This window comes from Coregonus clupeaformis, chromosome 20 (assembly GCF_020615455.1).
Source record: "Coregonus clupeaformis isolate EN_2021a chromosome 20, ASM2061545v1, whole genome shotgun sequence".
Lineage (NCBI taxonomy): Eukaryota > Metazoa > Chordata > Actinopteri > Salmoniformes > Salmonidae > Coregonus > Coregonus clupeaformis.
This window is the reverse complement of record NC_059211.1, coordinates 2,591,163-2,724,434: the sequence shown is the minus strand read 5'-3', so window position 1 is coordinate 2,724,434 and position 133,272 is coordinate 2,591,163. Positions and strand designations below refer to the sequence as shown.

Below are 133,272 nucleotides of genomic sequence, written 5' to 3'. Positions count from 1 at the left end.
ATGACTGGCACAGTGAACATACTCATGACAATGATACAGTAGACAGCAAATTGACCTTAAGAATCTATAGCATGCAGGTGGGTCTGTAAAACATTTTTTTATTGAATTAAACTTGTTTCCCAAACTCCTCTTCTGCACAGTTACTTTTTGCATCTTTTTTTGCAGGGGAAGCAAAATATTTTTGCCAGGGCGGCTGTGATCCGCGGGAGGAGAGCCTGTTTTTTCTTCGGCTCATCTGCAGCCACGGTACCTGAACAGGTGACAGAGAACAGGGCATGAAATCAGGGTCGTCTTCATTAGGGCACACAGTAGCAAAATGTTTTGAAATGGAAAACAAAAACAAGCATTTGTTATTGGCAAGTTCAAGGAAGTTCCTCCCTGTTTTAGTCTGTTGTCTTCCATTTAGTGTCTAATGAATAAGACCCTGATAACTTCATCATAGTCTCCTGTCCTTACATTACAATAGTGTGCTGAAGACAGATGCACATGTTGACTGACAGAAATGAGGACTTACTATCATTGCCAAGAGGAGCCACCTTGTTCTTCTTCTGGTCCTTGTTATTTCCTCGCTTCCTCTCTCCTGACTTCCTCACTTCTTCCTTCATAGCCTCTTCCTTCTCTTTCTTCTTAGTAGAGAGAGAAACAGATATGAGTCGATGCCTCACAATCAAACTGCCCAATTATCTAAACAATCTACTGGTTCTTGGCTGTCTCACCTGTGTGGAGGTGCTGTCCTCGAGGTCTGTGGAGAGGGCGCTGCTTCTGGCCTCGGTGCTCTCAGAAGGGTAGCTAATTACCTGGGACCTCTCGGAGATGGCTGAGCTTACACTGGTCTTCTCCAAACCAGTGCTGTCATCAGCCATCTCCTCTAGGTCCTCTTCCAGGGTTTCCCTCCGGGCCAAGAGCTCCTCGGTGAGGATGACGTCACTCCTTGAGGAGGTTGAGGAGCGTGACCTCCCACTAGCACGGCTCCTCCTGGCTCCAAAATGGCCGTTGGAACTCCAGTCCTCGGAATAGTCATCTATGACTTGTGCGATGGTGTCCGCCATGCACCCGATGGCTCCCTCGCCACCAGAGCGTGCGGCACGCAGTTGAGCCCGGTTGGAGTCCGAACGCAGACACAACCTTTTAGCCGCAGTCTTCACGATGGCCTTCACCGCATCCTTCCCCCTGAATTGGATGCTCTCCTCCAGGCCGAAGAGGACAGAGACGTTAGCATACTTCAGGGCATGCTGGACCTCCACAAAGAGATTCTTCATCAGCCTGAAGGGGTCATTGGCCCTCCTTGCCTGGGGGGACTCTGAGGCCTCCAGTCGGCACATGATGCCCTGGAGGATAAACTTCAGGGTCTGTGGGCTCATGACGGTGGCACAGGGAGTGCTGCGAAGGAGGATGTCCTCCTCAATAAGGCTCTTGCCCGGTAGTAGGGAGGGAATCTTCTCCAGGAGGTCCTGCCTGGCCTTGGTGGGCATCAGGGAGCTGTCACTCACCTCGGAGACCTCAGCTCCCCCCACCTCTTCTTCCAGGGTCTGGGAAGGAGCTGCCCGTGCTGCATGGGTGGTCGTCACAGAGTCGTCCTTCATGGAGGTGCTGGGGACTACCTCTTCTTCATCAAGGAAGGGTTTGACCTTCGTGAGGTTAGGGACCACCTTCTCTTCATCCTGGCAGGGTCTGGGCAGAAAAACGTCCAGAGTCCATGCTGCCTGGGTTGAGGTGGATGGTTTAGGGTATGAGACAGTCATGACACTCACAACCACCTCCTCTTCGTCCTTGGGTGAAGAGGAACACGGAGTGTCAGGGAACCTGTCCCTGGCACCGGAATCCAATCCTAAGAAAACACACTCATATTCTGAACTGGTTCAAAGCCACATCCATGTATAGCACTATGCAGTATCTAGTACATTTACTATAATGATAATACACTGGTTATTACATGGTCATTACTGGTCATATGGGTAAAACAGGTTATAAATGGACCTTTCTGGATGATGAGCCTGGCCTTGTAATCGTCGTTGCAGGTCCTGTTCAGGATGTCTCCCACCCTGGTGGTCAGGACCTGGTAGATGGCCCCTAGTCAAATCAACATTTATTTAAAGCAGGGGTGTCAAACTCATTCCATGGAGGGCCGAGTGTCTGCAGGTTTTTGTTTTTTCCTTTCAATTAAGACCTAGACAACCAGGTGAGGGGAGTTTCTTACTAAATAGTGACCTTAATTCATCAATCAAGTGTGGAGTGAAAACCCGCAGACACCCGGCCCTCTGTGGAATGAGTTTGACACGTGATTAAAAGTGTTACTTCACACACAAAATGTCTCCAAACACTTTATAGAAAAAGAAGAAAAAAAGAGGAGAGAGAAAAGGAAAATACCCTTCATGACAATAAGGGAAAAGAGAGAAGGGGAATGGGAGGGGCAAAAGACGATATAAACAACATAATAACTAACCTAGTGCCTCCTTGTTGTCATCGGAGAGGGAGCCGGAGGACTGGAGGGTCAGGGAGCTGTCCCTCTCCAACTGAGCGGCCCACCTCCCAAGAGGCTCTGCCCCCTCCTCCTCCCTAAGCCCACGTGACCAGGTGGAGTCACTGTCCCACAACTCCTCTTCGCTGGATGTGGAGGTGTCCCCCCAGCCATCCCTATACATCCAGTTGAAGTTGTCATTCCACATAATGTCTCTACCCGGTGGGGTGGTCGGCAGACCCAATAAGTTCTCCAGCAGATTCTTAATGGCCCGTTGGATGAACATATACAACACGTCTGTGAATAATTCATTGGAGAGCCTACGGTTGGCAGCCAGGTCTTTCAGGATGGGCTCGGACCTGCTCTGGCGGGCCATTGGCCTCCTGCCCATACCGGTGTCCAGAAGCATCTGATACACCTTGCAGATGAGCTCCTTCCCAAAGTAGTGGACCTTCCCCCTGAAGATCCTGTTGACCAGCCTCCATGAGGACAAGATCTGCCCCAGGGGTTCCACTGCCGGGGTGAACTTCATGTCCATGATATCATTCAGTGAAACATCATCCTCACTGCTGAACTGGTTGAGTTCCCGGTCAGTGTCGGAGTGCGTCAGATGATTAATAACATCAAAGATGTTACTGGCTGTGACTCCTGCCTCTCTGTGGCCGGTGGTGGGAGTGGTGGTCTGGCTGCTTCTTCTGCCGCCATGCCCAGACCTGGGAAGGCTGGGAGTGCTGGCAGTCTGGGTCTCGTCCATCTCCCCAGCAGGGCTGCTTGTCTCCCCAACTACCCCTGGCCTCTCCCCAAGCAGGGCAAAGACAGGGAGGGACCCCTCGCTAAGGGCTTTATGGACGTCCCTTCCCTTGGGCCTCCTCACTGACCCCAGTTCTCCCACACTGACGCTGGAGCAGAGTGGGTCTCTCTGGAGGTCAAACCTCTCCATCTCCTTTGCCTGATGATAGATGTTGAACCATCTTGATCCAGAGCTACTCCAGCTGTTGTCCTCCCCCTCCTGGAAGGTTTCCAGGGCCGCACTCTCACACGCGTCCCTGAACAGCTCTGAGAAGATGCTGGAGAGCCTCTCTTCGGTCAGAGTGATGCCTGGATTGGTTTTCTCCAGGTCATCCCCACCAGAAGAGAAGAGGTTCTCCTGGACCCTTTTCAGGATGTTACTCACAAACAGATCTGCTGTGCCCTGAAGCTCCTCGTCGGTCTCAGAAGGGGGAGTGGGTGGCTGCCCGCCGAGGAGCCTTTCCCTCAGCTCAGAACTCCGCTGGTGGAACTTCTCCGAGATGATCTGGAGCACACCTGACCCCCAGCGGGATGAGTCTGACGACTCTGGACTGGAGGTCCTGTGCAGAGCCATCGCTGGGAGGAACACCTCATTGGAGACACACACCACCCACTTGATTATCTTGTCCAGGTCGCCTATTGTCATGTTCTTAGAAAGAGAAACATAAAACAACAAACTGACAGCTAGAAGGTTTTATGTTACAAGATAGTTTTTCCCATGATAACCGTCGGTAAAGAAGAAGAAATGGGGGACTTACCATTTGTTTGAGGAACTTCCTGAAAAGCTTTCTCTGACTGGAAAACAAACAAACACCAGGAATCATTGGCAACTTAAACTAGTGTTTACATAGATTATATTTTTTCTGCACATAATGAGGTTCACAGCAGGACTCACGGGTGAGACTTCAGGTAGTCTGTTGGAGAGAACTCCTCAGGTGAGATTGGATGGGAAGCATCATTGCGCTCCGCCTCAGAGGTGACATCACTCTTTGGTGTCAGGGGGTCATCAACAGATGGAAAGGAGATCATTATCTCCCCGTCCTCAGGTGTCACGAGACCTGGGGGTTCTAAAACATAAGACAATCAGAATTACCACTGAACAAGCTAGTTACCACAGCAACGATTCTATTGAGGTTGTGCAATCAGGAATAAACACTGTGTCACCAACACCCACCTGTTGTCTCCACTTTAGTCACTTTAGTGCCCTTCTTGATAGCTGGCAGGACACCTACAGAAAGAGGAGAGTCGAAGTATGATGTGATGCTGGAAGGGGCATACATGTATAACTCATAGTCCTTCCACCATATATCATTTTAGAATTCTATCAATAAATCCACGTTTTTTGGAAGTGGTGATTAATACTCACTGTAACTGGTTGTTGGAGATAGAAGAGTTTGAGGCAGTGCCAACACACCAACTACTTGGTGGCTTGGTTTTTTCACCCCTGCCTTAGCCTCCCTAGCCCTTCTAGCCTTGATAGCCTCTCTGGCCTTCTTTTCTGCCTTTGCTATATTGGCCTCTCGGCTGGGCCTGGGGCCATGTGGGGGCTTCGGCACAAGGTTCTGAGACAAATAACAACAGTGGGAAAATCATATCACCATAGAAACCACCTCTTTCACCATATTATAGGCATGATGGTACTGAGTGACATGTCACATAAGGGTTAACCTTATAATTATAATTATAATTAAAATCAGAATTCCAATACAATTAGTTCTAACTAGTAGGTGACCCATGTGTCTTAATGGCATCATTATCTCATTGTAAACTGGTTTTCAACACGTCATATTACTAGATTACAACCAACTGGTCTCCGTTACAACCAGATGTTTTGCAACAGAACTAAAAGCCGTTTCTTACCTTTAGGGGGCCGTCCTTGGGGCAATCTACCAGGGCTGGCAGCCTTAGTCCATCATGGCCAGTGGCATGGACGTCTGTCTGGAGCACCTGCTCTCCAGGTCTAGCTTGGAGGGTCCCAGCCTGGGGTAGAGGAACATAAAGAAATACATTTAACTTGAGCCCTCCATTATTATGCCCACTTTTCCAACAATAAATCATATAAATCCGTTTTTACAGCATATAGGCTATACTACCAAGAAGATAGCCTCATTACATATCAAGAGAGATAGCCCCAGAATAAACAAGCATTTTTTTTCACTTATGAGACTCACTTTTAGAAGAATTCTTCTCAACCGTTTATGATTTCTATCCATTGTGCTTTCAGGCACCCTTCAGATTGGACCTGACATTTTTTAAAATAAACAATTACATTTAAAAATAAATGTACATTTTATTTTTATAAAATCCTGGCCAGTTTTGCTGTACTCACACATAATTTATTCTTTGTCCACTCAAAGTAATTTATTTGAACATGAGGATGACTGTCCTTTGCAAATCATCAACTCAACTGAGCCAAAAGTAGGCACTGAACCTTTTCTTGAGTGCGTTTACGTCATAGGCTCCTAGATTACGTCATGCCATTGTACATTATTACGTCAACTAACACAGCGCAGAGCGACCACTCCGGGAAATTAATGCATTGTTTCTGATCACATACGAAATCTCTAAAAAAGTTTACAATGTAACCCAATTCACTTTGGTTCATTGAGGTTTTATCGTATTTAATGGATAAATGTTGCCCTCTTTTGACAATAACTGAAATAGTCAGGAATTAAAGTCGCCATCATCAGTCTGCACTCTGCACACTCCCACTGTTGGACTTTTAATAGCTACAGTTAAAATAACATCTATTTAGTGTCAATAATATGGAACAATCAAATTATTATATATTTTTTTACATTTTTAGTCATTTTAGCAGACGCTCTTATCCAGAGCGCATACATTTTTATTTATTTTTCATACGGGAATCGAACCCACAACCCTGGCGTTGCAAATGCCATGCTCTACCAACTGAGCTACATCCCTGCCGGCCATTCCCTCCCCTACCCTGGACGACGCTGGGCCAAATGTGCGCCGCCCCATGGGTCTCCAGGTCGCGGCCGGCTACGACAGAGCCTGGATTTGAACCAGGATCTCTAGTGGCACAGCTAGCACTGCAATGCAGTGCCTTAGACCACTGCGCCACTCAGGAGGCTATTATAGTCAAATAAATCAAATCAGATGTGGTAAGCTGACATGATCAGGGCAGGCCCACATATTGCCAATTATGAATAAATTGCCCAAAATGCCTCATATAGCTTCATGTCACACATCTATCATAATGTATACAAACTGGATGAATGCAGGCTGTTTGTTTGTAAATGTTGTAAATAAATGTATATATTATGTGTATGATTATTATTTTTAATTATTGTTTCATTCACTTATATTTTTGACCTGCATTGTTGGAGTTCAGAGCTTAAGAATTTCACTGTAACCTGCAATTACATCTGCGACCCTATGTATGTGACTAATAAACTAATCTAATCTAAATTCAGACATCATTTCTGGAAGATGAAACCTAGTCATACGTAGCTATAATTTACATTATCGCTGAATAAGGCTATCACAGTGTACTTTTTTCATGCCAGTGTTGTCAAACGAGAGATGATGCTCACAATTAAGTTTAGGGGAGCTGGTGAAATCCCGCCTTCTTTGCTGGCATTTTCAAGATCGGCATTTGAATAGGCCAATCATGGTTCGTTTTCAGACCGGTTTGGGGAGATTGTCTTAAAAATTTACCAATAGTGGCTACGAATACAGTAGCCCAGCGCTTCCGGACGAATGTACTTGAGGACTGCCCCTGTGAACGTAGCTAGCAGTGATACTCGAAGCCGATTTGAATTAACACCGAAAAGTAAGTGTATTTTAATTGCATAACAAATGCACTGTATTGAGTAATTTTCAATATCTGCATGGATTGTAAAATTGAAACATCTATTTCTCTTTCCATAACGCCCATAAATAGCAGCCAGGTTCGAGTATATTTGTGTTGTAATCTTTGCTAAAACCTTGTGCGATCTGGCTAGCTAACACATTTAGCATTGCGTCGAGCTAGTACGGTCATGTCAGTTAGCAGTTAACTTATGCTAGCAGTGTGTCGCAGGTTGGTTCCCAGAATTACATTAGGTCAAGTTAGACCCTAGAAATGTCTTGGTCGTTATTAATTTGAGCCAACGTTATTTCTGAATATGCACCTTGCATTTGGAACCTATTATGGACCTTATAGCACTTTGCTGCCACAAAGTTTGAATGAGAGGAGACGGCTGCCATTGTTTGTGCGGAGAGTGAGGCATGACTCCCTGTTCAACTTGATTGAATCGGGCAACTGGCTAACTAACGTTACAGGGTGGTTGCTGGTCCAATCCTTGTTTCTAGCTAGGTAAATTGTAATGATTATGTGCAAAATGTATTCGCTTACCATTTTGCATACTATCCAACTTTGGCGGTGACAAGCCGTGCTGTGAGTGCGGCCTGCTACTAGCATTATTAGCAGCTAACCAGCCTAGCTGTAAGCTAGCTAATGCTATGTAGGAATACATGTTGGACCAGCGTTTCCCAAACTCGAACCTAGGGACCCCAAGGGGTGCACGTTTTGGTTTTTACCGTAGTACTATACAGCTGATTCAAATAATGAAATAATCATCAAAGTTTGATTGATAGATGGTGAGGAATTTTATATAGATTATTGAATTGGCATTTCAATTTACCTTCTGAATTTACTGTATTGTTGATATAGCCCCCCCCCCCCAACTAGTCTCCAGTCTTTCCTAGTTTCAACTAACACAACTACTCCTTCTGTAGCATGGCAGAGAACGACGTTGACAACGAGCTGTTGGACTATGAAGAGGATGAGGAGCCACAGGTTGCCCCAGAGACTGCCACACCAGCGGGCAAGAAGGAGGTAAAGGGTTCTTACGTTTCCATCCACAGCTCCGGCTTCCGAGACTTCCTGCTCAAACCAGAGCTGCTCCGCGCCATTGTCGACTGTGGCTTTGAACATCCCTCTGAAGGTGAGTCTCACAGGCACTGCCCACCTTCAACTCAAATGGCACCCTATTCCCAATTTTAGTGTAATACTTTTGACCAGGGCCCATGGGGCTTTGGTCAAAAGTAGTGCGCTATATATGGGCCCTGGTCGAAAGTAATCCACTATATAGGGTGTCATTTGGGACTTGGACTATGAGATATACATGTATGCCCCTTCATGCATCACATCATACTTCTGACTTGTGTTTCTGTCTTTCAGTCCAACACGAGTGCATCCCACAGGCCATCCTGGGCATGGACATCCTGTGCCAGGCCAAGTCTGGTATGGGCAAGACAGCTGTGTTTGTACTGGCCACCCTGCAGCAGATTGAGCCCGTGGACGGGCAGGTGAGTGGTTGAAAAAGGAAATTCAACTCTACATTGTGGAAGCAGCCATTTCAATGGAGAATCCATTGAGTGCTTTTTAGTTGAGGAATAGGCTTAATCTGTATCTGGGAAACCACCCCTTGGAGACAAGGGGCGTGGAGGGAGACTTGCATAAAGTGTTTACTTCTAATCGCTAACACTATTGCAGTCTGAATTTGTTCTCCTTTTAATCCCACTGTTTACACAGTGCTTTTCTATTGGATAATCTTGTGTGTGTGCCTTTTTGTTTCTCTGATGTCCAGAGAGCTCTGTATTAAACATCCTCCCCTCTCTCTCTCTCTCTGTCTACCAGGTGTCTGTGCTGGTGATGTGCCACACACGAGAGCTGGCCTTCCAGATCAGCAAAGAGTACGAGCGCTTTTCCAAGTACATGCCCACCGTCAAGGCGGCCGTGTTCTTCGGGGGCCTGTCCATCAAGAAGGACGAGGACGTGCTGAAGAAGAACTGCCCCCACATCGTGGTCGGAACGCCCGGCCGCATCCTGGCCCTCATACGCAACAAGACTCTCAACCTGAAGAACGTCAAGCACTTTGTCCTGGACGAGTGTGACAAGATGCTGGAGCAGCTGGGTGAGTAGGACAGTGGGGATGGTGCCAGATGTGTGAGAATGTGAGTGACGGGAGCAAGGAGTACGTTGAAACGTCAAAGATGAACGGTCAATTGCAAACATATGTTTCAATGTACACTACCAGTCAAAAGTTTGGACACCTACTCATTCCAGGGTTTTTCTTTATTTTTTACTAGTTTCTACATTGTAGAATAATAGTGAAGACATCAAAACTATGAAATAACACATATGGAATCATGTAGTAACCCAAAAAGTGTTAAACAAATCCAAAATATATTTTATATTTGAGATTCTTCAAATAGCACCCTTCACAGAGTTCAAATAACAGACACATCTCAACATCAACTGTTCAGAGGAGACTGTGTGAATCAGGCCTTCATGGTCGAATTTGCTGGAAAGAAACCACTACTAAGAAGAGACCTGCTTGGGCCAAGAAACATGAACAATGGACATTAGACCGGTGGAAATGTGTCCTTTGGTCTGGAGTCCAAATTGTATATTTTTGGTTGCAACTGCCGTGTCTTTGTGAGACGCGGTGTGCGTGAACAGATGATCTCCATATGTAGTTCCCATTGTAAAGCATGGAGGAGGTGTTATGGTGTGGGGGTGCTTTGCTGGTGACACTGTCTGTGATTTATTTAGAATTCAGGGCACACTTAACCAGCATGGCTACCACAGCATTCTGCAGCGATACGCCATCCCATCTGTTTTGGGCTTAGTGGGACTATAATTTGTTTTTCAACAGGACAATGACCCAACACACCTCCAGGCTGTGTAAGGGCTATTTTACCAAGAAGGAGAGTGATGGTGCTGCATCAGATGACCAGGCCTCCACAATCCCAATTGAGAGAATGCCAATAGTGTGCAAAGCTGTCAAGGCAAAGGGTGGCTATTTGAAGAATCTCAAATATAAAATATGTTTTGATTTGTTTAACACTTTTGTTGCTTACAACATGATTCCATATGTGTTATTTCACAGTTTTGATGTCTTCACTATTATTCTACAATGTAGAAAATAGTAAAAAGAACAACCCTTGAATGAGTAGGTGTCAACTTTTGACTGGTACTGTACATACCACTTGCACAGAATGCACATCTAATTCACTGTTTCATACTAAGTAGTGGTGGATCTTGGAACAGATTGTGATAGATGGTGTGACTTAAGTAAGGATTTAGCCAAAACGTAGACTGTCAATAGTGTATTTAAACCTTTTTTGTTGTATGTAGTACTCAGATTTCAGGCTGAGGGTGTTGACTTTTTTGTGACTGACATTCTTTTCCTATCGTCTCGCCCTCAGACATGAGGCGTGATGTTCAGGACATCTTCAGGCTCACACCCCACGAGAAGCAGTGCATGATGTTCAGCGCCACCCTAAGCAAAGAGATCCGCCCTGTCTGCCGCAAGTTCATGCAGGATGTAAGTTGGAAGGGGTTTCAATAACCACAAGTGATGTACATGTTCTGAAACTTAAAGTAGCAGTTTTACATACACACAGATTAACCAGTCTCCCTAAATTGCACTTTTAAAGCGGCAATCAGCAGTAGAAAGAATAATGAAGCGTTTTCCTCGCCCCTGTTTTCAGTAAAAAGCTGAGGGATAGGTCTGGAGAAATGTAACCACTCTCAAATTCATAGAGCTACGGATGCAAGGACTGACCATACATGATATCAGAATTATCGTTTTGAGGCTATATATACACACACACACACACACACAGAGAGAGCTCTGGAAAATTATCATTTTCTCTGGTTTTACTATTTATAGGTACAGTGAGGGGGAAAAAGTATTTGATCCCCTGCTGATTTTGTACGTTTGCCCACTGACAAAGACATGATCAGTCTAATAATTTTAATGGTAGGTTTATTTGAACAGTGAGAGACAGAATAACAACAAAAACATCCAGAAAAACACATGTCAAAAATGTTAAATTGATTTGCATTTTAATGAGGGAAATAAGTATTTGACCGCTCTGCAAAACATGACTTAGTACTTGGTGGCAAAACCCTTGTTGGCAATCACAGAGGTCAGATGTTTCTTGTGTGCAAACCTGGTGGCCAACTACATCTCAGGAGGGATTTTGTCCCACTCCTCTTTGCAGATCTTCTCCAAGTCATTAAGGTTTCAACTCGTTTGGCAACTCAAACCTTCAGCTCCCTCCACAGATTTTCTATGGGATTATGGTCTGGAGACTGGCTAGGCCACTCAGGACCTTAATGTTCTTCTTCTTGAGCCACTCCTTTGTTGCCTTGGCCGTGTGTTTTGGGTCATTGTCATGCTGGAATACCCATCCACGACCCATTTTCAATGCCCTGGCTGAGGGAAGGAGGTTCTCACCCAAGATTTGACAGTACATGGCCCTGTCCATCGTCCCTTTGACGCAGTGAAGTTGTCCTGTCCCCTTAGCAGAAAAACACCCCCAAAGCATAATGTTTCCACATCCATGTTTGACGGTGGGGATGGTGTTATTGTGGTCATAGGCAGCATTCCTCCTCCTCCAAACACGGCAAGTTGAGTTGAAGCCAAAGAGCTCGATTTTGGTCTCATCTGACCACAACACTTTCACCCAGTTCTCCTCTGAATCATTCAGATGTTCATTGGCAAACTTCAGACGGCCCTGTATATGTGCTTTCTTGAGCTGGGGGACCTTGCGGGCGCTGCAGGATTTCAGTCCTTCACGGCGTAGTGTGTTACCAATTGTTTTCTTGGTGACTATGGTCCCAGCTGCCTTGAGATCATTGACAAGATCCTCCCGTGTAGTTCTGGGCTGATTCCTCACCATTCTCATGATCATTGCAACTCCACGAGGTGAGATCTTGCATGGAGCCCCTTGCCGAGGGAGATTGACAGTTCTTTTGTGTTTCTTCCATTTGCGAATAATCGCACCAACTGTTGTCACCTTCTCACCAAGCTGCTTGGCGATGGTCTTGTAGCCCATTCCAGCCTTGTGTAGGTCTACAATCTTGTCCCTGACATCCTTGGAGAGCTCTTTGGTCTTGGCCATGGTGGAGAGTTTGGAATCTGATTGATTGATTGCTTCTGTGGACAGGTGTCTTTTATACAGGTAACAAACTGAGATTAGGAGCTCTCAGCTCGTTAACCTGTATAAAAGACACCTGGGAGCCAGAAATCTTTCTGATTGAGAGGGGGTCAATACTTATTTCCCTCATTAAAATGCAAATCAATTTAACATTTTTGACATGCGTTTTTCTGGATTTTGTTGTTGTTATTCTGTCTCACTGTTCAAATAAACCTACCATTAAAATTATAGACTGATCATTTCTTTGTCAGTGGGCAAACGTACAAAATCAGCAGGGGAGCAAATACCTTTTTTCCCTCACTGTATGTGTTTGGGTAAAAGTAACATTTTTGTTTTATTCTATAAACTACTGACAACATTTCTCCCAAATTCCCCAAAAAAATATTGTTATTTAGAGCATTCATTTGCAGAAAATGACAACTGGTCAAAATAACAAAAAAGATGCAGTGTTGTCAGACCTCGAATAATGCAAAGAAAATAAGTTCATGTTCATTTTTAAACAACACGATACTAATGTTTTAACTTAGGAAGAGTTCAGAAATCAATATTTGGTGGAATAACCCTGATTTTCAATCACAGCTTTCATGCGTCTTGGCATGCTCTCCACCAGTCTTTCACATTGATGTTGGGTGACTTTATGCCACTCCTGGCGCAAAAATTCAAGCAGCTCGGCTTTGTTTGATGGCTTGTGACCATCCATCTTCCTCTTGATCACATTCCAAAAGTTTTCAATGGGGTTCAGGTCTGGAGATTGGGCTGGCCATGACGGGGTCTTGATCTGGTGGTCCTCCAACCACACATTGATTGACCTGGCTGTGTGGCATGGCACATTGTCCTGCTGGAAAAACCAATCCTCAAAGTTGGGGAGCAATGTCAGAGCAAAAGGAAGCAAGTTTTCTTCCAGGACAACCTTGTACGTGGCTTGATTCATGCGTTCTTCACAAAGACAGATCTGCCCGATTCCAGCCTTGCTGAAGCACCCCCAGATCATCACTGATCCTCCACCAAATTTCACAGTGAGTGCGAGACACTGTGGCTTGTAGGCCTCTCCAGGTCTCCATCTAACCATTAGACGACCAGGTGTTGGGCAAAGCTGAAAATTGGACTCATCAGAGAAGATGACCTTACTCCAGTCCTCTACGGTCCAATCCTTATGGTCTTTTGCAAACCTCAGCCTGGCTCTTCTTTGCTTCTCATTGATGAAGGGCTTTTTTCTAGCTTTGCACGACTTCAGCCCTGCCCCTAGGAGCCTGTTTCGAACCGTCCTCGCCGTGCACTTCACCCCAGCTGCCGTTTGCCATTCTTTTTGTAGGTCACTTGATGTCATCCTACGGTTGTTGAGTGACATTCGAATGAGTTGGAGGTCATCCTGGTCAGTAGAGTCGTTTTCGCCCTCTGCCGGTTTGTTGTCCCCAATGTCTGCTGCTTGAACTTGTTCTTATGTACCGCTGTCATTGACATTAAGGATGGAAGCAACCTGACGCTCACTGTATCCCTCTGCCAGTAAAGCCAGAATTGAACCCTTCTTTTCCTCACTCAACTTTCCTTTTCAACTCTTTTGGCATGGTCAATAGTTATTTTTTAAATTAATATTACTTTTTGAGGTACTATTAGCACTGTTTTTGCCATCCAGCTGGTCCTATTGCAAGAGGATAGTGATGACCACAGCAGTGGTTTTTATACTTTTCCTCATTAAATAAGATTTGGTTCAGGTGATCACCTAATCAGTACCTAATTCAGTAGAATGAGGTGTGCCTGTGTTGGAATTCAACAGACACTGGAATGGAATGGCTGTCATACATGTAGAGATGCTGATTTAAGAAATATTTGCAGTGGTCTCTTCATTTTTTTCAGATATATATATATATTTTATTTATTTATTTTTATTATATTTTTACGTTTGCTTTGTTTACAAACATTGGAGTGAAACAAGCTTATATTTTGGCTTCTGATGGGTTATGACAGTTGAACTAAGCTCATGAGGCATTTGGATGTGGAAACTGCTGAGGGGTAGTTAAGTGATTTTGGATATGGTTTAATATCCATGTAAAAAGTTCCAGTCAAGCCCCTCTAAGCTTTGCCTGCTCGTGACTGTCTGTGTCACTAGTGGCCATATCAGGGGGGCAGAGTGACCATCTCTTAAAACTAGGGTCTGGGGCTCTACCCCTGCCTCTGGACATTTTCAGGAGGAACTGTCCTTGCATTAAAGCTATAACAGAACTCTTCTATAACGAAAATAAAGTTCCATCCAGACTAGTACTAGTAATTGACGTTCACAAAATCACATTTGTAGTTCTTCATTCACCAACACAGAATGTGGTTTACTCCTGTATTCACTTAATGTAGCTAGGTTTATAGAACTGGAACGCAGAGTGACGATTTCCCGACGTTGTATTCATTAGGGCACACTTTTGCAATGAAAGTCCAGGTAGTCCCTCCCTGTTTTCTGTTATGTTTGGTGCTTAATGAATATCTCCTTCCTCCTGTAGCCCATGGAGGTGTTTGTGGACGATGAGACCAAGCTGACGCTGCACGGCCTGCAGCAGTACTACTGCAAGCTGAAGGATAGCGAGAAGAACCGCAAGCTCTTCGACCTGCTCGACGTGCTCGAGTTCAACCAGGTACGGACAAAATTGATATTTTCAGAGGTTTTAATGCTAAAACGTCATTTATTTTTGTTTTAATCTGAGTGAGTTGAATGTGTTTCATCCATGGATTTGAAAGTCACGTTAAATACAATTGTACTCATTCAAGTTAACTAAGTCTATGAGCCGACATGGTTTCTGCCTGTGTTAGTTTTATGCCCCGTGTTTTTCGTCTTCAGTGTACATCTATTTGACCAGGGTAAAGCCAGGGTGCCATATCAGATGCAGCATGGGTTTTGTGGCCCGTGTTTGTCTTCATTGTCTTACTGCCGTTCTCTTCCCCCTGTATGTAGGTGGTGATCTTTGTGAAGTCAGTGCAGCGCTGTGTGGCTCTGTCTCAGCTGCTGGTGGAGCAGAACTTCCCTGCCATCGCCATCCACAGGGGCATGGCCCAGGAGGAGAGGTGGGTTCTGACGGAGGGGAATGCACCTGTTGAAATCTGAGAGGCTTTGATTGGTATAAGCAATATTGTGAAACGTCCCCCTAGCCTATCAAATATTACGATACTGCGTACACTTCAAATCCTCTCACTTTTCAACAAGTGCATAGGGTTTAGTGGTCGATTTGGGATTGGGCCTCTGCTTTCATTGGGAAATTCTGATTTGGGCAAAATACTGTCCTCTCTCATCCGTAAACCGATAAGCGGTCGAGGAGAGTGTCAATTAGTAGGCAAACAGAGGCGTGAGGAAGCACAAGTGTCCTTCGGAAGAGTTTTGAGATTTGCCACTCCCGCTTTGAATCAGCTGTTTACTCGACGGAGAAAAGCATGCACATATTTTAAAACGATATGCTACTTATTGTTTTATGTATAAAATGTATAGCACAACTAACTAAATGTCTTACTACTTTATACGTTTAATTTGGGATTCCACCCAGGGCCTAAAATTAACACTTGGCATTGGCGGGTAAGATTTCTTTCACCAGCCTCGTTGGCGGGTGGTCAGGGCTCCACAGTGTGAGCATTTCACTCGCGTTTGTGAATTAAAAATAGTCAAGTATGATCACATTTATAGTCAAATAAATGCTGCAGTAGCTGTTTTCAAAGTATTTCTGCCATTTTGTTTCATAGCTGGTAAATTAAGTCAAAGAACTACGAATTCTATATAGCCTATTCCACCTCGCACTGCAACACGGCCTGGCTGGTCTAATTTACTTGAAACTGAAGTGAAACTCCTTGGGTTTCTTGGCTATTTACATTGTTTTGTTCACAAGCTAGGTTGTTTTTCTATGTTTGAGTTTCAACTGCTAGGGAACAGACAACTCTTCTATTGCTAGTCAGACTCAATCTCACAGGCACAAACATGATTTGAGTCGTGTATCCACGGTAACCTCCAGCCCTTAAAGGGGCAGGTGAACATGTTGTCTCGTCAGTGGTATTTTGGTTAAAAGACTCGGGTCACAAAAAATGAAATTAAACAATATACCACATTACTTCTTACTAGTAATACATTTATTGTTTTAGAAACATTACAAAGCATGCTCATCCATTATTTTGTTGGTGTCATTTTAGCGGGGGGGGTGGCTGGTAGATTTTTAAATCTACCTGCAACAGTGGCTGGTGAACCAAAAAGTTAATTTTATGCCATTCCACCCCTGTAAACATTTTTTGCATGATGACACGCAAATGATGGAGTCTCATTTTATACAAGCGCATTTGTTTCCACATTTCCTCCCCTCAGTTACCTTTGACCTTTTTTCAAAAGGAGGCAAGAGGACTGAGATGTGCAATCAAATTGATAATCTTCCATTTACGTGCACGTTTTCTATAATAGCAGAAGCTGTTATCCGGAGGGACTGAACAATAACTTTCACTCAGACATGTTTGTGTATCCACAGGAGTGAAGCAGGAAGCATTATGCCTGTTCTACTCATTTCTAAATCTATGAATGCCCCCCTTCCTCACCCAGGCTTTCCCGGTACCAGCAGTTCAAGGACTTCCAGAGGCGGATCCTGGTGGCCACCAACCTGTTTGGCCGAGGGATGGACATTGAGCGCGTCAACATTGTCTTCAACTACGACATGCCCGAGGATTCCGACACCTACCTGCACAGAGTGGCACGTGCCGGCAGGTTCGGGACGAAAGGTCTGGCCGTGACCTTTGTGTCTGACGAGACCGACGCCAAGACCCTGAACGATGTGCAGGACCGCTTCGAGGTCAACGTGGCAGAGCTCCCAGAAGAGATTGACATCTCCACCTACAGTAAGCTATATCCAACAAACTAGTCTAGCACTCATTTGGATTTCATGTGCTGCCGCAGTACCTTTTCATGGTTTTTGTCCGAAATGTCACCCTATTCCCTATATAGGGCACTACCTTTTACCAGAGCCACATAGGCTCTGATCAGAAGTAGTGCACTATATAGGAAATTGGATGCCATTTCAGACAGCCACGTTTTCACTTCTCATTTATTCCTTTGTGTTTTGGAAGATCCTTCATTAATACAGTGCTGTTTGCAATGCCAGTGCTGCTTGCAATTGTACCTTCAAAGGAAATGTTGAGCCACTTTAGAGCGTTTGATTATTACGTAGTCATGGGAGTATGTGGTCTGTATAGCTATGTTTTGCTGCAGGCATCCATTTTATTTGTAGGTTATTTTTTGTACCCATCATCTGCAAGTCATTTTATGTGGGTACACTGTTTGATGCTGTAAACTAACATCTCCCTCTTCTCTCACCTTTTCTCATTTCAGTTGAACAGTCCAGATGAAGATGGCCCCCTGACCAGTGAAGACGACGTGTGTGCACCCCTCTGTCCCTGTGTTTTTCAGCGAGGGAGATTAAAAAAAGAATCTGTCCGTTTTTTATTTTAAATACCTCTCCCTGATCTCCCAGTTCATTTTGCATCACTTTTTATTTTATCCTATCCTCCCGGGGCTGCAGTTTTAATTTTGTTTTCCCTGTTAATTGTGGTTTCTGTTTTTTGGGTTAATGAAATAATTGAAATTAAAACTTTTTATACAATTATGTCACTGTTTATTTTCTTTTCCCTTACTAATAGAGTTGAAAAATTCTGACAATTTTCCACCTACATTAAAATGTTGGGAAAGTTACCAGAATTTTGTAACCATAGTTACTAATTAGAGAAGTTGGAGATTGACTTTTCACATTGCAGCATATCATTGAACATGGAAGATCAATGTTGAATTCAAATGTCAGAAGACAGACCTAGATTAACACTAGAATATCAGATTCAATTTTTCCTGTCACAAGTAGAGGGCACTATGATCATAGATTTCAGATGTCTTCCACTATTTAAAAAAAGTATATATATATATATATATACACACACACACACACAACCGGTAAAAAGTTTTAGAACACCTACTCATTCAAGGGTTTTTCTTTCATTGTTACTATTTTGTATTGTAGAATAATAGTGAAGACCTCAAACTATTAAATAACACATATGGAATCATGTAGTAACCAAAAAAGTGTTAAACAAATCAAAATATGTATATACAGTGGGGGGAAAGTATTTAGTCAGCCACCAATTGTGCAAGTTCTCCCACTTAAAAAGATGAGAGGCCTGTAATTTTCTTCATAGGTACACGTCAACTATGACAGACAAAATGAGAAAAGAAAATCACATTGTAGGATTTTTAATGAATTTATTTGCAAATTATGGTGAAAAATAAGTATTTGGTCAATAACAAAAGTTTCTCAATACTTTGTTATATACCCTTTGTTGGCAATGACACAGGTCAAACGTTTTCACACACGGTTGCTGGTATTTTGGCCCATTCCTCCATGCAGATCTCCTCTAGAGCAGTGATGTTTTGGGGCTGTCGCTGGGCAACACGGACTTTCAACTCCCTCCAAAGATTTTCTATGGGGTTGAGATCTGGAGACTGGCTAGGCCACTCCAGGACCTTGAAATGCTTCTTACGAAGCCACTCCTTCGTTGCCCGGGCGGTGTGTTTGGGATCATTGTCATGCTGAAAGACACAGCCACGTTTCATCTTCAATGCCCTTGCTGATGGAAGGAGGTTTTCACTCAAAATCTCACGATACATGGCCCCATTCATACGTGCCAACTAACCACCTAGCAATTTTAGCTAACCCAGATAGGTTCCCAATCTCCCTACCTCATAACTGGCTTCCAAGAAGCCATTTCAGGCTATCAATAACGTTAGAGTAGCTAGCTTGTCTAACTATTTTAGCTGCCATGCCTCAACTTTAGAAAAGCAAGCAATTACTAAATGTACAGAATAAGACTCACATTCTTTTCAATCTTTTACCCAGATTTTAACAGAGATGCAGAGTAGCATATTTTGTTTCTTTAACAAATATCCACCAGTCAGGAGGATACAGACAGATCAAGAGGTATGCTTAGATATGAAAAACAGAAATATTTTTAACCTAGAATGAAGCATAATGTTTATTGCTCTAGATCGCAGGAAAAGTCTCAGTTTCAGGTGTTCGAAAAATGCAAAATTCCCCAACTTCCGGACAAGGGGGCCTAGCTCCTCTCCAGACCACCCCCCAGGCATCCTCACTCAATAACATGTACTGCTCGTCGAACATCTCATTCCAAAACCATGGCATTAATATGGAGTTGGTCCCCCCTTTACTGCTATAAAAGCCTCCACTCTTCTGGGAAAGTTTCCACTAGATGCTGGAACATTGCTGCGGGGACTTGCCTCCATTTTGCCACAAGAGCATAAGTGATGTTGGGCGATTAGGCCTGACTCGCAGTCGGCGTTCCAATTCATCCCAAAGGTGTTCGATGGGGCTGAGGTCAGGGCTCTGTGCAGGCCAGTCAAGTTCTTCCACACCGATCTCGACAAACCATTTCTGTATGGACCTCGCATTGTGCACGGAGGCATTGTCATGCTGAAACAGGAAATGGCCTTTCCCAAACTGTTGCCACAAAGTTGGAAGCACAGAATCATCTAGAATGTCATTGTATGCTGTAGCGTTAAAGATTTCCCTTCACTGGAACTAAGGGTCCTAGCCCGAACCATGAAAAACAGCCCCAGACCATTATTCCTTCTCCACCTAACTTTACAGTTGAACAAAATAGAATTATTGTAAAATTGACTGTGTCCATAAAATGTATATAGTAAGTATAAGCTGGAAGTAGAGGCCTAAGCATTGTTGTTCACTAGTTTACTTCAATTAGGGAAAGGGTGGTGGGGTTGGAAAGTAATAAAGGGGAATATATTTTAATACACATGGGGGATTGGAAGTGATGCAGACAATTACATTGATGGAAGTTACAATCTATCTGCAATATTAAGCTGATCTACCCCCTTTAAAAAATATATCTTCACAGTTGGCACTATGCATTGGGGCAGGTAGCGTTCTCTTGGCATCCGCCAAACCCAAATTAGTCAGTTGGACTGCTAGATGATGAAGCGTGATTCATCACTCCAGAGATCGTGTTTCCACTGCTCCAGAGTCCAATGGCGGCGAGATCTTGTGATGACGTTTCTTCCAGAGACAGTTTGGAACCGAGGACAGATGATTTTTACGCACTTCAGCATTTGAAAAATTTAAACTATACTGAAACTATTATCTTTGACTGCAAAATAAAATAAAATGAAAACCATCATAAATGATGTTTAGTATGAGTTTTTTTCTTCTAAACTTTAGACCAAAATCTAATGGGTTTTTCGAGCTTCTGAATCTGGCGGATAAATGCTGTCAGTAGATGCCGATGTTTCAAATAGGCCTAGCTTGTGCATCACTATCACTAGCTATCACTACCTACTGGGCACAGATGTCAGTTCAACGTCTAGTTTTTATTTACATTTGGTTGAGTTTTCAACTAATGTGAATTCAACGTGGAATCAACCAAAAATATCACCCTGTCATTGGATTGAAGTTAAAAGTTAGGTGACAAAAAAACGAAATTCCCTTCAGTTTAGTACTTTTTGCAAATCCAATCAGATTTCCACTTTGATTCAACGTCTTCACTTTGAATTTTTCGGTTGAAATGACGTGGAAATAGCATTGATTCAAATAGTTTTAGCCCAGTGGGCAGCTAACAGGGAAGAAATCTGAGGGCAAGCACAGAGCGTGACTGGGACAAGCTAGAACAGGTTGTGAAGTTGCTGGAGCAATTCGCAATCCACACCAACCAACTTCAAACTGACAGCCAGTCGCTGTCTGATGTGGTGCCGTGCCGTCTCAACATTGAGCAGCAGGACCCCAGGAAGATGTCAGCATGATGAATCCAGCAAGCATCTCGACCACAGTGCTTCAGAAATATAGCTTCCTCGCATCGAAGATTCTGTCTGAGGTCACTGTCCAGCCAGAGGGTCAACCTGGCAGGGCATTAAGTGCCCTGTGTGAGCTGCGGAAATACCTGGAAGAGGTAAAGGGGGGCATGTTGAGTCACCTCTCCAGTTCTGGCAGGCAAGGATGGCTGTATATCCAAAGCTGTACCCTGTGGCACTGGATCTGGTTTCTGCCCCTGCATCCCAAGTGTTCGTGAACAGAATATTCAAATCTAATCGAATGTTATTTCTCACATGCGCCGAATACAACAGGTGTAGACCTTACTGTGGAATGCTTACTTACGAGCCCTTAACCAACAGTTCAGAGTTTTTAAAAAGTAAATAAGAAAACTGTGCTAAATAAACTAAAGGAAAAATAGTAACATAATAAAATAGCAATAATGAGGCTATATACAAGGGGTAAAGGTAGCGAGTCAATGTGCAGGGGTACGAGTTAGTCGAGGTAATTGAGGTAATATGTAAATGTAGGTAGGGGTAAAGTGACTAGGCATAGATAATAAACAAAGAGTAGCAGCATATGTGAAGATGTGTGTGTGTGTTTGTGTTGGAGAGTCAGTGTAGTATGTGTGAGTGTGAAGTTAGAGTCCAGTGAGTGTACAACAAGCCTGTACAAGAGAGTCAGTGCAAAACAGGGGGTCAATGCAAATAGTCCAGGTAGCCATTTGATTAACTGTTCAGCAGTCTTATGGCTTTTGGGTAGAAGCTATTAAGGTGCCTTTTGGTCCCAGACTTGGCGCTCCATTACTGCTTGCCGTGTGGTAGCAGAGAGAACAGTCTATGACTTGGGTGGCTGGGGTCTTTCACCATTTTTAGGTTCTTCCTCTAACAGCGCCTGGTATAGAGGTCCTGGATGGCAGGAAGCTCTGCCCCAGTGATGTACTGGGCTGTAAGCACTACCCTCTGTAGCGCCTTGTGGTCAGATGCCAAGCAATTGCCATACCAAGCGGTGATGCAACCAGTCAGGATGCTCTCGATGGTGTAGAACCTTTTGAGGATCTGAGGTCCAATGCCAAATCTTTTCAGCCTCCTGAGAATAGTCGTTCTGTTGGTGTGTTTGGACCATGATAAGTCCTTACGGATGTGGACACTAAGGAACTTGAAGCTCTCAACCCACTCCACTACAACCCCCTTGATGTGAATGCTCTGCCCTCCTTTTCCTGTAATCCATGATCAGCTCCTTTGTCTTGCTTACGTTGAGGGAGACGTTGTTGTCCTGGCACCACACTGCCAGGTCTCTGACCTCTTCCCTATAGGCTGTATCATCGTCGTCTGTGATCAGGCCTACCACCGTCGTGTTGTCGACAAACTTAATGATGGTGTGGAGTCGTACGTGGCCAAGCAGTTGTGGGCGAACAGGGAGTACAGGAGGGGACTAAGCACACACCTCTGAGGGGTCCCCCGTGTTGAGGGTCAGCGTGGTGGATGTGTTGTTGCCTACCCTCACCATCTGGGGGTGGCTTGTCAGGAAGTCCAGGATCCAGTTGCAGAGGGAGGTATTCAGTCCTAGGGTCCTTAGTTGAGTGAAGAGCTTGGAGGGCACTATGGTGTTGAACGCTGAGCTGTAGTCAATGAACAACATTCTCAAGTAGGTGCTCCTTTTGTCCAGGTGGGAAAGGGCAGTGTGGAGTGCAATAGAGATTGCGTCATCTATGGATCTGTTGGGGCGGTATGCGAATTGTAGTGGTGGATCCAGGGTTTCTGGAAGGATGGTGTTGATGTGAGCAATGACCAACCTTTCAAAGCATTTCATGGCTACAGATGTGAGTGCTATGGCGTAGTCATTTAGGCAGGTTACCTTCGTGTTCTTGGGCACAGGGACTATGGTGGTCTGCTTGAAACATGTAGGTATTACAGACTGGGTCAGGGAGAGGTTGAAAATGTCAGTGAAGACACTTGCCAGCTGGTCAGCGCATGCTCTGAGTACACGTCCTGGTAATCCGTCTGGCACACGGCCTTGTGAATGTTGACCTATTTGAAGGTCTTACTTACATTGGCTGCGGAGAGCGTGATCACACAGTCGTCCGGAACAGCTGGTGCTTTCATGGATGGTTCAGTGTTGCTTGTCTCGAAGCGAGCATAGAAGGCCTTTAGCTCGTCTGGTAGGCTTGCGTCACTGGGCAGCTCGCGGCTGGGTTTCCCTTTGTAATCCGTGATAGTTTGCAAGCCCTACCACATCCGACGGGCGTCAGAGCCGGTGTAGTAGGATTCGATCTTAGTCTTGTATTGACACTTTGCCTGTTTGATGGTTATTTGGAGGGCGTAGCAGGATTTCTTATATACGTCCGGATTAGTATCCCACTCCTTGAAAGCGGCAGCACTGGCCTTTAGCTCAGTGCAGATGTTGCCTGTAATCCATGGCTTCTGGTTGGGATATGTACGTACGGTCACTGTGGGGACGTCGTCGTCGAAGCACTTATTAATGAAGCAGGTGACTGATGTGGTATACTCCTCAATGCCATCGGATGAATCCCGGAACATATTCCAGTCTGTGCGAGCGAAACAGTCCTGTAGTTTAGCATCTGCTTCATTGGACCACTTCCATATTAAGAGCGTCACTGGTACTTCCTGTTTGAGTTTTTGCTTGTCTTTTTTATTTAATTTTTAAAGAATTACTGTATGTCTAATAAATCACTGTATGTGTTTATTTAATGAAAATAACTCCAAATATTTTGTAGATAGCAACCCAGAGACTCACATGGTCGCTAATCTTTTCATTCTTAGGCTGATCATTGTTTTATTATTTTAGGTGATGAAACTCCCTTGATTGTCAGTGATTTACCTGTCAGGGGGTAGTTATAGATATGTCCCTTTAAGATAAAATAAGAAGAACCTATGGAACTGAATCCTCCTCTTCAGTTCTCTGGAACATAAATATTTACCTGGAATGGATGGGCCGAGAACTCCCCACCCACCCTCCCTCCCTCTCTCTGTCAGCCCTACCTTATAAAATATTGATTTATTGAAACCATAATATCAACAGGTTCTATCACATCATGGACCACAATCTTCAAAAAGGCAGTAACCTCAGCAGGCGCTTAATTGTAGCAGCCTAGGGTTGTGTAATGGCATAACCTTGTATTGTTAATTTAGCTAACAAGACGCTCTTATTTCCCGAGCCCTTATCACAGCCAAGACACCCCTATTTTATAGTTTAAAAAAAAACAATGTAATAAATCAGAATAAAATAGAACATAATATGTTTCCAAATGAAAGAGGTTGACAGTGTGAAGAGACGTGCATCTCTTGCCTGGAACTGTCCAGGGCTATATAGTCCAGGGCTATATAGGGGTGGTGATGAGATGATGAGGTGCAGGTGCGCTGGAGGCGATTAGGGTGGGTTGGGTTTCCGTTCCTGTGTTGCCGAGGTGGTGCGCTCAGACCGGTGGCTCAGTAGACCGGCGAATCAGAGCGCTGCGAGGGGAGCAACGGGAGGAGACGTGACAGGAACAGTTATTCTCCAATAGTGATCATTTGAAATGAGCTCAATTTGGTGAGCTGAACCACCATTTTTTCAGGGTTACAAACCAAAATCTGTCTTCTTTTCCATATACAGATGTTCGATTTAGTTTATTCTGCCTGTTCTTTGGAATTTTATAAATGGACAATTCCACATTGAACACTGCATGGTGATGAATTACAGCCACAACATATGTTTGTTGAACACAACAATTATTCCAAAACTGCAGCTTTTTGTTGGAACTCATATATCCTTACTTCAATCAACCAGTCCATTCTGAATTTGTGATAAAACTGTCTTCATTTGGCAAGGGATGTACCTTGTGTATCCCATCAGTCTCCTGATGATTTTGTACGTTTGCCCACTGACAAAGAAATTATCAGTCTATAATTTTAATGGTAGGTTTATTTGAACAGTGAGAGACAGAATAACAACAAAAAAATCCAGAAAAACGCATGTCAAAAATGTTATAAATTGATTTGCATTTTAATGCGGGAAATAAGTATTTGACCCCCTCTCAATCAGAAAGATTTATGGCTCCCAGGTGTCTTTTATACAGGTAACGAGCTGAGATTAGGAGCACACTCTTAAAGGGAGTGCTCCTAATCTCAGCTTGTTACCTGTATAAAAGACACCTGTCCACAGAAGCAATCAATCAATCAGATTCCAAACTCTCCACCTTGGCCAAGACCAAAGAGCTCTCCAAGGATGTCAGGGACAAGATTGTAGACCTACACAAGGCTGGAATGGGTTACAAGACCATTGCCAAGCAGCTTGGTGAGAAGGTGAAAATAGTTGGTGCGATTATTCGCAAATGGAAGAAACACAAAAGAACTGTCAATCTCCCTCGGCCTGAGGCTCCATGCAAGATCTCACCTCGTGGAGTTGCAATGATCATGAGAACAGTGAGGAATCAGCCCAGAACTACACGGGAGGATCTTGTCAATGATCTCAAGGCAGCTGGGACCATAGTCACCAAGAAAACAATTGGTAACACACTACGCCGTGAAGGACTGAAATCCTGCAGCGCCCGCAAGGTCCCCCTGCTCAAGAAAGCACATATACAGGCCCGTCTGAAGTCTGCCAATGAACATCTGAATGATTCAGAGGAGAACTGGGTGAAAGTGTTGTGGTCAGATGAGACCAAAATTGAGCTCTTTGGCATCAACTCAACTCGCCGTGTTTGGAGGATGAGGAATGCTGCCTATGACCCCAAAAACACCATCCCCACCGTCAAACATGGAGGTGGAAACATTATGCTTTGTGGGTGTTTTTCTGCTAAGGGGACAGGACAACTTCACCGCATCAAAGGGACGATGGGGACGGGGCCATGTACCGTCAAATCTTGGGTGAGAACCTCGATCCCTCAGCCAGGGCATTGAAAATGGGTCGTGGATGGGTATTCCAGCATGACAATGACCCAAAACACACGGCCAAGGCAACAAAGGAGTGGCTCAAGAAGAAGAACATTAAGGTCCTGGAGTGGCCTAGCCAGTCTCCAGACCATAATCCCATAGAAAATCTGTGGAGGGAGCTGAAGGTTTGAGTTGCCAAACGTCAGCCTTGAAACCTTAATGACTTGGAGAAGATCTGCAAAGAGGAGTGGGACAAAATCCCTCCTGAGATGTGTGCAAACCTGGTGGCCAACTACAGGAAACGTCTGACCTCTGTGATTGCCAACAAAGGTTTTGCCACCAAGTACTAAGTAAGGTTTTGCAGAGGGGTCAAATACTTATTTCCCTCATTAAAATGGAAATCAATTTATAAAATTTTTGGATTTTGTTGTTGTTATTCTGTCTCTCACTGTTCAAATAATCCTACCATTAAAATGATAGACTGATCATTTCTTTGTCAGTGGGCAAACGTACAAAATCAGCAGGGGATCAAATACTTTTTTCCCTCACTGTAGATACGTTTAGGCATGTATTTCTGGAGGCATAGTGGGAGCTTGCTTGTGTGCGTACTTGGGACGCATGTGTAGAGGGAGTGATAGAACGCAATTGAGTGAGTGAGACATGGATGGGAAAAGGAATTTAGGGAGAAGATCTGATTGATGCTTGGCTTGTTTTGTTTTTTTGTGCCCCACAAATGCATATGTAGGCCTATGGAACACTAGAGCCAAAGCAAATTAACGTTGTCTTCAAGACATTTCTTTTTTTTTCTAAGCACATTCCACCAAATAGTTTTACAGTATTTGAAAAAAAATGTGATCTTTGGTGATAGATCGAGTTTTGACGTCCGACATGGACTTTTATTTGTTTGAAGCACTGTCACATTGCCACCATGAAAATGTTTCAAACTTGTCTCAGCAGCATACATAATTGATGCAACGAGGGTAGAATTTGTTTATTTGGTCGATGTTACTTACCAAGCAAAGCAGAGCTGTTTTATTGAGGTACAAATATCCTGTGCTTTTTCATTTTGCGTTTAGGCGCATACAGACTCAGCTAGGCTACATTGTAACCGCAAAGCGTATGTGGCTCAGCCACGACTGTTATAAATGTAACAGAATGAAAACATTTTAACAGTGATTTAACAGATTGATGTTGGGAAAATAGATGGCCAAAATGCAGAATGGTGTTAAATGCCAGTAAACAGCTTGGGGAGAAAATGTTTTTACAGATTTAAACATGTAGCCTAATATTAGACCTACTGTCACATGCCTGTGCTCATCATGGATCTGACAGGCAAAGTGAAATTACATATTTTGCTCGTGGTGCACGCAGCTCAAATGATATGTAACAACACATTGGACATGAAATAACAATACAAATGTAACAGCACAACAAAATAGATGTAAAACATTATTTTCCAGGTGCCTTTTCATTTTAAACGCCAAATAGTGCTTTCTAACGGTCGTCACCAGTTACCATAGCCACAAAGTGATAAACCCCGCCTATTTCTACAATTTATCTTATTTACATTTACATTTACATCTTATTAAAATCTGATTTTAAACCTTACCCTAACCTCAACCCTAACCTTAACTACACTGCTAACCTTATGCCTAACCCTAACCTTAAATTAGGACAAAAAATATCATTTTTGTTTTCATTAATTTTTACCAACCTTGTGGCTGTGGTAGCTAGTGTAAACAATTTACAGATGATGATTAATGGTGGCAGTGGGGTTATGGTATCAGCAGGCATAAGCTACTGACAACAAACACAATTGCATTTAATCTGCCACCATCACCTCATGTTTCAGCATGATAATGCACGGCCTCATGTCGCAAGGATATGTACATAATTCCTGGAAGCTGAAAGTGTCCCAGTTCTTCCATGGCCTGCATACTCACCAGACATGTCACCCATTAAGCATGTTTGGGATGCTCTGGATCGACATGTATGACAGCGGGTTCCAGTTCCCGCCAATATACAGCAACAGCCATTGAAGAGGAGTGGGACAACATTCCACAGGCCACAATCAACAGCCTGATCAACTCTATGCGAAGGAGATGTGTTGCGCTACATGAGGCAAATGGTGGTCACACAAGATTTTTATTTATTTAATTTTTTATTTTACTAGGCAAGTAAAATAATAAATTATAAAAGTCAGTTAAGAACAAATTCTTATTTACAATGACGGCCTACACCGGCCAAACCCGGACGACGCTGGGCCAATTGTGTGCCGCCCTATGAGACTCCCAATCACGGCCGGTTGTGATACAGCCTGGAATCGAACCAGGGGGTCTGTAGTGATGCCTCAAGCACTGAGATGCAGTGCCTTAGACCGCTGCGCCACTCGGGAGCCCACTGACTGGTTTTCTGATCCACGCACCTACCTTCTTTTTTTAAGGTATCTGTAGCCAACAGATGCATATCTGTATTCCCAGTCATGTGAAATCCATAGATTAGTGCCTAATTAAGTAATTTAAATGGACTGATTTCCTTATATGAACTGTAACTCAGTAAAATCTTTTAAATTGTTGCACGTTGCGTTTATATTTTTCTTCAGTGTATAATAACTAGGTGGGACTCCAAATTCCTCTTTCTCTCTTTTCCCCCTCTTTCTCCTCCCCCCTTTCTACCTTCCTTGTCCCCCATCCCTTCCTTTCTCATTCACACACAAACTCATATTCCTGTTCTATTTCAGAATACGACTACTTCATTTCCTCTCCTCAGTCTACCTATTTCAGACTGGCATTTAGATAATTACTTGAATTAAATTATGTAATATATAGTATTTAGCCCTCTACATTTAAATCTTAATGTGTAGGTCAATGTGTATTTTAAGATATCTTAAATGTAAAGTTATCTTAAATGTAAATGTTAAATGCTGCTGGGTAAGACCAGGCAATAGTGCTGTGTTTTTGCGTGTAGGGTGAAGTTGCCTCAATGCTGATCTTGGGTCAGTTTAGCACTTTCCCCATAATGGTTAAGGTTAGGATTTGGGGAGTTGAAGCTGATTCTAGGTCTGTACCTAGGGGAAACTTACTCCAGGCTGTCAGTAGCACCACATATAGGGGCGGAGTAGGAGATGTGGAGTATGCTACCTCCTCCCCTTGAAAAAACAAACTCTGTTACCACAGAACACCTGTCCTCCCTCTCTCCACTTCTCCCCCTCTCAGGCAAGCCCTCTCCCACACTCTTCTTCTCAGCCCAGTTCTTTGTCCATCGCTTCCATTTGTCTCTCCTTGTTCTCCCCATTCTGCACTCAGCCACTCTCACTCATTCTCTCCTATACTGTCTTATCTGTATCAAGTTCCATGCTTTGTGTTCACCCTGTGTGACTGGCCTTAGAAACACAATATCAGCTATTTCTCTCTTCCGTTGTGTCATAAGCACACTCTATTCCCTACGTAGTGCACTACTTTTGACCAAAGCCCATAGAGCTCTAGTCAACAGTAGTGCACTACATAGGGAATAGGGAGCCATTTTGGATACAACCATAGTATTGTGCTCCTCAATCTCTCATGTACTGTCTATCTGTATTGTGTTCACCCTGTGTGACTGGCCTTAGAAACAAAATATCAGCAATTTCTCTCTTCCATTGTGTCATAAGATGCATCCCAAATGGGGATACACAGGGAATAGGGTGCCATTTGGGACAGCCATAATGTTGTGCTCCTGTGGCCTATTTATCATGTGGCTTCTGACAGTCACCACAACAATTGTCAGACCAGGAATAACCTCCAACTTGACTTATTCTCAAATGCGCTGGTGCCTTAAGTGTCTGAAAAAGCATGTTTAAAAAAATATATATGTCCCAGTCTGTCTCGTCCAGCTCAGTGATGTGGCAAAAAACCAGTGGTAGTCGGTTAAATAGGTCTCTCACAACCCTGTAACCCTGGATTAATATAGATGGGCCATGACTTCCGTCTCCGTTGGTCACATCATTACCACTGGTGACAGACATACCGTATGCATCCCAAATGGTACCCTATTCTCTTTACAGTGCACTACTTTTGACCAGGGCCTACAGGTGCACTATATAGGGAATATCGTGCCATTTGGGAAGTAGACAGCTTCTAAGCCCTACAGCAGTGTTTCCTGAATGGTGGGTCAGGACTCGCTGGTAAATTGTGGCTAGTTCCTTCCGGATCGCTGCTAAAGCAATCAATCAAATTAAAACAAATGCAGTTGTCACAAAGTGCTTTACAGATACCCAGCCTAAAACCCCAAAGAGCAAGCAATGCAGGAGCAGAAGCAGAGTGGCTAGGAAAAACTCCCTAGAAGGAAGTAACCCAGGAAGAAACCTAGAGAGGAACCAGGTTAATTCAAAAGGCTTTCGGTGGATCACAACTAAAATAAGAAACCACTGCCCCTCAAAGAGAAAAAATTAAACACTTGCCAGTTCAGAGGCAACTCTATTTACCTGTGAGCTCTAAGGACTACAACAATCTATTGAGTAATAACTGTTGCAAAACAGCTTTGCTATCAATAGCAATACGGCTATAGGCAGTCTATAGGAGACCAATATGACCGTTAACAGTTCATATTGTTCTCACCTGTACATTCTCCCTATCATTTTCATGCATTCTTTCATCAGATAAAGGTTGTGTGTTTGAGGTGTGTCAGGAATGGAAAGAGCACAAGGGAGTAGCTAACCACAAAGAAACAGAACTTGATGGTCGGATGGGAAAAAAGGGAATGTAGTATTGAGTGGGAGTCTGGGAGAAGACGCACAATGGACTGACATGGGCTTTTAGTAATAAACAGGGTTAACCATTAACTTTACAGTACACACCAAGGTCTATCCTCATGGCTGTGTCAGCACAGACCACCTCAATTCAAGACGGAAAGCTAGGCAGACATGAGGGTCGTTTTAAACAATCAAGACCCAGACAGTAGCCATTCTTTAGTGGACATAGACAGCGCATAGGAAGTAATGAAACACATCTGTGCAGTCCACAAAAAGTTCTCACTTTCCTGAAATCATGTAATACCTATACTATTAATCTAACTTTAATGTTTTGCATTACACCTTGACTACTTTCATTTTCTGTACTGTTACACTGGTATCAAAACCACCGGAATGCTTCACCTTTCCTGAGGTTCTGTTGCTATAAGTATTTCTGTACTGTACTGGACTGGAAGTGTCTGCAGCACACACCAGCAAGCTGGGTATATTTATCTTGGCGTTAACAGAGCGATGGCCACAAAGGTGGAATGTCAGTAGGTCTAAATGTGACTTAAAAGCACCGGTTACATTTAAGTCCAGCCAATAAAATAAACACGGACTACTTCTAGCGAATTTTATGAATGACCGTATTCATCCTCAAGCACGCCCCCCAATCAGTTTGTAGGCCTCTCCTTAACTCCACCCATTTGGAATGTCTGGCCCGCTGCCCAAATGATAATTGGCTGGACATATGGCAATACATGGGCGGAGTTGCTGCGGAGCTCACGAGTTGGTATAAAGTAGAGTAGGATACTCTCTCTGTTTAATGATTTAGAATACAGTAACACTGACGATCTCGAGGAAGGGAGAAAAACAACAATTTTCTACACTTCAACGAATTCTATTAATCTAACGCAACTGTGCGACTGTAGTATATTTTTGAAAGAGGTTTTAAAAGTTCAGAACTGCATTCAAGCGGACTAATAACAAGATCAGAGCTTGTTTTCTTGACAACTGTCTACTGTTTTATTGGAATTTATCAATAGTTATGGCAAAACGTATCATCTTTATTTTCTTGACAATGGCAGTCACCAGTCAGGTAAGTCGTATCACCTTGGCAGCTGTCAATTTGGTATGATTTTGATCATATGCAAATCATGCTACAAAATAGAAATGGATGAGTGGAGTGCTTACACTGTTTGCAATGATCAGTTGGAGGTGCTTTGACTGTCATACAGAAGTAATTGTATTTTAGAGAGACACAAGTGAAACCCTTCTCTAACGTATTTTTTTCTGTTGCCTGAAGATATATATATTTCAAACGGCTGTAGCCTACAGACTATTTGGTAACACTTTTACAATACCGTGCTACTGTGTATCTGCTCGTGTAATTACAGTGTAACATTTTTGTAATTACTAATTGTTACAATTAGTTACAATAGTAACCCTTAACCCTAACCTAGTGTACTAATGAGTAATTAGATTTTACATTTTACATTTTAATCATTTAGCAGACGCTCTTATCCAGAGCGACTTACAGTTAGTGAGTGCATACATTTTTCATACTGTCCCCCCGTGGGAATCGAACCCACAACCCTGGCGTTGCAAGCGCCTTGCTCAACCAACTGAGCTACAGGAGGCCTACAATACTTGTTACACTGTAATTACAGGAATAATTACAGTTATAAGGTAACTGTAATGTAAAATGTACCATACTCTTTTTGTAGCCTACCAGCCCTACCAGCCAGATTGTGTATTTTTTTGATAGGCATGCTTGTTCTTGTCAAATAACTTTGACTCACTGTCTGAGGGTGGGACTTTTACATACTGTTGATTCTGTTACTGGAAGAAGTTTGCATGGAAGAGTGATGTACTGTGACTCGAATCACGAGTTGGCAGGGGATTGGGTACAAAACTTAAACAGCTGTCTAGACAGATAAGACATCCACAGGGAGAAAGGGGTAGAAATGATATGACCAAATTAAATTGACTACTTCACATTGAAGTTAAAGTATATAAATTCATTGTAAACTGTGTTCAAAACCACTCCAAAGGGGACACAATAATCATGTTAAATAAATAATCAGTTGACATCTCACAATTAATATCAAATGAACAAAATGGCAAGTCCTAGACTCCTAGAACATATTTATCACTAGCAGTGTTTTAACCATGAAGGCAGACCAGAGCAAGAAATTACATAAAAAAAATTAGCTCTTTACATTCCTATGCTTCTCTCTGTTTATGCCTAGGAACCTAAACCTCTATCCCCCTCCTCCCCCCTCTTCCTCTCTCCTCCCCCCTCCTCCAGGTGGGTGCCAGCTGCCCGGCGGTGTGTGAGTGCCCAGCCATGCCCCTCTCGTGCCCCCCCGGGGTGAGTGCGGTGGGTGACGGCTGCAGGTGCTGCAAGGTGTGTGCCTCCCAGCTGAACCAGGACTGCAGCCCCACGATGCCCTGCGACCACCACAAGGGACTGGAGTGTAACTACGGCAATGACGTGACCCTGGCCCAGGGCATATGCAGGGTTAAGGTTGTGTTAGGGGGAGGAAGTGGGTTGTTTGGAAGTGTGTACTGTAGAAGTGTTAGGATTCGAAGTGTGTAGTGTAGGTTGTAGGTGTTCAGTGTTAGAACTATGATGAGGTGTAAAAAGTGTAAGTGTATATATTTTCAAGTGTGATGTGTAGTAGTTAGTTGATGCTGAATTTCTATGTGATAGCATCTTAGGGTGCATGTATTAGAAATATTACCGTAGGACTAAACCACGTGTTGAAAGTCACCATAACCCCAGGACTTAGCACGTTGTATCCCAGTGGGGGAGGATATTTGGAGCTCAATCTCACAGACCAAAATGGAACTAGTTCTATCTACATCAAACCAAGATTCCAATCCTTCATAGACTAAGAATGGAGCTCTACCATGTCCGTGATATGGAGACAGAGAGAATCTTATGTATTCTTACTCACAAGACTTCCTTACTCTGCCCTTTCTCTGACCTCTGACCTCCCTCTGGATCTAAGTGTTCTCTCTGGGTTACAGTCTGTGCGCCATGTCAGTGTTGGTTATTGTGTGTTTGCTGGTTGTTAAGGGGAGGATTGCGTAAAGGGGGTTTCAGCTGGTGTAACCGGAGTATATGGCAGATTCCTCCCGGTCATACCTGGGATTGTCAGTGGGGGTTCTTGTACTTAAAACACATCCTCATATTTAGATTTCTCCAGAGACATGGATGGATGGTTCCCAAAATACCCCCTCGTTACATGATAGCACATTACATACTGTAGATAGTAAACAGTTCATTGGTCCTTCTGATGGTTTTATGTGTATATGAAGCCTAAATATGTTACTACCTCGAAGTGGTCTTAGTGTCCATCTAAATTGCCCCTAAAGGAATTAAAGTTGAATTTAATTGTACTGAACTGTACCTAACTGTGCTGAACTGAATGGAATTCAATGCATTCTCCTGATTTCCCTCTCTTAACAGCAAGAATGGACGGTCGTACGTGTGAGTACAACGGGAGGATCTACCAGAACGGCGAGAATTTCCGCGCCGGCTGTAAACACCAGTGTACCTGCATCGACGGTGTCGTGGGCTGTTCTCTGCTCTGTGCCAACCGTCTGCCCCCCGCCACCTCCTCCTGCCCCTATCCCCAGCTGGTCAGGGTGCCAGGGCAGTGCTGCTTCACTGTGGACTGCCACAAGGGTACCGGGCGCCTTCCCCCCACCAAGCAACATCACCAACCAACACAACCCAAACCTCAGCCAGACCAGTACCAGCCAGATAACACACTGGCCAATGAGCTGGTGGAGAGAGGCAAGGTCTGGGAGAATGAACAAGGCTACAAGCACCTGCCTGGTGAGGAGCTGTTGCACTGTTGACATTCACCAAATGCATTATTATTGATCATGATAGATACCTGGCTGTAGCTTATCATGTACACTGAGTGATCATCGCTAGCACTATCACCATTAGTGGTATAATAGTTGATGAATATTGGTTGATAGTTACTCATGTTTGTCTGTACATCAGTCAGTCATATATCCTGGTTTCTTCCCTCTGTGGTATAGTCTCCCTATAATTTCCTTCCTTCCTTCCTTCCCTTTGTCTCTCACACTCCTCTTCCTCCCACCCTTCCCAGTATGGAAGCATTCGTTAGAGAAGTGTGTTGTCCAGACAACGGACTGGTCCCAGTGCTCACGAAGCTGTGGGATGGGAGTGTCCTCACGCATCACCAACGACAACGCCCAGTGTAAGCTGGATAGAGAGACGCGCCTCTGCACCATCCGGCCCTGCGGTGGCGTAGCCGTCCCGCCCAAGGTAAATTCCATATTTAGACAACGCAATAGGGAACTGTGTAGTGTTTGTGTGTGTGTGTGTGTATGTGTGTGTGTGTGTGTGTGCCCATCAGTATGAGCACAAGCATGCAGTACAAGAGAAGAGAGTGTGACTGCACAGATCTTCATCTTCATCATCATCATCATCATCATCATTATCATCCCAGGCAATAACAATATCTCCCTTATCATCTTCTGATCTGGTATCACTTTGATAACAAACCCCAACCGTGCTCTGTGGAGCACGTCCCGATGGGAACAGACTAGCGTTGATTTACTCACACTGGCGGTGGCGCCCTTTTAAATATAGTCCCCTCCACCCCACCCATGGCATTCCTGCCAAGCAACTGTTCATCGCTAGACGCCTGGGCCCTGTGCACTCAGCCAGGGAGATGGTGTGTCTATATTAATCCTCCTCTGTTTCTCTGGCTCAGTGGTAGCTATTTTTGCACCCATAAGGCTCTGGTCAAAAGTAGTGTACTATGTAGGGAATAGGGTGGCATTTGGGACGCAGCCACTCTGAGCTGGGAGATTATAGCTGATTTACCACTGAGACTAATAAGGCCTCTGTCTGTGCGAGTTTCAGTGAGTTTGATTCAAAACTTTGTTTTTGTCACTGTTCGTGTTCAGTTAATAACTTTACTGTAATTGAATCAACTTCAGTTTTGTTTTCAGGACTGACAATTTGTTAGTGATAAGTTCATGATGATTTGGTTGCATAGGCCTACCGGACATTTATTCAAAGATGTTTTAAAGACGTCTGCAAAAGTTTGTTATTGAAACAATACAGGCGCCCCAACAGTACAGCATGAAACGTTTACTTTCCTCTGCCCCTCTCTGATTATCTCCCTCTTTCTCTCTCACCCTCTCATCCCCCTCCCCCTCCTCCTCTTCCCTTTACAGAAGGGCAAGAAATGCTCCCCGACCCCAAAAGCCCCAGAACCCATGCGTCTGTCGTATGGCGAGTGTCAGAGTGTCCGCCTGTACCGGCCCAACTACTGCGGTGCGTGTACGGATGGTCGTTGCTGTTCGCCGCATCGCACGCGCACCGTCCCTGTGACCTTTGTGTGCCCGGATGGTGAGCGTTTCCAGAGAGCCGCCATGTTCATCCAGTCGTGCAAGTGTAGCAAGGAATGCGGCCATCTCAACGAAGTGGCCTTGCCACCACAGCACTGGATGTATGGAGACACACATAAGTTCATCGACTAGCTTGATCGTGTTTGAAAAGAATCCTCAAAGTTGACTGAGAACATTGACAAGGGAAGGGTGACATAATTAAAATAAATACCATGGGCCTTGAGGGTGTTTTTCTCTGCAGGCTACAAATAACAGAACTGAGCTTCACAATGGGCTCTCAGTAAAAGCCTGGCACTATAATAACTAACTCCCAAATAGTAAAGTACTTACTGTATGTTTGACTGGAGTGGTTTTGATTGACAGGTGATCGATCCACTCCTGAATGTTCCTCAGACATGGGTCTGAACTGAGGCCTACAGTCCCACCTGGTGTTTTTGTTTAGTTACGGTTTGACATAATGAACAGGACCCAGCCGCGAGTTGCTAAGGCCTCCACAGCAACGACAGAGAGAAACAGACAACAACACAGCACTGTGTTGTAGAATAGAAACACATGAACTTGAAGGAACTGTACAGGGTTATTTGCTGTATAAAGTGATATGATGCTTTGCCACTAACCAGGGCCGTATTCACTAGGCACCAAATGGAAGAAAAGAGTCTGACACAGGGACGGACAAGGTGAAGTTGTTCAATAAGAAAGGCTTGTTTTGGGTATCCGTTGCAAAACATTTTGCTAGGATGTGCACTAATGACTACAACCCAGCTCTATGAGGGCTGGAGTGATACCGGGGCATCCCACAATGCACTAAGAACAGTGACTATAGAAGATAAGTGACATCAAGACTGGATGGGCTGAAACGTCTTGACAAAGAGACTGACAAGTTGGAGCATTTAGCTCAACGCAGGGTACTTGTGATATTAACGTTATTTATTCGTATTCTTATCCAAAGAACTTGACACTAACTCTCTGCAATACAAAGTGACGTTCAGTGTTGTTGGGATGATGAGCTGTCTAAAATCAGAGATTTATGTGAGAGGTGGTAATGAAAGAAATGTGTGTCTCAAATGGCACACTATTCCCTATATAGTGCACAAAGTAGTTCTCTATGCATGGAATGGTAATGATAGATAGCCTGTCTCCACTGACTGCAATACTAAAAGGAGGTCTGTCTGTAAATGAGACGTGTTCAGAAATGACTGGACCAATACCAATTTACTTCAAATGACCTCTAATCTCTTACCATCTTCAGATTCAGATACGTTTTATTAGCATGAATGACAAAGCCACTGTTGCAAAAGTGAAGTGAGATAATGTAATCAACAATAACAGTAATAATAATAATAATAATAATAATAATGATAATAATAATAGAGAATAATAAATAATTAATAACATTGGAGAATAATCTTCAATATTATGTACATGTTTGGGATTCATTCATGTATTGTATGCTGTTCCTGAAATCCAAAAAACGATTGCTTATACAGCTTTAATTCTTTTTTGTTACTCCAAAACTATAATATGAAATATTTTACTATAAAACTGTAAAATACAATTGTACAACGTAAACTTCAAATGTATGTTTGTCATAACTGAGAATGTGTAGTCAAGCTATTAAATGTCACCAGTGTATGTTGGTGTTTACGTGATACAAAGCTGACCTGTGTGCTTCAGCATTTCAGTTACATGTGGTTTTATTTTAACTTGACTTGTACCGTTTCAAATTCTCTCATTTGGCAGTCATTTGATTAGCCGTTAGTAAGAGGTTGGTCAACTTAAAGGGATAGTTCCTAAAACACACCAACTTGGCTGCTGACATGCTCACTTTTTTGGGAATGTGTTAAAGGGATAGTTCACCCTAATTACAATACAACATATTGGTTTCCTTACCCTGTTAGCAGTCTATGGACAAGGTATGACAGTAATCACTGCTTTGGTTTTGTTTACATGGTCACTGTTTCCACTGTTGGCACAAATTCAATGCAAGTCAATGGTACCGATATAAGCATTTTTCACGCTTCATGTCCAAATCATCTATAAGTAACTTCCCTGAGCTACACAATCAATTTGAGATACTTTAGGATGATTTGGTTACAAAGCGAAAAATTGCTAATATCAGTACCTTTCACTTACATTTGGATTTGTGCTACACATGCTAAAAAGTTAGGATTTGGAGACAGTGACCAGGTAAACAAAACCCAAGCATGGATTGCTGTCATGCCTTGTCCATAGACTGCTAACAGGATAAGGAAACCAATAGCCTGTATGCCATTTTGTAATTTGGGTGAACTATCCCTAACAGTGGACTAATGAACAAAATACTAAACTGTTCATTTAAGACTATACCTTTAAGGTGGGGTGAAAAGGATGATAAAAAGCCACTCCATTATTTGTATCACTGAACAGGAACCCCAGTATTGATTACGTCAACAGAAACAGACACACACAGGTTCCGGATGGAGGCTGGGGGGTGCACAGACTAGACCAGTCAGTATGGGGGGGCAGAATGTATGGGGAGACCCATTGGGGACATTAAGGTTTAGGAGGTTTAGACCTATTATCAAATGTATTGAATAGCATCTGCTTGATAGTGTACTGTACACAGATATATCACAAGTCAACACTGACATTCTCACAGAATTATATGCAGACATTTACAATAAAAAGCATGTTATGTGGAGTGGACATCAAAATCTCATAAACTGAAACGTCATTCAGGACATAATATTTTTCTTGACCAACTCCGCCCTCTGGTGGTGATTATTTAACAGTATCCTACCTGGCTGTCATCGGGTCACAGATTACCTAAAATTATCTGTCTGGATTTCGCCTATCGGATAGGATTAAATGCATAGAAGTATAATGAATAGAACGGGTGTCTCCATTCAAGTCAATGATTCGTCCTTTCTATTCAATATATTTGTATGCATTTAATCCTGTCTGCTGTTTATAGGTTTTCCCGCCCGCGCTAGTGTATCTATGTCAACCTCCTCCAACTCGCAACATCCAGTTGTCCTCGCGCTCTACTGATTTTGTGATGTCACGCACGCACTGCTTGCGAGAGCTCTCAGCGCAGTGGAGGTTCTCGCCTGGGTGATGGCGCCGTCCGCTTCGGTGTTCAAGTCGGGTTTTCAACCTCACGACAACAAACTTCCGATGGAAAGTGTCCTTCCCGACCCGGAGCAGCTTCTGCTGTTCTTGAGAAAACTCAAAGAGGTGTTCGACGTGTGCGACGAGGATTCAGATGGTTACATTCGCGTGGGGCATTTCGTAGACCTCGGTTCACAGTTCGGCCAAGGAGACGAGGTAATAGAAATTCCAATCAAGCATCACCTGGTGTTTTATGGAGTAACGTTACGCCACAGTAGCGTTTGTTTATAAGTTTAAAGGCTTTGTTTATACGTTTATTGTTGTGTTTTATGTCGTGTAAACTATGTTATTACACATTCATAGATATTTACTTACAACAGACTCATTGATTTATGTTTGTCTATTCAAACCATATAGCCTACACCATAAACTGGAACAGACTCTTGCTAAATCATTTAGGTAAATATGTGCATTATTTTATAGTTCTTACAGCGTTGACTGCAAATAAACATAGTTCAAAGTGTACCAAAAGCTGAACAAAGTGTCTTACACCTGTAAAATTATATTTTCATGGATGCTAAAAAAGAAAATAGACGTGGGATTAGCTAGTTTTCAGTGTGGCTGTGGAGGAGAGTAACACTTTCCAGTGAGATAATCAGATTCAGCCTTTCACTCTCACTCCCTGAATCCAGGCTCTAATTTTGTCCCAAAAAGTGACTAATTTTCGTCCAAATGTGTTATTTTGTGGTAGAAAAATTAGGTCAACTACTGAGAGAGAGAGACTGAGAAATAGGCTAATTGTGTTTTTCTGACAGTATTAATGGACAATAGCCAATATCTCTCATCAGCCTTTTGATATTTTGTATAATGTGTCAGTCTCAACATAATAATATAGACAGACAGGTTTGTTTTAGTAAAGGAGTTTTCTCTATTATAAATTAGGCCTTACACAAGCCTTCTGCCATTTGAACTGGGCTGAGTGATTGTGTGAGCAGGGAGCGAGCAAGCATAGATCTGCCTGTGTAGATTCAGAAACTGATATATAGCCTAGACTAGAAACAGCGCAAAGTACATAAGAGACTTTATCTCATCCTAACCCCTCTCTGACCTGCTCTGTCTGAATAATAATTGTGTGCAATGGATTGGCACTCTCTTTATGTGAACAATGAACCATTTTATTTGCCGCTCTGTATCTTTGTAAATGTAATTAGGTTGGTAAAAGACCACTTTGCCTGTCTCCACATAGGCTTTTTCCAGTAAGAATGAGTCATAGGTTGTGTCTGAAATGGCACCCTATTCCCTATATAGTGCACTACTTTTGACCAGAGCCCTATGGGTCCTGGTCCCCCTGGTCAAAATAGTGTGCCATAGTATGCATACACAGGCAGGTCTGCGCAGCTCTACTGGAGTCCACTGTCCTGCAGTGTGTCCTACTGTTCTCAGTGTGAATTGGGGATGTATGCATTCTACTTCCCACAGGTTGATAAAGCATGAACTGATCTCAGACCAGTTTTAACTGGACAACCCATACACTCCCGACTTTGTCATTGGCTAAATGATACCAGTTTGGTCTTGATGTTTTAACTGTTGTCGAATAATCAACAATGATACTAAAGTAAGGCCCGTCCATAAATAGGTTGTTGTTAATCTGTGCATGCAGTAGAAACAAGACCCTTGTGTTCCACTGTATGTCACAGGGCTGGAACATTAGTGTTGATTGGCTCCCCCGTGTTCTGTTGCTTATCACTTCTCTGGAACATTAGCTCTGATTGGTTCCTTTGGGATGCTTTGCATGGACTGTGGGCACATGGATGATGTGGATAGGGGTTAAAAAGGGGTGCTATTAATAGTAGGTAGTGTGGGTGTTCAACTATGCATGTAGCATCAACACTCTCCTCAGCAGATGTGGTGAATAGGTATATATGGACCCTGAATTCACATGTTGGAACTACCTTAGTTCAAAATTAAATGAACATTTGAGAAAGAGGCAGCTCGATGAAGATAAATCTTTTCAGCTAAACAATTTCCCCAAAGCTGCTCTCTATATTGTTATTAGACCATAATGGGCCACTCTATTATTTGACCCTGCTGGTCATCTATGAACGTTTGAACATCTTGAAGAACGATCTGGCCTTAATGGCCATGTACTCTTATAAACTCCACCCGGCACAGCCAGAAGAGGACGGCCACTCCTCAGAGACTGGTTCCTCTCTAGGTTTCTTCCTAGGTTCCTGCCTTTCTAGGGAGTTTTTCCTAGCCACCGTGCTTCTACATCTGCATTGCTTGCTGTTTGGGGTTTTAGTTTGGGTTTCTGTATAAGCACTTTGTGACATCTGCTGATGTAAAAAGGCCTTTATAAATACATTTGATTTGATTTGACTCTCTAGTTACACACACAGAACATGATGCAGATCAGATTAAACCTGTCTGGATCTCTCCGTGGCCCACTGGCCACACATAACCTCAACATCATCCTTTCACTGCTCCCATTCTCTGTCCTATCCTGTCCACCCACTCACAGTCACACTGACCTTCTCCTCCTCCTAATCCAGCAAAACTGAACTTAATCTCCTAAAAACTGACTCACTGGTCCAAATCATCCAACACAATGGTCTTCATTTCACGCAGTACTTTCCTGTTGACCCAGTTGCCGGGCCGACAGTAACTAGGGCGTTGGAGCCGTGACCAGTCCGGTGTATGTTTTGACTGACAGCTATCTTACACGGTGAGGGAAGGTGATGCACAGCTGTATAGCAGAGTTGGACAGATGGGAGAGAGGACCCATCGTATGTGTGTGGTCTGTTGAAGGACTGTCTCCCACCACATTCTCAGACACACACACAAATGAATGAGCATACACACACACACACACACACACACTCACAATCTCTCTGATATTCACACGGTCATTCTCAGTCACTAGCAGGTCTCTATCCCCTGCATTTACAATTGCATGGCACCGTTTTACCAGCCCCATTCTAAAAGTAGCAGTGCTGAAGTTGAAAGAGATGCAGGCAGCATCTAAAGTGCATTAAATGCATAATTCAGGAGCACAGCAGAGTACCTCTGTGTCTCTGCTCCAGCCCACATGAAAGATGTGGATGTGGGTTGATGGTGGGAGCGGCTACAGAGTTGCATACATTTCCTCCATCACAGGGAGTGCAGGTCGGTACTATGGGCTGTTTACAGTAAGATACTGTTTACAGTGGCTATTACACAGGATCATCAACCGACATCTACCAGTTCACCTCTGACTGGTATTGGCTGGTTGCAGCGGTGCTTTCTGTGTTGTACAACATGCATAATCCTCCACATATATATATATAGATGTATAGATATACACACAGAGGTATGCATTCTATATTGTGTGCTCTATATGAGTGAGATCCTCTATGTGTGAAGAGCCTTACTTTAGCTCCTGGTCATAACAACATGAGGGGTGTTGTAGTGACTCAGTAGTGACTCAGTGAGGGACTGTTAGAACAGGTGGTGGTGGGAGGCTCACAGCTACAGGTCACACACACACACGCACACACACACACATACACACACACACACAAAGGCACGCACGCACACACACACACACACACACAAAGGCGCGCACACACACACACACACACACACACACACACACACACACACACACAGCTGGCAGCAACTTAACATGGATGATGTGAGTCAGACATTGAAAGGGTGTTTACAATTTCACTGTAGGTTTGCATAGATTCTCTTTGTATTATATGAAGCCGAACCCATAACTCATTTTTTTGTTCAACCTTTTAATTGCCTGTCCCATGTTCTCCAGGTGAAGAAGTTGGCCAAATTCTTGGACCCCAATGCCCAGGGCAGGATCAACTTCAAGGACTTCTGCCATGGAGTGCTGGCTATCAAAGGTAGGACTGAAAGGCCTGCACAGGGAGCCAACCATCGGCAACTGCATAATTCTGTTTTACTGGTGTGTGTGTGTGTCTTCCCACTGAGGTAGAAGAGCATCACTCAACAGCACTATTCTACCATTACACTCCCACTCAGGTCATAGATTTTGGGACTGAAGAGGCTGGGTAACTCCTACTGCCTAGTTACCGTGTAGTTACCATGGAGGAGAGTCGAGTCAAAATGGTCAAACAATATTGTACTCTTTTTCATAAGAAAGTAGTCTAGCTCAACCCCCCAGATTTTTTTGTTCTTGTGAGAGAACCAATCAAAGCTCAACCAGAAATAAATAACTTGCCACGAATATTGCATTTACAATGGCCTCCTGTCCAGACTAGTGTGTCAGCTCTCCCTCACTGACCACGTGAGTCTCGTCAGCCAGGCTAACGAAAGATTGCATCAGCATTAGCAAACGAAAGTGAAGTTGGAGATACATCAAGGATACTGGAGAGTTAGTGTCATTCGAAAATGGAAGCCCTACAATTTAGAGAATAAAAAGTCTGCTTTGGGCTATGCGAGTCATTCATTGACATTATGATAATCCTGCCCATGATTGAATCTTAACATCTTCACTTTGGTCAATTTGTTTTTCCCTGCTACACACTCAAGGCATGTTTCTGCCAACTCATCATAACTGCTCTAACTGACCAGTTGGCCTCCTCTTTGGCCTGTCTAGAGAGAGAGTCCCTGTAAACCAGGTCAGCTTATGATCCCTGCAGTGGACACCAGCCAACCAGGACACATGAGTGGACACCAGCCAACCAGGACACATGAGTGGACACCAGCCAACCAGGACACATGAGTGGACACCAGCCAACCAGGACACATGAGTGGACACCAGCCAACCAGGACACGTGAGTGGGGAACCAGCCAACCAGGACACATAAGTGGACACCAGCTAACCAGGACACATGAGTGGAGAACCAGCCAACCAGGACACATGAGTGGACACCAGCCAACCAGGACACATGAGTGGGGAACCAACCAACCAGGACACATGAGTGGGGAACCAGCCAACCAGGACACATGAGTGGGGAACCAGCCAACCAGGACACATGAGTGGGGAACCAGCCTTGCCAGGACGTTGTTGTGTATTGCTGGGGCCAGACACACTAATGGCTAACATCTAACGCTAACCCCATAGAGCTCCATTGTAATTGATTGACAGCAGGTGTGCATGCTTAGCAGTGACCTGCCTCTACTCTGGCCCCAGCCCAGCCACTGCAGCCAGGGGCTAAATCTACAACCCACAGTTGGTGCAGTGACGCTAAGGCAGGGTATGGGCACAGGGAGTTTTCCTTGTTAATACGGTACATGATTGGTGTCATATCAGGTGCCAATGTGAATTTAGGATGATGAACCACAGATGATGGACTGAAGGCTCTGGCTTAGTCAGATTAAACTGCTACTAGTCTACTCCCACTCTAAGTTAAAGCTGAGCCCTCATGTCTCTACAAAGCCGAAGACTCTAACCTACTCCCAACCAATAATTAATTCATGCCAATGCGCTCCTTCAGCCCTCCGTGTCACTGTTGGCTCACTGTCTGTGTGAATATGTGTGTGTTGAATTATAGATTGGAGAAAAGTAAGTGCACGTTTCCTAAATACTTACAGGAAATGGATTGTGAACTCAACTAGTCTACCTCATGTAACTGTGGCAGTTCTTTTCTTTCTTGATGTCTCATTACTTTATAATGCTAATGCTAAGATAATATAAACTACAACAATGTCTCACATCAAGGATTTCATTTGATGTAAAGAAAAGCTACCCAGGGATGGAGAGACAAGTTGACAGTGAAAGTTAAAGAATATCATGTTATTCTATACAGTATGTCAACGTTATCAATAAAGACACTGCACTGGGGGATTTAAACACCTTCACCCCCTCTCTCTTTCAGGCTGTGAGGGGATCCTGAAGACCACATTGAGAGCTCGCAGTATCACTCGGCGTCCATATGAGACCGACAACGGTTACTATTACCAGGTACATAGTGTCTGTGTGTGTGCCCTTCTGCAGGAAAGTAGTTACTCTATAGTTGTACACCCCTCTTTTCAATACCAAGTCAAAAGTCATGTGAAACCCTCAAACTATGTTATTTTCTTGTAACGTGGGAGCATTGACTTTCTAAGCCCTTCATCCCAAATCAACCCCATAATGTGGTTACACTTTTACACTGTCTTTTCTCTCTCTGCACGGTGGATAAACCTAGATTAATGTTAGCACGTGAATCTGGACATAAACTCAAGGCAGACTCCCACACAGTGGGTTAACAGGGGATGCTTACGTCACAAACGCCAACCTATTCCTTAGTGCACTACTTTTGACCAGAGCCCTATGGGCCTTGGTCAAATGTAGTGCTCTATAAAGGGAGTAGGGTACTATTTGGGACACAAGCAAGGTTTATACACTGAGTATACAAAACATTAAGAACACCTGTTCTTTCCATGACATAGACTGACCAGGTGAATCCAGGTGAACACTATGATATCTTATTGATGTCACTTGTTAAATCCACTTCAATCAGTGTAGATGAAGGGAAGGAGACAGTTTAAAGAAGGATTTTTAAGCCTTGAGACAATTGAGACGTGGATTGTGTATGTGTGCCATTGAGAGGGTGAATGGGCAAGACAAAAAACGTAAGTGCCTTTGAACGGGGTATGGTAGTAGGTGCCAGGCACACCGGTTTAAGTGTGTCATGAACTGCAACGTTGCTAGGTTTTTCACGCTAAACAGTTTCCCGTGTGTATCAAGAATGGTTCCACCACACAAAGGACATCCAGCCAACTTGAGTGTCCGCTTGAGTGTCTTCTCTTTGTCACCCACAAGGAGGCAGTGTTCAACAGCAAAAGCTAATACAAAAGAACTGGAATTTTCAGGCAGTGGACAGATAAAAATACAAATCAAATCAATTGTTATTTGTCACATGCACCGAATACAACAGGTGTAGACCTTACCGTGAAATGCTAACCTACAAGCCCTTAACCAACAATGCAGTTAAAGAAATAGAGTTAAGAAAATATTTACTAAATAAACTAAAGTAAAAAATAAAATAAAAAGTAACACAATAAAATAACAATAACGAGGCTATACCCACTCGTCGGGTCATATCTGGAGAAACAAGATATCGTGTGGTAACGCTTTCTACCACGACACCAGGCCAGGTGGTCTCCCTGTTTATGTAAACAATGTTGATGTATTGGTTTAATGTCAGTGGGTATTAACTAATGAATGTTTTGCGTTTCTGATTGTTTTATGTTTTCTCACATCTTGGTATGGCATCAGTGTTACACAGTTACAGAGTTGTATTTTCAATTACATTTTTGGATACCATTTCTGAGAGATATATTTTTTTTATCACACTTTCAATATCACCTTTTCACCAACAGGATAAAGACATAAATATTTTGTATTTTATTATGTCAGTGTATTCTTTTATGTAAGCCCTCTCTATTCAGCTCGCCTCTCAAGGTGTGTTATTGAGATAATTTCTCTTCCAAGGCTTCTGCTGCAAATGCCATGCCATTATACACATGGAGAAGTGCTCTTGAAATATTCACAAAGCCTGTAATTTAATACTTATCCGGCTCTGACAATTACAAAATGCCTATTTTTCCTTCACTGGAAATGTCATTGAACTAATGTAGTCTTATTCACAAGGCAATGGAACTGTATGACCCTGGTGGTATATGTGGTAGTTATACTGAAGTTGACTGAACACACACACACACACACACACACACACACACACACACACACACACACACACACACACACACACACACACACACACACAAACACAGAGGCTATAGTGTGATTTCCACCGTGTTACATGATTTTATAGCCTATTGTTGGCTCCACATAGTGTCAGGTTGATTTACAGCTGACCTACTACATGTGAATAGTTTTTGTATGTACCATGTTCCAAAGAGAAAATGTTATCACCATGGCCATGGGTGGAATGGTGTGAAGCCCAACTTATAGAGACACAGAGTTCCCTTGCTACCCTACACTCAATGTGTGTGTGTTTGTGTGGGGTGGGTGTGTTTGTGTGTGTGTGTGTGTGTGTGTGTGTGTGTGTGTGTGTGTGTGTGAGTCAGCCTGGTCCTAGATGAAAATGCTTCCAGTTCCAGGGGCTGACTTGCGGCCAACCGTCAGATGGTCATGTATAATTGATCACGCCTCCCTCCTCTAGTGTCCATTCAACCTGTTGCACTAGATGCTGGGAGATGTTGGGTGTCTCATACCTGTTATAGGCAGAGGTAGTTGTGGTGAACAGGGACTGTACCTTTAGCTGAACGTATCTACATTCGCAGGACAAGTTTCAAACTATTTGTAAGTACATTGTGAATAGCTTTTCTTTTGAGAATCAAGATATGGTACATTGTTTTTGTATTGATGTTTTTGGGGTTAGTTTGGGTGGGAGAGTGTAGTTATCTGGTACAGTGGAATTGTTATCCAGTGTTCCAGCCGAGCTGTCTGGACTAAAGAGGTTTGCAGAGGGAAGACTTGGTTGCCATTGTGAGGAGACAGAGGAATTCCAGAATCCCTGTGCTCCAGTACAGCCTCTAGAGGTGAGAGAGAGAAACAAAGAGAGAGAGAGAGAGAGAGAGATAGGAGGAGGAGGAGAAGGAGAAGTGTGTGATCCGCCTCATTAGTGTAAGAGGAGGTACACAGGATTTATTAGCCTGTTCACTGAAATGGATACTGTGCTGAGCGAGTGCACACACACACACACTCAACACACACACACACACACACACACAGAGGGGGCAGGCTGGGGGAATACGTTTTGGCAGGTAACAGAGACAGATGAAGCTGGTGCGCTGAGCATTGCAGGGGAGGAGAGAGCAATAAAGACTGTGTGTGTGTGTGTGTGTGTGTGTGTGTGTGTGTGTGTGTGTGTGTGATGAGAGTTTGGTCTAGATGTGCAGTACCAGGGAGGTAGGCGTAGAGAGATAGCAGATCAGGGGGAAAGCAGCAGGCTCCATCAATGTAGCCTGTCCTGCAAGACTCTGCCACATACAGTATGAGTTACCACAGACTTATGCTGTAGGCTACATTCAGTGTGTAGGTTCATAGAGAAGTTTAAAAGACTTCCCTCCGCAAGGCAATCAAACAGGCAGAACGTCAATATCGAGACAAAGTGGAGTCGCAATTCAACGGCTCAGACACGAGACGTATGTGGCAGGGTTTACAAAACAATCACGGACTACAATAGGAAAACCAGCCACGTCGCGGACACCGACGTCTTGCTGCCAGACAAGCTAAACAAGTTCTTTGCACGCTTTGAGGATAACACAGTGCCACCGACGCAGCCAGCTACCAAGGTCTGTGGGCTCTCCTTCTCCGTGGCCGACGTGAGTAAGACATTTAAATGTGTTAACCCTCGCAAGGCTGCCGGCCCAGACGGCATTCCAGCCGCGTCCTCAGAGCATGCGCAGACCAGCTGGCTGGTGTTTTTACGGACATATTCAATCTCTCCCTATCCCAGTCTGCTGTCCCCACATGCTTCAAGATGGCCACCATTGTTCCTGTACCCAAAAATGTAAAGGTAACTGAACTAAATGACTATCGCCCCGTAGCACTCACTTCTGTCATCATGAAGCGCTTTGAGAGACTAGTCAAGGATCATATCACCTCCACCTTACCTGTCACCCTAGATCCACTTCAATTTGCTTACCGCCCCAATAGGTCCACAGTAGATGCAATCGCCATCACACTGCTCACAGCCCTATCCCATCTGGACAAGAGGAATACCTTTGTAAGAATGCTGTTCATTGACTATAGCTCAGCATTCAACACCATAGTAAACTCCAAGCTCATCATTAAGCTTGAGGCCCTGGGTCTAAACCCCGCCCTGTGCAATTGGGTCCTGGACTTCCTGACGGGCCTCCCCCAGGTGGTGAAGGTAGGAAATAACATCTCCACTTCGCTGATCCTCAACACTGGGGCCCCACAAGCGTGTGTGCTCAGCCCCCTCCTGTACTCCCTGTTCACCCATGACTGTATAGCCATGCACAATTCCAACTCAATCATCAAGTTTGCAGACGACACAACAGTAGTAGGCTTGATTACCAACAATGATGAGACAGCCTACAGGGAGGAGGTGAGGGCTCACGGAGTGTGGTGTCAGGAAAACAACCTCTCACTCAATGTCAACAAAACAAAGGAGATGATGATCATGGACTTCAGGAAACAGCAGAGGGAGTTACCCCCTATCCACATCGACGAGACAGCAGTGGAGAAGGTGGAAAGTTTTAAGTTCCTCGGCGTACATATCACTGACAAACTGAAATGGTCCACCCAAACAGACAGTGTGGTGAAGAATGCGCAACAGCGTCTCTTCAACCTCAGGAGGCTGAAGAAATTTGGCCTGTCACCTAAAACCCTCACAAACTTTTACAGATGCACAATTGAGAGCATCCTGTCGGGCTGTTTCACCGCCTGGTACGGCAACTGCACTGCCCACATCCACAGGGCTCTCCAGTGGGTGGTGCGGTCTGCACAGCGCATCACCGGGGGCAAACTACCTGCCCTCCAGGACACCTACAGCACCCGATGTCACAGGAAGGCCAAAAAGATAATCAAGGACAACTACCACCCGAGCCACTGCCTGTTCACCCCGCTATCATCCAGAAGGCGAGGTCAGTACAGGTGCATCAAAGCTGGGACCGAGAGACTGAAAAACAGCTTCTATCTCAAGGCCATCAGACTGTTAAACAGCCATTACTAGCACAGAGAGGCTGCTGCCTACATACAGACTTGAAAATCACTGGCCACTTTAATAAATGGAACACTAGTCACTTTAATAATGCCACTTTAATAATGTTTACATATCTTGCATTACCCATCTCATATGTATATACTATATGCATCTTAGCCTATGCCACTCTGACAATGACATTGCTCATCCATATATTTATATATTCTTATTCCATTCCTTTACTTAGATTTGTGTGTATTAGGTTTTTGTTGTGGAACTGTTAGATATTACTTGCTAGATATTGCTGCACTGTCGGAACTACAAGCACAAGCATTTCGCTACACTCGCAATATATGTATATATTAGGGCTGTCAAATGATTAAAAATTTTAATCAAATTAATCAGAATTTTCAGTGGATTAATCATGATTAATCACTATTTGCAATTACACCTGAATCCTAACCATTTTTTTTCTGAAATGCATACCAAAAGATAAATAACAGGACACAGATACATAATTTTCATATTATGTCTGTTTATTAACACAGCCAAATAATGGTGTTTTAAATCAAGCTGAAACATACTACACACCATAATATTTGTCTTTGTAATGTTCCATCACTTCCTCTTTGGCATTCCTCTTAACCAGGATGTACAATTTACAGTATTCAATTGAACAGAAAGCAATAAATGTAGTCAAATCATAACAGTGACCTACCACATTTTTGCACAATTTGAGTCATCTGTGGAAAAAAACATTTTCAATAAAACTTTTAAATCAAACCAAAGAACAATCTTTTACCTTTTCCTCCATTCTTTAATCCAGTTGCTCAAAAATCCAGTTGCTAACTACTATAACATGTTGCACTGAAACTGGTCTTTTTGTTTGAACATCACCTTTCAAATCTACTGAGCTTCATCATCTTTCAGCCAGTTGCTGAGGCAAACTAACTTGTTCACATTTTCTGAAAGTAAAGCTGACCTTTTCTTGTTCACAATGTGACCTGCAACTGAGAAAAGTCGTTCACAGGGAACAGTGGTTGCAGGAGTGGCTAGATATTTGTGAGCTAGTGAGGCCAGCTTCTCATGGGCTCCTGAATGAGATGCCCACCACTTCAAGGGGCAGTCCTCCAATTTAATGGTGGGCTCTGCTCTGTACCTCTGTATGGCAGGTTGGACCTCTTCATCTTCTGATTCTGAATCTGAGCCCATTTGCAGAAGGCTGATTTTCTTCCTGGGTGGCCCATCATCATGTGTCTGTGAAGACCTTCTGGGTGATTCTTGTTGCAGCATCCCTTCAAGTGTGGTCCACACCTCTTCCCTGTCTGTCTTGGGCAGGCATTTCAAGTCTTTGAAACGAGGATCCAAAACTGTAGCAATCTGGAGCCATGCATTGTTGAGCTGTTCTTGACGGGATGCTAGGTCCTCCTTGAACTTGGTCTTGAATCTCACCACATATGCAGGGTCCTCATCACAGGCTTCCATCTTGAGACGCAAGTGGCAGAGAGAAGGTAGTACCACAGAACAGGAGACATAGGCCTCTCCACCCAGGAGCTCAGTTACATACCTACGCACACAAACACACACATGCACACAGAGACAGTGTATTATTAGAACAGTGGTTATCAACATATTATTATTATTATTATTATTATTATTACTATCATCATCATTATTTTTTACATAGATACATGTTATTGATATTTGACTTGGTTTAATTCATTCCAGAAAATAATCAAAGCGATGTTATTTGATAAGTTACAGACTGATTTACCTGCATGGCTCTAGAAGTGTCTCCAGCCTCTGCAGTTTATCCCACTCTGCTGCGGTCGGCAAAACGAGTTTGTGCTCCTGATTGTCCAGGGCTGCGATGACAGAATCTGACGGCCCAGCAAACGCATGTTTGGCGTTGACATGGTACTTCAAGCTTGAACAGCTCCGGTGAAATTGAAACTCCTTCTTACAAATCTTGCAAATAACCTTGTACTTGTTAACTGTACCATCATCATTCTTTTTATATTTGAATCCGTCAATAGGCCCACTTTGCTCACCTTGCTCCATCTCGCCTCTAGCTCCCAACCACTTTCCTGACCTGAATAATTTGTCACACTGCGCATGCGTGAAATGCGTTAAAAAAATTTACGTAATTAACAGCAAACAACTAATTAACGTCGTTAACGCGCTATTTTTGACAGCCCTAGTATATATACATATATATATATACATCTGCCAACCATGTGTATGTGACCAATAAATGTGATTTGATTTAAAGACATGTTAGTTAACTTTTCTTGTTCTGGTGCAGACAGGCCAGGGAATTCACCAGGGCTTACTCATCTTAATCTCCTGTCCCTGTCGAACTCCTTTAGTCTCTCTATTCTCTTAATTTCGCTTAAATATTTTCATAACTTTGCGCCTTATCTCTCCGTTCCCGGAGCTCCAGGCAAGCTTCTTGATTCAACATCAGAGCAGAACGGTGTGTGAGGGAGCTCCCAAAACCAGCTCTGAAATTCACTGTATATTCTCACCCCCCTCCTCCCCCCTCTCGGCTCCTTCATTCTCTTGCACCATCTCTCTTGTGTGCTTTCGCTTCCACTCTCTAAGTCGGTCGGTCTCTCTCTCTCTTTCTGTCTCTCGCTACCTTTCTGTGACACTCTGGCTCCAGGGACTCTGATTGTTGAGCCAGGGTTGTTATTTTCATTTAGGGTGTATTTCTATGTTGGATCTAGTTGTTCATTTCTATGTTTGGTTTTGTTGTTGATTAGTCATATGACTCCCAATCGGAGGTAACGAGTGTCAGCTGTCGGCTCGTTATCTCTGATTGGGAGCCATATTTAAACTGTGTGGTTTCACCTGGGTTTTGTGGGTTTTTGTTCCTTTTGGTCAGTGTACCGTGGACTTCATTGAGTCGTCTTTTGTTTGTAGTCCGTTAACGTTTATTTAATAAAGTCATGTTTCTTGGACACGCTGCGCCTTGGTCTCCTTCGCTCTTAGACGATCGTGACAGAAAAACCCACCATAAAAGGACCAAGCGGCGTGTCAAGCGGCAACAGGATCCACCTACTCAGGATTTATATCCACCCATAAAGGATTCATGGACATGGGAGGAGATTCTGGATGGTAAGGGGCCTTGGGCACAACCGGGAGAATATCGCCGTCCTCGTGAAGAGCTGGAGGCAGCTAAAGCCGAGAGGCGGCGATATGAGGAGGCAGCACGGAGGCAAGACTGGAAGCCTGTGGGTACTACCCAAGAATTTCTTGGGGGGGCTAAGAGGAGTGTGGCGAAGTCAGGTAGGAGACCTGCGCCTACTCCCTGGACTGACCGTGGAGAGCGAGAGTACGGGCAGACACCGTGTTACGCAGTTGAGCGCATGGTGTCTCCTGTACGCAGGCATAGCCCGGTTCGGTACAGTCCAGCTCCACGTATCGGCCGGGCTAGATTGAGTGTTGAGCCGGATGTCATGAAGCCGGTCCCACGCAGCTGGTCACCAGTGCGTCTCCTCGGGCCGGGCGTACATGGCACCAGCCTTGCGCATGGTGTTCCCGGTTCGCCCACATAGGCCGGGTGCGGGTTATTACACCTCCCCGTACTGGTCGGGCGACGGGAGCATCAACCCAGGGAAGGTTGGGCAGGCTCAGTGCTCAAGGGAGCCAGTACGCCTGCACGGTCCGGTATTTCCGGTACCACCTCCTCGCTCCAGCCCAGTACCACCAGTACCTACACCACGCACCAGGTTTCCAGTGCGTCTTCAGAGCCCTGTGTCTCCTCCACGCACTGGCTCTATGGTGCGTGTCTCCAGCCCTTTACCACCAGTGCATACACCACGCACCAAGCCTCCTGTGTGTCCCCAGAGTCCTGTGCGTCCTGTTGTTGCTCTCCGCACTAGCCCTGAGATGCGTGTCCTCAGCCCGGTACCTCCAGTTCCGGCACCACGCATCAGGCCTACGGTGCGTCCCCAGGGTCCAGCATGCCCTGTTGCTTCTCCCCGCACTAGCCCTGAGATGCGTGTCCTCAGCCCGGTACCTCCTGTTCCGGCACCACGCACCAGGCCTACGATGCGCCTCAGACGGCCAGAGTCTGCCGTCTGCCCAACGGGGCCTGAACTGTCCGTCTGCCCAACGCCCGTCTGAACTGCCCGTCTGCCCAACGGGGCCTGAACTGTCCGTCTGCCCAACGCCCGTCTGAACTGCCCGTCTGCCCAACGCCCGTCCTGAACTGTCCGTCTGCCAAGCGCCGCAGGAACTGCCCGTCTGTACTGAGCCTGCAAAGCCGCCCGTCTGCCATGAGCCTTCAGAGCCGTCCCGCCAGACCGGAGCCGCTAGAGCTCTCCGCCAGACAGGAGCAGCCAGAGCCTTCCGCCAGACAGGATCAGCCAGAGCCTTCCGCCAGACAGGATCAGCCAGAGCCTTCCGCCAGACAGGATCAGCCAGAGCCTTCCGCCAGACAGGATCAGCCAGAGCCTTCCGCCAGACAGGATCAGCCAGAGCCTTCCGCCAGACAGGATCAGCCAGAGCCTTCCGCCAGACAGGATCAGCCAGAGCCTTCCGCCAGACAGGATCAGCCAGAGCCTTCCGCCAGACAGGATCAGCCAGAGCTTTCCGCCAGACAGGATCAGCCAGAGCCTTCCGCCAGACAGGATCAGCCAGAGCCTTCCGCCAGCCAGGATCCGCCAGAGCCGTCCAGCCAGGATCCGCCAGAGCCGTCCAGCCAGGATCCGCCAGAGCCAGCCAGCCAGGATCCGCCATTCAGTCCGGTGCTGCCCCTCAGGCCGGTGCTGCCCCTTAGTCCGGTGCTGCCCCTTAGTCCGGTGCCGCCCCTTAATCCAGTGGGGTTTAGTTGGGGGGTGGTCATGTGGAGGGGGCTACGGAAGCGGATAGTGACTAAGGTGGGGTGGGGACCACGACCTGGGCCAGAGCCGCCACCATGGACAGACGCCCACCCAGACCCTCCCCTAGACTGTATGCTGGTGCGCCCGGAGTTCGCACCTTTAGGGGGGGGTACTGTGACACTCTGGCTCCAGGGACTCTGATTGTTGAGCCAGGGTTGTTATTTTCATTTAGGGTGTATTTCTATGTTGGATCTAGTTGTTCATTTCTATGTTTGGTTTTGTTGTTGATTAGTCATATGACTCCCAATCGGAGGTAACGAGTGTCAGCTGTCGGCTCGTTATCTCTGATTGGGAGCCATATTTAAACTGTGTGGTTTCACCTGGGTTTTGTGGGGTTTTGTTCCTTTTGGTCAGTGTACCGTGGACTTCATTGAGTCGTCTTTTGTTTGTAGTCCGTTAACGTTTATTTAATAAAGTCATGTTTCTTGGACACGCTGCGCCTTGGTCATACTTGGACGACATAGACCCTCGTGACACTTTCTCACTCTGTTTTTCTCCCCCTTCCCTTTCTCCATCTTTCTCTGTATCCCTCGCTATCTCCCGCTCTCCCGGCTTCGTGCTTTCTCGTTCACCCTTTTCCTCTCTCTTTCTTTTAATCTCTCTCTCTCTCGCACTCTCTCCTCTCTCGCTCTCTCTCTCTTTCTCATCCCTCTCTCCACATTAGCATTTCAAATGAGAATCGAGGGAAGACTATGCTCCGTCAGCCACTGCAGTCATTTCATGCTCGGATTTAAGAAGACAGACAGACAGAGAGAGAGAGAGAGAGAGAGAGAGAGAGAGAGAGGGGGGGGTAAATAAAGAATGGAGAGAGGGAGCAGTAGAAATAGAGAGAGAGAGATACACACAGAGAGAGAGAAAAAGACAGAGAGAAAAGGGAGAGAGAGAGAAGGGATATTTACTGTGTGGGGGCTGCTGGAGCATACTGTGCAAAACACACTCATCTAGATGAGTGAAGGAGGCGTGGGGAGATGGAACTGCATTGAGAATATTGTACTGCAGACTTATGGCTTGTCATAATAGCCATATAGATCCTATTAGTCATCTCAATAATAATAGCTTTTATGGGTCCATAGTTCTTCAGAATTGTGCAGTCAATGGAATAACTTATTCTGTCTACAGATACATGGTTAGAGATCTTTAAAGAGGTTGATTTTAAGCCACTGTAGCCATATGCAGTACCAGTTATTGCCTTAGCTAGATTAAAATAATCATTACTAGTGCCTGATTGACTGATTTCACATAGGCCCACACATATAATTTGGAATGATACTGTAGCATTTCTGCCATCTCTTATAATGATGCCATAGTCACAGCAACCCATACTGACTAGAAGCACACATCACTCACCCTGCTATCACAGCCCACACATACCACATCACTCACCCTGCTATCACAGCCCACACATACCACATCACTCACCCTGCTATCACAGCCCACACATACCACATCACTCACCCTGCTATCATAGCCCACACATACCACATCACTCACCCTGGTATCACAGCCCACACATACCTTATCACTCACCCTGCTATCACAGACCACACATACCATATTACTCACCCTGCTATCACAGCCCACACATTCCACATCACACACCTATCACAGCCCACACATACCACATCACTCACCCTGCTATCACAGCCCACACATACCACATCACTCACCCTGCAATCATAGCCCACACATACCACATCACTCACCCTGCTATCACAGCCCATACATACCACATCACTCACCCTGCTATCACAGCCCACACATACCATATCACTCACCCTGCTATCACAGCCCACACATACCACATCACTCACAATGCTATCACAGCCCACACATACTGATGATCAGCATGCATCTGGGATGTGGCACTCTCCATAATTCCAAATGGCACCCTATTCCCTATATAGTGCACTACTTTATCCTATTCCCTATAGTGCACTCATTTTGACCAGAGCCCTGGCCAAAAGTTGTGCACTTTATAGAGAATCGGATGCCATTTGGGACTGGACCCTAGTGCATTATATAGGAATAATTAGGTTGCCATTTGGGACTCAATCTGCAAGCGCTCTCTGATGGATGGAGAGGTAATTGCTAGTCAAAGGTATTGATCCACGATGGCTGGCCGGCATGCAGCCTAATGGAAGCTGAAGGGACATGGCATGGCTTGTAGTGTTGTGATTTATCTAATGAGGGGTGTGTAGAGTTAGGCTAGCTGTAGGAAATGGGCTGGTATCTGTTGACACTTCATTCCCTATCACTGCTTTAATTAAAGGCTGTTTTATTATGCTACGTTAAAGCCTTCCCTTCTTTTAAGAGAGGAATTCTATTACATTCAAGGCAGCCATATAATATTGAAATATTCTCCCCCACTCATTAATATTGTCTTTGAGTTTGTCTTTGACTGTGAGAGATGGTGTCATGAGGTGAGGTGTATGTGTGGTGGAAGTCAGGCGCAGGACACCGAGGCTCAGTCCAACAGAGTTTACTCAACAATTCCAAAAGGAAACGGTAAACAAACGACCTCCAAAAATAAGAGGCGAGCATTTACGCAACAAGCGTAAAACACTAGAATAACCAACAAGAAGCAAAACACGCAGCACAAAGACAGGCGAACAACAACACACAATCCTACCAAGAAAAAGACGGAACTTATAGGACAGGTGATGAATACACAATAGGACACAGGTGTGACAGACAGACAAAGGCAATCACACACAGAAACATAGATCGGTGGCAGCTAGTACTCCGGGGACGGCGACCGCCGACGCCTGCTCGTACCAGGAGGGGGAGCAGCCTCGGCAGAATCCGTGACAGTTGGATTCAATTCAGCGATACATTTCTTCACAGCACTTCACTATAATTGTTCCCAGTAGTTTTAACCTTGTTTATGTGTGGGTGTTAATCCAAAACAGATATTACCACACTTATACCTTAATCCTCTACTTTTCACCTGGGAGGGATACTGTAATAGGATCTCACTGGGGTTTTGGTGGTTTGATGCTGTGCTGCAGAGTGTATTACAACTTATAAGCAGAGTGCTGTCCCAACAATACCACACACCACTGTCACTATGGGTCTTTAAATTGTGGCTTACATCTTTTGAGCTGTAACTCATTACACTTTAAAACTACAAGTGGCTAGATTGTAGCCATCCTCCACTATCCTAATGTGATGTGATAAAACATTATGACAAGCTGTCCTTTAAAGTGAAGATTCACTGTTTGTACATGTGACAACCAAGACTGTGCCATTCCTGTGACATGGTAATTACTCTCTGTCATGATAGATGTCACGTTGTTATTTCAATGTCTGAATAAGATACTGTATATTCCAAAGGGAGAACTGTAGTGGATTTTCAATGCTTGGCAAAAGCTAACACAATCCAATGGAATTGGACTGCCAACAGAGGACAATGGAGTCAACCAACAATGTCCAATACCCTATACACTCTTAGAAAAAAAGGTTCCAAAAGGGTTATTTGGCCTTCCACCTAGGATAACCCTTTTTGGTTCCAGGTAGAACCCTTTTGGGTTCCGTGTAGAACCCTCTGTGGAAAAGGTTCTACATGGAACCCAAAAGTGTTACTACCTGAAACCAAAAGGACCGAAACCTAGGACCAAAAGGGTTTTACCTGGAACCAAAAAGGGTTATTCAAAGGGTTCTCCTATGGGAACAGCGGAAGAACCCTTTTAGGCTCTAGAGAGCAACTTTTTTTGAGTGTACTGTAACTAGGGGCAGGAGTTTTCCTTGAAAATATTATGTGGTCAGGAAAAACTCCTGGCCCATACAGTATATCCCTTCTTTATCTGACTATACAATCACTGTACTGCATTGTACTTGGTCATATGAAAACAGCACCCTGTATGTTAACTCATTGATCCATAAGTGCCTTTACGTTATTTCCTCAATGGGGATTTCATAGGGATTTCAACATTAATCTCCTTTGATAAATCGCCGGCCACATGCCTTTCGTGTGATGTATGGAGCATTGTTAAACATTTAAATCCTCTACTAGTACCACAGCCTGCAGTGTGTACATATAAGTCATACTGAAGGGGACTAGCTATTTGTATTCTGTGCTTCAGAATGTATGTACAGCACTCTATTGACTGTATAATGGCGTTGTCCGAACGCATCTGTGTGCATGTGTCATGTGGTGCTGTGATGCAGACCTCACTAATAAGCCGTGTCAGAAGGGATGGGGTGATGATGAGAGTGGGAGGGAGGGATGGGGTGATGATGAGAGTGGGAGGGAGGGATGGGGTGATGATAAGAGTGGGAGGGAGGGATGGGGTGATGATGAGAGTGGGAGGGAGGGATGGGGTGATGATAAGAGTGGGAGGGAGGGAGGGAGGGAGGGAGGGAGGGAGATGAGATGAAGGGAGAGAGAGATAGAGATGACAAGTGTAAAAAAATGAGGGTTGGCAGGTTAGTATGAGGGTTGGAGAGAGAGAGACTTGGGGTGAGGGAGATTGAGAGAGAGGGAGAGGGAGAGGGAGAGAGAGAGATAAACAGCAGCTCTCTGTAACTAATACAGTGCATTCGGAAAGTATTCAGACCCCTTGACTTCTTCCACATTTTGTTACGTTACAGCCTTATTCTAAAATGGATTAAACTGTTTTTTCCCCCCTCATCAATCTATGCACAATACCCTATAATGACAAAGCAAAAACAGGTTTTTATAAATTTTTGCAAATAAAAAACGGAAATATTACATTTACATAAGTACTCAGACCCTTTACTCAGTACTTTGTTGAAGCACCTTTGGCAGCGATTACAGCCTTGAGTCTTCTTGGGTATGACGCTACAAGCTTGGCACACCTGTATTTGGGGAGTTTCTCCCATTCTTCTCTGCAGATCCTCTCAAGCTCTGTCAGGTTGGATGGGGAGCGTTGCTGCATAGCTGTTTTCAGGGATGTTCGATCAGGTCCAAGTCCGGGCTCTGGCTGGGCCACGCAAGGACATTCAGAGACTTGTCCCGAAGCCACTCCTGCGTTGTCTTGGCTGTGTGCTTAGAGTCGTTGTTCTGTTGGAAGGTGAACCTTCGCCCCAGTCTGAGGTCCTGAGCGCTCTGGAGCAGGATTTCATCAAGGATCTCTCTGTACTTTGCTCCATTCATCTTTCCCTCGATATTGACTAGTCTCCCAGTCCCTGCCACTGAAAAACATCCCCACAGCATGATGCTGTCACCACCATGCTTCACCATAGGGATGGTGCTAGGTTTCCTCCAGACGTGATGCTTGGCATTCAGGCCAAAGAGTTCAATCTTGGTTTCATCAGACCAGAGAATCTTGCCTTTAGGTGCCTTTTGGCAAACTCCAAGCGGGCTGTCATGTGCCTTTTACTGAGGAGTGGCTTCCGTCTGGCCACTCTACCATAAAGGCCTGATTGGTGGAGTGCTGCAGAAATGGTTGTCCTTCTGGAAGTTTCTCCAGAGGAACTCTGGAGCTCTGTCAGAGTGACCATCGGGTTCTTGGTCACCTCCCTGACCAAGGCCCTTCTCCCCCGATTGCTCAGTTTGGCCGGGCGGCCAGGTCTAGGAAGAGTCTTGGTGGTTCCAAACTTCTTCCATTTAAGAATGATGGAGGCCACTGTGTTCTTGGGGACTTTCAATGCTGCAGACATTTTTTGGTACCCAGATCTGTACCTCGACACAATCCTGTCTCGGAGCTCTACGGACAATTCCTTCGACCTCATGGTTTGTTTTTTGCTCTGACATGCACTTGTCAACTGTGGGACCTTATATAGACAGGTGTGTGCCTTTCCAAATAATGTCCAATCAATTGAATTTACCCCAGGTGGACTCCAATCAAGTTGAAGAAACATCTCAAGGATGATCAATGGAAACAGGATGCACCTGAGCTCAATTTCGAGTCTCATAGCAATGGGTCTGAATACTTATGTAAATATGGTATTTCAGTAATTTCTTTTTAATAAATGTGCAAAAAAACAAATAAAAACTGTTTTTCACTTTGTCATTATGGGGTATTGTGTGTAGATGATGAGGGGAAAAAATAATGTAATCAATTTTAGATTAAGGCTGTAACGTAACAAAATGTGTAAAAAGTTAAGGGGTCTGAATACTTTCCGAAGGCACTGTATATGAATGAGAGCAGCGTCTTGCCTCTGGCCCTGATAGGACCCATTAGTATACACTAAGTGATAGTATGAGAAAAGAGAGAACACTTTTCAATCGGTCTGTCACTTTGTTTCTGTACAGAATACAAGAGGCCGTATGTATTAAGTGTTGGAGTGCTGATTTAGGATCAGTTTAGCCTTTTAGATCACAATCAGTAAGATTACATGAACAGGTGGGACATGATCCTAGATCAGCACTTCTACTCTGATACATTTTATGAATACAGGCCCTGGTATATGTATTATTATTATATTAAAAAAAAAAAAACATTTTAGTAGGTGTTGTTATCCAGAGCGACTTACAGTAGTGAGAGCATACATGTTCATACTGTCCCCCCATGGGAATTGAACCCACAACCCTGGCATTGCAAGCGCCATGCTCTACCAACTGAGCCACATGGGATCTGGATGATGGTACTGTAGACAGCTCAGCTCCAGCCAATGATTTATATATACACTAGATGACTGAAGTATCAAAGCTAAGCGCTCAATATAAAACCAAGTGCTGGACTATTCCTCATAATCCATATTGCTGAATTGCAGCTCTGGATCCACTCTTGCCAAGCCAAGTACTGTATGAAAAGATCAATGGTATCAATAGTGAGTGCTGCTGCCCTCTTATACGTTCAGTACAGTACATCACCCTCATACAGTTCTCAGAAACGCTTGGTTGTACTTGTAGTGGATGCATTTTAGACAGCTTAAAGTTTGAAAGTTGAAAATCAAAATGAGGATGGAGAGAATATTGTTAGATGGGTGAGAGACAAAGAGAGAGACAGAGAGAGAGAGAGAGAGAGAGAGAGAGAGAGAGAGAGCGAGAGAGAGAGCGAGATGAAGTGATGACCAGATAGCTTGAAAGTCAGATGGATGGAATAAAAATTCTCATTTGGAGAGATTGGAGAGGAAGACTGCTTATCCTCCACTGGCTTTGGCATGATGATGTTGTGACTGTTCATGGTCCATAAACGTCCAGCTGAGAGCAGCATCACCTGTCTGGATGGTGGTACTGTAGACATTAAAGCCCCAGCCAATGATTTATATATACACTAGATGACTGATAGGGGGCGCTGTGTTGAAGCCACCGTGCAATTTTGGTACGCGCCTCCACAGCGCCCTCACCGTTGTAAATAATATTTTGGAAGCTATAGAAATGCATTTATTAATGTCTACATTAGTTTATGCCACGTTTATTATATGACACACACCTTCATGCAAACTTTTAAAATAAATATAAAAACATTTTCCTTAAAGTATAATTTTTAGAGATTACTAATGTTACTGTCCCCACTACATTAACAAAAATGCTTCAACACATTTTGTCCTTAAAACATTGAAGTGAAATACTGTACAATTCCATTCATTCCTATGGAGGACTGCTCCTACTGGGGAATTCCAATATGGCCGACCGGTGGCTTCAAAGACTCTCAATGGCCAATACACAGCATTAACAATCCAGGGTTTATATACATCATTGGCCCCAGCAGTCCCCTCAATGACACTAAAGGACAGAGCAGGCATCATTAAACAGTACAGTCAGTGGTTAACAAGGAGGACTGCAAATTACCATCGACAGCTACCTACTCTTTCTCTCACTAATTCTCTGACGCATTATTCTTACACAATATTATTTTCTCAATTTCTCTTTCTCTCTTTCTCAATTTCTCTCCCTGACTCTCTCTCTCTCTCTTCTCTATCTCATACACACAGATTACAGTGTATATACGGATTGCGTCTTTGATCTCATTATGTGTGATGATGTTATAGTGATAAGGTTTTACATTCTGCTGTGTTGCCTGATATACAGGGCTCAACATTGGCTTTAGATTACTTCCCCACCTCAGCTAATGTCATTGTGTGTGTGTGCGTGCATGTGAGTGTTGTGTGTGTGCGTGTGCATGTGAGTGTGTGTGTGTGTGTGCGTGTGTATGTGTGTGTGTGTGTGTGTGTGTGTGCGTGATCTATGTGTTTGTTTTATACGTCCTGGGGTACAGTTTCAATATATATGCAGAACAGGAGAACAACTGCACTTTGAAATATTGTTTTTATGCAGCATAACTGAGGAGATGCATTGAGTTCTTCAGGCAACACTTACAGCACTATCATCATATAGTATAGTACAGTGTTATCATGTTACAGCCTTGAGAATGGAGACGCTGAGTTATGCAGGTTGAAATATACATTGGATTAAAATAAGCAGTGGAATGATTCAGGGGAAAATGTCACAGAGAAGAGGAAGATACACTACATGACCAAAAGTATATGGACACCCCTTCAAATGAGTGGATTTGGCTATTTTAGCCACACCCGTTGCTGACAGGTGTATAAAATTGAGCACACAGCCATGCAATCTCCATAGACAAACACTGGTAGTAGAATGGCCCGTACTGAAGAGCTCAGTGACTTTCAACGTGGCACCGTCATAGGATGCCACTTTTACAACAAGTCAGTTCGTAAAATGTCTGCCCTGCTAGAGCAGCCCCGGTCAACTCTAAGTGCTGTTATTGTGAAGTGGAAACGTCTAGGAGCAACAATGGCTCAGACGCGAAGTGGTAGGCCACACAAGCTCACAGAACAGGACCGCTGAGTGCTGAAGCGCGTAAAAAACACTGACTAGGTATCCCCCTTTCCTTTCCTTTCCTCGTTTGCAACACTCACTACCGAGTTCCAAACTGCCTCTGGAAGCAATGTCAGCACAATAACTGTTTATCGGGAGCTTCATGAAATGGGTTTCCATGGCCGAGCAGACGCACACAAGCCTAGGATCACCATGTACAATGCCAAGCATCGTCTGGAGTGGTGGACTCTGGAGCAGTGGAAACACGTTCTCTGGAGTGATGAATCACGCTTCACCATCTGGCAGTCCGACGGACAAATCTGGGTTTGGGCGGATGCCAGGAGAACGCTACCTGCCCGAATGCATAGTGCCAACTGTAAAGTTTGGTGAAGGAGGAATAATGGTCTGGGCTGTTTTTCAGGCCCCATAGTTCCAGTGAAGGGAAATCTTAACGCTACAGCATACAATGACATTCTAGACGATTCTGTGCTTCCAACTTTGTGGCAACAGTTTGGAGAAGGCCCTTTCCTGTTTCAGCATGACAATGCCCCCATGCACAAAGCGAGGTCCATACAGAAATGGTTTGTCGAGATCGGTGTGGAAGAACTTGACTGGTCTGCACAGAGCCCTGACCTCAACCCCATCCAGCACCTGTGGGATGAATTGGAACACCGACTGCGAGCCACGCCTAATCACCCAACATCAGTGCCCGACCTCACTATTGCTCGTGGCTGAATGGAAGCAATTCCCCGCAGAAATGTTCCAATATCTAGCAGCAAAGGGGGGACTAACTCCATATTAATGCCTATGATTTTGGAATGAGATGTTCGACGAGCAGGTGTCCACATACTTTCAGTAGCTGTTCTGGAAGTTTAAATGCCCTCTAGTCAGTACGACTTTGGCATGCTAGTGCATGTGTGTTTTGGAAGTTTGTGTGCCCTTCACTGGCGTATGTGTGTGTGTGTATGTTTGTGTGTTTGTGCCACAGGGCCAGGCTGTCTGACTGGCAGAGCTGAGGTCACCCCCTGCCACGAGCATCTGGGCAGATACTCTGAAGCCTGGACTCTCTCTGACACGCACCGCACACACACGTACTGTACACACACACACTCGCGTGCACCGCATATACACACACACTGCCACATGCCAAAGCATCGTCACCGTTCCAAACTCTCCTTTTAATTTATTCACCAATGCAACCTCTCTCACCCAACTACTACCCATGGCAAATATAGTAAACAACACACACACACACACACACACACACACACACACACACACACACACACACACACACACACACACTTCCATGCTGTTCTTGTTTGGTGGTGTTCTATAGGAACTGTATCTCTCTATTCGTTCTGCTGTTTGGCCAGAGGGAGAGAATGTGGGTGCTGATTGGGACTGCTGCCAACTTTCTCTCTCTCTCTCTCTCTCTCTCTCTCTCTCTCTCTCTCTCTCTCTCTCACACACACACACACACACACACACACGACCGAGGGATGGATGGAAAAGCTACTGTGTAGAGCCAGAGGAATGAAAAGTCGGTGTGTGTGTGTTTACTTGTCTGTGTACGTGATTTGTGTCTGTGTGTGGGTGTTCTTCCTTTTGTTTCTACCCCCCAACCCTTGGCTTTGCCATCACTTTCTACTGTTTGTTTCCTGGCAGACTTCCACTGTGTTCTCTCTCAGTTCCCTATGGATCCTAGTACACTAGAACTCTAGCACAGCTAAAGGCACTTCACAGACTGTCCTGGGTTGAATGTAAGACTGTGAGATAGGTGGTCAGCAAAAGGACAAAATGCTTAGACACAGATGCATGCACACACACACACACACACACACACACACACACACACACACACATTGCTGAACTGTAATATTAACCACTAATTTGGCTGATTCTGTTCACCTAAGCTTAAAGGGTGTTAAGTTTCTACCGCTCACAATGGTCGAGACTAGACCCTGGTTATGAAGAGCTGATCCTAAAGAGAGTGTGACTGATAGGATTCATTCTGTCATTAACCCTCACTGTAGCAGCATGCTGAGTCCACTCATCTAGAATGGCTTTACTTGTCATGCCTATAGCTTGAGTGAATGGTTATCCAGACTTCTCTCTCCTCTCTCTCTCTCTCTCTCTCTCTCTCACACTATTTATATCTCTATCACTCTCTCTCTTTCTCCCTCTATCACTCCCTCTCTCTCTCTCTCTCCCCATCTCTCCCCCTCTCTCTGTCACGATCGTCGTTAAGAGAGGAGGACCAAGGCGCAGCGTGATGAACGAACATCTTTATTTATCATTAGCGATAAACACGGACAGTAAACAAAAACAACAAACGACTCGTAACGTCCTAGGTAACATAGACCAACACGGAACAAGAACCCACAAACACAAAGGGAAAAACAGACAGTTTAAATATGGCTCCCAATCAGAGACAACCAGCCACAGCTGACACTCGTTGCCTCTGATTGGGAGTCACTCAGGCCAACATAGAAATAAACAACCTAGAACTCCCAACATAGAAATACACCACAATGAAAGAACACACCCTGGCTCAACATATAGAGTCCCAGAGCCAGGGTGTTACACTCTCACTATCTCTATCTCTATCACTCTCTCTCTTTCTCCCTCTATCACTCCCCCTCTCTCTCTCTCTCTCTCTCTTCTCTCTCTCTCTCTCTCCCTCCATCTCTCCCCCCTCTCTCTATCTGTCTCTTTTATCTCCTTAGTACAGCAGTGGAGGTCTGTGTATGCCTTTGCCCTGCTATGTTATAAGTCTATAAGGGATAAAGTGCTAGCGGCAGCATTCTTGCCCCTCTCTCTACCTCTCCCCAAATCTGAGCCAGCACATCTGATATAGCCCAAGGCCAAGGTTTTAACTCCCTCCGTTCATCCCTACCCCTTTTTCCAATAGCCTCCCTCCTTCCCTCGTTTCTGTCTATCTAATCTGTTGTTATCTTTCACACTGTAGCTTCTTTAGCTACACTTGCATGTTTTTCTCTTTGTCATCTACTCATTGAATTGCTCGCTCCTTTATTTTACTGCCCTTTTTTTCTGTTGTCTTCCAACCCCTTTCTCTCTCTCCACCTCTCCATACCCTTTCTGTTCCATCCTTTCTCACTTTCTCTCTCTCCCTCTCCCTCTCCCTCCGCTTGTTTAATTAGGTCGCTGATTTTCCTGGGATGTGGGGGCTGAATAGAGGAGCTGTCACAGGAGCTCAGTTCTGGCCCGCTGCCTCCCTCCGCTCACACACACACACACACACACACACACACACACACACACACACACACACACACACACGAGCATGTAGATACGCACGCACGCACGCACGCACACAGACACACATTCACTCACTGTAAACCTTTCCGACATACAGCAAACTTCACATTCTCCCACTTGTGCAATGGTCAGACCAACGAACACACGTCCTGTCTCACACACTCACTCTAAAACTCACACAGTGCTTCTCTTTCTCACATCCACATTGTGTTCCTCCTTTGAGCCACAATTTAGTCACAACGGAATAACAGAAGATACATGTTATAGGTTTGGAAAACATAGCCTTTACCAGTACAATGATGTATTGAATACATGATCCATTTGGTATCATCATTCCTTGCAGCAAGTTTATTCTGTAGAGGAAGCTTATGTTCCATTATATGTTCCATTATATCTGGCAGACTATTTCAGCACACAGTTTTCTCCTCAACACTGTGCCACAGCCAGAACTGTAGTCACAATATACAGTGGTCTTAACACAACATACTTGAAATTGAGGAAGGTCAGATGGCGTTATGACAGACATATTGCTCCTTTGGTCTGTGTGGTTTCTGCTTATTTATTTTTGTAAATTTTTTAAACCTTTATTTATACAGGTTTTTCTCATTGAGATAAAATCAATTTTTCAAGAGAGACCTGGTCAAACAGCAAACAAATTCTCAGACAAAACAACTTACATTACACTAACACAACATTGAACAACACTATAGAATCACATACAGTACAACAATTACATATTACGTAAAGAAACACAAATGTCATAACTAAAAAATTGCTGTCCTAAAGACAATTACACTCTTCTATGATATTTACATCGACCAAGTGTTTAAACTCCACCAACATGACTAGATCATCACATTTTTAAATGTTCAGGAGAGAATTCCAGGACCATGGAGCTGAGTAACTAAAACTATTTCTACCATGGTCTGTTCTAATTCTTGGTACTGTTAAAAGCAAATGAGAATGGGACCGTAATTTATATTTATTTACTGAAGTGGCATTTTACCCAATATGGTGTTATAAATCAGTGTATACCAGTGTTTAAGCCTATGTAAGGTCAATGACGACCAGCCAACGGCGCTGTAGAGATCACAATGATGTTTTTGATTGGTAATGAACCTGAGGGCCGCATGATATACTGAATCAAGTGCTCTCAGGGTTGTGGTTGAGGCCTGCATATGTATAACATCACTCAAATCTAAAGCCACCTGTAATGTACAGTACCAGTCAAAAGTTTGGACACACCTACTCATTCAAGGGTTTTTCTTTATTTTTACTATTTACTACATTGTAGAATAATAGTGAAGACATCAAAACTATGAAATAACACATGAAATCATGTAGTAACCAAAAAAGTGTTAAACAAATCAAAATATATTTTATATTTGAGATTCTTCAAAGTAGCCACCCTTTGCCTTGATGACAGCTTTGCACACTTGGCATTCTCTCAACCAGCTTCACCTAGAATGCTTTTCCAACAGTCTAAAAGGAGTTCCCACGTATGCTGAACACTTGTTGGCTGCTTTTCCTTCACTCTGCGGTCCAACTCATCCCAAACCATCTCAATTGGGTTGAGATTGGGGGATTGTGGATGCCAGGTCATCTGATGCAGCACTCCATCACTCTCCTTCTTGGTCAAATAGCCCTTACACAGCCTGTAGGTGTGTTTTGGGTCATTGTCCTGTTGAAAAACAAATTATAGTCCCACTAAGCGCAAACTAGATGGGATGGCGTATCGCTGCAGAATGCTGTGGTAGCCATGCTGGTTAAGTGTGCCTTGAATTCTAAATAAATCACCAACAGTGTCACCAGCAAAGCACCCCCACACCATCACACCTCCTCCTCCATGCTTCACGGTGGGAACCACACATGCAGAGATCATCCGTTCACCTGCTCTGCGTCTCACAAAGACACGGCGGTTAGAACCAAAAATCTCACATTTGGACTCATCAGACCAAAGGACAGATTTCCACCGGTTGTGGTGAGTGACTTGAAGGAGTCAGGCGCAGGAGGGCAAATCACAGAATAAAAGGTTTATTCCGAAACACAGTAGTACGCAGCAATGTGTCAAACACTCCAGTGCGGAAAACAGGCACACTGGAAAACAACGAAGCCCACGGGTGAAAATAACCCGGTGATACAAAATACAAAGAGCTCCACCGAGCTAATAATAAACAATCACACACAAAGACAAGGGGGCAGAGGGAACACTTATACAGGTACTGATGGGGGGATATGAACCAGGTGTGTGTAATAAACAAGACAAAACAAATGGAATGATGAGATGAGGAGCGGCAGTGGCTAGAAGGCCGGTGACGACGAACGCCGAAGCCTGCCCGAACAAGGAGAGGAGGCAGCTTCGGAGGAAGTCGTGACACCGGTCTATTGTCCATTGCTCATGTTTCTTGACCCAAGCAAGTCTCTTCTTATTATTGGTGTCCTTTAGTAGTGGTTTATTTGCAGCAATTCGACCACGAAGGCCTGATTCACGCAGTCTCCTCTGAACAGTTGATGTTGAGATGTGTCTGTTACTTGAACTCTTTGAAGCATTTATTTGGGCTGCAATTTCTGAGGCTGGTAACTCTAATGAACTTATCCTCTGCAGCAGAGGTAACTCTGGGTATTCCTTTCCTGTGGCAGTCCTCATGAGAGCCAGTGTCACGGATTCAGCCGAGGCTGCTCCTCCTCCTTGCTCGGGCAGGCTTCGGCGTTCGTCGTCCCCGGAGTACTAGCTGCTACCGATCTATGTTTCGGTGTTTGTCTTGTTTGGTCTTTATTGTTTACACCTGTTTCCCATTATGTTACATTGTATTCCCTTTATAACCCCCTGTCTCTCATTGGTTATTGTGTGTGATTGTTTTTTGTTAGGTCGGCAGTAGCTGTGTTGTGCGAGTTATTGTTCCTCCCTGTTAGGAGGTTTTGGGTTTTTGTACTTGGATTACTGTGTACAGTAAAGTACGTCTGCCAGTAACTCGGTGTCCTGCGCTTGACTTCGTTTACCGCATACACGTCACCCTGACAGCCAGTTTCATCATATAGTGCTTGATGGTTTTTGCGATTGCACTTGAAGAAACTTTCAAAGTTCTTGAAATTTTCCAGATTGACTAACCTTCATGTCTTGAAGTAATGATGGACTGTCATTTCTCTTTGCTTATTTGAGCTGTTCTTGCCATAATATGGACTTGGTCTTTTACCAAATAGGGCTATCTTCTGTATACCACCCCTACCTTGTCACAACACAACTGATTGGCTCAAACGCATTAAGAAGGAATTTTAACAAGGCACACCTGTTAATTGAAATGCATTCCAGGTGACTACCTCATGAAGCTGGTTGATAGAATGCCAAGAGTGTGCAAAGCTGTCATCAAGGCAAAGGGTGGCTACTTTGAAGAATCTCAAATATAGAATATATTTTTATTTGTTTAACACTTTTTTGGTTACTACATGATTCCATATGTGTTATTTCATAGTTTTGATGTCTTCACTATTGTTCTACAATGTAGAAAATAGAAAATAAAGAGTAAAACCCTTGAATGAGTAGGTGTGTCCAAACCTTTCACTGATACAGTACATTGTACCAGCTCCTTCCTGGCCTCCAGAGAAAAACAAGCTTTATTTACATTTACATTTTTAGTCATTTAGTAGACGCTCTTATCCAGAGCGACTTAGAGTTAGTGAATACATATTTTTTTTATACTGGCCCCCCGTGGGAATCGAACCCACAACCCTGGCGTTGCAAACGCCATGCTCTATCAACTGAGCTACATCCCTGCCGGCCATTCCCTCCCCTACCCTACCCTGGACGACGCTGGGCCAATTGTGCGCCGCCCATGAGTCTCCCGGTCGCGGCCGGCGGCGACAGAGCCTGGATTCGAACCAGGATCTCTAGTGGCACAGTTAGCACTGCGATGCAGTGCCTTAGACCACTGCGCCACTCAGTACTTTATGCCGGTAATAAAAACCTATTCTCAGCTTGAGCTTCCTTATCAAGTTCTCCACATGAACAGTGAAGCTCATCTTGTAATCCACCCACACTCCCAAATATTTGTACACTTTGACTTGCTCTATAGTATGTCCATCCAATATAGCAATGACATGATTAGGAACATGCCTGGCATTTGAAAATACCATGCATTTTGTTTTACCCGAATTCAGAACCAGCTTCAAATCATACAGATTCTGTTGAATAGTTATAGTTCAGTGACTTCCTCAAATATTTGTGTCAACATACAGGTGTCTCTCTGAGCGGGTCACTGGAGCCTCAGTCGACACTTCCAGCTACTGGGTTGTATTTACTAAAGGGAAGTAGAGAAAACACAACACAGTGTGTGTGTGTGTGTGTGTGTGTGTGTGTGTGTGTGTGTGTGTGTGTGTGTGTGTGTGCACGTGCACGTGCTCCTGTGTGTACATACGTGCTTGTGTCTGTGTGTGCGTGCGTTTGTCTTAGCTGTGCGTTTGCATGTGTGTATATATGTGTGTGTGCTCATATAATTTGTGGTTGCTTCCTAGCTGTCTGTCTGTCTGTTTGTCAGGGTAATTGACAGCCATGGTGTGATGCGTATCATGTGTTTGGTTCTGCTGGTCTCAGTTCAGTTCACACTGGTCTTACTCAGGGCTACTGATTGCTGTCCGAAATGGCACCCTATCCCCTATATAGTGCACTGAAAGTAGTGTATTATATAGGGAATAGGGTGCCATTTTGGACAGAAACAGTGACTGCTGTCCACAACAACCCCCAGTAATAGGGGAAGTGATCTATCTAGTCTTCAACATCCTTTCCAACACTTCCCCTTCAGCAGTGATGTGCAACCTGTCCTCATACATGTCTAGTAGTTTCACAAGCAGTACAAATACAAAACCCTTATGTCTCTACTCTCTATCTTTTCATTTAGATTTCACTCTCTCATACATTTTACATTTGAGCCATTTAGCAGATGTTCTTATCCAGAGCGACTTACAGTAGTGAGTGCATACATTTTCATTTGTTTGTACTGGTCCCCCTTGGGAATCAAACCCACAACCCTGGCGTTGCAAGCGCCATGCTCTACCAACTGAGCCACACGGGACCCGGAACAATACGCATACCTACTCTGAGTGATCACAAACACACACACACACACGCACACACAACCCCCTCAACCCGTCCCCCTCCCTATACACACGTTCACCTCGCCCCCTTCCAGCTCTTTATTCCTCCCATTGATTCCCCTTCACCCCTGGTCCCTGTGGCCCATTAACAGCATGCTAGATTATCAGGCTATGATCCACTGTCACTCACTGGCAGCAAGGTCAGCACCACTGGACCCAACGGCCATGTAAAGACAGATCCCAGAGACTGATGTGACTTTGACTGCCAAGTACCAATGTCTGGGGGTGAGGGATGTATGGGGGTGAGCGATGTGTTTATTAGGGCATGTGTGTGTGTGTTTGTGTGTGTGTGTCAGCTCTTGCAGGGTGGGATGGGCGGTGAGCCCTCATACCAACCACTATAGTGTCTCACAACTAGATCAAAGCAAGTCAAGGGAAAGTGAATGTTTGTCTCCTTGGCCTTGCACTATTATGGCCAATCTCCTACACCCCATTGCAACATACTGTGGACTGGAGTACAGGGTCAGACAATAGACAGTGTTTATTTAATTTTTTTGCTTGTGTTTGTTCTACATTATATACTGCAATAAAGAGGTCTTAACCTTTCCAACAATGGCAGAAGTAGGTGTAGTTGTTATCAATACCTCCACATAACTATTTTAATAGTGCCCTGAGGGCTCCACTAACCCAGTGGCCTGGTTTCACCATAACACAGCTGTGTACTGGGACGCTGGTGTTATGCTGATATCAGTCACACAGACAGAATGGGACTGGGTAACTTATCCTGTTAGAGCTAGAGAGGAGCGCTGTTTTCTAGCCTAGGCTATATATCACCTATAGAGTCACAGTGGTATAGTTGTTAATAGTGATTTTACCATAGCTTTGATTTTGGGCCAAGATCCTGTTTTTTGCAGCCAACCATGTCTTCAAGCCCCTGTTGTATAGACGCTGCAGCTATTGCAGTTGTATGTTATAAGGAGGGCTATGTGTGTGTGTGGTTTCGTTCTGTTGTGGGTAGAGAACACCTGAATTTTTCATGGCGAGCGGCAGCAACGGGATCTGATCGCTAGTGTGTGTGTGTGCGACTGGGCGTGCGTCCGTGTGTGTGTGATCTCTCCATTTCATTCCACCATAGTGTCTGCAGATAATTCCCTCTGAGCGTAGAGAGATAGACAGGGCAAATACGACTGTGTGGAGGCTTGATTCTGCCTGCCTTGAAAACGAGAGGCACTTAACTGCCCTGAAACGCCACTTACATTTACATTACATTTTAGTCATTTAGCAGACGCTCTTATCCAGAGCGACTTACAGTTAGTGAGTGCATACATTATTTTTTTTATTTTTCATACCCCCTGTGGGAATCGAATCCACAACCCTGGCGTTGCAAACGCCATGCCCTACCAACTGAGCTACATCCCTGCCGGCCATTCCCTCCCCTACCCTGGACAACGCTGGGCCAATTGTGCGCCGCCCCATGGGTCTCCCGGTCGCGGCCGGCTACGACAGAGCTTGGATTCGAACCAGGATCTCTAGTGGCACAGCTAGCACTGCAATGCAGTGCCTTAGACCACTGTGCCACTCGGGAGAGGGAGGAGGTATGCAGTCTGGTCATGCAATATACATTCTAGACCAAACTATAGCAATTTGGAGAGAGAGTGCAAATGTATAGATAAATATCAAGTCAGTCGGTCACACACAATAGAGGAATTTCAACTGTGTCTCTGTCTCTCTCTTTCTCCTTATTATCTCTCCTGCTCTCTCTCTCTCTCCCTGTCTCTCTTTATCCTATTTCTCCCTCCCCCCCTCTCTCTCTCTCTCTCTCTCTCTCCCTGTTTCTCTTTATCCTATTTCTCCCTCCCTCTCTCTCCCTCTCTCTTTCTCTCTACCTCTGCCTACGTTGTCATTTTGTTGATGTGTAAAGTGGTGCAGTAGGTGTTTGCTAATTCTCATCATGTACTGTAGCAGAGGGTGGCTTCAAAACGCTGATAACGTTGCAGACAAGCAACACCGAAAAAGATATACCCTGCTTTAACATCTATAGCAGCCTATTTCTCTCGCTGCATCCCAAATGGCACCCTATTCTATATGTAGTGCACTAGTAGTGGTCAAAAGTAGAGCACTAAATAGGGCCTAGGGTGCCATTTGGGATGCATCTTCTGTTAGATCCTAAAGAAATGTATGAGAAATGTCTCAAAGTGAGAGGGACGTATGGTGTCTGTCTTCTTAATACGTTTGTGACGAGTACTGAAGATACGAAGAGGCAGGACGCAGACGCAGGAATCAACAATGTAAAGGTTTACTTAACACTGAGCAAGAGAACAACAAAGAGCGAGTACACGACATGACACTAACAATCACACACACACAACACAACACTGAACAGTCCAGGGCTATATAGGGGTGGTGATGAGATGATGAGGTGCAGGTGCGCTGGAGGTAATTAGGGTGCGTTGGGTTTCCATTCCGGTGTTGCCGAGGTGGTGCGCTCAGATCGGTGGCTCAGTAGACTGGCGAATCAGAGCGTCGGAGGGGAGCAACGGGAGGAGACGTGACAGTACCACCCCGGACACGCGGCTCCCGCCTCAGGACGTCACCGGCCTGGAGGACAACCCCAAGGACGAGGAGTGGGCCGGTCAGGGCGGCGACGGGGGAAGTCCCGAATTAGGTTGTGGTCCAGAACATTACATTTACATTTACATTTTAGTCATTTAGCAGACGCTCTTATCCAGAGCGACTTACAGGAGCAATTAGGGTTAAGTGCCTTGCTCAAGGGCACATTTACGTCATTTAGCAGACGTTCTTATCCAGAGCGACTACAAATTGGTGCATTCACCCTATAGCCAGTGGGATAACCACTTTACAATTATACTATTTTTTTTGGGGGGGGTAGAAGGATTACTTTATCCTATCCCAGGTGTTCCTTACTTTATCCTATCCCAGCCGGAACCCAGCTCCTCTCCTCAGGACCATACCCCTCCCAGTCCACCAGGTAACGGAGCTGTACCCCACGGAACCTGGAGGGCGGGGGGGGGGCGTACCCCGGGGGACGGCATCCGCCAGAGGACCAGGAACCACCGGCCTGAGGAGAGACACATGAAAAGAGGGTGAGACACGGTAGTGAGGGGGAAGGAGCAGCTGGTACGATACCTAATTTATCCGCCGGAGGATCTTAAACGGCCCCACAAACCGGGGGCTCAGTTTCTTGCAGGGCAGGCGGAGAGGGAGGTTTTTAGTGGACAGCCAGACACGATCACCAGGCTGGAATACGGGGGCCTCACTGCGGTGGCGGTCGGCTTGGTCCTTCTGCCGACGAATGGCCCTCTGGAGATGGACATGGGCAGCGTCCCAGACCTGTCCGGCCCTGCGGAACCATTCGTCGACAGCGGGCGCATCGGTCTGGCTGGGTGTCCAAAGGGCCAGGGCCGGCTGGTACCCCAATTCGCACTGGAAGGGAGTGAGCCCCGTGGAGGAGTGAACAAGGGAATTCTGGGCATATTCTGCCCAGGGAAGAAACCTCGCCCACTCACCCTGCCGGTCATGACAGTGGCAACGAAGAAACCTCCCAACTCCTGGTTCATGCGCTCCACCTGCCCATTCGACTGAGGCCTATACCCGGAAGTGAGGCCATGGTCCGAGACGATGTCCTCCGGAAGTCCATAATGCCGGAAGACCTGTTGGAACAGGACCTCAGCGACCTGGAGAGCAGAAGGAAGACCAGTTAGTGGCAAAAAACGGCATGATTTGGAGAACCGATCTACGACCACCAGGACTGCAGTGAAGCCGTCAGACCGTGGGAGGTCGGTGACAAAGTCTATGGACAGGTGTGACAAGGTTGCTGAGGCACTGGGAGAGGAACTAGTTTGACTGCCGGGGCACTCCGAGGTGTCTTCATTTGGGCACATACGGAACAGGAGTTGATATAGCAGGAGATGGGCCACCAGTAGCCAAGGTGGGCCACCAGTATTTTTGTGAGAGAGAATTGTAGTAATACCGGAGTGCCCTGCCGTAAGGGTGGTGTGCGCCCAGATCAGCAGGCGGTCACGGACCCTGGTGGGTACATACACGTGCCCCGGAGGAAGTTTGGCAGGCGCTGGGCCCTCCTGAGCCGCCAGGCGGATGTCTTCGTCCACATCCCAAACGACAGGTGCCTGTCGATGAGAGATGGAGGCAGGATAGGACCCCCCAGATCCTTCCTTTCTCCGGTATGGTGCATCCTGGAGAGTGCGTCGGCTTTCACATTCTGGGATCCTGGGCGGTAGGACAGAATAAACTGAAAGCGAGTAAGAAATTGGGCCCACCTGGCTTGACGAGAGTTCATCCGTGTCGCTGCCCGTATGTGCTCCAAATTCCGGTGGTCAGTGAGAATCTGGAATGGAGACATGTTGGCTGGGTGGGGTTGGGGGAATGGGATGGGATGGGAGGTTGGGGGTGGAGGCCCACTTATTTTCTGTTTTCTTTTTCTGTTTATACTGAATTTATTATTAAACTCTGTATGTATTTCTTACAGTTTATTTTTATTTTGAATGGCCGCCTACGGGTACTAGTGCTGAGCGATTAACCAACATTTCGTATTTTTTCAGGTTATTAAACAACTAATAACCGATGTCGGTTCAATTACAGTTCAATTACTAATTAACTACAATGACCATAATCCATTGCGCCTGTTCTTTCCGGCTCGGACAGATGGATACACTTTTATGCCTGCTACGTTAGGTTAGATACACACAGACCGCATTGACCGCATGAGAGAGGAAAGTGCACAACACAATGAAGAGAGAGATGGATAGAGACAGTTCATGAAAGTATGCCTTATCTTCTTTGAAGAACTAGTAAAATGATTTAATCAGACAGCTCTGCAGCATGCTTTAGGCAGGCTAGCCTAGCTAAATAGGATGACAGTACAGTATGGGCAGCACAGAGAATGTTGTCTGGCTGTTTGGCTGCTACTGCCTGAGCAGAGATGAGATTATGATTTTTAAGGAATGAAAAATTATAAAGTAATCAAATAAAAACATAATAATATACACAACTGAAATATTGAATTATTTCATAGTATTCATTTTTATGTTTTGGCAATTGAATGTCAACTATTTGGGGCTTTGGAATTTACATTAAAAAGCTCTAAAATCATTTTTATGTAATTATTTCATAATGCATTTAATGGTTAAAACAAATTAAAACTGTTTTTTTATTTTATAATTGAACCGAAACCGAACCGACCTCAAAAAGCACAAATCGCTCAGCACTAACGGGTACAGGTTTTATAAACGTATAATTTGAAATGGATAATGTACCTGTAACCCCCCCAACAAAAAATAACAAAACAAATACACATTTGGTCACAATTTGTTTTTAAAGTCCACTTGGGTAAATATATTGGTTTTGTGTGCAGTACTGCATGCCCCTGCATATGAAGTAGAGTAGGTCTAAAGGAAAATGGTTTGCCCACCTTGGTAGAGTAGAAACAAGTGTGTATGTGTGTGCATGTGTGTGCCCGTGGTTGTGGTTGAATTCCCCCAGTCCTGCGTCTTGGCAGTAGGAAAGTGGCACCGTTGTTGGCATTCACGTCAGACACTCCACAACAGCTACTCGGTGCCTGGTACCCCTCTCTGTATCCCTGTCTTTTCTTCCACTTAAGAGCCTGCTCCTTCTCTCATTCTCTCTCATTCTATGGGGCCTCTCTCTCTCTCTCTCTCTCTGTATTCCTCTCTCACTCTCTCTCTTTATTCCTGTCTCTCTCTCTCTCTCTCTCTCTCTCTCTCTCTCTCTCTCTCTCTCTCTCTCTCTCTCTCTCTCTCTCTCTCTCTCTCTCTCTCTCTCTCTCTCTCTCTCTCTCTCTCTTTCCCTCCTCTGTCTTGCTGCTGCATTGTGAATCTTGGCAGCCTCTCAAGTCCCCACGGAGATGATTCAACTGAACTCTGCAACAGCCACTATTTGTTTGGCTTATTTATTTTTGTTTGGGAGGAGTGTGTGTTTGTGTGTGTCAGAGAGAAGGAGTGAGTGTGTGTGTTTGAGAAGCGATAGCGTGTGTGTGTGTGTACTGTATATGTGTGTGTGTGTGTGTGTGATGTGTGTGATGTGTGCGATGTGTGTGTGTGTGTGTGTGATGTGTGTGTGTGATGTGTGTGTGTGTGCGATGTGTGTGAATGTGTGATGTGTGTGTGTGTGATGTGTGCAATGTGTGTGTGATGTGTGTGTGTGTGTGTGAGGTGTGTGTGTGATGTGTGTGATGTGTGTGTGTGTGTGTGTGTGTGTGTGTGCAATGTGTGTGTGATGTGTGTGTGTGTGTGTGTGTGTGTGTGAGGTGTGTGTGATGTGTGTGTGTGTGATGTGTGTGTGTGTGTGTGTGATGTGTGTGTGATGTGTGTGTGTGTGTCAGACAACGAAAGTGCGAGAAAGATTGGAGTCATAGCTTAATGCAGTACAAATCTCCTCTCGCTTCATTCTTCCCTCTTGATTCGTATTTCACCTCACCATTCCTCCGATACACAGTTCCATTCCCCTGGAGAATCATTTAATCACTCTACTCTCCTCTTTGTGAATACCATTAAGAAATCACATTAATGCTGGTTCTGAAAGCATTACACTCAAAGCATTACTCTACATGTCTCCAACTGAAATACAATATGCCAGTCTCACCCAGGTAGACCTGAATAGAATGTGAAAGGAGAAGGCGAGCCCTGTAACAAATTGCATATAAACAAATAGCTGTGGGCCAATTGGTTGATCTGTAGCCAAAGTCTTTGAGTGTAAAAGAGAGAAAGAGAGAGAGAGAGTCCTGGAGGGGAGCATTCCTTGCCACACAATTAGCTTTCATTTGGGTTCCCTGGCCTGGATCACCCTCTCTCCCTCCTTCTCTCACCCCTTTCTTCATCCCTCCTTCCCACCCTCCTTATATAAATCTCTCTCTCTCCATATATGCATGTCAAGCACTTGGTGATCTAGTGTCTGTGAGGGGAGGATCTGATACATATGTCAGTTTCCCCCTGAGACAGACTGAGTCATAAAGACAAAGAGAGCAGCAAAGCAGATGTCAGGAGGAAAGGGAGAGGTAGAGGATGAGAAGTAGAGGGAGAGTGGGAAAGATGGAGTAAGCTGAGAAATGAAGAGAGAGAAAGAAGGTGAGAGAGAGGAAGAGGTGAGGGAGGGATAAATAAATAGAGGAGGAGACAGAGAGAAGAGAAGTGTTCTCCACCCTGAAATGCTGGAGGGTTTGGGTTGGCACGCCAGGCACGGTCACCATTGTTTGGAGCAAGTTTTCACAAAGAAACTAGGTTGGCACAGTACAGAGGGATAAGGTGTATTGTGAGCGAACAGCCCTGGGGATCAGGTTGGTTGACAGGAGAGTACCTTGTCTGTCCTGTGTGGGAGACAGCTCCTCTAGAAGAAACTAGGACATCACTGAGACATAACAGAGACAACAACTGCTGCCCGGGCGCCGATGATGTGGACGTCGATTAAGGCAGCCCCCCTCCACCTCTCTGATTCAGAGGGGTTGGGTTAAAAGCGGAAGACACATTTCGGTTGAATGCATTCAGTTGTGCAACTGACTTGGTATCCCCCTTTCCTTTCCTTTCCTCCATTAACACCACAGTGATGACAACAGCATGACAGGCAGGTAGGTGCACAAGACACCATAGTGACAACAACATTACCACAGACAGGGGCTAGTGCTACCACAGTGAGATGCTATGGGTTGGAGCAAGGAAGAACAGGGTGTTTTACATGGTGTAGTTTGCACAGGTGCAACAGAGATGTTGCTGTATAGGTAAAAGAGTCCTACGAAGTGTACCGCACCTCTAAATGATAACGCTGATTAATCAAATTCCATATGCTGACCGCAAGGCACTGCAGAGGGTGGTACGCTCAGCCGAACGCACCATTGGGTGCACACAGCCTGCCATCCAGGACACCTACAACACCAGGTGTCGCAGGAAGGCCAAGAAGATCATCAATGACCTCAGCCACCTGACCACTGCCTGTTCTCCCCGCTTCCGTCCCTCAGACGCGGGCAGTACAGGAGCATCATGGCTAAAACTAACAGACTGGGCAATAGCTTCTACCCCAGACATCTACCCTGCCCACACCCCAATGGACATTTATATTTATCATAGTCACAGTTGTAAACAGTTACAGTTGAAGTCGGAAGTTTACATACACTTAGGTTGGAGTCATTAAAACTCGTTTTTCAACCACTCCACAAATTTCTTGTTAACAAACTATAGTTTTGGCAAGTCGGTTAGGACATCTACTTTGTGCATGACACAAGTAATTTTTCCAACAATTGTTTACAGACAGATTATTTAACTTATAATTCATTGTATCACAATTCCAGTGGGTCAGAAGTTTACATACACTAAGTTGACTGTGCCTTTAAACAGCTTGGAAAATTCCAGAAAATGATGTCATAGCTTTAGAAGCTTCTGAAAGGCTAATTGACATTGTTTAAGTCCATTGGAGGTGTACCTGTGGATGTATTTCAAGGCCTACCTTCAAACTCAGTGCCTCTTTGCTTGACATCATTGGAAAATCAAAAGAAATCAGCCAAGACCTCAGAAAATAAATTGTAGACCTCCACAAGTCTGGTTCATCCTTGGGAGCAATTTCCAAACACCTGAAGGTACCACGTTCATCTGTTCAAACAATAGTACACAAGTATAAACACCATGGGACCACGCAGCCGTCATACCGCTCAGGAAGGAGACGCGTTCTGTCTCCTAGAGATGAACGTACTTTGGTGCGAAAAGTGCAAATCAATCCCAGAACAACAGCAAAGGACCTTGTGAAGATGCTGGAGGAAACAGGTACAAAAATATCTATATTCACAGTAAAACGAGTCCTATATCAACATAACCTGAAAGGCTGCTCAGCAAGGATGAAGCCACTGCTCCAAAACCACCATAAAAAAACCAGACTACGGTTTGCAAATGCACATGGGGACAAAGATCGTACTTTTTGGAGAAATGTCCTCTGGTCTTATGAAACAAAAATAGAACTGTTTGGCCATAATGACCATAGTTATGTTTGGAGGAAAAAGGGGGTAGCTTGCAAGCCGAAGAACACCATCCCAACCGTGAAGCACGGGGGTGGCAGCATCATGCTGTGGGGGTGCTTTGCTGTAGGAGGGACTGGTGCACTTCACAAAATAGATGGCATCATGAGGAAGGAAACTTATGTGGATATATTGAGGCAACATCTCAAGACATCAGTCAGGAAGTTAAAGCTTGGTCGCAAATGGGTCTTCCAAATGGACAATGACCCCAAGCATACTTCCAATGTTGTGGCAAAATGGCTTAGGACAACAAAGTCAAGGTTTTGGAGTGGCCATCACAAAGCCCTGACCTCAATCCTATAGAAAATATGTGGTCAGAACTGAAAAAGCGTGTGCGAGCAAGGAGGCCTACAGACCTGACTCAGTTACACCAGCTCTGTCAGGAGGAATGGGCCAAAATACACCCAACTTATTGTGGGAAGCTTGTGGAAGGCTACCCGAAACGTTTGACCCAAGTTAAACAATTTAAAGGCAACGCTACCAAATACTAATTGAGTGTACGTAAACTTCTGACCCACTGGGAATGTGATGAAAGAAATAAAAGCTGAAATAATTCATTCTCTCTACTATTATTCTGACATTTCACATTCTTAAAATAAAGTGGTGATCCTAACTGACCTAAAACAGGGAATTTTTACTAGGATTAAATGTCAGGCATTGTGAAAAACAGAGTTTAAATGTATCTGGCTAAGGTGTATGTAAACTTCCGACTTCAACTGTATATATTAATATTATTATAATTTATTGTTTCATTCACACCTGCACTGTTGGAGCTTGGAGCTTAAGAATTTCACTGTACACTGCAACTACCCTGTGCATGTGAATAAATAAAACAAATCTATCTAATCTAGAATAAATTATTGGTTTTAATAATTAATTTCACCATCCAGGGGAAGATAATTGAAGATGCACTGCACAGACTCAATAGTATTCCCCTCACCATCCACCCCCCATCCTGTCTAGCAGTTTGAGCAGTTGTCTTGTAGTCTGAGTGTGCGTCCTAAATGCCACCCTATTCCCTACATAGTGCACCACTTTTGACCAGAGCCTGGGACACAGCCTGACTCTACCCTTCTACTGCTCCTGCCAAAGTCAATTTATTATGTTGTGAGACAGTTGGGCTCAGCAGGCTCAGACTGTGTGGGTTTAACATTAAGCTGCTGGGCCCTGGGAGAGGGGGAGGGGGAGGTGGTGAAATAGGGTGGGGGGGGTGAAGAAGTACAAGGGGAGGGGAGCTGGGGAGGAGGGGGTGGAGAGATAGAGGGGAAATTGGGGAGGTGAATGGGGAGGTGATACGGAGAGAGGGAGAGGTGTTAAGGGTGTAGCTGTGTTGTGATGTGGTGCTTGCCTTTTGGGATCCACTGTTGCTGACTGGAACACTGCCTCAGCCAGGCTATCAGGAAGGGAGGGAAGGAGGAGAGAAGCCTCAGCCTTCCCTCTCTTAGGGGTTAGGGGATCTGGGGGGATGGTGGGGTGGAGAGTTCAGCACCAGAGCTCAAGGTCCATTGTTCCAGTGGGATGTGTGAGTGACGGAGAGTGTGTGTGTGTTTTGTGTGTGTGTCTGTGTTTGACCCTTTCTCTCTCTCGCTCTCTTTCTGTCTCTCTGTCTTTTTCAGACGTTTCTTTTGCTCTTTCTTCCACTGACACTCTGTAGCCTACAGTCTATCTCCCTCCGTCTGAAATACAATTTATCACCATTCACTCTTCCCCTCATCTCTCTCTCGCTCAATTCAATTCAATTCAAAGGGCTTTATTGGCATGGGAAACATATGTTTACATTGCCAACGCAAGTGAAATAGATAATAAACAAAAGTGAAATAAACAATCAAAAATGAACAGTAAACATTACACTCACAAGTTTCAAAGGAATGGACACATTTCAAATGTAATATTATGGCTATGTACAGTGTTGTAATGATGTGCAAATAGTTAAAGTACAAAAGGGAAAATAAATCAACATAAATATGGGTTGTATTTACAATGGTGTTTGTCCTTCACTGGTTGCCCTTTTCTTGTGGCAACAGGTCCCCCCCCCTCTCTCATATACACACGCAGAAGCTCAAATATACAGAAAACTTTTTATACACCTGATTGGGACACCTGACACTCTCTTCCCTTCCCTTATCTCGCTCTCCCCCTTCCCTCTCTCTCAAATCTTCAAACCCACACAGAAGAACTCTATCACTCCACTCCATCAGCTTTTCAGGTTTTGAACCTGTAGAGAAATGTGCTGTGTCAATGGATAAGACTATATGAGTGGAGATAGCATGTCACTTCCCCCCTCTAGCAAAGCCACACTGTTCTATGGAAGAGAGGCAGGGTTTGATATGCAAATGCTGCTTGAGGGGGCGGCGGCCAAGAGAGAGTGTGCAGCAATGTGAGTCTCTCTCTCTAAGGGCCGGCCCAGCTGAAGCCAGTTGCCCGGCAACAGCCCAGGGAGAGGGGAGGAGGGGGGAGTGGCCTAATCTCAACAACTGTTGCCAGAACTGAGCTCCCTCTGTGTGAATGCAAGCCAGCCGGAGAGCGAACAACCAAATGAGTGTGTGAGAGAGTTGCTGCATCTCTGTATGTGTGTGAGAGAGTGAGGTAGTTGCAGTGTGTGTGAGTCGCGCTCTCACAGATGAGCTAAGCCAGCACTCTCTCCTCTCCTCCTTTTCTCTCCCTCTTTTTCTGGACTACACTGATTCAAAGGACTGCCATTTGGACTATCTAAACCCCCGGCACTTTCTGTTCTGACCTGGCTTCACCTGTGTGTGTAAGACGAAAGGCAGAGGACTTAGCCCCTGCTTTGAGGGGCGAGTTGGATGACTTCGGCGGATGAGGGCTTGGCCGGTGGAGTGTTGGGCCAGGGGGACCACCATGGCTCCCCCCATATAATGGACAGGGTAAGAGACAGTGCCTCTTTGCTATGGAACGGGGGTAGGGGAAAGATGGGTAGAAGGATAGAGAGAAGGATCTGGGGCGGAGGTTAGGTGTTAGGGGATCTGGGGGGTTGGTGGGGTGCTGAGTTCAGCGCCAGAGCTCAAAGTCCATTGTTCCAGTGGGGTGTGTGAGTGACAGAGTGTGTGTGTGTTTTGTGTGTGTGTCTGTGTTTGACCCTTTCTCTCTCTCGCTCTCTTTCTGTCTCTCTGTCTTTTTCAGACGTTTCTTTTGCTCTTTCTTCCACTGACACTCTGTAGCCTACAGTCTATCTCCCTCGGTCTGAAATACAATTTATCACCATTTACTCTTCTCTCTCTCTCTCTCTCTCTCTCTCTCTCTCTCTCTCTCTCTCTCTCTCTCTCTCTCTCTCTCTCGCTCTCGCTCTCGCTCTCTCTCTCTCTCTCTCTCTCTCTCTCTCTCTCTCAGCCCGGCTTTCAATTAATCCCATTACAATCAGAGGAGGGGTGAACCGAGACAGCACCCAGCCACCGGCTGTACAGAGAGAGAGAGGCTCTCTGTTTCGCCTCTTAAACATTGTGGCTTTTTAGTGTACAGTACAGTATGAGCTTGGCTGAAGCTCAATGTTGTCCTTTCCGGCTGTGTAACTTAGTCTATGGTTCAGTGAGAAAGGAGAAGTGTATACCACACAACAATATGTCAAAAAAGGATGTCTACATTCAAACTGTTATAAGTCGGAATGGGTGATAGGGTTTCACAATGTTTGAGTTTCCTTGATAAGTACCTGTGACTTTGTCAATATACTTGTTGTAATTGTGGTCTCAGTTCCACAGAAAAGAGGAAAGGTGTCTATTTATCATACAGTAGCTAGTTTCTCTCACAGTGACATGTGACATCTCACAGTGACATGTGACATGGCTAGCCGTATCTGTATGAATAAGACGGCTCATGTTCAGTAACAAGACATTACGTAATGAGATGTGTCCTCTTCTTCTCAAACTAACTAAGCTGATAGGCCTAAGCTATATTGTTTTGGTCCAAACCAGATCTGCCCGTCTAATACAGTATTTTGACCTGGGCAGGAATAACTAAACTGAACAAAAATATAAATGCAACATGTTATGTGTTGGTCCCATGTTTCATGAGCTGAAATGTTCCATACGCACAAAAAGCATATTTGTTTACATCTCTGTTAGTGAGCATTTCTCCATTGGATAATGGAGATAATTCATCCACCTGACAGGTGTGGCATATCAAGAAGCTGATTAACCCTCCCGTTGTCCTAGGGTCAAAATGACCCGCCACTGTGTTGAACCAACTTTATTTAATTTTTATATTTTTGGGATCATTTGTGAGAAGGAGGCAGTGATACTTTCTTTAAAGTCTCACTGCCTCCTTCTCACAAATGATCCCCAAAATATAAAAATTAAATAAAGTTGGTTCAACACAGTGGCGGGTCATTTTGACCCTAGGACAACGGGAGGGTTAAACTGCATGATTAATACATAGGTGCACCTTGTGCTGGGGACAATGAATGGGCACTCTAAAATGTGCAATTTTGTCACACAACACAATACCACAGATGTCTCAAGTTTTGAGGGAGCAACCCATTGTCGTGCCATTCATCCGCCGCCATCACCTCATGTTTCAGCATGATAATGCACGGCCCCATGTCGCAAAAATCTGTACGCAATTCCTGGAAGCTGAAAATGTCCCAGTTCTTCCATGGTCTGCATACTCACTAGACATGTCACCCATTGAGCATGTTTGGGATGCTCTGGATCGACTTGTACGACAGCGTGTTCCAGTTCCAACCAATATCCAGCAACTTCGCACAGCCATTGAAGAGGAGTGGGACAACATTCCACAGGCCACAATCAACAGCCTGATCAACTCTTTGAGAAGAAGATGTCGCGATGCATGAGGCAAATGGTGGTCACACCAGAAACCGACTGGTTTTCTGATCCATGCCCCTACTTTTTTAAAAAGGTATCTGTGACCAACAGATGCATATGTGTATTCCCAGTCATGTGAAATCAATAGATTAGGACCTAATGAATTTATTTAAATTTACTGATCTCCTTATATGAACTGTAACTCAGTAAAATCTTTGATATTTTTTGTGGACATTTTAGTCATTTAGCAGACGCTCTTATCCATAGCGACTTACAATTAGTGAGTGCATACATTTTTCATACTTGCCCCCCGTGGGAAACGAACCCACAACCCTTGCGTTGCAAGCGCCATGCTCTACCAACTGAGCTACAGGAGGGCAAAATTGTTGCATGTTGCGTTTATATTTTTGTTCAGTATAGATTATAGTCACAGTCATTATAGACACTGACCCAGGATGAATGATGACCTTTAATCCACTCAAAACAGTAATTCCTCTTGAACTTTAAACAGTTAATGTGTGTGTGTGTGTGTGTTTGTGTGTGTGTGTGTGTGTGCGTGCATTTTTGTGTCCGTAAGTGTGCCTACTGGGGGGTAGGGTCGTCCTAACAGGGCTGAGAGTTGAATGTGTTACCAGGCTGATAGAAGAGATCTGAAGAGGGGCTGGGTCAGGGACACCTGCTGTTTGTTAGTGCTGTCTTATTAAATAATATGAAATGGTGTAGGCCATGCTTCCCTTAGATGTAGAGGAGAGTCTGGATAGTATGGAGAACTAGTCAATACTGACAGAAGATAACACATTCTTTCCATAGAAAAACAATGGACTTTATTATCTAAAGTTCATGGCACCAAGGTAACATTATATTAAAAACATGGCACCTCTCTATCACTGTCCACTCTCCATTCCAAGGGCAGGCTCTTGATTTTGGCACAGCTTTTCTGAACCCTGATATGGCCAGCCTCCATTATGGTGTCTATATCAGGGTTAGGCTTTATTCTGGTAGTTGGTGTTGGTTTTGTTTTGATATGAAACAGCTGGCTCTAACTGGTTTGTTTGAACATGACCAGGGCCCAGTTGCTCAACACTTGTTGCTCAATGGCAACAGGTTTAACACCATGAGGATAAATGGATGGCCAGCATGTTGACACTGCAATATGACTCCTAGGGCACTGATACTGATACTAGGGATTATTACACAGACTACATTGGCTCCCTCACCCTCTCTTTATCTGTCTATGTATGCGTTCCTGAAATACTCTTTCAGATAGTCAGGATGACCGGACTGTTTCCTCTGTGGGCGTCTTAAGACCCATTCCCCCTCACCAAGGACACCTTTTAACTATCTGACACACACACACAAGCGCGCACACACACACACACACACAAAAACACACACACATACACACACCCTACACAGCATAACCCCTGATACTCCCCAGTATAAAACCTGAAACCTCACCCCTCCAGCCCAATACTAGTCCTGCCTTGAGGAAAGAAAAAACAGCTGAGGGAAATGTCACCACAGGGCCGTTCCAGCCAGCATGGCACAGAGACACAAACACACATTTGTTCCCACCTGGCTCTTCAGGGAACAGGTAGCTGATTAGGTTACTAGGAATGTGGAAGGGGAGTGGCTCCCATAGAGGTACACAGGAGACTGTGTTGAGGTATTTTTACTGGGAAACCAATTGGGTTGATACAGGGATACAGGGACAATCTGAAAACCACAGGACGGGAAACCCTCTGGGTTGTGGGTGTGTGAAATGGGTCCTTCCTATCCTTAAAGAGAGAGTGTGTGTTTGTTTGAAACACACACCCTGACAACATGACAGATCAATGGCACATAATGAATTGTGGTTTGGAGAAGCTGAGTACACAGAGAAACTTGAGGACCTACTACTGTACAGGTGTCCAAGAACAAGCATGCAGGAGCTGCTGTCAATTATGAGGTTGGGTGTATGAGGGTGTGTGTCCATTTCTAAGTGTGTGTTTGTGTGTGTGTGTGTGTACTGTGTGTGTGTGTGTCTATAGTTTCTGTGTCAGCACATGCCACATGCATTTTTGTTTGTGTCTGTGTGTGTGTGTCTCAGTAGCCGAAACCTGAAGTGCTTATTGTCACGATCGTCGAAAGGAGTAGACCAATGCGCAGCGTGGAATGCGAACATACTTTATTATATTCACCACACGAACAAAAACAACAAAACGATATGTGAAGTCCTTGGTAACAAACACTAACCATACACGGAACAAGATCCCACCATACACTGTGCCAAACAGGCTGCCTAAGTATGGTTCCCAATCAGAGACAACAATCAACAGCTGATTCACGTTGCCTCTGATTGAGAACCACACCGGCCAACATAGAAAACACATAACTAGAGACTACCATAGAAACACAAAACATAGACACTACACACCCTGGCTCAACATAACAGAGTCCCTAGAGCCAGGGCGTGACAGTACCCCCCCCCCCCAAAGGCGCGGACCGCGACCGCGCCAAACATAAACCGAACAGGGGAGGGCCGGGTGGGCATTCCTCCTCGGAGGCGGATCCGGCTCCGGGCGTGACCACCACCCTCTAATAACCCCCCCGTAGTGCCCCTGGTCTGGTCCCGCTGGCTGGAGCTGGACTGGACATCGGTGGAGCGGATTGCTTAGGCTCCGGTGTGGAGCAGCTGACCGGTACCTGACCAGGCACCGGTGAACCGGGCACGGGCTGTGCCGGACTGATGACACGCACCCCAGGCTTGGTGCGGGAAAGCAGGAATGGGCCGGACCGGCTGACGGACGCAGCACCCCTGGCTTGGTGCGGGGAGCAGGAACGGGCCGGACCGGGCTGGCGATGCGCACCACAGGCTTGGTGCGGGGAGCAGAATGTGCCGGACCGGGCTGACGACGCGCACCCCTGGCTTGGTGCGGGGAGCAGGAACGGGCCGGACCGGGCTGACGTGCGCACCACAGGCTTGGTGCGGGGAGCAGAAACGGGCCGGGCCGGGCTGACGGCAGCGCACCACTGGCTTGGCGGGGAGCAGGAACGGGCCGGGCCGGGCTGGCGACGCGCACCACTGACTGTGCGGGGAGCAGGAACGGGCCGGGCCGGGCTGGCGACGCGCACCATAGGCTTGGTGCGGGGAGCAGGAACAGGCCGGACCGGGCTGACGACGCGCACCCCTGGCTTGGTGCGGGGAGCAGGAACAGGCCGGGCCGGGCTGGCGACGCGCACCATTGGCTTGGTGCGGGGAGCAGGAACAGGCCGGACCGCACTGGGAACACACACCACTGGCCTTATACGGGGATCAGGAACAGGCCGGACCGGACTGGCAACACACTTCAGTACCTCTCGCCGTGCCTCTACACTTTTCCTCCCTCTAATCACCAATGGCTCCCGTAACCCGGTGGCCTTCTCTCCTCGTCCACAAACTCGCCCCTTATCTGCCTCCCAGCAGCCCCGTCGTCCATGCCATGTGCCCCCCTAAACATTTCTTGGGGTTGCCTCTCGCCTGTCCGACGACGACACTGTTGGCGCCGTACCTCCTCTCTCGCCAAGGCTTTAACCTTTGCCCATGGTCCTCTGCCCTCGAACATGTCCTCCCAGGACCACCATTGGCCCACCTGGGCCATCGCCAACTTCTCCATCTCCTTACCCGGCGTTAGCTCCGAAACACGCTGCTTGGCACTTGTGTTTGGTGGGATCTTCTGTCACGATCGTCGAAAGGAGTAGACCAATGCGCAGCGTGGAATGCGAACATACTTTATTATATTCACCACACGAACAAAAACAACAAAACGATACGTGAAGTCCTTGGTAACAAACACTAACCATACACGGAACAAGATCCCACCATACACTGTGCCAAACAGGCTGCCTAAGTATGGTTCCCAATCAGAGACAACAATCAACAGCTGATTCACGTTGCCTCTGATTGAGAACCACACCGGCCAACATAGAAAACACATAACTAGAGACTACCATAGAAACACAAAACATAGACACTACACACCCTGGCTCAACATAACAGAGTCCCTAGAGCCAGGGCGTGACACTTATAGAGACTTCTAGTGCTTACCTCACAGAATGCTGCTGGATTATGAGTCATCAGTTCCTGTTCTCTTTTGACTCGTTTGGTTTTTTCGCTGTGTGGGCTGAAGGTCTCGCCATTGCTGCAAGAGGTTGAATCATAAAGATACAAAACACACACATAGGAAACACTGGAAATAATCTCAGCTGTACTCAGAGAAGGAAACATACTGACTAAACAGTTAACACATAGGCCTACTGGTAAAGGACTGTAAAATAGACTTAAAAAGCAATATTGTTTAGTGACTGCACAGGTAGACTCCATTGTGTTGGAGAGAGCACTTGAATTGAGTGCCGGCTGCCGAGTTAGAGTGAAAGAGAGAGATAGAGACTGAAAAGCGCTCTGCAGTGCGTCAACAGTATGAGATTGGATTTGGTTCTTATCTTCTCAAGCACAGTCAGAGAAACACCAGCAAAGCCACAGTATGCCACTCGCTCTCTCTCCTTTCTCTCCCAGTCTATCTTTCTTTCCCTCCCTCTCGGTCTCTCTCTCTCCCCCACTCCTGTTTCTGCTGACGCACACAAAATCAAAGCCTCCTCTTTTGAATTTCGCCAATCAATGTCTGTCCCAGTGGGTGGCTGCTCATACTTGCTGCTCTCTCTCGCTCTCGCTCTTGCTCTCTCTCTCTTTCTCTCTCTCTCTTTCTATCTCTCTCTCTCCGTCTCTCAACTCTCCAACATACCCAATATCCATAAAAGATCATCCAGACTTAAATCCAGGGAATAATTATCCAGTCTATCTGAATATTTCCCATCTCTGGACGGCGGGAGAGAGGGATGCAGATGGTGGGGGAAATGATAGGATCCAGGCTAGAATACATGGAATAGCTAAATTACATTCAGATTTCCCATGCGGAAGTTGAAAGTAGGTATTACGACGCAGGGGAAAGAATAGACTGGCTTTCTGTCTCTTTCTCTTGGGCTAAATAGAAGGAGAAGAGAGAGTGGAAACATTGCCAGTGGAAACCTTGTCCTTAGGCCTTAAGTATAGCATAGTATAGCATATATACCTTGTTGTTATGGTGAGATGTTGGCCTGCATCATGCTCACTGTTCAGTCGTGATGAAGCAGTTTCTTAAACAATCTTCCATCCTCTTCCTTCTTCCTCAATCAATAGTAGCGTGAACTGCATGGTCGTCCAGATGATTGCCCACTGGCCCTGGGCTGCAGATCAATGACATGTCCAGCACTCAAATGTTATTGACCTTCAGCACCACATGGGAACAGAGAGGGAGTAGTCTATTTGATTAATTAGAGTAGTAGGAACAGTGTTGTCTCTCCACTTAAAATAAACTTAGACCTGGGAAAGAGGTAGGTGTCGATCAGAGGTGTTTTAAGGCTTTTCCAATATTGTTAATGTTACATGACATTAACGAGAGAGAGTGAGTGAGAGAGAAAGATATGTGTGAAAGTAGTCACTACAACTTTCCAATTCTGTTTGAGCAGGATGAATGTAGCCCATATTCATCCTATGTGTGTATTAACATATTCATGTTATCTCGCCATACTCTGAACAGATGGTGCTTTAAAATGGAAATGTCTCTTTTCCACTAACTTGCTGACTTTACCAAACTATTTATCAGTGTTTTTTCCAAGAAAAAGTCTGGAGGTTTGTGTGCCAACATGCTGTAAATATCATGGACATGTTTGTCTATATATTTGCATGAATATCATTTGACTGTGGGTCAAGCTTAGAATACATGAATGCCAAAGATAAGCTTGCATAACTGATGCTGCAATATACTAGGAACTAAAATTGAGATGATTCAGAAGTGGCATAGAGGTGTACTTTACTATTGTATAACACACACATTGTACATGTACAGTACAGGTGTACTATCTGTTGTCAAGAGAGAATTTTCCTGCCCAGCAAATTGTCGTGTATTCAAGGTTTAAAAAGGTGTCTAAAGTTTGTAATTTCTACTTTAAAATGTCAGACTTGATTTATCCTAACAAAAATGTTATCAACCCCTACAAAAATGTCCATTAATTGTAATCCACATAGTAATTCACATTTCCTGTTGCTGCAGGATTCTTTTCCTGCTATGAGAAACTGGTCAACATGTATATGTGCTGGTTGGTTGAGTAGTTGTAGTTGTTAATGTGCTCCAGCAACTTAGAATATCCCTAGCAACTTTTTTGTTCATACAAGAACCCATAACAAATGTATGATGAATGTTTTGTCTTTTGCGTTTCACCGTGTCCAATACCACACACCCAACATTACCCAAGAGCTGTAGCTCAGCTGGTAGAGCACGGTGCTTGTAACGCCAAGGTAGTGGGTTCGATCCCCGAGACCACCCATACACAAAAAAATGTATGCACACATGACTGTAAGTCGCTTTGGATAAAAGCATCTGCTAAATGGCATATTATTTATATTATATTATATTATAATATAGCATCCATATTACACAGTAGTCAATAGTTACTGCAGTTACACCATAGTCATACTGTGGTAACAGGAACGTCAACACGACAGGAAACTTGTCTCCAGGTTCCCCTCCCTCCCTCTTAAGTTTCTGTTTGCCAGATGGAATTTAGGGAATCATGAGTCTTAGTCATTCCCATGGTTGGTGAAGCTGGTGTCAAGCCTCATGCCTCAATTGTAATTCTTAATCTTTCATCCTCCCACTCTATCTCTGTTTTTCCCCTTCTCTCTCTCTCTCTCTCTCTCTCTCTCTCTCTCTCTCTCTCTCTCTCTCTCTCTCTCTCTCTCTCTCTCTCTCTCTCTCTCTATCTCTCTCTTTCTCTCCGTCTCTCAACTCTCCAACATACCCAATATCCATAAAAGATCATCCAGACTTAAATCCAGGGAATAATTATCCAGTCTATCTGAATATTTCCCATCTCTGGACGGCGGGAGAGAGGGATGCAGATGGTGGGGGAAATGATAGGATCCAGGCTAGAATACATGGAATAGCTAAATTACCCATTCAGATTTCCCATGCGGAAGTTGAAAGTAGGTATTACGACGCAGGGGAAAGAATAGATTGGCTTTCTGTCTCTTTCTCTTGGGCTAAATAGAAGGAGAAGAGAGAGTGGAAACATTGCCAGTGGAAACCTTGTCCTTAGGCCTTAAGTATAGCATAGTATAGCATATATACCTTGTTTTTATGGTGAGATGTTGGCCTGCATCATGCTCACTGTTCAGTCGTGATGAAGCAGCTTCTTAAACAATCTTCCATCCTCTTCCTTCTTCCTCAATCAATAGTAGCGTGAACTGCATGGTCGTCCAGATGATTGCCCACTGGCCCTGGGCTGCAGATCAATGACATGTCCAGCACTCAAATGTTATTGACCTTCAGCACCACATGGGAACAGAGAGGGAGTAGTCCATTTGATTAATTAGAGTAGTAGGAACAGTGTTGTCTCTCCACTTAAAATAAACTTAGACCTGGGAAAGAGGTAGTTGTCGATCAGAGGGGTTTTAAGGCTTTTCCAATATTGTTAATGTTACATGACATTAGCGAGAGAGAGTGAGTGAGAGAGAAAGATATGTGTGAAAGTAGTCACTACAACTTTCCAATTCTGTTTGAGCAGGATGAATGTAGCCCATATTCATCCTATGTGTGTATTAACATATTCATGTTATCTCGCCATACTCTGAACAGATGGTGCTTTAAAATTGAAATTTCTCTTTTCCACTAACTTGATGACTTTACCAAACTATTCATCAGTGTTTTTTCCAAGAAAAAGTCTGGAGGTTTGTGTGCCAACATGCTGTAAATATCATGGACATGTTTGTCTATATATTTGCATGAATATCATTTGACTGTGGGTCAAGCTTAGAATACATGAATGCCAAAGATAAGCTTGCATAACTGATGCTGCAATATACTAGGAACTAAAATTGAGATGATTCAGAAGTGGCATAGAGGTGTACTTTACTATTGTATAACACACACATTGTACATGTACAGTACAGGTGTACTATCTGTTGTCAAGAGAGAATTTTCCTGCCCAGCAAATTGTCGTGTATTCAAGGTTTAAAAAGGTGTCTAAAGTTTGTAATTTCCACTTTAAAATGTCAGACTTGATTTATCCTAACAAAAATGTTATCAACCCCCTACAAAAATGTCCATTAATTGTAATCCACATAGTAATTCACATTTCCTGTTGCTGCAGGATTCTTTTCCTGCTATGAGAAACTGGTCAACATGTATATGTGCTGGTTGGTTGAGTAGTTGTAGTTGTTAATGTGCTCCAGCAACTTAGAATATCCCTAGCAACTTTTTTGTTCATACAAGAACCCATAACAAATGTATGATGAATGTTTTGTCTTTTGCGTTTCACCGTGTCCAATACCACACACCCAATATTACCCAAGAGCTAGTATAATATAGCATCCATATTACACAGTAGTCAATAGTTACTGCAGTTACACCATAGTCATACTGTGGTAACAGGAACGTCAACACGACAGGAAACTTGTCTCCAGGTTCCCCTCCCTCCCTCTTAAGTTTCTGTTTGCCAGATGGAATTTAGGGAATCATGAGTCTTAGTCATTCCCATGGTTGGTGAAGCTGGTGTCAAGCCTCATGCCTCAATTGTAATCTTTCATCCTTAATATTAACATATTAATGTTATCTCGCCATACTCTTAACAGATGGTGCTTTAAAATGTAAATTATTTTTCCCACTAACATCACGTTGCTGACTCGACCAAACTATATTCATCAGTGTTCTGGAGGTTTGTGTGACAACATGCTCGAAATAGCATAGAAGTGTTTGCATGTATTTGCATGAGTATAATTTGACTGTGGGTCCAGCTAAGAATATGTGGATGCTAATACTCTTGCGTAACTGATGAAGTGATATTAGTACAGGAACTAATATAATACATTAAGTTAGTTGAGATGGATTGTACATGTACTGTAGATGTGCTTGTTGCTTAGTGGTAATTGGTGTTAAGGTGCTCCAGCAAGTGTGTCTGCCCAGCAAACTTTATTGTTCAAACTAGAACCCATAACAAATGAATTATGTATGTTTTTTGTTTTGCGTTTCACCATGTCCGATACCACCCACAGCATTACCCAAGAGCTATGGTATGACACACCATATTACACACACAGTGTAGGTTAAACATCCCACGGTCATTTGACTGACACCCTATTTCCCCTTCCCCTCTCCCTCTTAAGTTTCTGTTAATTGTCATTCCCATGGTTGGTGAAGCTGGTGTCAAGTCTCATGCCTCAATTGTCATATTTCATCTTTCATCCTCCCACTCTATCTCAGTTCTCCCCCCTTCTCTCTGACTCTCCCTCTCTCTCTCTCATCCCTCTCTGTCCAGCTCTGTAATCTCTCCACTCTGTTCTCCCTCAGTGGATGTCTGACTGGAGGGGAGTGGCAGTTCCTTTCCCTCCTCTTCCTTTCTCTCTCCCTGTCTTTTCCCTCTCTCATGTCCTCTCTCTGCTGCGCTGGATGTGAATAATAGATGGCTCTACTGATCCTCCTCTCCAGAGATCCGTGCTGTATCGCTCTTTTCTCTCTCTCTCTCTCTCTCTCTCTCTCTCTCTCTCTCTCTCTCTCTCTCTCTCTCTATCTATCTATCTATCTATCTATCTATCTATCTATCTATCTATCTATCTATCTATCTATCTATCTATCTATCTATCTATCTATCTATCTATCTATCTATCTATCTATCTATCTATCTATCTATCTATCTATCAGACTACAGCACACAAACCCAATGTCTGCAGCAGCATCTTCTGGTTAATAGTAATGCTTTGGCGTAACTGTATCTAGTGCTTCTCTTCTGTCCAAAGCACTTTATATTGTAACTCAGTGCTTGCACCACCGATGTGGAGCCATTTCTCGATCTGTCTTTTAGTGCAGCGCTCTCACCCACCAGGCAATCATCTCTCAGTAGCTGTCATTCTCCTCTACCTGCAACATGACAGCAACTGACACTGACCCCACTTTATTACCAATTGTCCCTGTGACACACAATCTGTAGGAGCCTCTAGTGTTTTTATATTAGTGTAGATGAAGAAAAGGGAATAAGGAGAGGAAGACATCTTAGACTATTGAGATGTATCCCTTGAAATATAATTCCTTTAATGTCTGTAGTGTAGATGAAGGCGAGGAGACGAGGAGAGGAAGACAGCTAAGACTATTGAGATGCGTCCTTCTGAATCATCCTCTCTTTAGTCTTTAGACACAAAAACAGCATTGCATCGCCCAGAGCTGGAGCTGCTCTACTCTACTGTGTGTAGCAGAGCATCAATAACAGTGATTTTACTGCTGGGCTTTTCTCTCTCCACTGAGTGAGCAGGCCATGATGAGCCTAATAAAGACGTCCGGCAGGCTGGGTCGGCCGATGACTGAGGGTGTGAGGAGAGATGGGAGAGAGGAGAGGAGAGATGGGAGAGAGGAGAGATGGGAGAGAGGAGAGGAGAGATGGGAGAGAGGAGAGGAGAGATGGGAGAGAGGATGGGAGAGAGGAGAGATGGGAGAGAGGAGATATGGGAGAGATGGGAGAGAGGAGAGATGGGAGAGAGGAGAGATGGGAGAGGAGAGATGGGAGAGAGGAGAGATGGGAGAGGAGAGATGGGAGAGAGGAGAGATGGGAGAGATGGGAGAGCAGAGATGGGATAGAGGAGAGGAGAGATGGGAGAGAGGAGAGATGAGAGATGGGAGAGAGGAGAGGTGGGAGAGAGGAGAGATGGGAGAGAGGAGAGGAGAGATGGGAGAGAGGAGAGATGGGAGAGGAGAGATGGGAGAGGAGAGATGGGAGAGAGGAGAGGAGAGATGGGAGACTATCTGGCATCATAAACACAAGGACGGGGGAAAGGGCTGAGTACAGTCTTTAACATGAACACACCCGAGTTCACATATGCGTATGCACACACAAACACACACACACACACACACACTAACAGCCTGATGGCATACCAAGGACTCTTTGGGAATAGAAAAGCCTTTTTCCACTCTATCACCTCATCCCCTCTCCCTCTCCTCACACCCTCCAGCCCCTGAACATAACAAGAACATAGTGATGTGTACTATAGGTAGCCTAAGGATATGTGCCAAATGACTCCCATATAGTGTACTATATAGGGAACAGGGTGGCATTTGAGACGCAACCTAGTTATGGCCACCAGGCTTTCCAGGATCAGATTGTTTGTTGCGCGAGGATCAGGTAGAGAAGCTGGTATTGCCCTTCCTTGCCCTGCCTACTTCCCATACGCACACACTTCTTCACGCACACAAACACACACGCAAGTATGCACACACACACATACACACACACACATGCACACACACGGACACATGCTAACACAGCTTAATTGGTGGCATTAGGACACTCTTTGGGAATAGAAAAGCCTTTTTCCACTCCATCATCTCATCCCCTCTCCCTCTCCTCACACCCTCCAGCCCCTGACCTCACCTGGGATGTGTGGAAACGGAAGAGGAGGAGAGAGAGGGAGAGGGTGGAATGAGTGATGGCCTGGATATCAGGAAACCAGGCCACAGCCCCTGGGTCTTGGTCTCTCAGGTTGTTGGGGGCTTCCCATCTCTCACTTGATCTTTAATGGGAAACCAGAGAGAGAGAGAGAGAGAGAGAGAGAGATAGTTATAGAGAGAGAAATAAAAAGAGTTAGAGAGAGACAGAGAACTCCAGTGAGTGATCTAGAGATATCAATATTAGAGAAGAGCAAGAATGGGCATATCCTGGGAGGTGGTGATCAACTGTACCCTCTCTGACGCTCATAAAGCTTGTACTAACATGGCACATGGCATCATTAAAGCAACTCCCTCTGGCATTCAGGTAACACGCACTGGCTGTTGTTCACTAGTTTACTCCAATTAGGGAAGGGGTGGTGGGGTTGGAAAGTAATAAAGGATATGTATATGTATATGTGTATGTATGTGTATGTGTATGTATATGTGTATGTACAGTTGAAGTCGGAGGTTTACATACCCTTAGGTTGGAGTCATTAACACTCGTTTTTCAACCACTCTACACGTTTCTTGTTAACAAACTATAGTTTTGGCAAGTCGGTTAGGACATCTACTTTGTGCAAGTAATTTTTCCAACAATTGTTTACAGACAGATTATTTCACTTTTAATTCACTGTTTCACAATTCCAGTGGTTCAGAAGTTTACATACACTAAATTGACTGTGCCTTTAAACAGCTTGGAAAATTCCAGAAAATGATGTCATGGCTTTAGAAGCTTCTGATAGGCTAATTGACATACTTTGAGTCAATTGGAGGTGTACCTGTGGATGTATTTCAAGGCCTACCTTCAAACTCAGTGCCTCTGCTTGACATCATGGGAAAATCAAAAGAAATCAGCCAAGACCTCAGAAAAAAGTTATAGACCTCCACAAGTCTGGTTCATCCTTGGGAGCAATTTCCAAACGCCTGAAGGTACCACGTTCATCTGTACAAACAATAGTACGCAAGTATAAACACCATGGGACCACGCAGTCGTCATACCGCTCAGGAAGGAGACGCGTTCTGTCTCCTAGAGATTAACGTACTTTGGTGCGAAAAGTGCAAATCAATCCCAGAACAACAGCAAAGAACCTTGTGAAGATGCTGGAGGAAACTGGTACAAAAATATCTATATCCACAGTAAAACAAGTCCTATATCAACATAACCTGAAAGGCCTCTCAGCAAAGAAGAAGCCACTGCTCCAAAACCGCCATAAAGAAGCCAGACTATGGTTTGCAGCTGCACATGGGGACAAAGATTGTACTTTTTGGAGAAATGTCCTCTGGTCTGATGAAACAAAAATAGAACTGTTTGGCCATAATGAACATCGTTATGTTTGGAGGAAAAAGGGGGTCGCTTGCATGCCGAAGAACACCATCCCAACAATGAAGCACGGGGGTGGCAGCATCATGCTGTGGGGGTGCTTTGCTGCAGGAGGGACTGGTGCACTTTACAAAATAGATGGCATCATGAGGAAGGAACATTATGTGAATATATTGAAGCAACATCTCAAGACATCAGTCAGGAAGTTAAAGCATGGTCGCAAATGGGTCTTCCAAATGGACAATGACCCCAAGCACACTTCCAAAGTTGTGGCAAAATGGCTTAGGACAACAAAGTCAAGGAATTGGAGTGGCCATCACAAAGCCCTGACCTCAATCCTATATAAAATGTGTGGGTGTCACGGTTTCGGCCGAGGCTGCTCCTCTTCCTTGTTCGGGCAGGCTTCGGCGGTCGTCGTCTCCGGAGTACTAGCTGCCACCGTTCTATGTTTCTTGTTCGTTTGGTTTTGTCTCTTTGTAACACCTGTCCCTTGTTTGTGTTTGATGATGTTCCCTATTTAGTTTCGTTTGTTTGGGTCAGGTGTTATGCGTGATTGTTTATTGTCAGACTGCCTCTGTAGGTTACATTTCTCTCGTTGTTGGCTTGTCCCGAGAGTTCGCACTGCGTGCGCTTTTCTTGTGTATTTCGCACTGTGTTTTGTGCGTAATTGTTTTGCGCCACCCGGTTGGGTTGGCGACTATTTTGTTCACGTGTTGAACGTTACTAAAAAGACGGTTGAAGTCATCCTGGTTCCTGCGCTTGATTCCTTCCACTCATCTACACACACCATTCTGTCAGACACACCATTCTGTCACAAACAAGGGACAGGTGTTACAAAGAGACAAAACCAAACGAACAAGAAACATAGAACGGTGGCAGCTAGTACTCCGGAGACGACGACCGCCGAAGCCTGCCCGAACAAGGAAGAGGAGCAGCCTCGGCCGAAACCGTGACAGTGGGCAGAACTGAAAAGGCGTGTGCGAGCAAGGAGGCCTACAAACCTGACTCAGTTACACCAGCTCTGTCAGGAGGAATGGGCCAAAATTCACCCAACTTATTGTGGGAAGCTTGTGGAAGGCTACCCGAGACGTTTGACCCAAGTTTAACAATTTAAAGGCAATGCTACCAAATACAAATTGAGTGTATGTAACCTTCTGACCCACTGGGAATGTGATGAAAGAAATAAAAGCTGAAATAAATAATTCTCTCTACTATTATTCTGACATTTCACATTCTTAAAATAAAGTGGTGATCCTAACTGACCTAAAACAGGGAATTTTTACTAGGATTAAATGTCAGGAATTGTGGAAAAACTGAGTTTAAATGTATTTGGCTAAGGTGTATGTAAACTTCCGACTACAACTGTATGTATGTATATATATATATATATATATATATATATATATATATATATCGTATGTGTGTATATATATATATATATATATATATATATATATATATATATATATATATATATATATATATTTGCGAGAAGAAACAAAACTTATGGGGGATTGGAAGTGATGCAGACAATTACATTGATGGAAGTTACAATCTACCTGCAATATTAAAGCTGATCTACCCCCCAAAACAAAAACAAAAACACCCACTGGCTGCTGTGAGATCATTTGGCAACCTCCACAGCCATCTATATTTATGGCTCTCTGACAGCGTCCTGGTGCACTTTTGGGAACACAGTGATGTGTTACCCCATGGTAGCCTAGCTGTTATGGCCGGAAGGCTTTTCAGGAGTAGTTTGTTGTGCAAGGATCCGGTAGAGAAGCCGGTCTCCATACGCACACTCCTACACACGCATACATGCATGCACACACACACACACTCCACCCCCTCGGCCCCTCCTGTTGATCACCCTGTTCCCACTGTTGTCAGAACAGCTCAGGAGTGACTGGAGGAGTGCCAGCTGAACCCCATCCAAAACAAACCACTACCCCATCCTTCTCTACCCTGTCTCTTCTGACCTAAGCTACCAACTGCTTACTGGCATAAAGGCATTCACCCACCCTGACCTAACTGTCCCAGCCTCTATTGTACTGGACTACCAGGGCTGGGGGTGACGCTGTCTGGCTGTCTGGCTGTCGGTGTGTGTGTGTGTGTGTGTGTGTGTGTGTGTGTGTGTGTGTGTGTGTGTGTGTGTGTGTGTGTGAGAGTATATGTGTGTGTGAGTGTGTGTCCGCAGAAGGGATGTGTGTGCATTTTGTCTGTCTGTCCGTCCGGCCGTCCGTCTGCCCTCAACTGAACTTTAATTCAGACTTAATGGAGGCTCATTTGTATGTAAAAGCCCTATCTGAGTCTCATGTGTTGAGTCAAGGGAGAAGACCTTTGGAAGTTGCTCAACTTCTGTATACTGAACTGTACTGTAACCATTCGTAGCCATGCTCACCATACAGCACCAAACACAGCAGGGCAGATCCTACACTGTACACACTGGCTATGCAAAACGGCTTCCTCACGCCCAAATAGTTCTTCAGCAACAGGTGTCAAGTTGGGTTAATCGACACCATTCACCTACAATCGTACCAGTTCTTCCTACTGTGTTTTTGCCTTTGTGTGTTTCCTGTATAGAATTTACACTCTTCACTCTTAGCCTCCACTACTGCTACTTTCTTTTGCAGTCTAATATTTCCATCCCGAGAGGTGAGATGGGGCCTAGTTTATTGCCTCTACCCCGTGCTGGGTGGCATTCCTTGGGGCATGGAGATGTGAAGACCCCGCTCCTGGTCCTCTATGGAATATTAAACAGGTTCTTTCTCCATGTATTGTCCCTGGCCCTCCCTGCCCCAGGGTCCCTGCTGCTGTCGCTTAATCCTACAGACAGTGTGTGTACGTGTGTATAGGCCTACAGGGTGTGTGTATGTATGTGTGTGTGAGATCGAGGGGCGGGTGTGTGTGTTCTGGGAGGCAGACAGGCTCCAACAGAGCTTTAGTGATGTTAGGAATAGTACTTTTGGCTTCGAGCCCTGAGTTTTAGTCCGTTAGCAGTTCAACCAGCATAGCGAGAGAGAGAGAGAGAGAGAGAGAGAGAGAGAGAGAGAGAGAGAGAGAGAGAGAGAGAGAGAGAGAGAGAGAGAGAGAGAGAGAGAGAGAGAGAGAGAGAGAGAGAGAGAGAGAGAGAGAGAGAGAGAGAGAGAGAGAGAGAGAGAGAGAGAGAGAGAGAGAGAGAGAGAGAGAGAGAGAGAGAGAGAGAGAGAGAGAGAGAGAGAGAGAGAGAGAGCCCTGTAGCTCAGTTGGTAGAGCATGGCGCTTGCAACGCCAGGGTTGTGGGTTCGTTTCCCACGGGGGGCCAGTATGAAAATGTATGCATTCACTAACTGTAAGTTGCTCTGGATAAGAGTGTCTGCTAAATGACTAAAATGTCTAATGCTCTGTGTGGGATGATATACATGTACCTGTGTGTAATTGGGCTGCCCTCTGTACCTCCCTCTCTCTCTCTCTCTCTCTCTCTCTCCCTCTCTCCCTCCTACTTCTCCAGCATGTAGAGATAAAGTCATGTTCCTCTCTTAGCATTAGACTGGATTAGAACTGTTGGAGTGACACTGAATGAATGACCAGTGTCTCATGACCTTTAACCTTTGGCCTCCCACCTCAATACCCTCCGTGACCCCATGGGTCACCCCACAGTGACGGATTCCACGAGCCTAATTGAAATTCCTTTAGTGTTTCACTTAAGACCTTGTTTGACCTGTTCAACCAACATGTTTTGACCTTTTGCTGAAAGCCTAAGAATGTATCTATCAGTGTTTCACGCTATCAATGTTTTGACTGGTGATGTAATAAGGCTGAGAGTACTATTTGCGTTGTCCTGTAGTCTGCACAAAAATGTGTGTGTATGTGCTTTCCAGATAGTGAGTGTGTATGTGCGTACGTGTGTGTGTATTATGTGTGTGTATATATATGTGTGTGTGTGTTCTGGGAGGCAGACAGGCTCCAACAGAGCTCTAGGGATGTTAGGAATAGTACTTTTGGCTTCCAGCCCTGAGTTTTAGTCCGTTAGCAGTTCAACCAGTATAGCAACAGAGATAGAGACTGAGAATGGGGAGAGAGAGAGGGGGAGAGAGAGAGAGAGAGGGAGAGAAAGAAAGAGAGAGAAAGAGAGAGAGAGAGAGCAGTTAGGGTGAGAGCCCTTGAGCGAAAATGCCTTTATTAGCCTCTAATCCTCTAATGCTCTGTGTGGGATGATATACATGTGTGTTATTGAGCTGCCCTTTGTACCTCTCTCACTCTCTCCCTCTCTCCCTCTCTCTCTCTCTCCCTCTCTCCCTCTTTCTAACTCGCTCTTTCTCTCCCTCCCTGCTACTACCCAGGCATGTAGAGATAAAGTCAAGTTCCTCTATTACAGAGAACGACCGATGTGGATTTTTTAGGGCCGATACCGATTTTGGGGGGTCAAGGAGGCTGATGGCCGATATATTTTAGGCCGATATTCAATATCATTAAATTAAAAAATGTTGATGTCAAAATGTCCCAGAGACAGCCATGTATCCATTAATGCATCAATTTCTAAATCAAACAATTTTTACCAATCTAACTACATAACAGCATAATGGTAATAATTGTATTTGAATGGTAAATCTCTTGATAAACTGGGTAAATCAAGATGGCATAGGCCTACTCACAGTACAGGTGAATGCATATTCAATAGGAGTGTGTGCATACATTGAGTTATTGAGCTTGTTTTGGCTAATCAGTGGAGTCTATGGTGCTACAAATGACAAACAATCTGTTTGCCTTCCATTTGGGTCTTATATTAGCCTACTGATCAACAACATTTGCGTAGAAGCATCACTCCAGCATGTCACGCCTGTATGGAAGGACATCATATAGGCACTGCTGTTAGTTTGAGAATATAAAAGAACATCTATTCAATGCAAATGGGTCCAACGTAACGTCATGATTTGCGATCACGGTGCCTATCAAACTAGTATTTTAAGTAATTTTCCGTGATCTGGAGTTATTATTATTTTTGCTGTCAGGACGCATCTCTAAACAACTCAGCTGCCAGGACGAAATTCAAAACAACTGAATTGGCTAGTTCAGCTACCTGTCAAGAAATGGGCGGGTTGTAACTTGATCCTACTGCTACGATTGGATAGAGCGAGGCTGTAACTCTGCTCCCTTTCACATCTCCTTACATCTCTCTCCATCGCTCATATGACTTGGTGCTGTTTACTGCTACTATGAGAACTAGCTCAATGGCGATGACATTTGCTACCAATCCATAAATGTGCATAATATATAACAAGGATAGCGAGGGTAGGAAAAAATATGAAACTATGACGCACGTTCTGTCTGAATGACTCAAATCTGCAAATAGTTTGAGACGTGAGAACACACACACGCGCTGATCTATAGCTTTCTTGGTCCATAAACATTTACATTTACATTTTAGTCATTTTAGCAGACGCTCTTATCCAGAGCGACTTACAGTTAGTGCATACATTATTTGATCGAACCCACAACCCTGGCGTTGCAAACGCCATGCTCTACCAACTGAGCTACATCAATCAATCATCCCCTGCCGGCCATTCCCTCCAACATGAAATATGCAGGAAGATTCTTAGGTAGCTAAACCAATTGCCAACCTTTATTTAGGCATTTTAAAACACTTCCTTCTTTCCCTATTACAACTTATATTTGCAACAGGAGTTCGATTTTGGTCAATGTGTCAATTCATCCATTTCTCAATACTGCACCTTTCTACTGGAGAATGTGCTAGCTTGCTGCTTGCTGCTGCTGATTTTCCCAGCTAGACATTCGTCTGCATTGTGCAGTGCTCGTGGCTCAGGCAGTGAGTGGCGGCTGGCATAGCAACAGCTTTGCTATGTAGAGGGACTATTGGCTAAGCCGATAGAGAAGGGCCGATAGCCGATAGACTAGAAAAGCCCAATATCGGTCCGATATATCGGCTCGGCCGATTATCTGTCGTACTCTACTCTATTACCATTAGACTGGATTAGAGGTGTTGGAGTGACACTGAATGACCAGTCTCATGACCTTTGACCCCAACTCAATACCCTCCATGACCTCCTGTGACACCCAGAGTGAAGGAATCCATAAGCCTGATTAAATCCCTTCAGTGTTTTACTTAACACCTCGTATGAATTAAGACATCATTTGAGCACTTGTTCTAGCACTTGGATTTTAGGTTTGAGCTCAGTGTTCACTCATAACCAACGTAATGACCTTTGCCCTTTGCTGAAACCCTAAAACGTGTCTATCAGTGTTAGACGCTATCAATGTTTTGACTGAAAGTCTGAGAGTACTATTTGCATAGTCCTGTAGTCATGTAGTTCTGTTGACCTCACAAAGATGTGTGTGTGTGTGCGTGCCCTTTCCAGAGTGTGTATACGTGTGTGTGTGTGTGCATGTGTGCCCTTTCCAGAGAGTGTGTATACGTGTGTGTGTGTGTGTGTGCATGTGTGCACGCATGCCCGTGTGTGTACCTCCCCTGCTCACCTATCTCCCTTTCAGTATGTAAATTGTAAAGTATTCTGTCTGTAATGTCTTTTACGTTATGTGTCCCTGTAATACTAGCTGTCGCCGTTGGCGTCGGTTAATGGGGATCCTAATAAATCTAATCAAATCTCTCTCTCTCTCTCTCTCTCTCTCTCTCTCTCTCTCTCTCTCTCTCTCTCTCTCTCTCTCTCTCTCTCTCTCTCTACAGCGTGGTGACAAAGCCCTTGCCCATCCGATCATCATGTGCACGCGGTTGTCCCCTAACCCTGAGCCAGGGTGCCATCTATTCCCAGAGGGAGAGGAGGAAGGAGAGGTGGAGGGCAGAGAGAGGGCAGAGTTAGACATGGACAGTGCTGTGGAGAGTAACCTGGGATCAGATGTCTCTGAAGGGGGGAGGAACGGAGGAGACAAGGAGGATGGACTGGGGGCACTCTTCTTTCCTGGGGACAAGTGAGTACCTCTTTTAGTTGTTAATCTGTGTGTGGTGTTGAACATGGTGTCTTTATGAATGAACTTTCTTTATTAAAAAAATACTGTAGAGATTAGGCTCGTACATGTAACTCATCTATCTCATGTGAAATATATCATTTGCAATCTTATAAAAAAATCGGCACTGTCAGTGTCAGAATTTGAATAGTCACCCTTAGAATTTAAAAATGAATGTACAATTTGTTTAAAAAAATTACGTATTGAATGCCACTTCCTGAAAGTCTACTTCCTGTTTTTGCAGGTGCAGTCAGCTAAACCCATCGGTGACCTCTGACCTATCGACGCGTTCCTCTGCCTCTCTGAACGAGGAGCAGTTTGAGGACTACGGAGAGGGAGAGGACGTGGACTACACTCCCAGCAGCCCCTGCCCCGAGGACGAGACGCGCACCAACGGCTACTCTGACCTGGGCTCCTCTGTACCCTCCAGGTAAGAGGAGACACAGACACACTAATACACAGACACACTATTACACTGACACACTATTACACAGACACACTAATACACAGACACACTAATACACAGACACACTATTACACAGACACTAATACACAGACACACTAATACACAGACACATTATTACACAGACACACTATTACACAGACACACTATTACACAGACACACTAATACACAGACACACTAATACACAGACACACTATTACACAGACACTAATACACAGACACACTATTACACAGACACACTATTACACAGACACACTATTACACAGACACACTAATACACAGACACACTATTACACAGACACTAATACACAGACACACTAATACACAGACACACTAATACACAGACACATTATTACACAGACACACTATTACACAGACACACTAATACACAGACACACTAATACACAGACACACTAATGCACAGACACTAATACACAGACACACTATTACACAGACACACTATTACACAGACACACTATTACACAGACACACTAATACACAGACACACTAATACACAGACACACTAATACACAGACACACTAATACACACACACTATTACACAGACACACTAATACACAGACACACTATTACACAGACCTACTAATACACAGACACACTATTACACAGACACACTAATACACAGACACACTAATACACAGACACTATTACACAGACACTATTACACAGTCACACTAATACACAGACACACTAATACACAGACACACTAATACACAGACACAATATTACACAGACACACTAATACACAGACACACTAATGCATAGAGTACAGAAAGTTGCAGAACACCATATGCAACAAGAAATACAAACATAGACATGACCAAAACTGTGACATTATATGAGACAGAAACACAAACACGAAGATGATTCAATACCTGTCAAACATCATGTGACCCCGAAAGGCAAACTCATAAACTTACAGAAATCTGCATAACACTGTGCAACAGAAATATGACAAATACATGCACAGCATCACCCAGCCCATAAACACAAACACACAGAGCTAAGAGTTTGAACGATTTCATATCCCAGTGATGATGACTTACTGAACTCCACAGAGCATAATGTTCTTCTCCCAAAAAATATATTTTCACAAAACACCCCCTGTCAAGTCTCATACCCCCTGTCCTATACCCCACCTGTGCGTGTGTGTGTGTGTGTTTGTGTGTGTGTGTGTGTACCCACTTCAGGCTGCTTCTCTCCTCTCTCACAGCTTAGCTTACCAAACTCATTAGTTTTTACTCTTGACTGGAACAGAGTAGGATGATATCCCAATGGTACCCTATTACCTACATATTGCACTACTTTTGAACAGAGCCTTATGGACCCTGGTCAAAAGTAGTGCACTATAAAGGGAATACGGTGCCATTTGAGACGTAGCCTATATGGCCCCCAGGGCCTCTCTTGATTAATATTCATCTATAGAGCGGTTTTTAAGGAGGATTTACTCCCAACACTATTCGGCTTCCTTGTTCCTGCTCAGAATATCAAGTACATAAAGTCATTACTATGGACTTTTCTTTTTTTTGTCCTACTTTTAAGTTGAGTTTAGATTAGTGCTTTATGATATTTTTAGATGGTTGGGTACGTTTCCATGGAAATGTGAACATACAGTGCATTCGGAAAGTATTCAGACCCCTTGACTTTTTCCACATTTTGTTATGTTACAGCCTTATTCTAAAATGGATGAAATAGGTTTTTTCCCTCATCAATCTACACACAATACCCCATAATGACAAAGCAACAACAGCTTTTTAGAAATGTTTGCAAATTTATATAAAAAAAATGAAATAAGACATTTACATAAGTATTCAGGCACACCTGTATTTGGGAAGTTTCTCCCATTCTTCTCTGCAGATCCTCTCAAGCTCTGAGAGGTCACTGCACAGCTATTTTCAGGTCTCTCCAGAGATATTTGATCGGGTTCAAGTCCGGGCTCTGGCTTGGCCACTCAAGGTCATTCTGAGACTTGTCATGAAGCCACTCCTGCGTTGTCTTGGCTGTGTGCTTAGGGTTGTTGTCCTGTTGGAAGGTGAACCTTTGCCCCAGTCTGAGGTCCTGAGCAATCCGGAGCAGGTTTTCATCAAGGATCTCTCTGTACTTTGCTCCGTTCATCTTTCCCTCGATCCTGACTAGTCTCCCAGTCCCTGACGCTGAAAAACATCCCCGCAGCATGATGCTGCCACCACCATGCTTCACCGTAGGGATGGTGCCAGGTTTCCTCCAGACATGACGCTTGGCATTCAGGCCAAAGAGTTCAATCTTGGTTTCATCAGACCAGAGAATCTTGTTTCTCATGGTCTGAGAGTCCTTTAGGTGCCTTTTGGCAAACTCCAAGCGGGCTGTCATTTACCCTTTACTGAGGAGTGGCTTCCGTCTGGCCACTCTACCATAAAGGCCTAATTGGTGGAGTGCTGCAGAGATCGTTGTCCTTCTGGAAGGTTCTCCCATCTCCACAGAGGAACTCTGGAGCTCACCTCCCTGACCAAGGCCCTTCTTCTACGATTGCTCAGGTTGGCTAGGCGGCCAGCTCTAGGAAGAGTCTTGGTGGTTCCAAACTTCTTCCATTTAAGAATGATGGAGACCACTGTGTTCTTGGGGACTTTCAATGCTGCAGACATTTTTGGTACTATTCCCCAGATCTGTGCCTCGACACAATCCTGTCTCTGAGCTCTACGGACAATTATTTCGACCTCATGGCTTGGTTTTTGCTCTGACATGCACTGTCAACTGTGGGACTTTTTACAGACAGGTGTGTGCCTTTCCAAATCATGTCCAATCAATTGAATTTACCACAGGTGGACTCCAATCAAGTTGTAGAAACATCTCAAGGATGATCAATAGAAACAGGATGCACCTGAGCTCAATTTCGAGTGTCATAGTAAAGGGTCTGAATACTTATGTAAATATGGTATTTCTGTTTCTATTTCTTTTTTTTATAAATTAGCAAAAATTTGCTAATTTTTTTAAAAATCAGTTGCCGCTTTGTCATTATGGGGTATTGTGTGTATCCAATTTAGAATAAGGCTGTAACGTAACCAAATGTGGAAAAAATGAAGGGGTCTGGATACTTTCCTATAGCACTGTATGTGAACATATGGTATGTGTGTGGTATGTGTTGTGGTGTTGTGTTGTTATAGTAATAGGAACGTATTGTAGTTTGAACAGGAATAGGTGTGGTACTACTCTCATAGTACAGTGGTCCTGTGAATAGAGTGTACTGTGTGTTTGCACGTACACTACCGTTCAAAAGTTTGGGGTCAGAAATGTCCTTGTTTTGGAAAGAAAAGCTTGTTCTGAGAAATTAAGGCTATTCCATGCGAGAAATTGCCAAGAAACTGAAGATCTCGTGCAACAGTGAAGAGGCGACTCCGGGATGCTGACCTTCTAGGCAGAGTTGCAAAGAAAAAGCCATATCTCAGACTGGCCAATAAAAAGAAAAGATTAAGATGGGCAGTCTGAGATATGGCTTTTTCTTTGCAACTCTGCCTAGAAGGTCAGCATCCCGAAGTCACCTCTTCGCTGTTGACGTTGAGATTGGTGTTTTGCGGGTACTATTTAATGAAGCTGCCAGTTGAGGACCTGTGAGGCGTCTGTTTCTCAAACTAGACACTCTAATGTATTTGTCCTCTTGCTCAGTTGTGCACCGGGGCCTCCCACTCCTCTTTCTATTCTGGTTAGAGCCAGTTTGCGCTGTTCTGTGAAGGGAGTAGTACACAGCGTTGTACGAGATCTTCAGTTTCTTTGCAATTTCTCGCATGGAATAGCCTTCATTTCTCAGAACAAGAATAGACTGACGACTTTCAGAAGAAAGTTATTTGTTTCTGGCCATTTTGAGCCTGTAATCGAACCCACAATTGCTGATGCTCCAGATACTCAACTAGTCTCAAGAAGGCCAGTTTAATTGCTTCTTTAATCAGCACAACAGTTTTCAGCTGTGCTAACATAATTGCAAAAGGGTTTTCTAATGATAAATTAAAATGATAAACCTGGATTAGCAAACACAACGTGCCATTGGAACACAGGACTGAGGGTTGCTGATAATGGGCCTCTGTACGCCTATGTAGATATTCCATAAAAAATCTGCCGTTTCCAGCTACAATAGCCATTTACAACATTAACAATGTCTACACTGTATTTCTGATCAATTTGATGTTATTTTAATGGACAAAAAAAATAGCTTTTCTTTCGAAAACAAGGACATTTCTAATTGACCCCAAACTTTTGAACGGTAGTGTACATGTCATGTGTTTGTGTGTGTGGGCGGGGATGGGTGTGGTGTGAATACAGTGTACTGTGTGTTTGCACGCGCATGTAATGTGTTTGTGTGTCTGCTGTATTTGTATTTATGATGATCCCAGTAGTTCCTGCCAAGGCAGCAGCTATTCCTCCTGGGGTCCAGCAAAATTAAGGCAGTTATATACAATTAAAAACATTTACATTATATTTCACAACAGATTTCACAACACATTAAGTGTATTCCCTCAGGCCACTACTCTACTACCACATATCTACAACACAAAATCCATGTGTACGTGTGTGTATAGTGCGTATGCGTGTCTGTGCCTGTGTGTGTGTCTCTTCACACACACAGGTGTATTTGTTATCTGTTTTTTAAATCTGATTTTACTGCTTACTGTGTGTGTGTGTGTGTGATGTGTGTATATTCTCTATCTAACGCTATATCTTTATCTGTGTGTGTAGTGCTGGCCAGACCCCCAGGAAGACACGCCACATGTACAACAATGAGATGATGGATGTGTACTGCTCCCAGTGCTGTAAGAAGGTCAACCTACTCAACGACCTGGAGGCCAGGCTGAAGAACCTCAAGGCCAACAGGTAACACAGGATAGGACACCATCACACGTACGCATACGGCCTAGAGCCCAGCTGAGTAAGTGGATCTATAACTAGCATCAGATCCTGTGGTCAGGAAAACTCCTTGCTCTAAGAATGAGATGTGTTCTCACAGAAAATGAACCTGGTCATTATTTCAGGGAGATGACATACTTCTATTGTCCACTATGTTTACATTTACATTTTAGTCATTTAGCAGACGCTCTTATCCAGAGCGACTTACAGGAGCAATTAGGGTTAAGTGCCTTGCTTAAGGGCACATCAACAGATTTTTCACCTAGTCAGCTCAGGGATTAGAACCAGCAACCTTTCGGTTACTGGCACAACGCTCTTACCCACTAAGCTACCTGCCGCACCTGTTTACCCTGACTGTACTGTATGTAAGATAGGTTGAATAATACTGCCATAGTGACCTGCTGTTTATTTTGGTGATGTCACAAAGGGCTTAAATGTATTGTCCCCACACACACGCACACACACACAACTTGTTACGTAATTCCCCAAATGTCAGAATGGGTCGCCACCATTCATTGACCCACATCATCAGCGTGTGTATAATGAGAGGCATTGGCGGTCTATTTTAAGACACGTTATCCTGTGTGATCATTATGGAGTTAATCACTTCCTCTGTAAACGAACAGACACACACACACCTGCTTTGATGGACACACACTGACTGACACACTCACATCTCACACAGAACTTACATATAGACTTGCGCTCTATTGTACACAGACACACATACACACACACACACACACACACAGACAGACACACACACACACACACACACACACACACACACACACACAAACACACACACACATACACACCTGGACTCCTACCATATGTAAGCCATAGCAGTAGTGGCCCTAGGCTGGTGAACTCGGTAATGAATGTAATGAAGTGGTGAGGACTCTGGAATCGTTTTGTCTTCTCAGGGAACATTATTTCATTAACATTGACATGCCCTTCGTGCCCTACTCTCCGGTTGTGTCGTAAATGGCACCCTCTTCCCTTTATAGGACTCTACTATTGACCAGGGTCTATAGGGCTCTAGTCAATAGTAGTGCACTATATAGGAAACATGGTGCCATTTGGAACACATACTCTCTTTCTCCTCTTGTGAAAAATACTGATTAACAATACTATCTTAATACCAATCAAACAGCAATTAGCTTTACTATCTATAATTCATTGTTATAACTAATAAACTAAAGTCTCTAGACATATCCATGACATTTGACAAGGGTAAGACTAACTGTGATGTTTTCTGTTTCTTTTTCTCCAGCCCCAATAGGAAAATCTCCAGCACAGCCTTTGGCAGGTCAGTCACGTCTCCATATGTATGTGTTGTTACTGTGTTTGTTTTTGTATGTTGGCCACTTCCTTATTGATCCAGTCCCTTAGTCATGTGATCATTATGTTAGCCAGTGTATTAGACTACTATCTAAGTAATACTTGTGTGCTTACTGTGTTTGTTTTTGTATGTTGGTTATTGATTAATGATGACCACTTCCTTATTGATCCAGTCCCTTAGTCAAGTGATCATTATATTAGCCTGTGTATTAGACTACTATCTAAGTAATACTTCCTAAGTAATAAGGTCATGGTTTTAGTATACTGAACCTCTCTACCTCTTCTGTGTTCACTTTACTACTACAGTTACTACTGTGTACAGATGTAGGATCTTCATTTAAGCAGTTTCTCACAGCAGGAAAATAACCCTGCAGAAACAGGAAATGTGAATTATTGTGTGGAATATAATTAATGGACATTTTTGTAGGGGTTAATCAATGTTTTGTTAGGGCAAATCAAGGACATTTTCTGCAACAACAGGGTGATCCAATTAAGATGCTTGTATGTACACATTGAAGCAGGGGCACTGTGTTCAGCTTACAAGTGTACCTGTATACAATGCAGTGAAGGCATTATTCATTTTGTTACAGTACAAAACATACACATACAAACAACAACATCACACAAACATCAACTACATTTACATTTTACATTTACGTCATTTAGCAGACGCTTTATCCAGAGCGACTTACAAATTGGATAACACCTGCCCAGACCCACATGCTAACACCCCATCTCAAGCGCCCACATCACTCTCTGCCACATGGCCTCAAACTGCACCATTTTGTTTCTCTCCGTCGCCCACACACTTTCAACATTTAAAGATAATAAAGCATTTGACCTTTCCATTGTGTTAACAACAGAGGATTGGTTGATTTCCAGTTTTTAAGTATACATTTTTTCAAGACGATTGACGAGAAAAGTATCGTCCAACCCATCAGGTATCTCACTGCACCCTCATATGCCATGTCTTGAATTATGCAGACAGACGGATTAAAAGTAAATTCATCAGTAAATTCTATACATTAGTTCATACTGGATTAAGCGTACATTTTAGTTAATTGTAATTTTGTTAGTTATGTCCCAACATTCCATCCATCTTGTGCCAATATCAGTTATTTTTAAGTCTTGGTTCCAATAGTTTATATTTATTTCTAAGAGATTGTCAGTTAGATAGGCTCTCTTCAAGGTTTTATAGCTTACCTAATATGATATCCTTTCATTGTGGTCAATGTACAGTGTATCTAGGGCTTTGTCCTACTTCCCTCCTCTAGTGAATTAAACTGACAAAGAGAGATTGGCCTGCCAGCACTGATCTATGTGCATAGGGATCAACCTCTCCCCTCCCTCTCTTCTGTTTTCCTTTCTCTCCTCCTCTACTCTCTCCCTCTCTTCTACTCTCCTCCTCTACTCTCTCCCTCTCTTCTACTCTCCTCCTCTACTCTCTCCCTCTCTTCTACTCTCCTCCTCTACTCTCTCCCTCTCTTCTACTCTCCTCCTCTACTCTCTCCCTCTCTTCTACTCTCCTCCTCTACTCTCTCCCTCTCTTCTACTCTCCTCCTCTACTCTCTCCCTCTCTTCTACTCTCCTCCTCTACTCTCTCTCTCTCTTCTACTCTATTCCTCTACTCTCTCCCACTCTTCTACTCTCCTCCTCCACTCTCTCTCTCTCTCTCTTCTACTCTCCTCCTCTCTCCCTCTCTTCTACTCTCCTCCTCTACTCTCTCCCTCTCTTCTACTCTCCTCCTCTCTCCCTCTCTTCTACTCTCCTCCTCTACTCTCTCCCTCTCCTCCTCTACCTCTCCTCCTCTCTCCCTTTCCTCTCCTCTCCTCTCTACCTCCCCTCCTCTCCCCTCTTCTCTCCATTTCCTTCCCTACTCTCTACCTCTCTTCCTCTCCTCTCCTCCCCTACTCTTTCCCTCCCTTTCTCCTCCTCCTCTTATTGATGAATAGTCTCTGTAATGGATGCTGGTGTGAAGCCATTCCATTAGTTAGAGAGGGGCTAGCTGTCGTGGCGGCAGTTTGAATGTCACTGTGTGTGTGTGTGTGTGTGTGTGCGTGCGTACATATGGGCATGCATGCCTGTGTGTCTTTGTACTGTAATAGTGTGTGATGTGTGTGTGTGCATGTGTGTGTGTCTGCACTCTATGCAATATCATCAGCTCCCTCACTGGCACAGCCCTTATGCTTATAGTCCCTTTTTCATCCTATCCTGCGGCATTCTCTCTGCAGGAGTGGAGATGGGATGTACACACAGTGGCATTATGGTTCAGCAGTAAAGCTCAGATTTATGCCCTATGGGGTGAAGCTAGAAAGGGATAGCGCTATAGGACTACCACAGTTGTGAGAGATTTTAAGGTGAAGGGATATCGTTTTTTCTTCAAACGGATCAAGTCTTAGTGGACTGCTTCTAGGTTGCACACTGCACAGTAGCTGTCTTTGTTGGTTACTGTAGGTCCCAGTCTGTTACTGTTTTGGCCTCAAGAACAAAGGAGTTGGCTACAGATGAAACACACTGGTGCCTGGGCTAACACTACAGTATGGGAGATGTAGTTCTGGAAGCTTCTGTTTGCGAGCTGTAGTTTTGGGAGTTTCTGTTTGGATGGAGTCATGTGTATACCAGCTTCTTCCTCTCTCTTTCGTTCTCTCTGTCTGCAGGCAGCTCCTCCACACCAGTAACTTCAGCAGCAGCAACGGCAGCACGGAGGACCTGTTCCGAGACAGCATCGACTCCTGTGACATCGACATCACTGAGAAGGTACCGTAGAGATACATTGTGTTCTATTTAATTCTATGGAAGGTACTGCCATTTATTGTGTCTGTCTCTATCTGTGACCATTCCACTACCTGCACTCAATTCTATTAAGGTGAAAGTTGATAGGATACCAATTGTGAAATTGATTGCATTGGCTGCTACTGTTAAGAGGTGTTCTGCTGTGAAATTAAATGAATGGCTCTGGCAGAGCTTGTTGCTGATTGTGCTGGCTGAAGTAAGGACATTGATATAACATATCTTACCCTCTCTCTCCCTATTTACCACCTCTCTCTCTCTCTCTCTCTCTCTCTCTCTCTCTCTCTCTCTCTCTCTCTCTCTCTCTCTCTCTCTCTCTCTCTCTCTCTCTCTCTCTCTCTCTCTCTCTCTCTCCCCAACACACAGGTGAGTTACCTAGAGAAGAAAGTAGCAGAGTTGGAGAATGACACTCTGATGAATGGAGATCTCAAGTCCAAGCTGAAGCAGGAGAACACACAGCTGGTTCACAGGTAGGAGGTTTACACACACACATGCATGCCCACCCACCCACACACACACACACACACACACACACACACACACACACACACACACACACACACACACACACACACACACACATACACACGTAGATACACACATACACATACACACAAACAAAAGCACGCACGCACGCACACACATTTATTCTTAAATATATATGTGTGTGTGAGCATGTTTTTGCATATCTCATTTACAGTATGCTTATGTTTGTTAATGTGTGTGTGTGCATGCTTGTGTGTGTGCGTGTGTGTGTCCCTCACAGGGTCCACGAGTTGGAGGAGCAGTTGAAGGACCAGGAGGCGCGGGCAGAGCAGAACACAGAGGAAGAGCAGAGACGACACCGTGAGGCCTACAGCAAGATGGAGAGGGACAAGAACACTGAGATAGAGCTGCTACACAACCGGTAACACACACACTTACACACACACACACACACACACACAAACACACTTACTTCAATCATTTATACACTGCATCATAGATACTCATATTTACATGTATGCGCTATCTAGAACCTAAAAGGGTTCTTTGGCTGTTCTAATAGGTAGAACCCTTTGGTTTCCAGGTAAAACCCTTTTGGGTTCCATGTAGAAACCTTTCCACAGAGGGTTCTATAAGGAACCCAAAACGGTTCTACCTGAAACCAAAAAGGGTTCTCCTATGGGGACAGCCGAATAATCCCTTTGGAACCCTTTTTTCTAAGAGTGTAGTCCATAGAGCTAGGTAGATACTATAGATTACGCCTTGAGCTAGATACCAAATCCAGACCTTGAGGTCCGCTGTACTGCTAATTTCCATTTCTCTTTGTTATTGGCTTTGTTTTGAATTACCCTGACATATGCTAAACATGGATGAATTATCAAAATGTGTTTCCTCTTCTTCCCCCACAGAGTCCAGTTGCTAGAGGAGGAGAACGGATATATATCGGTGAACATGTGCAGACTGAAGTCTCAGACAGAGAAACTGGACGAGGTATGTGCGTCCTTGCTTCCATATCATCCTCAGAGACACAGTAGACTACATTTAGTACAAACACACTCATTATCACACACTCTCACTCATGTAACTCCAGTACTACAATCTCTGCACAGACAGAGACCTCGGTAACTGGTTACAAAACATGAACACCCACCCATCAACAGCACATGACCAATTGCCAAAGTCACACACGCACACACACACACACACATTTGGAGGTGTGAAGGCTACAGCTGGGCTCATATCAACACCTCTATTTCCAGCCTGCCTGGTGAAAACATGTGAGGAAGTTGGCATTACTGGTCTGCATGATTATTTGATTGTGTGGGTGTGAACTCCTAACAGACAGAGTCACACTAACTAATTACTATACTATACACTTCAGGTTGCCTGACGACTCAAACTGAATTATTCCGCTGCTCTGTCGTTCACTACATACTTCAGTCTGAGACTGCCATCGTTGAAGTCGTTTGTGGTGACGTCCAAATGAGGGGTGTTGTACAAAACAAAGTAATCAGCGATTTGATTGTATCAAAGCCAATCGTATTTTCAAACAGCCATTTTACCCACGTGTATTCTGGCTCTGGCACAACCCATTGGTTTCTGGGACCAATCAGAGCGGCTAGAATGTTTTTCCGTTCTAAAAATCGTCGGGGAGGGACTCAGATTCAGACTCATTACGGAGAAGAAACTAACGTCTGTGGGGGTGGCGTGACGTAGCGTTTGGCCGGAGCAAGGAGTTTGGGTAGCCAGGCAACATTTCATTACCAGCTGTAGAGAATATTTTAATGAATAGCAGTTGTGCGTTTGAAATTTCTTTGCAGTATTTGCACTATGCATAGTACTGTAAATTCATTAAATGTATAGTTAATTTTAAGGTATGTGTCCTAATGCTTCTTCTTACAAGACTATTCACTGTGCATTATTAGACTGAATGTGTTCTTGCTTACCCCATACATCCTAACAAACTAATGCCTTATTCATACTGTGGGACCTTTATTGTGTGAACAACATGTGACTTTTATTTTGATAAGCTACTCTGGAGGTTGGGGGTAGAGCAGAGGTTATTAGGTAATCGGGGTCAGTTTTGAGATTGAGTGACCACCCTCTCTAGCTCGTTGTATAATTTTGCCTGTCCCTAAGTTGTTGTACTTGGCCTATAGGGCCTCCCCGAACTGCACTGTGCTGGCTTGGGTGTTTTCTATTCACATGGTCCTTTCCAGCACGGTCCCAGCAACTATGGTGGATGTGTAACCAGTCCAGCCCAGAACATATTGCCTTGGCTTGGGCCTGTAATGTGAATCAGGCATACGTTTGAAAACAATACACACTTCATTCTGTGTGTATCATCACATGTATTTGAATGTGTCTATATGTGTGTGCGGTCAGGAGAAGCAGCGTATGACAGACAAGCTGGAGGACACCAGTCTGAGGCTGAAGGATGAGATGGACCTCTACAGGAAGATGATGGACAAGCTGAGACAGAACAGACATGAGTTCCAGAAGGAGAGGGAGGCCATGCAGGAGGTGAGAGGAGGGATAACACAGGGACACACAGGGACACACACACACACAGGCATGTACACACACTTGTACACACTTTCACATGTAGTATGAAAAGAAAGCTTATGATGCCTCTCCCACTCCTCTGAAATCTCTAGTAGCTGAATGTTTGCACATAGACCAGTCTGCCAACTGCATCAGACTGTCTGCCCACTGCATTAGACTGGTCTATGTGGCTATCCTAGGTACCCTTTATAACTGAACAGTCTTCACGACAGCTACCACATATCATCCCTGGTTGTGTCCCTCTCCTGCAGTTGATTGAGGACCTTCGTCGGGAGCTGGAGCACCTGCAGCTGTTCAAGCTGGAGACAGAGAAGCCTGGCCGCGGCCGCAGCTCCTCCTCTGGGCTGACGGAGTTCAACGCCAAGACCAGAGAGATGGAGCTGGAGCACGAGGTCAAGAGACTCAAACAGGTGGGCTTGAGACCTAGTGGCTATTGCTGACAGGCACGTGTAGGTGCTGTTTCAACTCTATATGAGTGCATTGTTCCTTCCTCTGTTTGGGTATTTGCTAGGATTTCATTAGGCACTCAAAACAGGTGGAGCTCAAAAACTATATTTTACACAAACTGTTTTTTTACATGCGTTCTCCTCAATTCCACCCCTACTGGAAGTATACTGTATGTATTTGTAAATGCCACCACTATATGCTGGTGTGTGAGTTGATAGTGTTTTGTGTGATAGTCTAATGCTGTGAGTACACTCCCAACGTAGAGAGTGGCATACATTAGTCATATCTATCTACAGTGCGTCTTATCTACTGTAAGTGTTGTCCTTTCGAATTCTTAGATAGTGTGCCATTTCTAGGTTGTGAATACCAGTGGTATCTGTCTGTCAAGGGCAGGGAAATCACATTGTTATTGTTCCCCATCCTTGTTACGAGCATCGGACCTAGTATAAACATGAGATAAGAGATCAAGATAAAAGTGTTTCTAAGATGCCCTCTCAGATAAGGCAGACGTTATGATACTAAACCACAAAGCCTTGAGGCAAAATGCAGGCAAGAGGCTCTATTGCTGAGACATGCAGTATTGCAGTATCTTCATGTGTAAAGATTTGATATTCTACTGTAGGCTTCTTTCTTGGCTTCGGTCAGTACACACTGTCAAACTGACAGTAACGCTAGGAGAGTAATCACAGTGCCTCGTCTTAACTGCAGCTTTCATCTGGATCTGTCTCACTCTCTCTCTCTCTCTCTCTCTCTCTCTCTCTCTTTTTTTCTCTCTCTCTCACACTAGCCTGGTTGCCGTCTCTGCTCAGCTATTACATTTGGCAAATGACAGGAGTGGCAAGGGGTGGAATGTTAGCTAAAAAGACTGGTACCCAGACTACACATACATGTAAAGCTTTTTTCGATCAGTCATTTTCTGCAGTCACAGGCTTTGATTCAAAGTTGAAACTACAAGGCTGGAAGAGAAACATTACTTAGTGATCCATCTCTAATTGGTGTCAGGCAGATATGTGATGCCTTTTTCCTCTTTTCTCAACACTTTCAGATCAAATGGTGCTTATCTGAAACTCTTTTATTTAAGACACTCATAGGTTACTATATAAAATATGTTATTTTATAATGGCACTGTTTCATATTTGAAAAAGGGTTCAAAAGAGAATACAGATCAGCTAGCTGATTTGATCGTATTACAAACAGGGATGAATGAGTCTATTCCGTCTCTCATGTCTCCCTGTGCTCCTCTGTGCTCTTCCTCTGTGTGTCCAGCGGTTTGTCTCGCAGAACTTTCCTCTGACCTCTGACCTCCACCACCTCGTAGTATCCGCTGGGGCACGCCTCCGTCACGGTCAGACGGTAAACAAACCCACCGTTGTTTCCTGTGACCTTTAACCTTTGACCCCTGCCATTAACCACCGTTAATAACACCACCATACAGCGCCTATAGAGCTTCACCCCCAGTCGACACAGGGAGCAGTTTGTGCCATAACACCGTGATAACCATAATAACCTGTGTCCTGTCCTGTAGGTGTTACTGTAGATGTGGTGTGCTGTGTCGGCTGCTGTTGAAATCAAGAGATGGTTTGTCATATGTGTAGTTGTGTGAGGCTTCAGTAGTCTAATCTAACATGCCCTGCCTACTGACACAGTGTGGATGAAGTGGGGCGCTTGGAGAATTGAGATGAAACTCATCAAGCTGTGGACTCCCTCTTAACCCATCGCTTCAGTCTGCCAAATCAAACTATGATACTCATCGCTCTCTCTCTCTCTTTCCTTCCCTCCTCTCTCCCTCTACTTCTCCCTCCCTCTTCTCTCTCCCAAACTCCCAACCTCCTCTCTTTATCTCTCCCTCCCTCCTTCACTCCCCCCTCCACCCAACAGGAGAACCTGAAGCTAAGGGAACAGAACGACGACCTGAATGGTCAGATCCTCAGTCTGAGTCTGTATGAGGCTAAGAACCTGTTCGCCACCCAGACCAAGGCCCAGTCGCTGGCTGCCGAGATAGACAACGCCTCACGAGACGACGTGAGTTTTTCATTCATGATGAGAATCATTTGATCATTTGCTCATTTTGGAGTAACCCTAGAAGAGTTGATTTAGGTCATAGTATAACCAGATAATGGCACCACCATATCTGATGGTAACATAACATTGATTTGATATTTCTCCACAGTTGATGGAGGCCCTCAAGGAGCAGGAGGAGATCAACTTCCGTCTGCGGCAGTACATGGACAAGATCATTTTGTCTATCCTGGACCACAACCCCTCCATCTTGGAGATCAAGACCAACTAGAACCCCTCTACTAGTAACCCACTACTAAAACCCCCTAAGGGAATGGGGAACGGGAAAGGGAAAGGAAGACTAGCCACGCTGGGGCATGGGACAGCTAGACATCATTGCCCCCTGCTGCCCCAGGGGTGGAACTGTGAACTTGGGTGTATTCATTAGGCACAAAACAGAAGAAAACAGACTAAAACTGGGCGGTACTACCTGGACTTGTCCAATTAGAAACACTTGTTTTTGTGTTCTGTTTGAAATGTTTTGCTATGGTGTGCCCTAATGAATATGACCCTGTTTTCTAAAGCAACTGGAGCTATAGGGGATTTTGTTGACTACTAAAGGGAGTTTTGGTACTTCACCGTCATACTTCTGTTCTATTCTGTGACTCGTCAACAGATGTTGATATCTCCCTCATTTCTCCTTCTATTTTCTCTATTGTTTCCTCACAGCCTCATCTTTAGTCTTAAAAACAATTGAGATGAAGTATTACTGGGAAAAAACATTATACTGGGCAGGTGCTTTGAATATTAAGGGAATTACAGGTTGTTGAACACTGGATATACATACTCTAGTGGAGTGTGTAGAAACAATGTGAACACAAACCTATTGATCTGCAACAGCATGCGTTGTAGCCATAGGGGAAGAAAGGAACGGAGAGAGACAGGCAGATAGACAAACAGAGATCTGTAGCTCCCAGACAACCCTATCCCCACTGTTTCCATCAAGTTGATCTGTGTTTGATCGCTGAAGACAGGTATGTGGGCAGAGGCACGTTGATGAAGAAAGTAAAGCAGCACGTGTTTCTGTGCGTAAGAAGAGTGACAGAAAGAGATGAAAGGAGGGAGAGGAGAGAGAAAGTATTGTACAAGCATCTCCATGTCAAAAGATAAGGTGTTGACTAAAGATGATATCAGCCATGTAAATTGATAATGAGAGGCAGCAGAACGTGGTGTGATGGAATGCTTTCAGGAGGATGGAATGGTTTAGTGAAGTCAAAGAAGGAACATGTGAAGTGTATCGGTCAGTAAAGTACAGAGGAAGATAAGAGAAGAATGCCTTCCTAGGGAACTCTGAGATTACGGTACAGTATGATCTGTGTAGAGTAATACTGTATGATAAATCCATATAGTAAATCCTTAACTCACACAGTGAGTTGTTCATTGGCTGGTTGAGAATTTCAGGATGCCAATTCATCTTAATCATGGGTCCCCATTAATTAATTTCTACTCAGACATTCTGTAGTAAGTCTGTCTAAATAAGTTGGTTAGACCTGGGATATCTGCTATGAAGGATGTCCCATTGCATAGTGCTGCTATAGCTACCCACATAAAAAAATACTATAGTATACTATGGTATAAATACTATAGTATTCACTGTAGGGTTTTTGTGGATTTTACTGTAGTATTCACTGCAGTGAATACACTTCTCTGTTTCTTCTGTAGTATTTATTGTAGTATTTACAGTTAACTATAGTATAAATACTGTAATAAAAGAAAACTGTAGTATATACTATAGTAATAATGTAGTGTTTTTGCAGATTGTAGTATTTTTGGAGACATTAATGTAGTATTTACTACAGAGTTTTTGTTATTTTTTATCTTTGACATAGAAATTGAGAATTTCTCCTTCAGGAAACCTACCGGAGAAATACTAAAAGAGCAAATTTTCCATAACCTGTAGGTAGGACTGGGGTCTGAACAGATTGTTCAGAGCTTCTGCTCTTTTCTATAAGCTGTAGGGAACACTATGGTCTATACTTGGCATGTAGGTTTCTCACTTATGGGTGGCACAAATTGTGATATGGGGGAGGGGCATGGGCAGGGTATATGCAAATAAGATACTGTAGTATTTACTATAGTTTTAAAAAGTGTCATGTTTTTTCGGACTGTAGTGTTTTTGCGGTTACTGTAGTATTTACTACAGTGTTTTTTTGTGGCTAATACTATAGTATTTACTATAGTTTCTACAGTATAGTATAACATTCTATAGTAAGTACTACTGTACACATGATCGAGGGATACTACAGTGTGTAGTATAGTATACTACAGTTTACTATATAATTCTATAGTAGGTACTGTAGTATTCTATAATAAACTGTAGTATTTTTTCATGTGGGTATTAGCCCGTTAGCCTATATGCTTTATATTTCTGTGTCGGACTCTGCCACTCCACTCTCCCTATGTCCACACTGAACTAGAGACAAACCCTGCCAGCACACAGGGCTGTCAAGTCAACAGCATAACAATGTACAAGCACACGAATGTAACCCAATGGATGTGAATGTACAGAATGCTTAATGCATTCTGCATAGAGATAGATACAGTATTTATCTCTATGTTATTCCACATCTCAATGTGTTTTATGAATTTCCTCTGGTTGTTAAGCCATGTCAGTGTGGCTCATTGCATCATCCCTATCATCTCTATATAAGATATTGTAGTATACTGCAGTATATTCATCAGAGGTTCACATACTGTAGACTAGTTTGGTACTAATAAGACTGGAATAGCAATCATACTGGGGTCTATACAGAGTGTATAGGTAGTGTTTGCCCTTTGGCTAGTATACTGTAAATATCATGAATGTCTCACGTAGCTAACATTCTCTCTGTTAAAACCTAATGGGTTTTTGTTGAGATACAGTAGTTTTCAAATGTCCTACACTAGGCCTTTGCTGTACTACTGTATTCGAGAGGACATTGATAGGGAAAGGGGATAACCTGCTGTAAATTAAATTGCTCTAAACGTATGTTTTGCTTCCTTGCACAAAAATATGTAGTTTTTTCTTCTTTTTGCATGTTCTCACTTTTTCTGGTATTCGTGCCTTTAAAACACTGTTATCTATTTTTATTTTTATTGGTATAGCTATGATGTTTAGACAGCTTAACAATTAGTATTTTTACAGTTGCTTTAAAATTGTTGTCTGAACGATGTTCATGACTTGTAAATGTTGTACAGAGATACTTTAGTTAGGATTTGTATTGTGCCACTCACCACACTTTTACAGATGAGACCACAAAAATACTATTTTATACAGTTCTATCAGGAAATGGCCAAGTAATCAACTCTAGCACAAGGTTTTTAATTTAAAAACAGATTTTTCTGTTTCTGTGGTAACCTATCTATGAATGCAGTGTCCATTGCTTTGGTTTCTGCATCCTTTCAAAGTATGTTGATGTGGTTTCCACCTGTCTTCCTATATACTAAATAAACTGGTGAGCAATATTACTTTTCTCTATACCATACCAACCTGGCACTACAAGGTTTACTTCTACAACCTTGAAAGATTCACTTCACACAAATTGAAGTGAAATTGAGAGAAATTGAGAAATGTCTTCAAATTGAGCATTGACCTCATCCTCATATAGAAGCTCTGGTCCTTCAGCCCTCCTATCGTTTGAGATGTTGACCAATGGCATCCCATTTCAGACAGTGCAACAGCCAATCACCTGTTGAGCACTGTCACAAAGTTTCACTTGCAACATTTTAGATAAACTCAAACGTTTCCCATTTTTTGGCTCCTAAATACTTCCTAACACAATGAAAGATGTAGTCTCCTATACTTCAAGATAGTGAGAGGTTGGATTTTAAAGCGCACAAGGTGTGGCATTGTGGCAATAAGAATGGCTTGGGCTTGTGATATCTTGTTATTTTCTGTTACCTTGTTTCTGTCGTCCTATTTCTCTACCACATACCATTGTTACTCCTACACTGAAGCACTGTACTGTATGTGGCTGTAAGTAGGCTACTACTTATGATATGAGGTCTTATCTGCAATTGTGATGTACAAACAACTTTAAGCTGTAAATAAAGAGATTTGCCCTGGCATGATTACAACCTGATAAATGGTCATTTCATAAATGTCAACTTCTTACAGTATGATCAAAGGAATACTCTGTCCTGTTTTTGGAATAATAATGTTTGCCATTGATTCAATTTATAACACTCCAAATGCAGTAAAACAGGTTTGTTACAATTGATAAAATGTGGTCCTAATGTGGGATTTCCTGTATAGACATAACTAGCTGCAGTGTGCCTGATGTGGCTCCTCTATCAATGCTGACCTACATCTCACAGCTCTGAGAAATGACTTGTGGGACCCAGAGAATTCTCAAAGAGATGGAAATTATCTAGTTCAGTGTACTTCAACACAGAAATTAAACAAACCCCTGATTCATACTGTGTCAATTGATTCAAGATTATGATGGTAGAATGGGGCTTGGGACGCTAAAACGTGTATTATGTGCACGTTTCAATAAGTTGTCCTACAGAGAATGCAGGGGGTTGGACTGTATGAAAAAAAAATTAAATACTGCTGATCATCAGTCAAAAATAATAAACCAAGCAGTAACCCACGTGGATCATGATGTCAGAACAGAGGCGACTCCACCGTGCGCTTGACGTCATACACTGCATTCGAAGCCCACTGGAGGTAAGTGTACGAGGAATTGGTTAATTAGCTAGCAATTTACCTTACCTTGATTTTCATTTTATAAGTGCCCTTTCTGAAACCCAAGTTTATGTAGTTAAATTGGGCTGTTGAGTTTACATGAAAGGGGGAAAATGATATGTTAATTCATGCTGGAATAAAGAGAGCTTGCTGGCCAGCAAGCGACTTTAGCTAACTATTGAACAATCAATCTATTAGCAACCGGAAGACTGTTCATTTAGCAACGTAAAAAAAATGTGCATGCTGTATTTTGTTGTCAATTGTAGCCTATTGCTGTAATCCATGTTGTCAGTTTAATTATTTGTGAAGAAAGACTTGCCTAGACAAGTTGTGGCAGCAAAGTGATATCGATAAAGAAATGTTGCATCTAACGGCTGGGATTTTGCAGAATGATTCTGTGAACAAAAATGTATGAATCTTCAGTTTTTATTGTTGAAATTAGAATTTTAATCATATTCGAAGTAAATCCATTTTCAACGGTCGACGCCACTCAATCAATTTTTTGGAGGGAGATGACATTAGTGACAACTTCCTTCCAGATAGTGACCACCGTATACACTACTTAAATTATTTGTTGTTATTGAAAGGCTTGCTCACTGTTCGATTAGCATTTTCCTTTTGCAAAAGTGTCAGACGTTTGTTTATTAGCAGTGCTTGACTTGGACTGAAATAGGTTCCGGTACTCATTTTGGGTGCCTGTACAGTTTATATTTAGGTGAAGGAGCTCCACAATACTTTTGAACATATATTCTGTAAGAGGAACAGGAGCTCAAGCAGTAGAACATTTGAGCTGCAGGTACTCCGCTCTGGTGATCTCCTGCCCAAGTCAAGCACTGCTTATTAGCTGATATGTCAACATTTTCTGTGTGTTCAGGCTTTTCTTTGCAGGCCTACAGTAAAGTGTTGAGGGAGACCAGTGACAGTGGACCATGCCCCAGACAGCGAATAACCCCCTGGGCTTGTGCATTGGTGCCAAAACCATTCCAGAGAGAAAGCAGATATATTCATGCACTGGTGCCACAGACCCTGTTCCAGAGAGGAAGCTGATGTATTCAGGCAGTGGTATACTGGACCCTGTTCCAGAACATAGGTACAGGCAGGCCTATCCTTCCAGGTATAGGTGGAAATGGAGGAAGAAGTCCAAAAAAACCCAGCTGCCATTGCCACCAGCCCCACCGCTGCCACAATATGAGGAAGAAAACTGGGAGGAGGAGATAGGAATCGTTGAGACATATGGATTTGCTCCATATGGTAAGGAGTGGGGAGAGATACAGTGGGGTCTGGAATGATTGGATCCCATGATAAAGATGAGCAAAAAAATACAGTTAAAAATAAATAATACAAATACTGAGCTATATTGTATGAAAATTATATTATTTTTATACTAATACAATTGCTCAAAGAAGGGGGGAAAATGACAAGGGTCTAAATGATTGGATCCCCTGTTTTCAATACTCCAGCACCCTCCCCTTGCGAGCATAACGAAACTGAGCATTTTTCTAGAATGTTTTATGAGATTGGAGAATACATTGGGAGGGATCTTAGACCATTCCTCTATACAGAATCTTTCCAGATATTTGATATCCCTTTGTCTGCGCTTATGAACTACCCTCTTCAATTCAAACCACAGGTTTTCAATGAGGTTCAAGTCCGGAGACTGAGATGGCCATTGCAAAATGATGATTTTGTGGTCAATTAAAAATGTCTTTGTGGATTTTGATGTGGGCTTGGGGTTATTGTCTTGCTGGATGATCCACTTGTGGGCAAGTTTCAGCCTCCTGGCAGAGGCAACCAGGTTTTTGGCTAAAATATTGTGATACTTGGTACAAGGGCTCCAGAACCAGTGAACGCAAAATAGCCCCATAACATCAAAGATCCAACACCATTATTTTACAGTAGGGATGAGGTATTTTTTGCATATGCATTGTTCTTTCGAAGGCCAAACCCACCACTGGTGTGCGTTTCCCCTTTTGTCTGTTAATATAGTATGTCAAGGACTAGGTCTAGGACAGTGGTCACCAACCGGTCGATCTGGAATTTTGTTTGCGTAGGTGCACTTGATTCAGCTGCCCTGCGCGTCGGGTAGTCGAGGTGTTCCCATTTTTTGAACCATTTCATGGGTCTGAAGGTACAAACTGCGCCTGCCCAGAGAGCAAATCAAGTGCACCTATATGTCTACAGCTGGCCAATCAGATAACTCAGGTCACCGTGCAGCCTCCACGAGTCCACAGAGAATTTTCGCCTAAAATGACATACCCAAATCTAGCTGCCTGTAGCTCAGGACCTGAAGCAAGGATATGCATATTCTTGAAACCATTTGAAAAGAAACACTTTGAAGTTTGTGGAAATGTTAAATTAATGTAGGAGAATATAACACATCAGATCTGGTAAAAGATAATACAAACAAAAAGAGAAAGGCCACAATATAATATTGCAGTTTAGGCGCAATTTAGATTTCGGCCACTAGATGGCAGCATTGTGTGTGCAAAGTTTCAGATTGATCCAGTGAAGAATTGCAATACATAACTATTTTGTATCAAGTCTGCCCAAATGTGCCAAATTGGTCAATCTGGAACTTTGCACACACACTGCAAAATCTAAATTGATACATTTTCAAGTACATAACTATAGAGAACATACAAAAATGTTATGGTAATACGAAATGTAAGTTTACACACTCCCAGGAATGTCATACATGATGGATCATTAGCTTATACACTAACTTTCACACATCTAGATGGCCGGGCGGGGTGGGTGTGGAGCCAGAGACAGCAGGGGTTCAAACTGTAGAACCCACTTCCTACATATTAAAATTGATTTTATCAAACAAAACTATTCTACATTTTATCTCTGGGACCCTTAGGATGACAAATCAGAGCAAGATTACTGAATGTAAGTACATTATTTACCTTCAGAGGTGAATGTATCAAACCAGTTGCCATGAAAAGTTTTTTGTTGTGCACTCTCCTCAAACAATAGCATGGTATTTTTTTCACTGTAATAGCTACTGTAAATTGGACAGTGCAGTTAGATTAAAAATAATTTATGCTTTCTGCCCATAGAGTTGAAGTCGGAAGTTTATATACACCTTAGCCAAATACATTTAAACTAAGTTTTTCACAATTCCTGACATTTATTCCTAGTAAAAATTCCCTGTTTTAGGTCAGTTAGGATCACCACTTTATTTTAAGAATGTGAAATGTCAGAATAATTTGTAGAGAGAATGGTTTATTTCAGCTTTTATTTCTTTCATCACATTCCCAGTGGGTCAGAAGTTTACATACACTCAATTAGTATTTGGTAGCATTGCCATTAAATTGTTTAACTTGGGTCAAACGTTTCGGGTAGCCTTCCACAAGCTTCCCACAATAAGTTGGGTGAATTTTGGCCCATTCCTCCTGACAGAGCTGGTGTAACTGAGTCAGGTTTGTAGGCCTCCTTGCTCGCATACGCTTTTTCAGTTCTGCCCACAAATGTTCTATAGGATTGAGGTCAGGGCTTTGTGATGGCCACTCCAATACCTTGACTTTGTTGTCCTTAAGCCATTTTGCCACAACTTTGGAAGTATGCTTGGGGTCATTGTCCATTTGGAAGACCCAATTGCGACCAAGCTTTAACTTCCTGACTGATGTCTTGAGATGTTGCTTCAATATATCCACATAATTTTCCTTCCTCATGATGCCATCTATTTTGTGAAGTGCACCAGTCCCTCCTGCAGCAAAGCACCCCCACAGCATGATGCTGCCACCCCAGTGCTTCACAGTTGGGATGGTGTTCTTCAGCTTGCATGCCGCCCCCTTTTTCCTCCAAACACAACGATGGTCATTATAGCCAAACATTTCTATATTTTTTTCATCAGACCAGAGGACATTTCTCTGCAAAGTACGATCTTTGTCCCCATGTGCAGTTGCAAACCGAAGTCTGGCTTTTTTATGGCGGTTTTAGAGCAGTGGCTTCTTCCTTGCTGAGCGGCCTTTCAGGTTATGTCGATATATGACTCGTTTTACTGTGGATAGAGATACTTTTGTACCTGTTTCCTCCAGCATCTTCACAAGGTCCTTTGCTGTTGTTCTGGGATTGATTTGCACTTTTCGCACCAAAGTACGTTCATCTCTAGGAGACAGAACGTGTCTCCTTCCTGAGGGTATGATGGCTGTATGGTCCCATGGTGTTTATACTTGCATACTATTGTTTGTACAGATGAACGTGGAAATTGCTCTCAAGGATGAACCAGACTTGTGGAGGTCTACAATTTATTTTCTGAGGTCTTGGCTGATTTCTTTTGATTTTCCCATGATGTCAAGCAAAGAGGCACTGAGTTTGAAGGTAGGCCTTGAAATATATCCACAGGTACACTACCAATTGACTCAAATGATGTCAATTAGCCTATCAGAAGCTTCTAAAGCCATGACATAATTTTCTGGAATTTTCCAAGCTGTTTAAAGGCACAGTCAACTTAGTGTATGTAAACATCTGATCCACTGGAATTGTGATACAGTGAATTATAAGTGAAAATCTGTCTGTAAACAATTGTTGGAAAAATTACTTGTCATGCACAAAGTAGATGTCCTAACTGACTTGCCAAAACTATAGTTTGTTAACAAGAAATTTGTGGAGTGGTTGAAAAAAATTAGTTTTAATGACTCCATCCTAAGTGTATGTAAACTTCCGACTTCAACTGTATAAGACATGTCTATGTCCTGGAAAGTTTGCTGTTACCTACAACAGTAATGCTAATCACATTAGCACACGTTAGCTCAACCGTCCCATATAAGGGACACCGATCCCGTAGAGATGTACCAGTAATTAGTATTTATTTTTTTACTGCAAATGACTGTCCTTTCATTCTTAATTGTCATAAGTTGTTACCTTGATGTAGAACGCATCACTAGAGAGTGGGCAAGACATTACAATAAAAACAATGTTTAATAATTGTATTCAAAAGTGCAACAGAAAACCTATTTACATAGGTAATTTGTTTTAGACAAACAAATGTAACATACAAAACAGATTTATTTATTTTTTATTCAAAAGTGCAATAGCAAACGTATTTATATAGGTGATTAAAACATGACCTTTATTGTATTTAAAAGCGCAAATTGAAATGTAATCTCTAGCTCAGTTAGATCTGCCTGTTGACTGGCTTGGGCTGCCACCTGTTTGTCACATACGGCTGCCTGGTGGTAGACGTAGCTATGATGTTGCTGCAGCTCTTGCCCCAATGTATTTGACCCAGCACTGGATGTGCTTTTGGCTGAAGTTATGTTTTAACAACGACTCGTGTTTTAGGTTGCTGGACACAATAGCAAAATAAGTCTTCCCTGCTTTCATTACTCCACACTTTCGACTGTACTCACGAAACGCGCTTCTCCCTATCCACTCTCGCGCTACAAAGTGTATCGATGAGCTTGCATTGTTGTTATTATTAGCGGCTTGTCTTTTTTAATGTTGAGTAATATTTAACGTTCTCTGGTCAGGAGTAACAACATTAATTGGTGGATGAAGCAGAAATAATGAAGTGAGACTCGAATTTCGCCATCGGCTGGAAGACTAATATGCAGGCACCATCAGTCCAGTAAAATATTTATTTATTTCAATGTATGCTCACTCAGCTGTGCCTCACAAGTAATACAACAAATTATCTAATATTACCAGTGTGATCATATACCTCAAGTTTTGAAATATAATACCATTTTCTGAGAAGAACAACATCATTGTAATGCCATTGGCAGGGCAATTCAAGCATAGTCAATATGCTGTGATAATGTATTGGGCTATAGCCTACTGCACAAACCTCAAAGGTTAATGTTGCTTAGGCTTACGTTTTTGAAGTCATGTTTAAAAAAATAATTGAGCGGTAGATCTCGGCCTGCATTTGGACTCAAAGTGATCTCGGCTCTGAAAAGGTTGGTAACCACTGGTCTAGGACAAGTTAGATCCAAATATTGGACTCTATACTGTATGTAACTTACTGCCATTACTCCCAGGCCAATAGCAATGTATCCATATTACTAGACAATCGGTAGTGCAAGGAAGGGACCATTATTTCTTTCAGACCTAATATCATATCAAGTCTTGGTTTGTATAGAAATGTTGACACATTAAAGTTTTGGCAGCACTAACAGTGCAACTTTTTTTTCTATACAATTTCTCTACTCAGGACCTTTTCATGTAGGGTGGTGTTCAATGAAATCAAACTGGAGAAAACATTTTGTTGAAACAGAGGTGCTAGAGGACTTCTTCAGTAAGAAAATGTTTTTGTTTTCCATTTTGCTATATCGTTCCCTACTGAGGATTTTCAATGGGCTGCTCGTAACAGAACATTAGATCGAAATATTATAGAACAGACATGCTTCTCTGCCATGCTGAATAGGGTATAATGTCCACTCTGCAAAAACACATATCTGCAACATTCAGAGCGTTGCTCCTCCAGAACATGACCCAGGGCTGTGTTCAGTGGGGAGAAAATGTTTTGAGCTGATTGAAACTGGGAGGAAATACCTCCAATGACAACACATATTTCCGTTGTCCGTTTCAATACGTTTTGCTACAGTTTGGCCAACTGAACACGAGCCAGAATTGCCATGAACCTTCTGTTCCTCTCTTCAGGCCCAGAGGATGTGGATAGCGTGGCCCTACAGGGGTTGACCCTGAACCAGACCCCCTGCCCTCCCCACCCCCAGACAGCAGCCGACTACAGCCCTGCCACCCACCACCAAGCCCCCGTCAAATGGGTCCGCCATATCAACCGCATCATGGAGGAGCAGTTTGTCGACGCAGTAGATTGAGGTCCGGTGTGTCCCGATACGCTTTTATTAGTTAACTCTTTAATCGTGAGTTTTTAGGAATGATTTTAGTTGGTTTCTCAGGTGTTTAAGTTCTACTTGTTCCTTGGTTGGTTATTAATGTACTTTTTTTTACATTTTAGTCATTTAGCAGACGCTCTTATCCAGAGCGACCTTACAGTTAGTGAGTACATACATTTTTCATACTGGCCCCCCGTGGGAAACGAAATCACAACCCTGGAGTTGCAAGCGCCATGCTCTACCAACTGAGCTACAGGGGACCTAATGAATTATGATGACGTATTTGTAGCCTAGTTGACAGTTGGGTTACGTGTTAACACTTCATGATTTTTGTGAATAATTTCAATAGCTGTCTAGTCTAACTCTTAACTAAAAGAGAAATCTTAGTTTTTATCTTATTTTTAAATACTTTTGATTTAAAAGCATTCAACTGATATAGACCCATGTGTTAAAGTGTCACTCTCCCTTTAAAATCAAATGAGTTAAAATGGAGGGCACAGGGCAAGAATAAAAGGAAGTTACCAGGTTTATTACACAGTTTGGATGGACTTACCTGATTGGACTGATTCTGAGCCCAAGGAGAGCAAGGGGTCAAGTCGCCATGACTACAGCACTCTGTAAGACACAACCCACTGGGCACAGATGTCAATTCAATAATTTCATTGAAATGGCGTGGAAACAATGTTGATTCAACCAGTGTGTGCCCAGTGGGAATGAAATTCAGCTTTTGCGATCCAGGATCTCTTTAACGCAAATAAACCATGCATTTTAACAACAAATCTCTACACTGACGCTTCATTCCCACACTGTTGTTGTTGTAGTAGTTCATAAGAGACAATGGTAGCATTAGATGCCCACTAGGTGGAAGTGTTGGTTAAATATCACATTCACCTCCGTTGCGCTGAATTCTTTCCATGCAGCTCTGGGTTTATATAGTGAGTTCATTCGGTTCACAGGCCCTGTTCAAATACTCAAAAAATGCGTCCTTCCTTTCTACCTTTCTTGAAAGTAATCCCAGATCTGAATTGGTGAAAACAAGAGTGCGCTAACCTTGCTCTGGGCCCGGTTTCCCTAAACCATTTTAAGGCTAAGTTCATCGTTAGAACCTTTGTATGAGCATCGTTAAATCTCTGAGCTGTTCACCAAGACTCTTGTTATTAACGTTGCACTTGAAAAGGCTCGTAATCTAAGGCCTGCCTCAGACCACTCGTAGAACATTTTAAGTGTATCGTTAGTGTGTAGCCCAAACTGTTCGGACGTTACAGAGAAGTTGGCAGATCGGCTGTACCGACTTCAGACGTGTCCCAAGACGCTTGTGGGGGTTGTAGAGCAAAACGGTGTACACCGTCGTGTTCGTGAGAGAAATCTTTCCATAGAGGGCTCATAATAGTTTGAAGGCGAAACCATTCGGATGCTACAG

General features: G+C 44.1%; 3 protein-coding genes across 5 annotated transcripts; all 3 read left to right on the top strand.

The window, feature by feature from the left end:
• Window positions 1-6,936: 6,936 nt before the first annotated feature.
• On the top strand, window positions 6,937-17,817 carry LOC121533192 (ATP-dependent RNA helicase DDX39A). The gene is made up of 9 exons (XM_041838996.1): window positions 6,937-7,043; window positions 7,991-8,199; window positions 8,436-8,563; window positions 8,895-9,171; window positions 10,469-10,587; window positions 14,698-14,829; window positions 15,147-15,256; window positions 16,761-17,053; window positions 17,544-17,817. The coding sequence occupies exons 2-9, from the start codon at window positions 7,992-7,994 to the stop codon at window positions 17,558-17,560; spliced, it is 1,284 nt and encodes a 427-aa protein (XP_041694930.1). The 5' UTR covers window positions 6,937-7,043; window position 7,991; the 3' UTR covers window positions 17,561-17,817.
• Window positions 17,818-31,426: 13,609 nt separating this feature from the next.
• Window positions 31,427-36,244, top strand: LOC121533191 (CCN family member 1-like). Its single transcript, XM_041838995.2, has 5 exons — window positions 31,427-31,714; window positions 32,927-33,140; window positions 34,094-34,465; window positions 34,749-34,927; window positions 35,848-36,244. Exons 1-5 carry the CDS (start codon window positions 31,664-31,666, stop codon window positions 36,151-36,153), a joined length of 1,122 nt encoding a protein of 373 aa, XP_041694929.1. The 5' UTR covers window positions 31,427-31,663; the 3' UTR covers window positions 36,154-36,244.
• A 100-nt stretch (window positions 36,245-36,344) lies between these two features.
• LOC121533190 (rab11 family-interacting protein 4A) lies at window positions 36,345-122,233 on the top strand. 3 transcript variants are annotated; one of them, XM_041838991.2, is made up of 16 exons: window positions 36,345-39,327; window positions 42,917-43,004; window positions 44,943-45,028; window positions 105,055-105,296; window positions 105,577-105,762; window positions 110,520-110,654; window positions 111,964-111,999; window positions 114,689-114,788; window positions 115,188-115,291; window positions 115,588-115,728; window positions 116,216-116,297; window positions 117,693-117,830; window positions 118,124-118,282; window positions 119,586-119,672; window positions 120,198-120,341; window positions 120,490-122,233. In XM_041838991.2, the coding sequence occupies exons 1-16, from the start codon at window positions 39,118-39,120 to the stop codon at window positions 120,607-120,609; spliced, it is 2,058 nt and encodes a 685-aa protein (XP_041694925.2). In that variant the 5' UTR covers window positions 36,345-39,117; the 3' UTR covers window positions 120,610-122,233. The 3 variants fall into 3 exon arrangements, with proteins under 3 accessions (XP_041694925.2, XP_041694926.2, XP_041694928.2); XM_041838992.2 differs by lacking the exon at window positions 119,586-119,672; XM_041838994.2 differs by lacking the exons at window positions 36,345-39,327; window positions 42,917-43,004; window positions 44,943-45,028 and adding an exon at window positions 83,233-83,633.
• The last annotated feature ends 11,039 nt before the right edge of the window (window positions 122,234-133,272 follow it).

Bases quoted from the DNA above. Each gene is read 5' to 3' on its own strand.
- LOC121533192 (XM_041838996.1), top strand. From the start codon at position 7,992: ATGGCAGAGAACGACGTTGACAACGAGCTGTTGGACTATGAAGAGGAT. The intron at 8,564-8,894 runs GTGAGTGGTTGA...TCTGTCTACCAG, and splicing joins TTGAGCCCGTGGACGGGCAG to GTGTCTGTGCTGGTGATGTG. The intron at 15,257-16,760 runs GTGGGTTCTGAC...TTCCTCACCCAG, and splicing joins GGCATGGCCCAGGAGGAGAG to GCTTTCCCGGTACCAGCAGT.
- LOC121533191 (XM_041838995.2), top strand. From the start codon at position 31,664: ATGGCAAAACGTATCATCTTTATTTTCTTGACAATGGCAGTCACCAGT. The intron at 33,141-34,093 runs TTAAGGTTGTGT...CTCTCTTAACAG, and splicing joins GGCCCAGGGCATATGCAGGG to CAAGAATGGACGGTCGTACG. The intron at 34,466-34,748 runs GTGAGGAGCTGT...CACCCTTCCCAG, and splicing joins AGGCTACAAGCACCTGCCTG to TATGGAAGCATTCGTTAGAG.
- LOC121533190 (XM_041838991.2), top strand. From the start codon at position 39,118: ATGGCGCCGTCCGCTTCGGTGTTCAAGTCGGGTTTTCAACCTCACGAC. The intron at 112,000-114,688 runs GTCAGTCACGTC...CTCTGTCTGCAG, and splicing joins TCCAGCACAGCCTTTGGCAG to GCAGCTCCTCCACACCAGTA. The intron at 114,789-115,187 runs GTACCGTAGAGA...CCCAACACACAG, and splicing joins ACATCGACATCACTGAGAAG to GTGAGTTACCTAGAGAAGAA.